Raw genomic sequence first — 144,179 nt, forward strand, 5'->3', positions numbered from 1 at the left:
TATTAAAAATGCAACTTCTAATTTAAATCAAAACAGTATTACTTCTAATGTAGTCTAACTTTTCTCACAGTGATCACTTTTTTGGATTAAGCAGCATTAGGGGAAAGTATAGATGAATGAATGTGACCTTAAGTAGTGACACAGTAAGTCATGCTGAAGTGCATTTAGAGTCCTGTAGGGTAGTAATATGCAAACTGGCAGTTTTCCCAAGTCATTGAAGAGAAATGTTTGTGCCTGGGGATGGAGATGTGTATGTAGTCTTATCTGAATAGTGTGGGACCAGCTAAATAGTGAATGCAACACTTTGTGTCATGATTGTAAATGTAAATCGAGTGCTGGCTAGCAGTGAAGTGATCGAAAATGGCTTTGCGAATGATGAATGATGTGCAACAACAGAGCTTTGAACAAAGACTAAATAAAATACTGAAACGGTGTTTGTAGCAACCTGAATTACAAATTACAGTCGAAGACAATCTGGTTTGCAGACTAGCCTATCAAAATATAAAAATACAGCACTGAAGGCAGACAGGATGGTTGCTTTTCTATAACTTTGTATAAGTCCGTGCTTCTTTCTTCTGTGAAACTAAAACTTGGGTTATTTAAGAGGCAACGTTATGAAGCAGACTTTCTGCTGTAATGGAAAGACATGACATCCAAGATCAGAATAATGCTGCCAGATGCAGGTCTAACTAGAATTCATGTTCTTCATGTCACTTAGTTTACAGTAGATACAAATCCATACTGGATATGTGCTGGTGTTAACACCTGGACAAGCGAGCAACAGCTGGAAAGCTCAGGTGAATCTTGTTTATGTTGCTTATTAGCAGGAATTCAGAGACAGAGCTTGTAGATAACAGTGAGTAATAAAGAGAGGTGTAAAGCATGAACACTCCTTCATGTGGTAAGTGCACTAAAAACAATCACTTGACAGGTGTCAACCACTTGTAATGGTGGTACATAGTAAAGTGATATATGAGGGCAGAGGGGAACGTAAGCTGCTACAAAGTGTTATGGACAGTATTGCATGGGTTGCCTGATAAATGCACTTGTGACTAGAATAAGCAGTGACAGTGCTAAGGAAGACTGCATAAACTACTGCTCTGATCTGTAGAACAAAACAAGTACTTAAGTGTAGTGCAGGGTATGAGCCAGACAAGAGAGGATGTTGTGGTGTGATAAGTAGTCTCTACAAATAGACTAGTACGTCAGACTCTGAAAAGGAGTTTGTAATGTGTTGGCAGAAGAGTACATCACTGACAAACAGATTAGACTTATTGAAACAGGACTTCACACTGCATTGGTAATTCACTGTTTTTACAATGAATACTATTCACATGGGTGAAGTGAGCTGGCTGCCTGCAAAACATTACTTTACACCCTAATTGCTCTCATACTGGATGTGCAGTGACAGGATGCCAGCTTGGAGTACCACCTCTTATATACATTTTTGCATACTGTCTTAGACAACCTACAACAGTTAATCTACTATATATGTATTAATCTTGTACTTGAAGGAAATGTAACTGAACTCAGAACTTTCAGTTCCTTAGTATTATCATACTAACAACAATATTTTATATGCTTTGCATTTGAAGTTGTCTTCACTACACTCTAGTATAAAGGAAATGATATGAAATCCCATCCATTTCCTTAGACTAGATGTTGAGAAAGGGGTTTAATGGTGCTGTCCCCTATGAAAATGTGCTGTACTTTCTTAAATGACCAAGGAACTGAGTGTGTATGGCAGGGGGTTCACACTTTCCAAAAGACAGCTATCATATCATAGCCTGGCAAGGAATGGATCTCAGAGCCACCTGTATTAGTGGTTAAGACCATTAATAAATAATCAGATAAATAACCCTGCTCCATTCCCATACCTTTAACTTCTAACACTGTATAACATTACTCACCACATATTCATTGTTGCTTTTGATTTTTGCTTTCCATCTGTTATGCAGCTGTTTATTGTGCCCTGGATGTATCATCTGCTATGATTTCTGTGCTGTATAACACACCTGACTCTTGTTTATTATATGAGGTTACCTGTGTGGCTGTACCATAGCCTTACATTTAATAAGACACATATATATCAATCACTTGTATATTATTTATGTATAAATGCATGGCACATTTTTAATTACTCTCCCTGTTTCATACCCTCTCTGCCTCATAGTATCTGGAAATCCAGGCTTTATTTGCTTATGATCTATCTGAGTATCGATATCTATAAATATAGCTACAGATATAGATATAGCTATAAATATATTTGTGTGTGTATATATTACATCTGTATCTAATCAATGTACAATTATATAAGCACGTATATCTCCATGCATTCACACACAGGATAGATAGATAGATAGATAGATAGATAGATAGATAGATAGATAGATAGACAGATAGATATGAAAGCTGTATCAGTAAATATTTATCTGAATAGCCATATTCACATAGATATATGTGTGTTGGGGGGGTATTTTTTTTAAGTAAACTTATACACCCCTGACTAAGTGAAATGATGAGCATAGAAATATGAGACTGTCAGCAGGGACAGCAGACTAAAGACCCAAAGAAAATGTTTAAAACAAGTGCAGCTGTCGTAGGGCAGTTAACTTATCATGGTATTAATAGCAGGTGTCTGTTTTTCCTTCTTTGTAGGTGGCAGATGATTTTCATCTTTTTATAATTTCCAGCCAGCTAGCAGAAAAACTCTTACAGTGTACTCACAGGCAAATATCAAGTAAATGTTGTCATTTAATGAGGAAAAAACTCACATACACCAGAACTTGATACTCTAAGTAGCCTTCAGGGAGGATCTCCTGGTACTATCATAGTCAGAAATATCCATGAGCAGTTTTTAAAATGATTGTAAAATATTGTGAACGTGGACCAGTTCTGCTCCTATTGCAGACACTTTATGTCCTATAATAGATGTAATATTTAATGACTTGTAATATATTCCCAGAGTGCAGATTGTTATCCCTCCAATACTTAGTTACCCAGTTAGGGTTACCACCCTTATCCCTCTTTATGCAGATTAGAGCCTATTTGGGCATTTGTTTCCTGCAAAGAAATATGAAAAATGGCATGTCCTGAGATTTTAGGGCAGACATATTTCCCAAATTTTCAGTAATAGTTACATAAAAAGACTAATCTGTATTTGAAATACACTATCATTATATGAAACAACAGAAACAACTCAGATTCTACAAAACTGGGATTAAGAATTTAGCAAAAAAAAATCCAGTCATTTGCATTGGTTATGCACATGATTTCTCCTACAAAATGTTGTGATTCCACAAAAATGCTTCAGTTTATGCATTTGAAATAGTACAAACCTATACCCACAGGAGTGGTTTCCTAGTCCTGCATTGCTAACATTTTCAAAATATTTATTTCTATGGATGCCGTATACCGTGTTTTTGTAATGTCCTTATTGTATCGAATTGTACTCTTCAGTCACATTTTAACTTAAAACCTGGAGCTGGAATAATAACCACCAGTATAACACAGTAGGTTAAGGTCACCAGCTGATAGTGAACCTTATCCTTTATTCCTGATCTGAGTTTCAGTCCCCCAGCCTCCACATACATACTATCGAATATGAGCAAGCTCTTAACCAGTCTTTCAGACTAGTGCTCCTATGTAATCCCGGAAAAGAAGATTACACACTTAGTGAGCTAAAAAGTTAACATACTACCTTAGAAACCTTCATGTCAAGAAATTGTCATAAGACACTAAGAAACACATTTGATTAGGCTGCTGGATATAGGACATGACAATGGATTTTAAATACTCAGCTTTTGCATTTTCATTTACAAGACCTAACAACTATTGTACAAGCCAGAATTTGAATCAGCACAGACAAGATATTTTTTTCTCAGATCACTTTATTTGCATTGATTATTTGGTTTCACAGTGCAATAAGAGTCGTTAACAACACAATTTATTCTGGATATTCAGAAGTATACATTAAGTTACCAGCACATTACAGTTTTATCAAAAGGTTGCAGTAACATAAATATTACGACCTGCATACCAACATATTCCACTGTGTAAAATGCACAAACAAAATGTACTATTTAAATACAGACTGTTTTCAGAACAATCAAAACTTGGTCTTTGGCTTGTTTTATTTAGTTCTTTGCCAGGGACTGGAACTCTGAAAAAAAAAGAGAGAGGGGATTAAATAACTTGTTTATTTTCAGCAGTATATTTACAGGCATGATTAGTTGTCTCAAAACAGTGCAGTTAATGATGACATCAGCTAACCTGTTTTGTTGGCAGTGGAGTTACAGGTATAATTATCTAGCTTGGTAATTCACAGAAGTGTAGTTACAGGTATAATTATTTAATTTAGTTATTCTCAGTAGCTCATTTATATATATGATTAGTTAACCTAGATTACCACAGCAATTTAGTTCATCAGTATGTTTAGTTAACCTGTTTTGTCTTGGTCATTAAATTACAGTGCTAATCAGCTAAGTAGTGTAGTTATGATCTGTAAGACTGGTTATTCTCAGTACTGCAATTATAGGTATGGTTAATTAATCAAGTGAATGCACTTGTTCATATTATTGTCACCTTATTTACTTTCACAGTATTTCCTGAAAAAGTCTTACTGACAGAAACACTGTGCAGTCCTTTTCTTTAGTAAATAATAGCATGATAGAATGCAGTTCATAACAGCTTTTCAAAGTACAAATTAGGAAGAGTGATTCCCCATGGATGATATCCAAAAACTTGCTAAAAAGATTGCTCTCAGTGAAAACATAAGCATGCTTTAAAGTACTACCAGTGGTTAAAAAAAGTATTTCTGCAAGTTGCAACAGCCTGCGAGATTTATTAAGCTAAAGGAAAGGTGCAAGAACATGCACTACGAGATACACCCCACTGCAAAAATGCCTTGTGTTAGGATCTCAAGTAATGCATTCAAGAGCTGTGTCTCAATAGTTCCTGTAATTATGACTTCTCTTGTCTAAATGTTTGTGCTTTCTTTTATGTAATATGAATCTTATAAACTGAATTTTTAACATGAATCTTATAAACTGAACTGTATTCACCAGGATTATACCTTAAAACAGAACAAAAATGCATATTATAAATAAACAGTCTTCTTACCTTCAACTCCAATTCTGCCATCACCATCACTGTCACCTGCCTGCATGAAGGCCTTTGTCTCTGCATCACTAAGAGCTCTTGCACCAGAGGAGAAGTTCTGCAGGAACAGTCTGAGGAGGAACAGTAATGAATTTAAGTTTTATGCATTCAGACCAAGCAGCAAAGTTCCATTTAATTTATTACAGGTTCTTGACACAGAGCTTTACATTTTAAGCAAAACAAGAATAATCATATCTCTCAACCTCATAGAACAAGAAATCTGGACAAAGCCATTAATAATAGGGAACAAAGACCCAAAAATAGGGACAATTTTTAAATAGTGTTCTTACAAACTTAAGAGTGTTGATAGAATAACATGTGTTGAATTACCATGGATTTTTCTGAAGGGCATGAAGTCTGAAACTCAGATATATGTCATTATTTTCTGACTTCAATCTTTAATGATTTGCCAGAAAAACACAATTTTATGAGACACATACCAAAAATATGAAGTAAAATTCTGGAGTTTCTGCGAAAATCTGTACAGTTGAGAGTTATGAGACTAATGAGTGTAAAATATCTGCTGAATTCAACACTGTGTAACTGTGCTGTGTATTTTACTTTCACATATGTTAACTGCTTAATATTCATAGCATTTTAAATCAATATATTATAGCTTATACTTTTGTGCAGTGTGTTAAGTAAAACAGTGGAAACTTACTTCAGCTCATCTTCCTCAATGAAGCCACTCTTGTCCTGGTCAAGGACTGCAAAGATTTGCTTCAGCTGGTCAGCACTTTTGCCAGAGATGCCAGCCTTGGCAAAGAAGTTTTTATAGTTGAAGGAGTCTACAGCTGTAAAAAGAAGTGATAATAAAAAGGAATTATTAACTCTCTGCCTCCATCTCAGCCAGCTGTGCTAATAGTACATGAATGGCAAGAAAACATACATTCCTCCAATTTATTTATATTTGCTGCTGCTGTTGGAATCATGTCATTTTAAACAGCTCAGCAGACAACAACCACAAAAAAATTATGTCATTTCCTTTCATTTGCAAATGAATATTATTAGTTTCATCTAATAAGAAAGCTTGGATTAGTTCACACTACACTAACTGCCTCTTATCTCTCATTCAGTTGTGATTTAAGGATTTACAAAAAAGTAAAATAAAAGTTGCAGATATGGCAAGAGCCAAAGTAAATGCTTACTAAAGTTATACAGAAGTCGCCACAGTCCCTGTGGTAAAGGTTTGGCCTCCTGTAGCCCCTTACTTATTTGATATAACCAGCTCTGAGGTCATACACCCTTAGTATCGACTTAAGATATATACTTTGAATCCTGCTCAGTGAACTAGGCTCAAACAGATAGATTTCACCTGATCTAAAAAATACATGCCAGTCAATGTATCTCGCATTCATTAGCAAAACAACCTTGTCCTGTCTTTCTCATCATCTCTCTCTCTCTAATACAAATTTATGAACCACACTTCACTCAAGTAAGGTTTCATATCATTAAGCAAGTTCTGGGTCCACAAGATGATTGTACCTGAGACGCTCTGCAGGGCAGCAGTGATATCAGCATCATTCAGAAGTCCTGAGAAGGCCATGGCGGAGATCTGCAAAAGGGAAAAAAGCAGTCAGCTTTAACCAAAAGGGTTGGAAAATGCACTCACAATCAGCATCACAGTGGGATCAACATTTGACATGTATAATTTGTTGACAAATTTGAGGTTCCTAATCACTACACCAAGTTGCTCCCAGATTTAGTTGAAGCTCACAAGTGAGAGTGCAATGCAAGAAACAAAAAAAAAGTGACAACAAATTTAAAAACAAATACTATTAGAATTTTACAACTTTTAAATCCAAAAATAACATTACATAGCTAAGATGAAAAGTCAGGGATTTTATCTGCCCTCCACCCTCAGTCTAGGGGTATGATAACCCTGCCAGCCATTACAAATCGAATAAAAGTGATGCAAAACATTTTAAGTACTGAAAACATGTCCATGCTATAGCTTTTAGAGGATTATGACTGGCATATTTATAAGTCTACAAACTGGTTTCTGTGGCTTCAAGAAGCATACTGTTTATCCCACCCATCCACACAGCAAGCCTTTCAAGAAGGAAGTAAGTGAAGGAAACTGGAACACTGTCAGATGTCACAAGACTGAATCATGAATGTCCCTCTCTTCCACAGGACTGGAAAGGCATAACATTTTGAAATCCTCTACACGTCCCAATGCCCGCCATAATAAATGGTGTGAACCAGCTCTGAAGACTTCTGTATGTTCCTTCCATCCCTTTAACAAATATCCTCAGTAAGAAAGGTGCCATATAATAAGTAGTACAATGCTAAGCATTTCCATTTACATCCACCGGAAGTCTTGCAGTCAGATTTCTAAACCAGGAGGAAGCAAACCCAAACTCACCTCACTGGTTTGTTGAAGCCAAAGAGAAAGTGAAGTTCGGTGTTAGGACTGCTGCTGCTGGTCTCCTGAAGTCCAGCGATGGTATATATATGCTAAAGCCCTCTACTCTGTTTACAGGAATTTGTATGACACAAGGAATTTGATGCTCATAGGAGATGTGCTGAGCTGGTTGCCAGCAAAAATATATGCTAACTCTGTCCTAATATAGGCATAGTACCTCCGTAGCTCTAGTGTCAGAAATTAACTTCAGGAGTAAAAGTGCTGGTTAGACATAACTGATATTAATTATGTGAGCACAGCAAGTAAAGATTGCTTAGACCATCCAGGCTAATTAAAATGAAATCATTTTTGATTTCATGAACTTAGCATTTTAAGAGGATTAGAAAAAAAATATGTTAACTATGTACCTCTGTTTACTGCAACTGGAAAAGTTCAATTTAGATTTTGCAGCATATGTGCTTAGGAAGACAAGATATTTCAGCAAATAGAAAAATCTTTAGGTGAATTTATCCTGTATGAGTAGTTTAAAAAAGAAAAAAAAAAAAAACAATCAAAGGTATATCTTTGTCGAAAATATTAATTAAAAGCTCTACCTAATAACAGATGTAATAACAGAAATGTCTGCATTTTATCTTTCAGTTTGTCAGTCATTTCATTCTTTCATTTAATGACGTTTTATAGACTAGCTTCAAAAGACCCCCCACAGCAGCAGCAGTTTGCATAAAATTTCAGTGAAGTGGAACATATGTCCAGAATACTTCACTTTAAAAATTACAGTAAACAAGAAATGAAATGAGACATTGTTAAATATCATATATGTCTGCAGACCTGTACACTGTATCAGGTGTTCTGATATGAGTGTGACTCTAACATGTATGTTTCCAGCCCTGTACGAGATGCATCAGGTGTAGAAAAGTGGGTGACCCTTCTCATGTATGTTTTCAGGCTTGTACACTGTGTCGTGTGTTCCACTGTAGGTGACTCATATCATGTATGTTCCCTGACCTGTAGCCATTTGTCAGGTATGACAATGTGAGTGACCCATATCATATATGTTTCCAGGTCTACATACCGTGCGTCAGGTGTGATACTGTGAGTGAACCATATCATGTACACTCCCAGACTCTACACCACATATCAGGTGTGATAAAGTGAGTGAGCCATGTCACGTATGTTCTTAAACCTGTATGAGTCAGGTGTGAAAACATGAGTGACCCATATCAATTATGCTTCCATCAGGATGCATGCATCAGGTGTGACACTATGAGTGACCACATGTGCCTTGTGTTCCTTTATGAGTGACCCTTATCACTCATGTCCCCACTGTCGTGTATGTTTCTTGAAATGTAGACAGTGCATGGGATGTAGCACAGAAAGTAATATCATACACCATGCATCAGGTGTAGCACTGTGAGTAGCCCCTCTCATGCATGTTTCCAGCATGTTTTTCATGTGTCAGGTGTGGTAAAGTGAGTGACTACTAGCATGCATGTTTCTAGAACTCTATGTCATAAATCAGGTGTGGCAAGGTGAGTAACCTGTCCAGATTCCATTCAATTGCCCCAGTCTATACCACTGTTAGGACCTTTTGTTCCAAACAGTACTCATGATCCCCTCCTAAATCTTAAGACCCTTTTCTACCGATTTGCAGTTTGTGTAGCTCTTCATTTTTCCACAATATACTACCTCCCAAGTTGCCTTTGAAAAGTCAGCTGATATCCTTGACTATTCATACACCTGTGTCACCTTGCAGACCTTTCTATTCCTCAGCATGATCAGAATGTGATTCTTTATTAATATTAGACATTGACCTAGCTGACCTTATAACTAGTTCCACAGGAGAGATCACTAGTCCCTCCTTATAGTACTCCACATTAGTAGTAAACACTTTTCCTCCACTAATGCCCTCTGATGCCTCATTCAACCAGCTCATTAAGCATTTTGGCACATTCAGTCTTACCCTTACAAGATCTAAGGTTCTGACAGACTTCTGTAGAGCAGAGAATCAATGAACTTGTTGAAGTTCAGCTACAGGACACAGAATATATTCTTATTATGTTTCATTTTCATCCAGTCAAACTCCTCAACAAGCTTCTCTAGCAGTGCCAGAACCTTTCCTAAATAGACATTGAGTGATGTGAGTCCTGGAATCCAGTATCTTCACAGAGATCATTAATGTCATTTTAATGGATGTATAATATATTAAACTACACATTCCAGTTCCATCTTCCAGGACATACTGTCGAGAGCAGGAATGAACATACTATGCTGAAGGACAAAATGACCAGATCAGAAAATGCTATAAATATACATGTACTGACCAGGGTGGTGGAGAGCATGATGTACACAGGGCCAAAATGAGCAGGACATCAATGAACATATGGATGTGCTCACCACAGCATTGATGAATATCCTGCATACAGGGTCACACTGACCAGGACATTGGTGAACATGCAATATACAGAAACATGCTGACCAGAGTATTCCTGAACATGTGGTACACAGGGATGTACTGACCAGGACATTTGTGAATATGCTGTGCACTGGCATGTGATGACCAGGACATTGGCAAGCACATTGTATACAAGCATATTTTTGCCAGGAAATTCATAAGCATGTTGTACACAGGGACGTACTGAACAAGAGATTTGTGAGTATGCACACAGAGATTTGTTAACCAGGGCATTGGTGAACATGTTATACATCAGGATATACAGACTACTGCATTAGTGAGCATGCAGTGTACAGGGATGTACTGTCTAGGGCATTAGTGAGCATGCAGTGTACAGGGATGTGCTGACTAGGGCATTAGTGAGCATGCAGTATACAGGGATGTACTGACTAGGGCATTAGTGAGCATGCAGTATACAGGGATGTACTGACTAGGGCATTAGTGAGCATGCAGTATACAGGGCTGTACTGACTAGGGCATTAGTGAGCATGCAGTATACAGGGATGTACTGACTAGGGCATTAATGAGCATGCAGTACACAGGGATGTACTGACTAGGGCATTAGTGAGCATGCAGTACACAGGGATGTGCTAACTAGGGCACTGTTAAGAATGCAGTACACAGAGATGTGGTGATTAGGGCATTAGTAAGAATGCAGTACACAGGAATGTACTGCTGCCCATATAGACATGTGGACCAAGGCAGAGGTGCTCATCTATATCTTAGATTGTGCTGAACTGGAAAATGGTGCCATCGCCTTATGCTGAGATGGATAAATTGGGGCAGCCAGTGCCTCTGATGGTATCTCTGATGAGTTTTGAGCTTGAGGAAAAATACCACGTCACCAGGGTCTTAAGAATTTTGTTCCCTCAATCTTCCTGTCTCTGTCACATGTAATTCTCACATCTGTCGGAGCTTCTCCCACCAAACCTTCCCTCCTCATGTGATCAGTTCTGTTTTCATTTTGTGAAATGCAGAAAGAGAGATATTCATAGATTCATACTATGCATTCAGTTGTCAGACTATTAACAGCTTATCCAGGACACTAACCATCAAGATTTGTCTTCTGCCTCAAGAGGGGTCACACAAGACAGGACATTTGGAGAATATGTGAGTGCCCATCCAATAGCCCAGATTAGTCTTGACTATACCTAGAGTGCCAGTTTACTTAATATATAGGGGGTGTTCATTTTCTTTGTGGGAAATACACTTAATAAGATCCAGTTGCACCAATGTGTCCAATTATTTTTTATACATTTGTTAACAGGCTAAAACCACATGACAAATTTCCATTTTCAGGGGTGACTCAGGATCAGTATTTAGTTAAGTAACTTACTCACAATCACACAGTAGGCAAATGGAGGTGGAAGGAATCAAACTCTGTACCCCCTGAGTATAGCAAGAAACTCACTAGCAGTTTGGGGCCTTAATCCAATGAACTAACTGCACACTCTGCACTAACTTCCAGACAGTTTGTTGAGAGAGATTAAGGACCCTTGTAAATATGCTTGGGAAACCATTGGTTCTATGAAGTCATAGTATATCTAGGAGGGTGGAGTGTTTTGTGATAGATCATCATGGAGGATTCTGAAAGAAACAGAATACAGAGAGAGGGTGGCCAGTTGGTCTGGAGATTTAAGAGACTTTTGACCATTTTTTTTTTTTAGGAATCTCTAAGGTTCTTGGGTGATATCCTTCAGTAAGTACATACCAAAAAGAGCATTTTAGTCAATAATGGGGTGAATAAGAGATGAGTATAGCAGATGCAGCATTTCTTTGGATAAAATGCTCTGGGGTGATAGATGAACCAGATAAAAGGATTTTCTAACTACAGTGCAGATGTGGTGATCAAAGGATGTGTAGTCATCCACGAGGGGTGGCAAGATCTCTAATTATAATGTCATTCTTAGAGGCATGTCATCTATTTAGAATGATGTGGAATTATTTATTTTAACAGAGTGGACTGTACTACATTTTTGGCATTTAGTTTGAGGTCATTGTCCTTGCATAATTTGTTTGCAAAGTCTAGCTCATCCAGGAGTATCTTCACACTACAGGGTGTTCAAATAACTTCCCCTAGCTAACAGTCATCATCAAATTTTTTTGAACCACAGACTTGGGATACTGGCTTGCAGATCACAGAAATAAAAGGCAAATAGCCAAGCACAGCACCAAGTTTTGATAAACACCACTTATGATAGTTTTATTTGCCAAGGTGGCACCTGCAACTCTAATGACTTGTGTTGTGTCTGACAACCAATTTGGTTTCCTCCTTACTATATATGGATTGATGTTAGGTTCACCAGTTTATCATTGTTGCCTACAAGGTCAGTAGTACTGAATGCATTGACAATGTCCAAGTAAGCTGTTTGCATTGCAAAACCACCACCGACTGCTTGAATTACCCTCTCAAAGAAGTTTACACGATTCGGAAAACTTTGACAAAGCCAAAGTGATGTGGGTTGACAGTTAAAATGTTATTAATGTCTAGATTAATAAAGTTAGAAATAATATGGTACCTCATTAGACAGTATGAAGGCGACAAGTTGTGTCCCTTAGGGTTCTGTGCTGAGGCTTCTCTTTTTTGGTAATTATTTCTCAGATCTCCAAGCCGAGAGCCAAGACCTCTGGTTAACAATGTTTGCAGATGACTGAAAAATGGGGTTGTTGTTAAGTCACCCTATGACATATAAACCATGCAAACTGAAATCTCCCTATTAAATTCTTGGTGCACTAAAAATGAGTTCAAACTAAATGCTAAAACATGTTGTGTAACCTGTTTTAGTAGATGACAAATCCTCCCCTCATCATACTGTGTTGACAATGTATCCTGACAAAAAAAAACTGTATCAGAGATCTAGGTTCTTGGGTTGATAGCTTCCTCTCTTTTGACAATCACATGACTGTAGTTATTAGGATTTTTTTTATTTATCTCAGCTAATTGCCCAAGGGATACCATCAATGTCTAAACAAGTAATCACTTCCTTCTGCTCAACATTGATTGTGCCAATTACCGAGTACAGTGGTCACTTTGGGATGTATTACATTAAACACATTAAGCAGTTAGAAGTCTCAAAGGTTACTAACCAAAAAGTCAACGGGCTTAGAGTCCCTGAGAGACCAAGAAGCTGGATGCTTTATTCCTTTATTCAGTGTCTTATCGACTTTTAAGCGGCAAGCTCTGTCTTGCTTATCCAAGCATTAGAAACCCAATGTTCCTGGACCACCTTTATCTCCACAAGTCCAGTATGCCTACCAATTCTAGAACTAAATCTTCACCAGCAGATAAATAAAACATGGTGAAGGGACATATTTATAGTCAGTCTCCGCTCATACCTCTTCCCCTGCACATTAAGCAGAGTGATTCACTATTTTCTTTGAAAGATAATCTAGATGACTGGATGGGTATCCACAAATTTACTCTGAGATTGAATGGCCTGATCCATGTGAAGAAAGGAGATTCAGTCTGATGTAAGGTACTGGTAAGGAGTTAATGGCCATAAGACTCAGTGGCCTTGAAATATCTATGAATCTATAAAAATGTTCCATGGTCTCAGGAGTTGTACTCCCTCATGTAAGGAAATCATGATGGCTATTCTCCAGGCCTTGTCGATGTAGCTCATTGCAAGACTTGCGTTAACTGGTATAACAGAAGTTATGATGAGCCAAACTTGGTTCTGTTTATTATATTGCCTTGAGCACTCTTTGTTCCTGCTGCTTGTTCTTGTTAGTCATTGGTCCCTTACTGATAAAAATCAAACGAACAAGAGTTCTGAAGAAGTCCCACTTGGGGACAAAAACACTTAACTGTAATAAATCTGTGGAGTTTTATCTGGACTGTTTCTTCACCAGCTGTTTCTTCCACATTTCTGGTGTAATCATCTGTCCCCTCCCAGTTGGTTTCATATTAATTATATTATCAGAGTCCATGAATGTGATGTTGTTTGTTTTAGAAGGGGTTGCTATCAAATGTTACCTAGTGATCTTGGGGGGGGCCAAGGCTGAAGAATCAGGGACAGTTATGATGGGGAGTGAGGTGAACTTCACACTATTTGTTTCAGAAAGTATATCAGCTATTTGCTTGGGATTAAAATGTGATATCATTGTGCATTGATCCTAAACAATGATAAGTTTTGTTTCTTAATTTTACATTGTCATTATTTCACCTTTACACCTCTTCACTTATTTTGCTTCCATTTTTACTGTTACTCCTCTTCCTTGATATTATTCCTTCTTATTAGCTAATTAAAAGTCTCTTTTTCTATGTTCTTAATACCTTGTGCATGTCCAGCTTCCTGGTTGCATAAGTGCTGTGACTTCAGCATAGTGCAATGAGTTTTGGTCTCAGATTTTGCCTTGATCCTCCAAAGTTTACTTCTCTGATTTTCCTCATAAAGATAGACCTGTTCAAGAGTATATTTATGTTAAATAACTGAAATAAACCTATACAAAAATGTCTTGTATGTACTTATGTGGGTTCTAGTATCTAAAGACCTTCTACTCAAAAAAAAAGGAAACAAATCCTCTTTTAGGCCCCTTGCTATGGGTTTTAAAGGACAATGCTGTGACATATAAAGTTCATAGGTTTAGAGGTTTGTTTGAATGCCTGGGTTGCACTGACTGAACTAGAATCATCTCTTCATTTTTGCAGAAACATCTTTTCCTGTTTTATTCCCTTCAGGGCCTTCACTTTTATAATTCTGGAGTGCCTCTGCCTTAGTCCTAAGTTCCATTTCTGCTGTTTTGGCATTCGTCTCGCTCTCTCTCTCTCTCTCTCTCTCTCTCTCTCTCTCTGTCTTTTTCTCTGTGAGTTTTTCTCTCACCCATTCAACCTTGTTTTGTGTTCTAGTATGTTTTCTTATAAACTTTACCAATAGTTTCCCTTGTCTCATTGTTTTGGCTTGTATCCCAGCCTGACTGCAACTTCTTCAAAAGCCACATTTTCTTGTATTTCTTTAGTTATTCATCTGATGTTGTCTGTCCTGGCAGAAGAACAATTTATCTCTAATGCCATGCTGAATGTGTGAGTGTGAACTAGTCACATGGAATATATACTGCACTCTGGCAATATATTATTCAGCTCATACATTCTTCTCATCTCCTTCTTGGACACTATGAGGTCGAAAGTGTTTCTTTTTCTATCAGGTGATTAATTGTTTTCAGAAAAACTCTGTCTTGTGAAATCTCTGATAAGATCTGCTGACATGCATTTCTGCTAAATAAAGTATACCTCTCTTCCTGCCTAGCATGAAGCTCCTAAGCAAAATATGGCTATCTTCAATGCCTGGTTTGATGATATAGCTTCGTAAACAGGTCCTTCACTGCCCGCACATTTAGAGTTCTAGAACAAAAGGCCAAAGACAGTAATGTGTTGCACTTTTCCCTTCTTTCATTGCAGACCTTATCCATTCCTGTACATAAACAGTACTTTTTTCTTTTTTCCTTATCCATTCCTGTACATGAATCACATTTCCTCTTCCCCCCTTACATAGTTTAACTATTGTAGTACATTAACTGCACTTTCTGTTTCTTCTCTTACACACTTTACCCATCTGTACATAGGCTTCACCTCTTTCCTTAATTTTTTACACAACTTATCCACTGCAGTACATAAGCTATATTTTCTCCTTCTTTTCTTACACATAATCAATTCTTGTCCATAACCTGCAATTTTCTCCTCGTCCCTTACATAAATTATCTACTCCTGCACTTAAATTGTACATTTCCGTTCTTCCCTTACACACATATTTCATCTATTCCCATATGCAAGCTGCATGGTTTGTGTGCATGCCAGTTGATCCTAATATTTCTAAGAGCTCTTTCTTCTGACACCTGCTGAGATCATTACAGATGCAGAATTCTCCACATTCCTGTGAACGTCATCGACCCTCACCCAACAGCTAACAAGGACTGAAACTCTCGTCGGGTTGCCAAAACTCCTCATTTTGTGAGACTGCACTTTAGTCCTCTCCTTTTCCATTTTCTAGACTTTATCTTTACCCAACCCTCCCACCTTATAACTGCAGTCATCTGTCGTCACAGTTTAACAGACTCTGGTAAGGTCACAGGATCTTTCTCACCACCACCACAACTCCTGCCTGTCATTTCATTTTTCTTAGTTCTAAAATAAAGCCATCATTTCTGCATACTGCTTTAGTATGTGCTTTAGTACTGGCTTTTCCTAAAGTTTTGTGTATAGACTATTACTGTTAATAGGATATTGTGGCACTGGGTTCAATCCTATCAGAGTAAACCTTTAAATACTTGGTAACCAGGAAAATGCTGATAACCCCATTATAGAAATCTGTAAGCTGCATATTTTATATCAGAATCAGAATCACATTTATTGGCCAAGTATGCATGCATACAAGGAATTTGACTCCAGTTTCAGTGACTCTCAAAGTATGAATTACATAAACGACATGCACACAACTATTAAGAACAAGACAAACAACATATATACAACTCTTAAGAACTAGACAAAAAAGTAAATATACATTAACATATACATACAAGGTGCAAAGTGCAACTCAGTACAAAAAATACTGAAATAAACTCTGAAAGAAACAAGTATTAATACTATGTAAACAATAATGCAGAATCCTTGGAGGCTTGGGAAAAAGAATACCCCAACCTAATAAGCTGATTTAATCATTTATAAACTTGATGGACTGTGGAACAAAATGTTCTTATATCTGCTTGTTTTGGTGCATATTACTCATAGGTTCATAGGTAGGTACTAGGCTATTTGCCCAAAAGGCATTTATAAGCCTAGCCGGAATGTGTTGGCTTTCACAGCCCCTTTAGATTAGTTCCCTGTGCCTCTGTCCAGCAGAGCCATTGAAGTGATCCCCGGGGTAAACTTTCTGTTTCCCATCCACTCGTCATGGTTTCTCTTGAAGAGTGTTAGCGAGGAGCTCTGCCTAATGTAGATTGGAATCTTGTTCCAGAGCATGGGAAGTCTCTGGGACAGGAATCTATCCCTCTGGCTTGTCCTATTTATTGTTGTGGTGAGGTTTAGATTCCTGGAGCATGTGGCTTGAGGGGATATGGTTTTCTTTAGATGGAGCATGTCCATCAATTCTGGGTTGGACATGGCTTGTATGTCAGGCAGAGATCACCTCTGAGTAGGCGGTATGCAACTGAGTACAGCTGGCGTTTCTTCAGTCGAGCTGCATAGAGCATCTGCTTGAGGCCAGTGATCCTCTTGGTGAGGTACTTCTGTGGTCTTTCCAGTTGTTGCAGGTGTCTTGTAAGGTACATCCCAAATGGGGCATTGTACTCTATGATAGGTCTGATGAGTGAAGCGTAGAGGGGCCCAATGACCTCTTTTGACCTGGATGCAAACCCTTTTGTGATTAGGTGGGCCACATAGAAGGATTTTCTAACCACTTTGGCAATGTGATTATCAAAGGAGAGGTTACTATCTACTTGGGTCCCCAGACCCCTTATTACATCTTTCATATTTAGGGGGCTACCACCTATGTGGTAGTTTGTGGGTACTTTGTTTTTTTCCTAAAGGGGATGACTATGCACTTTTTGGCATTTAGCTTGAGGCCATGGTTTTGACACCAGGTATCTGTCTCAGTGAGACCCTTTTGGAGGATGTCTGTGTCAGCCGGAGAGTCAATTATAACCCCTAGTTTGCAGTCGTCTGTGAACTTGGTCAGCCATAGTCCTCCTGTGCTTGCCTGTACCTCTGAGAAGTATATAATGAACAGGAGGGGTCCTAGGACTGAGCCCTGGGGAACGCCACTTGTAAACGATTTAGAGTCAGACCTACCTCCTGCAATTCTTATCATGTGGGTTCTGTCCATGAGCCAGTTGGCAACCCATCTTGTGACATAGGGGTTTATGTTCCGGCTGGTGAGGTTGTCTATAATACCTGAGTGGGGAATGCTGTTGAAGGCCTTTGTGAGGTCTAGGTAGGCTGTGTAGACCACCTTTCCCTCATCTATAGCCTTGATAACTGTCTCAAATAAGTCCACCAGGTTTAAGAGGCATGATCTGCCCTTAACAAAGCCAAACTGGGTAGGGTCCAGTGTTTGGAGGTTCCCAATGTCTCGGTTAATGAGATTCACGATGATGCATTCCATAGCTTTGCAGACCAAGCTAGTCAGGCTTATAGGGCAATAGTTCCTGGGGTCCGTTGTGGCTCCACCTTTGTGGAGAGGAATAACCGTTGCTGTGCACCACTCTGTGGGCACGTAGCCTGTGGAGAGGCTGAGTTTAAACAGTGTATTTAGGTGAGGGGTTAGTTCATCTTTGAGCTCGTGTAGGATGCAGCCTTGGACACCGTTGGATCTCATTGATGCTGCGTTTTTGGCTTTGGAGAGTGCTGTTTTAACCTGAGTGCCTGTGATTTCAGGGGCACTACATTCTTCTGGTATAGTTATGGGCCCTTTTGGGGGTGAGAGGGGGGTAAAGTTTGCACTGAACCTGTTTGCCAGGATGTTGGCTATATCGGTCTGTTCAGTGTATTTTGTGCCATTCTGCACTAACTCCAAGCAGATCTGAGAATTGCCACTTAGATTCCTGACATAGCTAAAGAATGCCTTGTGGTTATCTTTGGAGTCCATGGCAATTTTTCTTTCGAAGCTAGCCTTGGATGATTTTATGAGGGAATATAGTTTCTTGCTGATACTGATCAGGGATGTCTTCCCTTCTTGGTATTTTACACTTTTCTGTACCAGTTTCCTCCTTCCATTGTATAGCTTGTTTATGGCTGGGGTCCACCAGACTGGTTTCCTTTTCTTGGAGGAGTGAGTCTTGATTTTGTTTGGGATAGCATGGTCCATGCATTCTTGTAGGTGCCCGTTGAGTGCATTAGTAAAGGATTTTGCAGCTTAGACAGTGTTATCCTTTAGCATGGGGGCTTTGAAACATCCTACCTCGGTCTTAAGTAATGTGAAGTTTGCTTTTGAAAAGTTTTTCATGGTGTTTTCTTTGACCAGGGGTGGTGGTGGAATGTGGATATCCAGAGTGACTAGTTTATGGTCAGATTTAACCAGCGAGGGGTTGACCTCCGGTGTGGAACACCGATCGCCCATGTTGGTGATGACCAGATCCAATATGTTGTCACCTCTGGTGGGGGTGTTGACCAGTTGATCCAGGGTGTTTGAATTTATAAATTCTAGTAAATGTTGGGTAAGGGAGTTTGTACTTGAGTAGTTCTCCCAGTTAATGTTTGGGTAATTGAAATCACCCAATGGGTGTTTGATAGGACCTTTATATTTCCCAGTGTTTCCAGGAATGTGGAGTGGGGGTCCTGGGACATGGTGGGTGATTTGTAGCAAGCTATAATTTGAATAGCAGTTTTTCCAATTGTTAGTTGCACGTGGATGATCTCTGAAGCATAGTGCTGTGCCACTAACCTGGAGGCGTGGGTATCCTTGATGAATATGTATACTCCCCCGCCTTTTATATTTCGGTCCGGGTTTTGTGGCCAAAATGTATAGTATGAGTTGTAGCCTGGTAGTGCTGGGATGCTCTCTGGAGCCTTAAACCAGATTTCTGTTACTGCACATATATCGATTTTCTCCATACTGAGGAGTGCCTCGAGTGCGTGCGTGTGTATATAATGTCTGGTTGATGGTAATAGTTCAAAAAGTTGGTGGCCTGGATGTAAAGGGTTGGTGATGATTTTAGAATAAATGAGACTTAAACAAGTTTTACTGTTTGTGGCTGGGCTTAGCGCTGCCATGAAAGTGAAATTTAAAATAGATGCTGGCCTGTAATCAAGTTAAGCACAGTGAACAGTCTTAACAACTCCATTTATGCTTCTAAAAGTCCAAGTAACAACAAGCAGCTAAATAGATTCCATTCAGTTTTGCAGCTGGAATCTGAGAAACTTAGTATTTACCACAACAAACAATATTCACAGATGTGAGAAGGAAAGAAATGGAGCCGGAATATGAGAATGCATAAAGTTTGCATATGAAGAAGGGAAAAACATGTAACAAACGTAGCCTTAAATATAGTGGTGATTAACCTTGTACTTATTTGCTTCATGAGTGGGTGGGTAACATAAAGCATCATGAACTCTTTAAAAATGGTAGTTGTGTAAAACAGAAATAGATGCAGTGAAAAACAGGGAAATTCAGTTATTCTGGTTTGCTTAAAATGTCTTAGAGAATGGGCAAACTGTACATCAGCACCTTGATTGGAGAACGAGTGTTCTCCAGCAGAGTATTAATGTACAAGTAATGCATAATGAAAAACAAGTCCGCCGCTTCACAGCAGTATATCAAGCTGACATGGAGTTCGGACTGCTAAAAAAGTAATGGTCAACATTTTACTTTTACACTCTCTAAGCAGCACTTTTGCTGTTTAGTGAGTGTAAAAAAAAAAAAAACAGAAAAAAGTGAATGTATGTGTATGTATGTGTATATGTATATTTATTTTTCTGTCTGCGTGTGTGAGTTAATGTGTGTATGAAAGATGAAAGCAGAGGAGACTGTGTATGTATGAGAGATTGATAGAGAGAGAGAGAGAGAGAGAGAGAGAGTGGTCTTGTGTAAGTGTGTGTATGAAAGCAGGAGTGACTGTGTGTGTATGTGTGAGAGAGAGATTGAGAGAGACTGAGAGCGATCATGTGTGAATGAATGCATGTATGAAAGCAGAAGCGACTGTATGTGTGTGTGTGTGTGTGTGTGTGTGTGTGTGTGTGTGTGTGTGTGTGTGTGTGTGTGTGTGTGTGTGTGTGTGAAGAGAGATTGAGAGAGAAAGTGAAAGCGATCTTGTGTGAGTGAATGCGTGTATGAAAGTAGAAGCAAGTGTGTGTGTGTGTGTGTGTGTGTGTGTTTGTGTGTGTGTGTGTGTGTGTGTGTGTGTGTGTGTGTGTGTGTGAGAGAGAGTGAGAGCAATCTTGTGTGAGTGGATGCATGTATGAAAGCAGGTGTGTGTGTGTGTGTGTGTGTGTGTGTGTGTGTGTGTGTGTGTGTGTGTGTGTGTGTGTGTGTGTGTGTGTGTGAGATATTGAGAGTGAGAGTGATCTTGTGTGAGTGAATGTGTGTATAAAAGCAGAAGTGACTGTGTATGACAGAGAGAATTGGCTATCTGTAAAATTGTTGTGTTTTACTTACTTATTTCTTTTTTAAGTACTATGTTATTTTTTTATATATTTTTGATGTAAAATGCTTCCTCTAACTCCATTAACACATACTACAGAAAGTTTGAAACATTAGGCAGAGGAACTATTTTACATCAAAAATATAAAAAAAAAAAAAAAATAGTAAAATATATAGTATATATCCATGGTCGAGTGACGTTAAAGACATGCAGGTAGGTGCGTGCATGAATGGGTGTGCCTTCTTTGAAGGTTGGGCATCGGGTTGTCAACTCGGCACCATAAAAATCCACTGCCAATCATTAGTGGACCGGAGTTCCGTTGTGGCGACCTCTAACTGGGAAAACCCAAAAGAATTATTATATATAGTAATAGTAAAACAATAAGTAAGTAAAACACAACAATTTTACAGAGATCCCCATTCTGTAAGTGCAATAATGCCATCCAGGGTGTGTGTTAATATGCAATTAATGCCCTTCCAGGGGAGCATAGGCCATCCGCCTGAAGTATTTCACATATTCTTAAATACTCCTGTTCCACACACACACACACACACACACACACACACACACACACACACACACACACACACACACACACACACACACACATTCATACTCACACCCACAAGTGTGCTTATACATGTGTGATGATGTGAGGTATTGCCAGCTATACCAGGAGAAGTAGAGCAGTGGGATGTATAACATATGCCAGATTAGCTAGCTGGAATTTTATAAAGAATTATATGTCATTTCTATATCAAACTGATTTGTACAGATGCTAATGTTGAAAAGGTATTTGTAAAGTTGCTAGTGTTAAAAATGTATCAACAATGTGTCCTGCTGGACATAAAAGAAATATATATTTATATCAGACTGTACTGTTGTAAATAGGGTTCTGGAAGAGAAGAGGTTAATCTCAGTCCAGCTAACTTTAGAAAAATAGTAAAAAATAATTTTTTTAATTTAGGCCATAAAGATTGTATCTTACAGTTCTGACTGCAGCCAGAGATAAAATGTCTGTGCCAGAGAATGGTTTATTAGTTCCTGTAGGAAGAGTGGAAATGTTTATTGTTTTATGACTTCCAGAAGCTGCAACAGATCTGAGCAAAATTCTATGTTTCTGTATTATTGACACATATGTGCTAAATCCTGGCAGCGTCTAGCCAAGGGGCTCAGAAGTCATATGACCAGATGTGTGTGATGTCATTCTGTAAGCCAGCTCTGTTGTATCTTTCGGCTTTTCCCGGTTAGGGGTCGCCACAGCGGAACTCCGGTCTGCTAATGATTGCCAGTAGATTTTTAAGTACCGACTTGCCAGGCCTGACGCACAACCTTCAATGATACTTTAATACTAGATGAGACTGAAGTCTCATGGCAATCTGCTTTTGGAACCTGACAAAGGAGGACCCCCTCATCTACTTCATCTTGTTCTGCTCTACTAAGTGACTAGGGAATAGAAATTCTTTAGATCAGTCAGGAGAATATTGTGAGATTTGTTAAGTACTGTTTTTCTGTACCTGTGTCCTTTAGAGAATATGTTAAACTTTGAGAGCACGCATATCTATTTGGCGACTCTGTGGCTACTCCTGAAACCCTTCCTGCACTGGTCAAAGCACTACCGTTTGTACTAATACTAATTTCACTCATTGTAAGAGCCTTAGAGTAGCTGGCTTTGGAGTGTCTGGTGGCAGTAAATATCTTGTATTCTGGGCAGAAGGCAGCATACCTAGTAAATCTGTACCAGCCTTTCCCAGGTGTGTGTGGGTGTTTGTGCATGCATGTGAAAATCAAATCTCAAACAGTGTTTGTGTGGCAGTTGCTTGGAGCAGGGACATAAAGCACTGGTTTCACATAGAGGTGAGGGAGGACTTGGCTTGGACACTTGGCTGAGGACTCATCTCAATAGCTGTATCAGTGGAGAATCTTACTGGGGATCTGGAGGGAGACAGAGAGAGAAATATAGACCCCAGACTGAGTGTGTTCCTTGTGTGCTCCTAAGGGAAATTGTGCTTGATGCAGAGCTGAATCTGGAAATACTGTGCTTATCTATTTCTGCTCCAAGTGAATATTCCTCTCCAGTGTCAGTGGTGAGAATTCAGGCTTCTTGATAACTGACCCAGATTGGGGTATGTCACAACATGCACAAACACATCATACACACAAACACACACACACACACACACACACACACACACACACACATACACACACACACACACACACGTGCACACACGTGCACACGTGCACACGTGCGCACACACGCACACGCACACACACACACACGCGCGCGCGCGCGTGCACACATGCACACAAACACACACACACACACACACACACACACACACACACGCACACAAACTCAACTGATCCAGGAGAGATCTATGTAGCCCTGGTTGGAGTAACATATGCAGTACTTACTGCTGACCTTATAATATTAAATCTTCCTTTGACACTTGGGCACATTTGACCTTCTGACTAATTTGAGGTTGAACAAAAGTCAGTTACTTCACACTGACCTGTACTGCTATTTACTTCAGAAAAAATCTGAACAAGTAACTGACTGAATATGAAACACAAAAATTTCAGGTCTGCATCTTCTGTGCTAAAGAAGATAGGTTCCATAAAATGTAGTTTATTCTAATGTGACCTGCATCTGAACATTTTATAAATAGCTTTATTTGTCTAAAGAGATATATCTTGGCATTGTAGTTTATTGCCAAAAGTAGATAGGCCTTTCTTCTTCAGTCTTCTATGAGGGATTACCTCTATAATGAAACACACTGCCAAAAACAATCCAGGATTAAAGGCTAGAATCGGGAACATTTTTAAAATTTGGCAGTACTCACATAGAAGGTTGCCAGATTAAGAGGATTGTACTAATATGAATTTTCTAAAGAATGCAGTTTCTGTAGCTATACAATATCTAGCACTATTTAATTGCATTAACTCTGACTGTTATGCCACAAAATTATAAATTTTATGAGGTTAACAGCAAAACCTTGAGGCAAAATTCAGATCACTGAAATGACAGGCAACTGAGAGGTATAATTACCATCGTAAGTGAGGGTCTGTCTACATGCGTTTGTGATACAATTGAGAGGTGTGCCTACCATGCTAATGATAAATTGATGGTTAGTCTGCAAGAGTTTGCTGAAGTTTATGTAGGCCATAATGATCCAATGGTATTATTACATTACATATATAAAGCAGAAAAGTCAAATTAATTAGCCCTTCCTTTAAACATTACTGAGTAACGTCACATTTTTTACATGCTCAGATAAAACTCATAGGGCAGGATTCACGAAGCCTCCGTGTAAGAGTTACAAGGCTTACACGGAGGCTGCAGTTAAACGGTGTGACGTCAGCATGTCATGCATATGCATGAGGGCATGCTGAATCACACCTAAGGCTAACACGGTCCGTGAAAGTCAGTAGGGGGCGTGTCCGCAGGCCGAGCCCTGCAAACGGATACACCCCCAGAAGAGTAAAAGTCCTGAAAGCAAACCCCCATGACAGAGCCCGTGTAAATGTGAATAAACACAACACAACACATGCTCCCACAGACTACGAACATAAAATGTAGAAATGAACATCTTAAAATTTTTTTTTAAATTGTAAAGATGTTTGCCCGTGAGTGCGCTCGTTTGCGCGGGCGTGCCCGTAGATTAGCCACGTTAGCAGTCAGTGGAAAAGCATATAAGAACTAACTATGCAAAGTAAGCCAACAAGCAATAGCATAGCGGTAGAGACATTGGCTGAAGAGCAGGCAGTCATGGTTTGAGCCCCCACAACATCAATTTTTATTTTTAGTGAAATAAGCACGAAACAAGTCCCTGACATATATGTACACATATAAAATTATATTTTTTATGTAAAATGTAATGAAATGGGCCATGTATTTTGAAGAAATGTGAGATAATAAAAAAAAATGTCAGATGTGCCTGTAGCTGAGCTACAGTCTAACAAGTTGAGTACATCTGCCTGTAGGTGAGCAGTGTTTTAACAGGTATAAAATGAGTGCCCGTAGGTGAGCAGTGGTTTAACAGGTGTAAAATGAGTGCCCGGGGTTGAGCAGCATTTTAACACGCTGAAACTGTGTGCCCATAGCTGAGCTGAGCGTAATATGCATGCTGACAGCCAAACCACGCGTACACCAGCGTGATCCGTTTGCGCAGAGCTGCGCACCGTGCCAACAAGCTAACCGACGGGCAATGTTGAGCAAGCTGTATCAAAACTGCCTTTACACAGACACACCTCCTAGCCTGTGTAGACAGTCATAAAATATAAAAAGCAATGGCCAGGTTCGAACCCAGGATACCATGCACCATAGTCAAGGTACTGAACCACTAAGCCATGACATTTGCACTTAGAAATGCAGTAATAGCATATATATAGGAATGAATAGAAAGAGGAGCATGACAAAGCAGATTTTGTGAAGCTGATACAATTCCAAAATGGCCAATCACAGATAAGTGCGGGAAAAATGGCATATATAAGCCCCATAGGCGGGAATTCACAGCATAACTGATTGTAGAACCAACTTGCAGCCAGAATGTCAGGTGTAGGTGAGGGTAGTTGCTTCCAAGCACAGAGGTGGGGCATTGAGGAGTCCAAATATATGGTTTGGCTCCTTGTCCACAATCATGAGGCCCAACTCATGCAGGGCCAGGTCCTGTGGGGAGCATATAGGGCTGAGGCGTGGGACCGGTTGGCTCATGATCTCACCAGTGCCACACAGATACCAAGGACTGGTGAGTAGGTCCATCACCACCATGCAGACCTGAAGAGATGGAAGCAGGACCAACTGAACCGTTGGATCCAGGAGTCCCGGCAAATGCCCAACGCCCCACTACTGAGTAAGTTACATGTAATTATTTATGTAAGAAATTAACCTAGCTGATATTATGGAGATGTGTATTCCAATATTACTTTATTTATATTACAGCTGCAGGTGTCCGTTCTGCGAACCATAGAGCCTATGGCGATAGGCTGGCATGCTTGCGCCACCAGGTAGGTCAGTAATTCTCTCCCTGTAACTGTAAATAAATATATAAGTATGACAGTTAGCAAAAGAGTGCAGTGTAGTCACTAATTAATAAAATGTGCAAGTAACAGTGTAAGAGGGTTTGCAAGAATTGCTTGATTACAAAAGTGTGATGCAGCCTGTAATCCAAACATAAAAATTAAACAAGTCTAAAATAAAGATGTCCCACCTGTAATATAATAGTACGTAACCTGCAGCAGGCTGAAAAGTACAGCTGCAGAAGCTGAGTAAAGCACATGTGTGAAATATATCCCTGTTGAAATACAAAAACATGACAGAAGTGAGACTGTTGGAAAGGATTGTTATAACTACAGGTAAAACATGTCAATAAAGCCTAGAATTAAGTACCATCCTGAATTGTAAAAATAAAACAAGTGAGAGAGTGTGAGAAAGAGTTATGAATCCACCAATAAAGTAGTAATAACTCCTGAATAAAGTATACTGCAGTCAGTACAGAATAAAATGAATGTGACAGGCAGTACCAAACAGTAACATGTGTTGAAAACGGTACCGCAGCTGGAATGTGTGACCCAAAATCTGGATATGTTGCTCTCAGTCTGCAATATGCAGATAGTATGGTTGTCTGAAATACCAAACATCCACAGTTGTCTGTAGCTATATAAAGCAAATGTAGCAGGATGATGTAGCTGAACAGTGCCAGATATGAATGTGTATGAATAAAAATGAAAATGTATATTGATGTAGCAGTAACATTCCTATCACCAACCTGAAGCAGTTATCACATAGGAAACTGTAGGCAGAACTGTAGTGTGTATATATCTGCAGCTATTAGAAATGTACAGCATATGTATTGGTATTTGAAGTTGTTAATTAAATTTTCTTCACCCTACCCTATAACCACATATAATCCATTCCATGTGAAATTGGTATGTGCAATCACAATTAACATCCCTGGACATTTGTCCTGTTGGTTCATACATATTTGCATGTACGTTGATGCATCTGCCCTGTTCATACATCCAAACCTGATGGCCTGTTGCCATCAATCAACCCTGCATGTTGTTGGACTGTGTATTGCTGTTCAAATTATGCATGTGTTATGCTTGCTGTTCAATGGTTTGAATATCTGGGTGTTTGGTTAATGGGAATACTAATGCATGCTGTTACAACTACTTGTGAATGGTATTGTACTTTACTAACCCAAATTGTCATAACATAATGCAAAACATAGGACGACAGGGAAGGCAGGTTCCAGTGGACCCACTTCTCCCTCCTCAGCTGGTGAGTGCACCTGGCAGTAGTGCCCAGGCCGGATCCTCCTCCGGTGGCCCTGTGCCACCTGCAGGTGGAAGCGCTGCAGGGGATGGGGCTCGTCTCCCCTCTGCAAGTGTGGCCGGAGGAGAACATCCACTCACCCTCCGTAATGTCCGGACTGTGGTGCGTAGGGAGATCCGAGACGCTGTTCTTGGGCCCCTACGCCAGCTTGAGGCACGGGTGGCACAATTAACGGGTGTGCCTGCTGCCCAGCCTACACAGCCCCCAGCACAGCCCCATCCTGGGCAGTGAAGGCACAGTGGCAACTGCCCATGGGTGGGGATATCAGTTCCACTGTTGCCATCTGTGGGCTCATGGGCTCTAGATATCCAAACATCCATCCCCGTCAATTGTGTAACCCTCCCCCACATGTGTCATACACCACCCCTGTATATGTCTTGTTTGTCTTGTCTGTTAACCTACCCAACCTACCTCCCCAGCTATACCGACTTCCTGTCCCTGACATACCACTCTCACCTGAAAAAAAAAAAAGGGCACTCTTTACCCACAAAAAAATTACGCCCCATACATAGCTACCCATTTCGCACACATGTCTGCTGGACATGGAAACTGTCAATTACAATTGGCTGTACAACAAGTATTATTGTTGTTCTTACACCTCTCTCAGGGGTGGAAGGTTTCAAATGTCACACCAAATTACAAACATATGCACAGCTGTTGCTGATGAAGAAATGGGCAGCTATGGGCCTTACCTACATCCCTCCTGCAAAACCCGAGCTTGTTTCCCTACTGTCTTACCCTCTTTGTGACCCCTTTTTCACCACTTTCCTGTCTCCCCATTTTCATTTCTTTCAAAGAAATTAGCGCGGGTGTGCGCAAGAGTAAGCACTTTTAAGCAGTTGTAAGCGGGTGTGCGCGGAGCTGAATGCCAGTGCACATGCGTGAGCTCCGCTCAAACCAGTGCTAACCCGGTTACAACTGCTTAAAAGTGCCTTAGTCACTCTGAATGACAAGGCCTGTAGTCTGCTCAAAAGCAAAATAAAATCCCACTGTCAGTCCCGAACCCAGGAAACAGTAGTCTGCATGACTTACCACTAAGCCATGACTGTTATATAAGAACATTGTGCTACAATAAATATATCATGCAATAGTAGGAATGAATGTAAAGGGAATATAGGATGTGTAGTACACAAAGCATGTCATGTATATTTACTGTCAAATGTAGTGGATTTCTATAATGGTAGTGTGTCAACAGAAACAGCCATGCTACTTGGTAGCTATTAGGTAATAATGTCACTGTAGCACCTTGCAAGCCACACACATACTCACAGCAGGATAATCACTGCCCATACCCCACAACCTCTTACAGCAACACATCCGGACTAAGTAATAAAAAATGTGGAGCAAAGGCCCAAAAACAGGGACACATTCCAAATATTGCTCCAACAAACTTAGTTGAGAGAGTAACAGGTTTTGCATTATGTTGGATGTTTGGAAGGGTATGAAGTCTGAAACTGAAATGTTTGTCACTATAGTCTGACTTGAGCCCTGAGTGATTTGCCAGAAAAAGCTGTTTATGAGATATGGACCAAAATATGAGGCACAAATGTGGACATCCTGCAAATATCTGTACACTTGAGAGGTCTGACACTGCCATATTTGAATAGTTAAGAGCCTAGACATAGCAACAGTGACTGAGTTACAGGGATGCCCCACAGACTCCCTGTGAAATGTACAAACAGTAGGCAGAAAGGTGTTACAACACATGCAATGGTAACTATGAAGTACTGAAAGTATGCACCACTTGCACGTCGGAAATAGTGTAGTAATACATTTGCTCATGCTAACCCACAGTCACAACTGCAGAATACCAGACAATTTAATGGGTGTACCCCACTGATATGTACCATTCCATGAGGCAGATAAAAGATGCACCTGAGAGTCTCTGGGGCCTGCTCAGCAGCATACTCAAATACCCTAATAGATGTCAAGGCCCACACCATGGCCAGACCACACTGCATGCAGTAACACCCTAACAGATATAGCAAGCATTCCAAGGTGTGAATGTACATGGAAAATAGGAAAGCCACAGCAACACACTACAGTCAAGACACCTAGCAGGCATACAAGTAGTGAATGTAAAGGGCAAATATTGAAGCCATAGCAACAAAGTGCAAGAGCCACTGCTATATACCAGTTACACCACATGTCCCACAGGAAAGCACACACACCCACATTAACAGTAGTAGTAGTCTTAGGTGTCAGTGTACATACACAGGTAGTACAGGAAACTGGAGAAATGAATGGAGAAATGTTAATCTACAACACAGCCAGAAATATGAGAGAGATACTAACCTTTACACTCACAGAACAGTGTCCACAGCATACCAGCATGGTCCCTGCCCTTAAACTCTGAAAGGGCAATGCTTATCTCACATACCTTTTTATAGCACTGTCCTGGAATCACAGTGAGAACTGCAATCAGTACACAACTGGCTGCATGCAATTAGCAAATGCTGGCTAACAATTGGTGCAGAGGCCATCACATGGACATATGCAGATACCTACAAAAGCATGCTGTACTCCCTGTCCACACATGCAATACTTTCATTGCACCCTCTGGAGGTAGGGAGAGAGAGAGAGAGAGAGAGAGAGAGAGAGAGAGAAACATACACAAACAAAAACACTCAACAAAACCTACCAGAAAGCTGACATCTTTCAACTGGAGCAGCAGCAGGACACCAAACTAAAAGGCAACGCAAGCAGCTGTGACAAACACAGGTAATGTAAAGTAATACTTTAAAAGTCTACATACTGTGAACCCTCTATATGTGCCATTGGTCTGTATCCATATGTATTTGAAGATGTGCATAGGGCAGGGGACATACAGCAACTATCAGTGAAGGCTGTACATACATATGTATGTGAGGGCATCTATGTGCACATATCAATGTAGGTTGAATATAGGTTGTAGTGCAATGTACAAAGTAGGTTTCACAGTTATGTATGTTTAGCAGTATGTTAGTGTGTGTATACAGTTTTGTAAACAAACATGTTGATATACCTATCTATCATATGGATACGTATGTATGTCAATATATGTATGTATGTATATATATATATATATATATATATATATATATATATATATATATATATATGCATATATGTATACATAGATAGAGAGGGATGTAGGAATACATAGACAGATGTAGATAGATAGAATATGTAGAAACATATATATGTAATACACACATACAGATATAGATATATGTAGATACATATACATAGACAGACAGATCTGACTATCTACAGATATGACTGTATATGACGATCTCACACTCCCCTGTCCCACCCCTCTGTCACTCTCACCCCCTCTCTGTCACACTTCCCCCTCTCTCCATATCTATAGCAATATATGTACATCGATATATATATGTGTATATGTATACAGACATATATATATATATATATATATATATGGATATAGGTCATAAGATCGACAGCCACATTCACCAACAACAGAAACATCGACACCATATTATCGACAAACCATAAACACGACACCTCACATGCCCGACAAACAAGTAACCGACGGTCCACAAACACGAAACCCCATACACTGCACACACCACAATAACAACAATCAACTAACAAAACACATCCCCTTATCCAAAACCACACACAGAACACAAGCACACCAAACTCCTCACAAACCCACACTAAACCTCACACACAACTATGTACAACCCTAACCCAAACCCTTACCCTAAGGTCCGTCACTATTGCACACTCAGCTAACCCGCCCTAACCTAACCCTAACTAACTTAACCCACCCCTAACCCAAAAATACCACTACCAAGACACTTACATAACCCTAACTCACTTAACCCCCTAACCCAAAAATACCACTACCAAGACACTTACATAACCCTAACCCTAACTCACTTAACCCGCCCCTAACCCAAAACATACCACTACCACACACTTACCTAACCCGCGCCCTAACCCTAACTCACTTAACCCACCCCTATCCCCACAGACTGTCACTATCCACACTTACCTTACTCGCACCCTAACGTCCGTCACCACCGCATACTCACACAGCCTTCTTTCCAACTCACTATCCCTGGCGTCGGCATGTTCATCTGTAACGTCGGTCTTCCAAGTGTTGATCATCTGGCGCCCGCTAATCCATTGTCGGTGATGTCGGCTGTCGATCTTCTAACCTAGACCCATATATATATATATATATATATATATATATATATATATATATATATATATACTGTCAATAAACACCAAATGGCTGTGCACCTAAATAAACGCTGCTCGAACCAGGAGACTTTGAACTGTTTATTCACCACATACTGACAAAAGTAGCAAGAACATCCAAATAAATCCAAATAACTAGTCAGTTAAGCGCTTTCATCTGCTTGAAAGGCAGATTTCATCAGAACCAAGAGAAATTAAAAATGCTTTCTTATATAGCGATGTTGGCGCCAAAAAAAATCACTTAAAGTACATTAATTTGCATTAATTACATTAATTACATTACTTACATTGCTAATTCCACCACAAGGTTAGATATTAGCATGTACAATAAAACGTAAATTAAATATATTTTAAGATATATTTTGAAATATATTATAAGATGTTATAAGATGTATTAAATACATTAAAATACAGTAAAGCACCACATATTCATAAATACTTGTAAGGTGGTGCAAAATATACACACCATACACAAAATGTGTATGTACATACTACATATAAAATTAGTATAATGTCTCAAGTGAAACTAGTACACATGACAACAAACATGAACAACAAAAATAACAACTGAATAAAAGAATAAGAATATATTGTATAAAAATAATTATGTGTAATATAATATAATGCAAGAAACTTATTTTAATTATATAATAAATATATAAGTTATAAGGAATGAATATATAAGTCATGATGCATAATAGTAAATGTCTTGTAAGATGTTATACGTGAATGTAATAATATATAAACATGAATATATAAAAAAAAAAAAAAATTATATAAACTGATATCTAAAAAATGTTTATAAAATGTTTAAAAAATGTTTAAAAAATGTTATGACTAAAAATGACTAGAATATGATACCTAACAATGTGATAACTAGAGATGTGTATTGTAATTGAAGACTAAATCAAGAGTCCAAGATAAGGAAGGGTTTGATGCTAATGTAATCATTCAGTCCAGGTCGAGTAGTAGCATCACATAATAGTTGCCATTTACTTTCCAAAAGTGCCAAATAACATTTCCAATTGCCCCCTAATACGGTGTGATCAATATGATCTATAATACTAAACAGAAAGGAATGTTCAATACCTTTATCTAAAATATGTTTGCTTAAAGCATTGTTAGGATCCTGCTTCCTTATTCTATATGTGTGTTCATAGATTCTGGTCCTAAATTTCCTCTCTGTCTTACCGATATAGTATGCATCACACAATACACAAGTAGCAACATATACTATTCTGGATGTATTGCAATTTTTTTTATATATATTCATGTTTATATATTATTACATTCACGTATAACATCTTACCACTATTATGCATCATGACTTATATATTCATTCCTTATAACTTATATATTTATTATATAATTAAAATAAGTTTCTTGCATTATATTATATTACACATAATTATTTTTATACAATATATTCTTATTCTTTTATTCAATTGTTATTTTTGTTGTTCATGTTTGTTGTCATGTGTACTAGTTTCACTTGAGACATTATGTGTGACATGGTGTGTCAGCTATGGACATGTAGGTCAGTGTACCCCTCCACACCACACAATGGCTGCCACGGTATGTACCTCACATGACAGCTACAGATATGGAGAAGGACACAGTGACATGTACAACACTGTGACAATGCACTCAAACACATTACCACTGCACAGTGACTGACAACACTGCAGAGTACACACATACTACCCACATAGAGGTTACCACTCCTGGATTTACATACTTAAGTCACACTCATGACAGATGTCCAACAACCATAGTAACACCTCACACCATCCACAAGCTAAATGACCGCTGTGTGTTGTCCTTGACACCGCAGTAGAGAGCACATGGCGGAGGTACAGGTTCCTACCCACAGATAAGACATACCCTGCAATAAACCACACAGCGTTAAGAAGCAAGACTCCCCATGAGTACATGTCACACATACCCCTGCTGAATGTTAGTCAGATAGGTAATATGCCATATGAGTCACCCTGTGTAACTGTTTGACAGGAGCAGGTACCATCACATCACATGTGTCACAATGGTCAGGGTAGCAGAACAGTATGCTACTGTAGTCCCAGGGGCAATAGCATATTGTATTGTATTGTATTGTAATGTATTGTATTGTAATACATTGTATTGTGTTGTATTGTATTGGTATGTAGAGGTGCCTCCTTTGCGGAGTGGGACACTGCTGCTGTACGCCAGTGTACAGGTACATATCCTGTAGTCAGGCTAGTGTTACATAGCACTTCTATATGTGTGTTTAGCTCCTCTTGGAGTTCATGTAGCATGCAACCGGGGATACCATCAGGTCCCATTGATGCTGTGTTTTTAGCTTTTCTGAGGGCGGCTCTCACCTGGACATCTGTGATGACAGGGAGGTTACATTCAGCTTGGATAAGTATGTCTTAGTTTGGGGGAGAGGGAGGGGGGAAACTTGCACTGAACCTGTCTGCCACAATGTTGCCAATATCTGTGAGTTCAGTGAATTATTTGTTGTTGTGTACTAACTATGAGCATATTGGAGGGTTTCTGACCAGGTTTCTAACATAACTGAAGAAGGCCTTGTGGTTATCTGTAGTGTCCCCGGTGATTTCCCTCTCAAAGTTGCCCATGGATGTTTGTATGAAAGAACATAGCTCTTTACTAATGCTGATCAGACATGCCTTCCCTTTATGGAATTATGCTCTGTCTTGCAGTAGCTTCCATCTTTTGTTATACAATCTGTCTATGGCTGGGGTCCACCAGACAGGATGCTTTCCCTTTGTGGAGAGTGTCATGGTCTTATATGGGATTGCATGATCCATGCATTCTCGGAGATGTCTGTAGAAATCATTTGTGAAGGAGTCAGCATTGTGGGTTGTGGCTTCCATTGGCCCAGTGGGCTTAAAGGATACCATCTCAGTCTTACGAAGTGTAAAGTTTGCATTTGAAATGTTATTCACTGTAGTCGTTTGTGCTGGTGGTGGAGGTGGGATATGTATATCCAGGGCAATTAGTTTGTGGTCAGATCACAGTAGTTGATGATGTACCCCATACAGTACCTCGATACAAACCCCCAGAGTGAGGAGGTGCTTTGGACCTGAATCAGTGTTCTGACTGCTGGGGTTTGGTAGTATGTCGTATGGAGTGTGCCAGGTACTGTTGCACAGTTGTTGGCTGAGCACTGATACCTGGCCATTTACATGTGTATCCACCAATAGACAGACAGATGCTATATATGTGAGATATGTTGTATCACAACAGTCGAGTAGCATGTGTAGTATGTGTGCCAAATTCTGCTGACATATTTTGCTGATATCATTTTATTTCCTTTTTCAGGACCATGGCTCACCAGCACAATCCAGCATACTCTGCAGCTGAGGATGAGGAAATACACCAGAGCCTGGTGCGGGATTATGCAATACTCTTTTCCCGCACCAGCCAGAATCAGCAGGGCAGGGCTGCACTGTGGCAAGACCTGGTCCATCGGGTAAATGACATAGGCACGCATAATAGGACATATGAGCAGGTACGACATCACTGCAGTGATTTAATCAGAAATGTCCATCAGCATGCGTCGGATATCCACAGGCAACAGGTTGCCACAGGTGGTGGGGTGGCTACACATCCCCCACTCACCAGACTGGAGGGATTACTCATAAGTGTTGTGGCTCCTGCCCACCAACAACAACAACAACAGCAGCAGACCTGCATTATGATGGAGGCTGGAGCCATACAGCACCAAGACAACGAGCGTGCAGGTAATATGCCATATGTATAGTTGACTGTTGTGTACACTGGTAGTTAATGCATGTGTGAGGTGTGTCCTTGGTTTGTAGCTGTCATCATAGTATTTAAAGTGCAAGTGTGATATTCTCAATATCAGCAGCTGACCTGTGAAAGGCAACTGTTGTACTACTGACCTGTATCATACTCAGTAACAATGGCACAGTTGTGCCCACTGACATTAATTTCCTCACTTCTACAGGTCCCTCCAGTGTAACAGCAATGTAGCCTATCCATGCTGGTGAGTGTGTATTAACAATACCTTTAATAGTCTTGATAGCAATAGTAATATTAGGCTCACTTAGTAGTGCTCTGTGTATGCATGCAGATGTGTCTGTGTCTGTGTGTTGATATCTCACATACTGAGTAGTGTGCAAGTGTGCAGCTGTGTGCAAGTGTGCAACTGTGTGTCAGTGTGCAACTGTGTGCAACTGTGTGCATGTGTGCATGTGTGCATGTGTGCACCTGTGCATGTGTGCATGTGTGCATGTGTGCACCTGTGCATGTGTGCATGTGTGCACCTGTGCATGTGTGCACCTGTGCATGTGTGCATGTGTGCACCTGTGCACCTGTGCATGTGTGCATGTGTGCATCACTGGTAACATTGTGTAGACATTGTAAACTGTGTTTCCTATTTCCCTCCCACAGGTTCTGGTGCTGCTCTGGTGTCATGCAGCAGGGAACCTGAATCAGGTGCCACGGGTACTGATAATGATGACATCTGTGTAATGGCACAGGAAGGTGTGCCAGGATCTGTCATTAGTCAGCCAATTGACAGTACACAGCTGTCAACCCCATCAATGCGCACAGTCATCCTGCCAATACATCCTTTGTCACCAGTGTCCCTAGGTGATGGACAGGATACAGTGGGCATTGACCAGGGTAATGTGGTATCTGTGGCACATGCTTCCCCACACAGCAGCCATGGGCATGGCTCTGAGATGGTACCACACAGACAGATGTCCAGGGGTTCTCATGTGAGCATCCATGGGCGTACTGCCCCTGTCAGATGTGCCCACAGAGGTCTTACAACCTCAGCTATGATTCGGGCTGTCATGCAGGCACAGTCACGTATGGAATGGTACACCAGACAGGGTCTGAGGGAGCTGACAGCATGTCACACAGCCATGACTGACAGTATACGTGACATTGCGACTGCCATCCGTAACTTCACCAATGTCATAGACAGACATTGTGGGGACATATTAGATCAGTTCCACAACTACATGTCCATGAGCCAGGGCAATGGTGGACGGTTGAGGTGTCGATGTGGACGAATGCCAGCAACAGCAGCAGCTGGCAGTCGTCGCAGATGACAACAGGGCCGCGGCCGCCCCCATAGTGCCAGCAGCAGCCCCAGCAATGCTGGGTCTGTGCTGTCATCAGACCGCCCCAGGAGACCACGTGCACGTGGCTCTGGACAGGCCCAACAGGGATCTGTGTCCAGTCAACGAACACCTGCTTCTGATGACAGTACCCAGTCTGGATTGGTACCAGATATGGTCTGTAGCACCCCTGCAAGGCACAGGTACCATGTCCGTGGCCAGAGACACTGATCTGTATGACCTGGCAGGTACAGTCTGTGGCTGTCCACAAACACCGGTATATGGCAGCCATGAGGTGGAACTGTGTGCATCCATACACACATGCGAATTGACAACACCTAGGGCTACCGCATACATGCACACACTGCATCAACATTGCCCCACCTTGTACTGCTGTCCCTCACCAACACACATACACATACATGTCAATTGGTGGTATCAGTGGCAGACTCAGGCATACCAAGTTCACACCCTGTGCATATGATGAAACTGTGCCACCTCCTGCAATCTGTAACATCAGTGCAGGTACAGGTTAACATGTTGCTGATGCACATGGTGACTACATAGACGTGTAGTAATAGTATCATGTTGTTAACAGTACTGTGTGCTGATATAATTGTGGGTATATCCCAGCATGCCTGATGCAGTAAGGGTATGATTGTCTTGTACTGTTGTCTACACCCATGGTAAGTACCATAGTGTATCATCTGCACATGTTTGCATACTGGTGGTAAGGATGTCAACAGAAGGCCACATACATAGGTAGCACAGGGGATAAGGTAATGAAAGTATTGATACGCAATGATGGACATGTAAACTGAAAGTGGCATGTTGCCCACACTGGACTCTGCAATGCCGATGTTTGAGGATGTTGATATGTGTGCAGTACTACACGACTGGTACAGGACACACAGGAGAACCCTAGCACTGCAAGCTCACATCTCATACCATGCTAGTCAGCCCCAACACACAAAACTAACATTCACAGGAGGGAGAGTCCCCATAAATGTCAGGGATACTGTGGTGGCAGGACAGGTAGCATACATCCTACTAAGTATGGAACCATTGGGTGAAGGCTCAGTGTCTGTTATTTGACATGTGTATTACTGCAGGTGTGAGCACCTGGGTTTCCATCCAATTATTGTACATCCTGACGGTACATGGTCTGTACACTTGTGTGCGCTGAGACTGGACCCTGGCCATCTGACCTGTGTATTTCCATGTACATGTGTATAGTGCCTGCATATTTGTACTGTTACCTACTGGAAGTGGTACCGCTTGTTTGTTGTACAATGGACTACATGCAGCCCTGCTTACTGTAGCTTTGTTTGCATGCATGTTTGCTTGCAGTTACCCTGGAACACTGATTCCACCTGCAATGCAGATTTACAGAGCTTCTGTGGATTCCTAGTGACATCTGCATAGCTTACTATATGTATGTCCATGACTCACTTGGCAGAACGTCACTGTTTGTCCTGTTCGCATGTACGTTGCCTGTGACACATTGCATATGACTTACCTGGCATTTGACCACGTGAGCAGTCATATATGCCAGTGCTAACTAATCACAGGCACTACACCCTCACATACTCACCTTCTGTACCTTGTTCCCCATTGGCCCTATGTGCTGTTAATCACCATGGCAATCACAATACTATGGTAGCATGTGCAAAGGTCACTTGTCAGTCACCTCTATGGTACAGTTGTGGAATATGTGAGTCATGTGGCAATGTCACAGCTGCCACATGTACACAGTCACCCTTTCCCCTACACATGGACATACAACACATGTGTGAGATGCAACCAAATAGCCAAACTGGGGGCTAAGCACTCTGAACCCAGTACTGCCATAACCTGTCAGGTGGCATGAAATACTACAGTGACTACAATACCAGTCTGATGTAGACCTACACTGACAGCAATCCAAACACATGAACACACTGGGGCATTCATGGAGCCTCAGAATAGCATCCTGCCTGAGCAGCAGACACCTCTGCAGCTGGCACACAGGCATACGTTAAGCCAGAACACAGCACGTGCAACACATAGCACACAAATCCTGTGTGCCAAACAGTCACAGCCTGTACGGCTAGACAACACACCTGCTACAGTTGTGTTAGGTACCTTTATTGTCTGGTACAGTGAGGTCCTGCTCACCAGGCTGGACAAGGTGAAGGTCACAGTGATATGCCCATGGGGCACTATGGTCCACCACATAACACAAGCATACAGGTCAGTCAGAGGCATGGACACATATGACTCAGTCATTGTCCATGCCACTATGGCTGACCTGTGATGTACCTCCCTGGACTACATGATAGGGAACATAGAAGGGCTCTCTGAGCATGTGGCACAGGCTGGTATGACCCTGACCTTGATTGGCATCATACCCTCACCAAGAATGCTGAAGTATTACTGAATGCTGATGAATTACTGTAGCTACGACACCCTAGCTGAAAGGTTCCTAGCATGTAGTCACTGCATTGCTATGGAACAACTTGTTACCACTCCCACAAAAGGTGAAAACATGCAGAACCTGTTCATCAACATGTAGACTATATGCCCCAGACCAGATGTGTATCCCTCGCTGCTAGGATGATACCATATACAACTCACACTGTATATACATATACCACATGCAGCACCCGCACAGAAAACCACAGTCATAATGTTATCCAGTGCAAATACCATGTATTCACATGTGGCAGGCATCAGACATGAGAACTATTGAAGGTCACAGGTATATATGTGTATTTGGCACACACATACATCATCTGTGTGCATTGCCATTACTGGTTTAATCGATGTCATGCATTATTGCGAACAACAACCCACACACATGGGCATTCTGTGTGACAAAAACACACGTGGCATTTGTGGAATTCAAAGCCATAACTAACTGTACTATGACAGTACTGAGAGATGCAGTAGCAGAGCATGCTATTTGCATTACTGGGAGATTTGCCCTCTTCCGCTGTACTTGTAGGGTGCTGACATCATCTCTGCGTAGAGACTGGAATATGCAGCAGCTGGTGTGTTGTACTGGTTGTCAAAAGGGTCAGTTCTCTCACACATGTAATTACACACACCCTACTTCCACCCCGCCACACACACTTGCCGGATTCAAACCCCTACCTAACTTTGTTATGACACTAGTACGAGACACAGTAGCCAAGTGCGCTATTTGCATTACTGGGAGGTTTTTCTTCTCCGGCTGTACTTATAGGGTGCTGACATCATCAGTGTTTAGAAAGGGGAATGTGCATCCTGTAGTGTGTTCTCCTAGTTGCCAAAAGGGCCATTTTTCTCACACAGAATTGCACACACACTAACCTCCCTCACCCAAACTGAGCATTTGCAGGATTTAAACCCCTACCTAACTATGTTATGACACTCAAGATGGACGCATTAGCGGAGCACACTATTCGCATTACTGGGAGGTTTCCCTTCTCCTGCTGTACTTATAGGGTGCTGACATCATCAGTGTTTAGAAAGGGGAATGTGCATCCTGTAGTGTGTTTTCCTAGTTGCCAAAAGGGACATTTTTCTCACACAGACTTGCATACACACTGAGCATTTGCAGAATTCAAACCCCTACCGCACTATGTTATGACATTCAAGACGGACGCAGTAGCGGAGCACGCTATTCACAGTACTGGTAGGTTTCCCTTCTCCTGCTGTACTTATAGGGTGCTGACATCATCAGTGTTTAGAAAGGGGAATGTGCATCCTGTAGTGTGTTTTCCTAGTTGCCAAAAGGGGCATTTCTTTCACACAGAATTGCAAACACACTGAGCATTTGCAGCATTCAAACCCCTCTCTAACTATGTTATGACACTCAAGACGGACGCATTAGCAGAGTGCGCTATTTGCATTACTGGGAAGTTTCCTTTCTCCTGCTGTACTTATAGGGTGCTGACATCATTGGTGTTTAGAAAGGGGAATGTGCATCCTGTAGTGTGTTTTCCTAGTTGCCAAAAGGGACATTTCTCTCACACAGAATTGCACCCACACACACACTGAGCATTTGCAGGATTCAAACCCCTACCTACCTGTGTTATGACACTCCAGACAGACGCAGTAGCAGAGTGCACTATTCGCATTATTGGGAGGTTTTCCTTCTCCTGCTGTACTTATAGGGTGCTGACATTATCAGTGTTTAGAAAGGGGAATGTGCATCCTGTAGTGTGTTTTCCTAGTTGCCAAAAGGGACATTTGTTAACCACAGACTTGCACACACACTGAGTGTTTGCAGGATTCAAACCCCTACCGCACTATGTTATGACACTCAAGACGGACGCATTAGCGGAGCATGCTATTCACATTACTGGTAGGTTTCCCTTCTCCTGCTGTACTTATAGGGTGCTGACATCATCAGTGTTTAGAAAGGGGAATGTGCATCCTGTAGTGTGTTCTCCTAGTTGCCAAAAGGGACATTTCTTTCACACAGAATTGCACACACACCAACCCCGCTCACCCACACACACACACACTGAGCATTTGCAGGATTCAAACCCCTACCTAACAATATTATGACACTTGAGGGAGATGCATTAGCAGAGCCCACTATCTGATTTACTGGGCATCTGTTCTGCACCTGCAGTATTTATAGGGTGCTGACATCATTATTTATACAGAGGTATGTACATCTATTACTACCTGTCGGGTGGGGGATAGCATATATATGCATTTGCAGCCACCTACTTCAGGGTCAGATATACACATCAGCACTGGCAGGTTATGTTCTATACCATGCTTTGTGACCACAGGACCTGTAACACACAACACAACCAGTTCGGACCACCTCTCCCACATCGAGGACACACACTTTGCTTCCCTGGGAACAGTGCCAAGATATGAAGGTGTTCACATACACCATTCCAGTTGTTAATGTCAGGTACAGGTATATTGTGTGTGGGAACTACTCAGGCCTCTACAACATTACCCTACAGCCACTACAATTTGTGAGTCCATGTGCTATGGCAGGACCACTCACCACAGCCACAAGGGGGAATACATATTGCACCTGACCATCTGCAACATGGGTACTCACTGTTCCACACCAGAGGTAGACCACCATTGTTGATATCTGACCATACCCACCTTTCCCTGGACATCCATATCCCATCCCCACCCCCAGGCAAGGGTGTCACTGCAAACAAAGTGTATTTATCAAAAGCAGACTTTATACTTGTGAAGACTGGGGTGGAAGACTTCAAAGGACCCATGCTGGGGGAGTATACAGGCCACTCTGCATAATCCTTGACAATTGCATTCTATGAGCATGTGGAAGGTTTGCATTGATCATGCTATCCCAAATATACCCATGACTCCTCCACAACAGGACACCTGTCAGGTGTACACCAGCCATATATGAGCTGTCCAACAGACGGAGTGAGCTAATACATTGCAGAGCAGTAGCCCACAGAGGGAGGACATCTCTGAACAGTACTGGCACGACACTTCAATCCCTCATAATCATCACGACAAAGTGTTGACAGTGAAATTGTCCAGACACTGCAGATAAGGCTCCCCTCAGTCTGTTATTGATGCCCACTTACTGTTAGAGGTCCTCACCAACCCTCCTCCAGCACACACCAACAACATGGATGTGGCATAGCAAATTCAACCCCTGGATCTCCACTGTGTCCCTGCTTGATGGAGGCACAGCACACTAGCCTCAAACAGTGCCTTATGTGACCTACTTTACAGTGGCAGAGTAGCCTACTGTACTGGGGAGGCAGACGCCAAGCACACTCTGGCTAAGCTTTCATTCCCTAGGGCAAACAGCCTAGTATTGACCTCTACACCCATATGTTTAATTGTCAGATGCACAATATTTGTTGCTGATAGACTGTTTGCAGGTCTTTATTGCCATAGCATTCCCTGTTTCTATGAACAACTTGTGTATCTGTGGAAGATGTTTGAATATGAGAGGGATCCACTATATCACTTATGTCTCTGTAGTCATTTAACTGTGTGCACTGGGCAGATTGCTGTAATGTGGTTGGTTCCTGGAATAACACGTACAAATACCAGATATGTGTGGCCAACTGCTAAACTGAGATATGGCCTAAGTGTGTGAGCATGCCCAGTTCAGGCTTTCCATGGCATGTTGTCTGACATATGTCTCATTTATCAAAGTGTGCGAGCATGCCCAGTGTGAGCTTTCCATATGTTGAACTCTGCAGTCCACCACATTTGTGGATGAGTGTGAACTTCAACAATATCTCACGTTTATGGTTGTGTGTTGTGTGTCATGTTGTGTACTTACTGTCCAACTGCTTTGTGTCTGAACACAACAGGGATTATACTGTGCCTGCAGGGTTTGCATGGGATACTTTGCATACAGTTGTCAACATCCTTTCATACTGACCTAACAATGTAGTACCGTATAGTGTACTGGTTCAGTACTTTCACTGTGGTGGACAGTATCCTGGGCTTTAGTCCTATCACTGCTTTAAATTTTCATAGTGAGCACAACAGACTGGTTAGGGGCCTGTTGTGCACATATGACCATGTTGCATTATGTTCAGATAAGAACTACTTAAACCAGGCTTGTCCAACATTGGTAGTGTATTCCACAACGTAGGTGGACATTGGCAAACACTAGTGATGTGCCCTAGGCCATTTCTAATGCTAGTCAGAGAGTGTGTTTGTCCTTCAACACACATTGTAACTGGAGTTTGCCATGACATATGTCATGGTTAGTATACTGTGCCTCCATCTACCCGTGACATAACAGTGATACCCAGGATAAACCTACCATCTCCCATCCACTCATCAAGATTCCTCTTGAGGAGAGTCGATGAGTGACTCTCTGGCTAACCTATACTGGGAGTTTACTCAAGAGTGGGGGGTGGCTTCTGTGTTATGGATCATTCAATACAGCTTGTCCTATGTATGTCAGTGCTGGGGTTCAGGTCTCTCATGTGCATAGCTCACTGCCATTCAGATTGTACAAGGTGCAGCATGTTCATTGATTCCAGCTTGGACATGGCTTTATACATCAGGCACAGCTTGCCTCTGGGCGGACAGGATGGCAGTGTGTGGAGCTGCAGTTTGTTTAATCAGGCAACACATGGCATCTGTTCAAGCTCTTTGATACTCCTGGTGAGGTACTTTTGGGGTCTTTCCAGTTGATGGAGGTGTCTGCTGAGGTACATCCCACAGGGGCCATTGTAGTCAATTGTGACGCTGATGAAGGATGACTGCAGAGCCACAATGACCTCCCCTCATCTAGATCTGACAACCTTCATGATTAGGTGGGTATATGGTATGTTTCTGTAAGCACTACAGCCACATGCTTGTCCAGTGCAAGATATCTATCAACTTGTATCCCCAGGTCTCTTATTACATGTTAAGTAATTAATGGGTTAACACCTATGTGGTAATTGGTGGGCACTTACTGTATATCCACAGGGGTTGACTATACACTTTTTTGCAATTAGCTTGCTGACATGGCTATGGCACCAGTTGTCTGTTTCTATGTGGCCCTTTTGTGGGATGCTTGTGTCAGCTGGAGGGTCAGATATGGTGTCCAGTTTGTAGTCCTCTGCAAACTTGTTCAGACACAGTCCTTCCATGTTGGCCTGTACCTATGGGACATATATACCAAACAAGGGAGGTCCCAGGACCAAGCCTTGTGGGATGCCAGTTATATCTGGTTTGTAGTCTGACATGGCTGCAGCATTTCTAACCATGTCAGTTCTGTCCTTGGTCTGGTTTGCAACCCCTCTACTGACATAGGGGTTTATATTTAAGCTGGTGAGCTTATCTATAATGAACACGTGGGGTATTGTATGGAAGCCTTTTGCAAGGTCCAGCTAGGCTGTGTGGACCACATTCCCCTCATCAATGACCTTAATGACTGTTTCAAATGAGTCAAACATGTTTAAGGGGCAGGATCTGCACTTAAGAAAGCCACACTGGGTAGGGTCCAGTGTCAGTAGGTCCCCAATATCTTTACGTGTGCGGTACATGCTGATCCTTTCCATAGCTTTGCAGACCAAGCTTGTCAGGATTCTGGGGTGGTAGTTTGCAGTATCCATTCAGGCAACACCTTTGTGGAGAAGGACCACTGTTGTTATACACTGCTCTTTGGGTACATAAACTGTGGTAAGGCTGACATTGAGCAGTAGTGTTATTTGGCATTCCATTCTTCTTGGAGTCCATGTTGGACTCAGCCCAGGACACCATCTCATACCATTGATACTGTGTGTTTTGCTTTGTAGATGCTGGCTGTTACCTCAGCATCTGCAATGTCAGGGGGCCAGCATTCTGCTGGGATAGATATTTTGCATTTTGGGGGGGGGGGTTTGCACTGCACCTGTCAGGTTGGATGTTGGCAATATGTGTGTGTGTTTGGTATGTTGTTTGTAATATTTGAGTGATTCAGAGCATATCTGCGAATTCCCAACAAGGTTCCTACCATCAGTTAAGAAAGCCTTGTGATTATCCTTAGTGTTCTGTACAATTTGTGTTTTCATAGGTTCATAGGTTCATACTAGGCTATACGCCCTAGGGCATTTATAAGCCTAGCCAGAGTGTGTGTGGCTTTCGCCACCCCTTGCTATGTGAATATTATGGCCATTTATGATTTACTTTACTGTGCCTCTGTCTGGATGTGACACAGTGAAGACCCCCAGTGTACATCTACAATCATCCATCCACTTGGCAAGATTCCTGTTGAAGAGAGTCAGTGAGGGGCTCTGCCTAACATGGAGTGGGATTCCGTTCCAGGGTGTAGGGAGCCTCTGGGTTATGAATCTGTCCCTCCAGCACATCCTATTTCATTATGTGTTGAGGTTGACATCTCTCACTCTCACATCTCTGATGGATTTGGGTTTTCTGGGGTGGAGCATGTCCATTACTCCTGTGTTGGACATGGCCTTATACAACAGGCATACAACACCTATGTGTAGGCAGTATGTGACTGCATATAGCTGGGGTGTCTACAGCCAGGCAACATATGACATATATTTGAGACCCTTTATCCTCTTGGTGAGGTACCTTTGAGGTCTTTCTAACTGCTGCAGGTGTCGGGTAAGGTACATCCCAAATGAGGCATTGTACTAGATTATGGGTCTGATAAGAGAACAGTATAGGGGCACAATGACCTCTGTTGACGTAGATGTGAATCCTTTCATGATACGGTGTCCAGTATAGACAGTCTTCCTAGCCACATTGGCAATGTGAGTGTCACATAACAGGTTACTGTCCACTTGTGTCCCTAGGTCCCTGATTACTCCTTCCATACATAATGGATTACCACCTATGTGGTAATTTGTGAGTTCCTTGTTTGGTATTTGGTGAGACATTCATACTGTCCAGTGTCTTCAGGACAGCTGGGTGGGGTTCCTGTGTGTGAGAGTATGGTCTGTAGCATGCTACAGACTGTACAGCAGTTTTGCCTATGGTTAGTTGCACATGGGTGGTCTCTGATGCTTCGTGCATTGTCAGTTACCTGGATGTGTGGGTGTCTGTGCTGAATATGGATACTCCCCCTCCTTTTATGTTTTGGTCCAGGTTTGGGGCCATAACGCATGATATGAGGTATAACCTGGTAGTGCTGGTGTGCTGTCAGGAGCCTTGCTGTAGGTTTCTGTCACTGCACGGACATCGATGTTCTCCATACTGGGGAGGGCCTCAGGAGCATGCATGTTGAGGTTTACACGTCTGGCATTGGGCAGCATTACCCTTATGTTTCTTTCCACTTATGTTTTCTAGGGAGGTGGGTTAGTCTTTTCTGCCTTGCCTACGAAAGGCTCTATGGAGGTGGCAAGAGCCTTATCCAATATCCAGACGCCCAGGGGTAACAGGTGCAAGCCATCCCTGGCACAGCAGCGTGGCTTGTCAAGCATGACATCCCAAGCAGACAGACATTGGATCCCCTTGGAATGACACCAGTAATTGCGCCACTTGTTAAAGCTGATCATTCTGTGTTTGTACTGTGGCATCATTCTTGGTGAGGGTAGGATGCTGCACACGGTCAGTGTCATACCGGCCTGGACTACATAATTGGAGAGCTCATCTATGTCCCTTTTCATGTAGTCCGGGGAGTTACATCTCAGGTCATTCACGCCAGCATGGACAATGACTGCATCATATTTCTACTTGCTTTGGGGTGACCTGCATACTTGTGTTATGTGGCATATTGTAGCAGCCTACAGGCAGCTTACTGTGCCCTTTCCCTTGTTCAGTCTGGTGAGTGGAACAGCAATGTGTCTGACTATGGAGTCACCTATTACAACTGTGTCAGGCATGTTGTTTCTCCTTCTGGCCTGTGACTGTTTGGCACACCAGCTTTGTGTACTATGTGTTGCATGTGCTATGTTTGGAGGTAGTGGTTGCTTGGGTGTCTGCTTTGGAGGCCTCTGTTGATGTGGTGTGTTTGTAATTAGGGCCTCCGGGAATGTTTTTCTGTGTTTATGTCTTTGGTTTGCAGTTGTGATAGGTCTATGTGAGACTGGGTTTGTGGTGTGTGTGGTTACCTTCTCCTCCTGAATAGTTTTGACAGTACTGAGTTGAGAGAGCTCAGCCTCCAGTTTAGATAAATGGTTGCATCTCACATATATTTGTATTTCTTGGGGGGAGGTGAGGGTTGTCTGTGTACATGGGGCAGGTGTAACATTGCCTCAAGATTCACAGATTCAACTTGTTGTAGCTGGCCTTAGTGGATTGTATGAGTGGACATATTTTATTGCCATACTACTCATCAGTGATTACTTCCCTTTTTATGTTTGCTCTATCATGTAGTAGCTTCCTCATTCTCTTGCATGGTTTGGTAATGGCTGGAGTCCACCATGCCAGATGCCTGTGTGTATGGCATTGTGTCTTGGTTTTATTTGGGATTGCATAATCCATGCATTCCTGGCAGTGTTCATGGAATGCCTGTATAACAGGTTCTGAGGTGTGGCCCATATTTTGCACCTGCACAGGGCCTTTACTGGATTCCACATCAGTTTGGAGGAGTGCAACTTTTGCTTTACACATGTTTTTCACTGTGGTTTTCTGGCCAGGGACTGTGGTCAGGATGTGTATATCCGTGTGATTACTCTATGGTCTGGTCTTACCAGTGAGGGATACACTTCTCATCTTGCCATCCAGTACCCATGTTGCTGATTATCACATCCAGTATGCTTACCCCTCTTGTGGGAGTGGTACGTTGTTCCTGGGCATTTTGGTTTATGGATTCTAGGAACTTTTGTCCTACAGTGTTGGAGCTAGAATAATGCTCCCAGTCTATGTTTGGGTATTTTCAGTCACCCAATATAATGTGGTTTGGAGGGCTTGATAAATTCATGTATTCCAACATAGGCCAAGTGCAGTTCCTGGTGTTAGGATGGTAGTCTGTAGCAGGCTATAAACTGGGAGACAGTTTTAGCCACTGTTACTTGACCATGGCTAGTCCATGCTGCTTCTTGTTGTGGTACCAACATGGGGGTGTGGTTATCCTTGACAATTATTGCTAGTCACCCTCCTTTTGTAGCTTGTTCCATGTTTTGAGGCTGTACAGCACAGTATGAGGTGTAACCTGGTAGTGTTAGGGTGCTATTGTGAGCCTTGACCCAGTTTTCTGCTACAGGACAGATATCAACATTCTCCATACTGGGGGAGTTTAGACTGCATGCATCTTGCTGTTTAGACTTCTGGCATTGGGTAGCATTACATCTAGGTTCTTATCCCTTGTGATACCTATGGAGGTGGGTTTGTGTTTTGAGCCTTACCTATTCAAGGCATGCTGTGGGTAACAACAGCCTTTGCCAGTATCCATAAGGCCAGGACTGATAGGTGCATGCCACCCCTAGCAGGTGGAGCATCATGTCATGCTCAGCATGTCATCCCAGGCTGGCACACATTGGATCCCCTTTGACTAACAGCAATACTTCAGCCAATTATTGCAATTGATCATCTCATCGTCATATTGTGGCATCATGATTGGTGAGGGTAGGATGTTAGTCAGGGTCATCAAGTTTGCATATACTACATGGTGTTACATTGCTTAACACATGGCATTCATGCCTCAGGTGGTGCTGCAGGGCTGCCTTTGTCAGATGCACATACTACACTCCCTGTACATGTTTGAGAGCAGGTTATGTCAATTTAGGCATCCCTGTTATTATATGAGTGAGTCAGAGAGGGGTATCATTCCCAGGGTTCCTACTGAGCCAGTGTATGTGCTATGTGTTGCCTCTTTGCCAAGGCCAGGGCATACTGGGCATGCCTCCTTCTATCTACTGGGGCAGGCTCAGGTTGTTCCTCCTCCGAGTCACGCTCTGCCTGTGATGGCCTTGGCAATGGTGGGGGGCTGTTTGGCCCGGCCCTATGCTGGTCCTGCTGCAGCTGTTTTCACAAGATCATATTATGTAGCATAGCACATACCATGACAATTTGGGTACATGTAGTTGGTGAGTACTGCAAGGCTCCACCAGATGTGTCCAGACACCGGAACCGTGACTTGATCAGCCCAAACACATGCTCTATTACATTACGTGTTTGTGCGTGTGCCTCATTATGGCATTCCTGTTCAGGTGTGTGTGCATTTCTGATGGGTGTCATCAGCCACGGCTCCAGTGCATAACCTGCATCCCCCACTAGGTGTTCATGTGGGATGTCCCCATTGGCAAATGTCTGGTACAGCTGCATCAAATGCCAGATATGGGAATCATGGTAGCTCCCAGGGCAGCCAGCACACTCATTCATTATTATGCCCTGGGCATCACACACGACCTGGCAGTTGATGGAGGGGAAGCCCTTGCAGTTAATGTAGGCCCTACCCTGCTCACCGGCTGGTGCTTTGATGCGTATGTGTGTGCAGTGTATTGCACCCACTACCTAAGGGTATTCCGCTATTTGCTGGAAAAGACGCATAATACCTCACGGGCATTGGGGAAATATACATGATCACTGACATGTGCTGACATGGCATCCAGGAACTGGTGCAGTACCCTGAAGGCTGATGCCTGTGATATCCCCATCATATCACCAGTTGGTCTCTGGAAGGTACCTGTTGCTAGTATTCTTAGGCCAACACATACCTTGGTTTACACTGGGATGGGTTCCCCTCTGTTGGTTCTGTGTGTGAGGTGTGGCCTGCACAGCTCAACAATTTGCTGCAGGAGGTCTCTGTCCACTCTATAGCGCTCCACTATCTCCAGCTCATGTAACCTGTGGTAGGTGACCCTGGGCCTGTACACTCTTCTCCGTCTCCTCACTGTGGGTTGTCTGGCACCATTTGCATTGTCACCACCCTCAGCAAGTCGCCTATGTCTCCTTATGACAGCTATGGCAGCCCCTAGCATTTCTGCTCTGAGTTCAGCTTTTTCAGTTTTCACTTCTAATAGCTTACTCCTGTCTTGCAGTGTCTCTTGAGAGAAACATCCTGCACTGCTGTTTGCAGAGTTTTAAGTGCTTGGCTGGGCTATTATTCTACCTGTGTAATTGCCTGCTTCTAATTGTTTTCACCTGCTAACTCCAGCAGTATTCCCTGCTAGCTTCCTACTAATTCTGTTGCTTCCTTTTTCCTTTCTGTTTCCTCAGGGGGGAGCAACGCGCATACCAGCAGAAACACGCTCACAGTGGCTTACACGCACGCACACATGCTTACACGGTTTAGAATCTTCTTATTCGGGTTAAAACGCGTGCGCACCAGCCAAACAGTCTTACAAGTCTGCCAACAGGCACCCGCATGCTCAGTCTGCCTTACACGCACGCACACTGCCCTACTCGCGCCTCATGGCATGCACACGTGCGCATGCACACGTGCGCATGCACGCCCAGCAAGAAACTTTGGTGCAATCAACAGTGTACACCTTCCATTTCTTGACTTTCCCATGCTTATCTTGTGGCACTCCTCTTTCCATGATATGTGTCTGACATCTGTCATGTAACACTGACCTCCAATGAACTGCATTTCTTTCTGCCATTCCCCCTGTGATGTCACCTATCTCCTACTCTGTTCCTCCCCCTTATGTAACTCTTACACTACTCAGAATGTGCTCATTTGCTATGTGACAGTGGGATTCAGTATCCTAACACTCATTTACATCAGATTGCCTACTAATGCTTAGTTACATGTCTTAGACTCAGCTTCCCCCCTTAGCAACCACTAAACGGTGGCCATCTTGTTTTTGGTCTGCTGGTCCCTGCATTGTAAATCCACATATTGCATAAAACCCAAATTTTGGGTTTATAACCTTCATTTTTATGTTTTATATAGCGCAGCCCGTTTGCGCGGGGCTGCGCTGTGTTTAAACATCAGCGATCGCCGAAAAAAAAATTATTTATTTCTCATATTTGCATCAGGGTACCTTGCCAATGGCCACATATTTGGCCATTGGCATGCTGCCTGACACATATGCACCCTTTATTTGGAGCTGACATGGCTCCATTGTGTTTTTTGCAGAAACGTACTCAGTTGTCAACTGAGTACATTTCTGCAGGTAAAACGGCTCTTACACGGGCTGGTTTGGGCTTCGTGGATCGCTAATCTACCTCATTTGCATGCCTTTCGGCTGCAAGTGAGGTAATTAGCATATCCACGCCCAGTCCGTGTAAGAGATGTTTTAGCTGGTCTCTTACACGGAATATCGGGCTGTTCCTGGATTGCGAGGTCTGCATGGAGTCTTACACTACTCTTAGACTCTGTGCAAGCCTTCGTGAATCCTGCCCATAACCTTATTTCATACTAAACCACGGTTGCAAAAATACACAAATACTATTCCACATTAAGTAAGCATAAAAGAAAAAGAACCAAAACGTAGACAGTATAACCCAAAATCAGCACCTGTGCCAGAGAGCAATAGCAGAGTACATTTTGCATGAAACTCCATTGTGGATCAGTAGAAGGGAATAGCTTCACTGTGACATATAACCTTTTTTTTTACTGTACTGTTTGCAAAGTTACACTGTTTTATTGGCTGTGAGTAGAATAGAATATGATTGGTGTATTTAGAATATAAGTGGATGTCCAGCTCTCCCAAGTATCAGTACCCCCAGCAAATTGTCTGCTTGAATTTCACATTTTGCAAGAGTAGAGGTCATGATTGCTAGCACTGTGCTCATAAAAGGTTACTTAGGTAGATACCCTTTGTGTTTTGAACCTCTCTTGTTTAATTAACTTAATACTGTAGTTTGCTTCATTCCTCTTTCATAAAGAATTTCATATTTTTAGAAGTCACTGTATTGCCCCATTTGATATATATACAGGGATTCACTGATATATATATATATATATATATATATATATATAGGATTTCAAGCTTATAAAGTGCTCCCATATACAGGCATCTCCATACCTTTCCACCCCAATTTTCCATAATTCCAGCAATGTGCTCATCTAACCCATACTTGAAATGATACTATTACCATGGTTCTCTAAAGCCACCATATCCTTATAATTAAACTGCAATGTTTTATATTAAGCTCTCCCCAGATCTTCCAGTTTGTTTACAGGTTAAGAAAACATGCTGCCACATTTTTCCTCACTCTTCCAAGCCTTCTAGCAATATTTTCCTTTCTTTCTTGTACTTCCTTTTTTCTTTGGCAATATCCTGTGGGCAGGCCTTCATACAAAGTCCTCACACCACTAACTTTCTTCATTGCACTCATCTTATCTTCAGTTCTTTTGTTTCATTATCATAGCTCTCCAACCCTGGATAAATACCTATTCCAAGATCGCCATACCTCAGAGAAAAGGGAATATTCCAAGAAACGACATCTCTGACTCAATATATGTAAATATGTTTTTTGAACATACAGTCTCCCTGTTTTGGGACTTGCTGTAGCAGCTCTCAACATTTCAGATAGTATTTCATGGGTGCATTGTCATTACATTAAATGCTGCTGTTTGCTTTGGTCTCCGAATGTGTTTTCCAATTTTCCTAAAATATTCTGTTATATTCTCTCCTCTCCTTGCTATAGTTAATTGTCTCCCTCTCCCCATTTCACCCACCTCTGCCCTTCATCTTAATTCCCTTCTAAAAACTGCATTTAACATTGCATAGTTTAAAACTGTTGCTTATAGAACATTACATGTTCTCCATTCCTGTACAGCCTTCTTTTTATGCAGTTTATGAGGTGTGGGGATTGGAAGAAGATGGCACAAACAGGCACATTGAATTGAGTGGATAAAGGAATAATGCAGGGAATAGAATTAAGCAGTGAGAAGGAAAATCTGAAGAGGGAATGGGGGAATTATACTAAACTGTATGGGCACTGAAAGAAAGAAGGAAAAGCAAGACGTTGCAATTGGGGAAAGGGAAATTCCAATGGAAATTAGTTAAGGTGATAACAGCGTAGGCAATCTTAGTGCAATATAATGGAAAAATGGGAAATGGCAACTTAGCAAGGAATAGAATATAACTGGAGGTGTAAAAAAGGCTTACACAAGAAGAAGAAGGAATGGGAGATAGTTTGGGAGACGTATAAGTTACTATAGAAATGTAACCATTTATGGAATAAGCACCTAAAAACTGTCCATAGAAGATTCCTGATTCAGAAGTGGAAGAAGTAGATGGTAAATGTTAGAAGTTCTTGGGAGGGCAGAAAAGAAGCACATTTGAGGAATAAGGGTGGGTCTAAGTACAATGGAAGGCAGCAATGAGGAGGGTACTTGTTGTTCTTCTTTTTTCGGCTTTTCCCGGTTAGGGGTCGCCACAGCAGAACTCTGGTCCGCTAATGATTGGCAGTAGATTTTTACGGTGCCGAGGTGCCAGCTCAACGCCCAACCTTCAACGAAGGCATGCCCATTCATGCATGTCTTTTGAATGCCACTCGACCGTGGGGAGGACATGCAGACTCCACACAGAAAGCGCTCCAACAATGAGGAGTGGTGCTATGTGTCTTAATTTTAATCTCACTGCCAAAAAAAGTCTGTTCCAATAACTATTTCACCCATTAATCAAAGGCAGTCATATACAAATCCCATTTTCTCCTTATATTTCTCCACACTTTGTGTTTTTTCAAATGCTAATCCTAGTAAGTTATAACAGCCTCAGTGCCAAAAAAATGCCCTAATTTGATAGAAAAGGCCAGCATTTCAAATCACTCAAAAGGTTTAATAAGTAAGTCATCCAGTCTCGATGACAAGATATTATTACCCACGCGGAAAGTTAAATAGCCCAGATCTTCTGCAAAACTCAGTGTGGTGACAGGAAATGAGGTGACTTGTTCAGATTAGCTTGAATTGGATACTAACTGCAAATCCTGCACAGCAGAATCTTTCTAGAAAAATAGTGCACCTGTAAAGCTTTGTATGACTACTCAGGATACTTCAAGGCCAGCTTTAAACTAATGAATGCCACCTGCCACTTATGGAAGGTGACAGAATCCTCCATTATTTATAAGCAATTTCTCCAGCTAATGAAATTATATTGTACTGAGGTAAAATTACTTGTGACTAATTCTATCAGGCATTGACAAAACTCTAATTAACACCACAAAAGTTGCCTGGGAGGAAACTATTAGCAAGCATGACACAACAACATTAGCTGATATATATATATATATATATATATATATATATATATATATATATATATATATATATATATATATATATATATATATATAGATATATATATAAAACCTGCAGTTTGTTTTGTGATGTTTCAGTAACTCTCAAAACATCAAAAGTGAAAAAATAGAGGTTGATGAAGCTGATGTTTCATTATGTTGGAACTGGCTGTGTCCCATTTGCTGTGTTTTCACTTTTGCTTGTGCAAGTTTTAGAGAAGAGGAAAAGGCGACAGATATATTTCTTTTTCATCTTTTGTCTTTCTACTGAGTTTGTGTTGCCTTGCAATTGGTATATGTATATATGGATTCACTTTAGAAGTTTGAAATACTGAAATCTAGAATTTCAGTATCTCGAGCCCAAGAAGCCGAATCCACATAATAGCGAAAGTTTAGAAGTGCGAAATTCAAAACCTCGAATACTGGAGGTTTTGAATTTTGCGCTTCTAAAGTTCTGCTATGGTCATGTATTCAGGTAAGTGTGTGCGTGTGTGTGTGTTAAGGGTTTTGGGTAGGGGCTGTGGTGTTTGTCAGTGTGCTTTGTTGCTGTGATGTGTGTGTGCGAAGAGAAGGTAGCTTGTGTGGTGGTGTTTTGTGTGTGTTTGTATGTAGTGCGACCTCGGAGTGAGAATATTTTAGTAGGGGGGTGTGGGGTGTGCAGCCCCCCACATGGGGGTGCAGTCCCCCTGATTTCATGTAGTAGAGTGATTGTGTGTTTGTATGGTGGATGGTGTGTGTGTGTGTGTGTGTGTGTGTGTGTGTGTGTGTGTGTGTGTGTGTGTGTGTGTGTGTGTGTGTGTAGTAAAACCGTGAAATTCAAAATCTCTGGTATTCGAGGTTTCGAATTTCGAGGTTTTTAGTCTTCGTTGTTTTGTGGATTCAACTTCTTGGGCTCGAGATACTGAAATTCGAGATTTCAGTATTTCAAGCTTTTGAAGTGAATCCGTATATATATATATATATATATATATATATATATATATATATATATATATATATATATCGAGAGAGAGAGAGACAGTGCGAGCGAGAGAGATAAATACAGAGACAGAGAAAGGTAGAGAGATCTGGGGTGTATCCAGAAATTTTTATTTTGTTCTCAAACCTCATGTTGCTGCCTACACCATCTACATATCATTTAGAAAGTACTCAATCATCAAAATATTGTTCTTACACACTTCAGAAAATGTTGCCATTCAGAACCATAATAGGCTTATTTTTACAGGTGCATGCATATCAGGTAAGCATGTTTTGTATGGCTCTGTGCAACAGACACTAGCTTAGACTCTTCTAAACCATCTGTGCTGTTTGAATAATAAAGAGAGAGCTGCTCTGAGAAAATGTACTAATCTGAGTCCACTGAGTATACCTACCTATACCTATGATAAAGATACAGGATTGGGGGGGCTTATATCCACATCCCCCAGAAAAAAAGGTTTTGTGTGATGTTACTAGGATCAATATATTGACTTTTTGTGTATTTAGATATTTTGCAGGTGATTAATAACAAGGTGACAAAATAAGATGCAATTAATTGTAGCTGATTCCTTGTGCTGAATTCCATAAAAAAAAACAGAATGTTAAGCTTCACTAGGGATTTCCTTCAAATGAATGCAGGATGCATCAATTTTATTTTACCATAAGTTAAATTACATGTAGGTTGACTTCCACTGTTTTATATCCACTGCAGACATGAACTGTTAACAAGATACAGTTGATTCATCCATATTTATTAATTAAACCATTCATTCATGTAACTGTATTTAACTTCAAACACATATGAACTATCTGCATGTATATAAATCTATACCGGTGTTTCTTTTCTTATTTCAAGCTATGATGATGGCTTGTTATGCACCTTTGGTATTAGTGAGGATATAGGCAACCAACATTGTCCTATAATTATTATAACAGTGCTTTATTTGGTCTGTCAACATTTGCTGTTATGCCTTGTGTTTGGCTACAAAAGAACCAGTAAGACTGCCCATTCACCACCTCCCACTAGTGAACAAAGGAATATATAAATAGTCAGGGAGTAGAGCAGCACTTGGTATATAGATATAACATTGTTCATTACATCCACCAAGAAATGGCTGGAGTTGGCCACCTCTCCTTGATAAAATTTACCATTAGAAACTGGTCACGTGATACTGTTATCAGAAAAACTCCCCATTGTGTTAGTGGTTTAAGGAAATCCAGAGCAAACCCTGTGTGCTCTGAGATGATCAGTACATCTGAAGTTAAAGTCACTGATAAGAGAGAGCACTATCAGGTATAATTCATAAGCTGCATGAGGTAGCAGAAGAAGCTGAACAATGATTTATATCAATTTACCAATTTTTTTTAAATCAATGATTTACAAAGATTCCAGCTGAAGCATTTTAAAATATATAAGCATAGCTGGCTGCACTTAGGTGTAGACAATCTAGGCAGTCACCTAGAGTACCATTCAGCTAAGGGCACTTTGCCACATGTTATTGATTGATTGATTGATTGATTGATTGATTGATTGATTTTATTTGATTGCTTTATTTGCTTGTCTGGTTGCTCATTTATTTATTAATTAATTAATGTATTTATTTATTTTAAATAATGAAATACAGCCTGTAAAAGATGCTTTGTTAGCCATGTTCAAAAGACTGTGGCTGTGGCAGCCATCCACAAAATGTGGTACAGACTTGTCTACACATTTCATAGGTTTTCTGCTCAGTTATACCCATGATCTACACAACAAATCAAAGATCTACAAGGAGTGCAAAACTCACAAAATTGAATCAAGTGTGTAGATGAGATGACTATGTGGAAATAAAAAAGCTGCAGCAGTGGCAGGACTATGTAACAAGTGGTGTCAGAAACGTCTGTGGATGCAACATAGTTCCATGGTCAGTGTGCAGCTCAGTTAACGTGGCCTGCATTATAGCAGGTACATTTTTTTGTTCCTGTCAAACAACTAAATATTAATGAAAGTAGACCAGTAACAGTATATACCCAACAGAACAGAATTTCATTTTTAATAGAAATTGTTGGGAGAGATGTAACATCAGGTCAATGAAATTAATGTGGCCATTATTTCTGCTGTCTCCAATTGATTAGACATTGGAGATTATCACCAGAAGTGACTATCTGTCTGGATGGTAATCTAAGGGTGAAGGCAAAAGGTCAGTTATGTGATTATGTGATTGTTGCACCTGCATAAGGCTGGGAATAGTTTTGGTCATTAGTTCTTTAACTGTATTTGCAATCAAACCTCAAAGGTGTGCACAGAAGCCCACCATAGTTGTGGAGCTGGGTAAGTGTGGTCATTGCTTCTTTATCTTTCCTCACAATCAAACCTCAGAAGGGTGCATATAAGTTTGTTATAACTTGTGTAGGAGCATTAGGTTTTTAAAAGTCTTGATTGATTTGATTTTGTTATATGATCTGATGAAGCACCTGTATGGCACGAAAGCACTTATCATTTTAATAAACTGTTTTTTATCTTGTACCTTGGCCATGTTAGCCATTTTATATTTATCTCCTTCATTTTACATTGTTGCTAGCATTACCCGTTTGGATATATTTTTTTCTATTGAAGTCATTAATCCTTGGGCACAACTTAGTTCTTCCTTGAAATGAAAAAAAAAAGACTGTATTTCTTTCCTTAGCCATGATTTTTGTTCAGACCATCCAAAAAAAAACTCTGAAATGCACCTCATAGCACATAGAACCCTGTGGTTTCTGAAGACCTGGCACTCTATAGATCCCTAGCTTAATTAAATTATTTTCTTAGTCAGTTAGGGAATGCAGAAAGAATGGAGAAAAAAAGCTGAAGAGTAAGATGAAGAATATAAAAAGAAAGAAAGAGATAATCTATATAAATTGGATGGGGAGACCAGCAAGAAGGAAAATGGGGCAGCAACAGGAGTGGTGTTAGGTGAGGACTGGTGGGTAGCAGGGGGGTGTGCCATTGAGTCCTTTGCTAAAGGCTTCACTTCACCTAAGGCCAGTCATGTATATAAGCAAAAGAACACACACACACACACACACACACACACACACACACACACTTAACCCCTCACAAGCTGCTCAAGCACTGCAAGGCAGTGTAAACACTATAATTAAGGGGGAAATACCACCCCCCTTAATCACAAAAATCAAAGTAATGAAAATTCAACTTTGGCAGCAGGGGATTTGGGTCTGGCAGGCCTCTTGTCTCTTTGTTTAGTATTTTTGTGTATATGTTATGTTTATTAATAATATTATTATAGCTTAAGCATGTCTAGTAATAAATATAATGAAAGTACTACAAGGTCAAAAGTTATGCAAAAGATAAAAAAAAAGACAATGTATAGGATTCACGAAGGCTTACACGGAGTTTAAGAGTAGTGTAAGCCTCCGTGTAAGCCTCCCGATCCAGGAACAGCCCAAACCTCCGTGTAAGACACAGCTAAAACGTCTCTTACACGGACTGGGCGTGGAAATGCTCAATACCTCATTTCCAGCTGAAAGATATGCAAATGAGGTATTTGAGCGATCCAGGAAGCCCAAACCAGTCCGGGTAACGGACGTTTTAGCTGCAGAAATGTACTCAGCTGACAACTGAGTACATTTCTGCAAAATTGACAAAGGAGCTATGTCAGCTCCAAATAAAGGTTGCATATGTGTCATCTAGCATGCCAATGGCCAAATATGTGGCCATTGGCATTAAAAAGTGATGCAGAATTATTTAAAATAACTTTTTTTTTTTCGGGGGATTTTGATGTTTAACTGCAGTGCACACCCGCGCAAACGGGGTGCGCTGCCTAAAAGTGAAAACTGAAGCTTATAAGCTCACAATTGTGGGTTTTATGTATTACATGGAATGACAATGCAGGGACCAGCGGACCAAAAACAATATGGCCACCGTGTAGTGGTTGCCAAGGGGGGGAAGCTCAGTGTAAGAGATGTAACTAAGCATTACTAGGCAATCCTATGTAAATGAGGGTTACAATACTGAATCACACTGCCACATAGGTAATGAGCACTGTCTGAGTAGTGTAAGAGTTACAGAAGGGGGAGGAATGGAGTAAGAGGTAGGTGACATCACGGGGGGGATGATAGAACTAAATGTATCACATTGGAGAGCAATGTAACGTGACAGATGACAGACAGACATCAGGGAGGGAGGGGTGTCCCAACAGAACACTAGGAAAGTCAAGAAATAGAGGGTGTACACTATCCCTACACTCAAACTTTCTTGATATACGTGCATGCGCACGTGTGCGCACGTGTAAGGCAGGCTCACCATGTGGGAGCGTGTTGCAAACCGTTTAAAACGGTTTGCACGGGCGTGCACGTGTGTAAGGCAATGTAAACATCAGGAAGCCTGTTGCCTGATGTATAAGGCAGTGTGCGCGCATTTTACCATGAATCAGCCAAGTCCAAACTGTGTAAGTATGTGTGCGCGCGTTTAAGTCACTGTGAGCGTGCTTATGCTGGTGTGCACATTGCTCCCCCTGAGGAAACAGAGAGGAAAAAGGAAACAACCAGATTACAAGGAAGCTGTCAGAGAATACTGCTGGAGTTAATTGGTGATAACAATTAGAAGCAGGCAATTACACAGGCAGACTAGAAGCCCAACCCAGCACTTAAAACACTGCACACAGCAGTGCAGGGTGTTTCTCTCAAGAGATACTGCAAGAAAGGAGTAAGCTATCAGAATTGAAAACTGAAGAAAGCTGAACTCAGAGCAGAAATGCTAGGGGCTGCCATAGCTGTTATAATCAGGCATAGGCAAATTGCTGAGGGTGGTGACAATGCAGATGCTGACAGACAACCCAGAGTGAGGAGAAGGAGAAGAGTATACAGGCCCAGGGTCACCTACCATGGGTTACATGAGCTGGAGATAGTAGAGTGCTACAGAGTGGACAGAGACCTTCTGCAGCAAATTGTTGAGCTGTGCAGGCTACGTCTCACACAGAGAACCAACAGAGGGGAACCCATCCCAGTGGAAACCAAGGTATGTGTTGGCCTAAGAATACTAGCAACAGGTACCTTCCAGAGACCAACTGGTGATATGATGGGGATATCACAGGCATCAGCCTCCAGGGTACTGCACCAGTTCCTGAATGCCATGTCAGCACATGTCCGTGATCATGTATATTTCCCCAATGCCCATGAGGTATTGGCCAGCAATATGCGTCTCTTCCAGCAAATAGCGGGATACCCTGAGGTACTGGGTGCAATAGACTGCACGCACATATGCATCAAAGCACCAGCCGGTGAGCGGGGTAGAGCCTATATTAACTGCAAGGGATTCCCCTCCATCAACTGCCAGGTCGTGTGTGATGCCCAGGGCATAATAATGAATGTGTGTGCTGGCTGCCCTGGGAGCTACCACGATTCCCACATCTGGCATCTGACGCAGCTGTACCAATCATTTGCCAGTGGGGACTTCCCACATGGACTCCTAGTGGGGGATGCAGGTTATGCACTTGAGCCGTGGCTGATGACACCCATCAGAAATGCACACACACCTGAACAGGACCGCCATAATGAGGCACACGCACAAACACGTAATGTCATAGAGCGTGTGTTTGGGCTGCTCAAGTCATGGTTCCGGTGTCTGGACACATCTGGTGGAGCCTTGCAGTACACACCAACTACATGTACCCAAATGATCATGATATGTGCTATGCTACATAATATGATCCTGCGGAAACAGCTGCAGCAGGACCAGCATAGGGCTGGGCCAAACATACCCCACCATTGCCAAGGCCACCACAGGCAGAGGGTGACTCGGAGGAGGAACAACCTGACCTTGCCCCAGTAGGCAGAAGGAGGCGTGCCCAGTATGCCCTGGCCTTGGCAAAGAGGCAACGCATAGCACATACACTGGCTCAGTAGGAACACTGGGACTGATACCCCTCCGACTCACTCATATAGTAACAGGGATGCCTAACATGACACAACCTGCTTCCAAACATGTACAGGGAGTGTAGTATGTGCATCCGACAGAGGCAGCCCTGCAGCACCACCTGAGGCATGAATGCCATGTGTTAAGTAATGTAACACCATGTACCATATGCACACCTGAGGACCCTGACTAGCATCCACCCTCACCAATCATGAACCACAAAACACAAACCCACCTTCATAGGTACCACAAGGGATAGGAACCTAGATGTAATGCTACCCAATGCCAGAAGTATAAACAGCAAGATGCGTGCAGTGTAAACGCACACAGTATAGAGAATGTAGATATCAGTGCTGTAATAGAAAACTGGGTCAAAGCCCACATCAGCACCCTAACACTACCAGGTCACACCTCATACAGTGATGTACAGCTGCAAAACATGGAACAAGCTACAAAACGAGGGTGACTAGCAATAAATGTCATGGATAACCACACCCCCATGTTGGTACCACAACAAGAAGCAGCATGGATTAGCCATGGTCAAATACCAATGGCTAAAACTGCCTACCACTATATAGCTTGCTGCAGACCACTGTCCTAATAGCAGGAACTGCACCAGGCCTATGTTGGAATACATGAAGATATCAAGCCCCCCAAACCACATTATATTGCTTGACTGACAATACCTACACATACACCATAGTTTTATAGTTTCATAGTTTACTACTAGGCTATCTGCCCTAGTGCATTTATAAGCCTAGCCATAGTGATGTGGCTATTGCCACCCCTTATAGTGGTAATAAGTGTACAGAATAGATTCCGAATATTGTGCCTCTGACTTAGTAGTGACACATTATGACCCCTTTACTTAATCAAATTAATTGACTGTGCCTCTGTCTAGTAGTGACACAGGGAGGACCCCTGGGGTAAACCTACGATCTCACATCCACCTGTCCAGATTTCTCTTGAAGAGAGTCAGTGAGGGACTCTGTCTAACATGAACTGGGATTCTGTGCTAGAGTGTGAGAAGCCTCTGAGTTATGAATCTGTCCCTCCAGCATGTCCTATACATGTATGTGCTGAGGTTCAAATCTTTAGCTCTCATGGTTCTGGTGGATTTGGATTGCTTGCAGTGGAGCATGTCCATCAAATCCTGATTGGACATGGTCTTGTATGTCAGGCATAGGTCACCTGTAAGTAGGCGGTATGCTACTGAATAGAGCTGGATTTTCTTTAGTCTGGAAGCATATGACGTGTCGTAGACCCTTGATCCTCTTGGTAAGGTACTTTAGGGGTCTCTCCAGCTGTTGCAAGTGCTGGGTGAGGTACATACCAAATGGGGCTTTGTATTCAATCATGGGCCTGATAAGGGAGAAGTATAGGGGTACAATGACCTCCTTTGATCTGGATGGAAAACCCTTCATGATAAGGTGGGCAAGATAGAAAGTCTTTCTAACCACTTTGGCAACATGGGTGTCAAACGAGAGGTCACTATCTACATGGGTCCCCAGGTGTCTGATTTTTTTTTCTGTGCTCAGTGGGTTGCTGTCTATGTGTTAATTTGTGGGTACTTTGTTCCTCCCAAAGGGGATGACTACACATCAGTTGCATTCAGTTTCAGGCCATGATTCCAGCACTAGCTATCTGTTCTTGTGAGGGCATTCTGTAGGATGTGTGTGCCGGCTGATGTATTCACTATGGTGCCTAGGTTGCAGTCATCTGCAAACTTTGTCAGCCACAACCGTCCTATGTTTGCTTTCACATCTGAAAAGTAAATGCCAAATAAGAGGGGTCCCAGGACAGATCCTTGTGGGACACCACTTGTGACTGGCTTTGAATCTGACAAGGCACCTGCAATGTCGACTTTATGGGTTCTGTTTTTTAGCCATTTTGTAACCTATCCTGTGACATATGGATTTATATTTCAGCTGTTGAGCTTGTCTATGATGCCTGAGTGGGGTATTGTATCAAAGGCCTTAGCCAAGTGCAGGTAGGCTGTGTGAACCACTTAGCCCTCATCAATGGCCCTACTGACAGTTTCAAAATAGTCAACTAGGTTCAAAAGGCAGGATCTGCCCTTTACAAAGCTGAACTGGGTGGGATCAAGAGTCTGTAGATTACCAATGTCTCTGTTTAAGAGCTCCATAATGACTCTTTCCATAGCTTTGCAGACATGGCTTGTTAAGCTTGTTTGGTGGTAGTTCCCAGGGTCTGTGGAGGCATCTCCTTTGTGGAGTAGGACCACTGTTGCTGTACGCCAGTGTTCAGGTACATATCCTATAGCAAGGCTAAGGTTAAATAGCATTTTTATATACGGGTTTAGCTCCTCTTGAAGTTCACGTAGCATGCAACTGGAGATACCATCAGGTCCCATTGATGCTGTGTTTTTGTCTTTGCTGAGTGCGACTCTCACATGGACATCTGAGATGACAGTAAGGTTACATTCAGCTGTGATAACTATCTTCTTTTGGGGGTGAGGGAGGGAGAAAGTTGCACTGAACCTGTCTGCCAGAATGTTGCCAATATCTGTCGGGTCACTGAAATTTATGTTGTTGTGTACCAACTCTGAGCATATCTGAGGGTTCCCACCCAGGTTTCTGACATAACTGAAGAAGGCATTGTGGTTATCTTCATTGTCTTTGGTGATTTTTGTCTCAAAGTTGACCTTGGATGTCTTTATGAGAGAATGTAGCTTTCTTCTAGTGCTGATCACAGCTGCCTTCCCTTTAGGAGATTTAGCTCTGTCTTGCATTAGTATCCTTCTTTTGTTATACAGTTCGTTTATGGCTGGGGTCCACCAGACAGGCCACTTTCCCTTGGTGGAGAGGGTCTTGATTTTATTTGTGATTGCATGGTCCATGCTTTCTTGGAGATGTCCATAGAAAGCTTTTGTGAAGGAGTCACCATTGTGTGTTGTGGTTTCCACTGGCCCAGTGGGCTTAAAGGATACCATCTCAGTCTGAAGAAGTGTGAAGTCAGCTTTTGAGAAGTTTGTCACTATACTCTTTGTATTATACTAGCACCGACACATTTGTAGACAATTTCCCAGAATCCATCAAACAAAATGGACATGCAAAATGTAACACCTCCACAAGAGGGGTAAGCATACTGGATGTGATAATCAGAAATATGTGTACTGGATGTCAAGATGAGAAGTGTATCCCTCACTGGTAAGACCAGACCATAGAGTAATCACACTGTAGTTACACATCCCGACCCCAGTCCCTGCCCAGAATACCACAGTGAAACACATGTATAAAGCATAGCTTGCACCACTACAAACCAATGTGGAATCCATGAAAGGTCCTGTGCAAGTCCAGAATATGGGACACACTGCAAAACATGTTATACAGGCATTCCATGAACACAGCCAAGAGTGCTTGGAGTCTGCAATCACAAATAACAACAAGACACAATGCCATACACCCAGGCATCTGGCATGCTGGACTCCAGCAATTACTAAACCATTGAAGAGAATGAGGAAGCTACCACATGATAGATCAAACATAAAAAGTGAAGTAATCAGTGATCACTAGTATGGCAATAAAATGTGTCCACACATACAATCCACTAAGGCCAGGCAAAACAAGTAGAATCTGTGAATCCAGAGGCAATGTGACACCTGTCCCAAGTACACACACAACAACAACTCACCCCAATAAATACAAATATATGTGATAGACGCAATCAGGTAGCCAAACCGGAGCCTGAGCACCCCCCAAATCAGTACTGTCAAAACTAGTCAGGAGGACAAAGTAACCACATACACCACAAACCCAGTCCCACATAGACCTACAACGACTGTAAACCAAACACATAAACACAAAAACATTCCCAGAGGCCCTAATTACAAACACACAACACCAACACAAGCCTCCAAAGCAGACACCCAATAAAACAACCTCCAGACATAGCACATGTAACACATAGTACACAAAGCTGGTGTGCCAAACAGTCACAGGACAGAAGGAGAAACAACATGCCTGATACAGTTGTAATGGGTGACTCCATAGTGAGACATGCTGCTGTTCCAGGGATGGCTTGCACCTGTTACCCATGGGCGTCTGGATATTGCCTAAGGCTTTTGCAACCTACAGAGATCCTTTTGTAGGCAAGGCTGAAACGACTAACCCACCACCATAGAAAACAAAACTGGAAAGAAACAGAAGGGTAATGCTGATCAATGCCAGACGTGTAAACCTCAATATGCATGCTCCTGAGGCCCTCCCCAGTATGGAGAACATCGATGTCTGTCATAGGTTCATAGGTTTATACTAGGCTATCTGCCCTAAGGCATTTAGTTTGTTGTGCCTCTGTCCAGCAGTGATACAGAGATGATTCCCGGGGTAAACCTATGATCTCCCATCCACAGGTCAAGATTTCTCTTGAACAGACCCAGCGAGGTGCTCTGCCTCACATGGATCGGGATTTTATTCCACAGCATAGGGAGTCTCTGAGTGATAAATCTATCCCTCCAGCATGTCCTATTTATATCCGTGCTAAGGTTTAAGTCGCTTGCTCTAGTGGTTCTGGTGGATTTGGATTTTTTTAGGTGGAGTATGTCCATTAATTCCGGGTTGGACATGGCCTTGTATGTCAGGCACATGTCACCTCTGAGCAGACGGTATGCGACTGAATAGAGCTGGAGTTTCTTCAATCTGGCAGCATATGACAGATTTTGGAGTCCCTTTATCCTTTTGGTGAGGAACTTTTGGGGTCTCTCCAATTGCTGCAGATGTCGGGTGAGATACATCCCGAATGGGGCATTGTACTCGATCATTGGTCTGATAAGTGAAGAGTACAGGGGAACAATGACCTCACTAGCTCTGGATGTGAATCCCTTCATGATCAGGTGGGCAATGTAGAAGGTCTTTCTAACCACTTTAGCAACGTGAGTGTCAAAAGAAAGGCCACTGTCAACCTGGGTCCCCAGGTCCCTGATAACCTCTTCTGTGCTTAGTGGATTGCCACCTATATGGTAGCTTGGGGTTACCTTGTTTTTCCCAAGGGTATGACTATACATTTTTTGGCGTTTAACTTCAGGCCATGGCTCTGGCACCAGCTATCTGTTTCCGTGAGTCCCCTCTGAAGGATATCTGTGTCCGATGCACTTTCCACTATGGCGCCCAGTTTGCAGTCGTCTGCAAACTTTGTCAGCCAAAGTCCTCCCATGTTGGCCTGTACTTCTGAGAAGTAGATGCCGAACAATAGGGGGCCAAGGACCGAGCCCTGTGGGACACCACTTGTGACCGGTTTGGAGTCTGACATAGCGCCAGCAACTCTAACCCTGTGGGTTCTGTTCTTAAGCCAGTTTGCAACCCATCTTGTGACATATGGGTTTACATTTAAGCCGGTAAGTTTTTCTACAATACCCGAGTGGGGTATTGTGTCGAAAGCCTTTGCAAGGTCTAGGTAGGCTGTATGGACTGCCTTTCCCTCATCAATGGCCTGTTCGAAGAAGTCGACCAAGTTCAAAAGGCATGATCTGCCCTTGACGAAGCCAAACTGGGTCGGGTCCAATGTCTGCAAGTCCTCTATATCTTTGTTTATGAGCTCCATTATGACCAGGGTCCATAGAGGCACCGCCTTTGTGGAGTGGGACCACAGTTGCCATACGCCACTCCTTGGGCATGTATCCTGTGGTAAGGCTGAGATTAAACAGCTGCCTTATGTGCGGGTTTAGTTCCTCAATGAGCTCGTGTAGCACACAGCCAGGGACACCATCCGGTCCCATTGATGCTGTGTTTTTAGCTTTAGAGAGAGCAGCTTTCACCTGCGCATTTGAGATGTCTGGGAGGCTGCACTCCACTGGGATAGTTATCTCTCCTTTAGGGGGGAGATGGGAGTGAAGTTTGCACTGAACCTGTCTGCCAGTATGTTGGCAATGTCTGTGGGTTCAGTGATTTTTGTATCATTTCGGACTAATTCTGAGCATATCTGGGAGTTTCCACCCAGGTTCCTAACATAGCTGAAAAAGGCCTTATGATTGTCTTTTGAATCCATGGCAATTTCCCTCTCAAAATTGCCTTAGTTGATTTTATGAGTGCTCATATTTTTTTACTAATAATGATCAGGGGTGACTTCCCTTTTATGGATTTTGTTCTATCATGTAATAGCTTTCTCCTCTTATTGTAAAGTTTGTTAATGGCTGGGGTCCACCAGACTGGACGTTTGCCCTTGGTGGAAAGAGTCTTGGTTTTATTTGGGATTGCCTGATCCATGAAGTCCTGGAGGTGTTCATAGAAGGCATTTGTAAGGGCTTCCACAGCTTGGGTTGTGGTTTCCACTGGCTCAGGGGCCTTGAAGGATACCACACCAGTCTTGAGTAGTGTGAAGTTTGCTTTAGAGAAGTTCTTCACTGTGTTCTTTTTAGTTTGGGGTGGGGGCGGGATGTGGATTTCCAGTGAGATTAGTTTATGATCAGATCTCACCAATGAGGGATAGCATTTTGTCCCCATGTTTGTGATAATGAGATCTAGTATATTTTCTCCTCTCATGGGAACAGTGACTAGTTGTTCCATGGCATTTGAATTTATGAACTCCAGGAACCGTTGGGCTAGAAAGTTAGGGCTTGAGTAATGTTCCCAGTCAATATTCGGGTAGTTGAAGTCACCCAATATGATGGTGTTTGGAGATACATTTATACCCTCCAGTGTCTTCAGGAAGGCTGTGTGGGGTTCCTGAGTTTGAGAGGGTGGCCTGTAGCATGCTACATATTGTAGAGCAGTTTTGCCTATGGTTAGTTGCACCTGGATGGTTTCCGAAGCTTTGTGCATTGCCACCAACCTGGAGGTGTGGGTATCCTTTATGACTATGGATACACCCCCTCCTTTTGTGGTGTGGACCGGGTTTTGGGGCTGGAACGCATGATATGAGGTAAAACCTGATAGTGCCGGGGTGCTCTCAGGAGCCTTGAACCAGGTTTCAGTTACAGCACAGACATCGATGTTCTCCATACTGAGAAGGGCCTCGAGTGCGTGCATTTTGAGATTCAGACTTCTGGCATTGAGCAGCATTACCCTCAGTTTCTTCCCATTTGTGTTTTCTAGGGTGGTAGGTTTAGAATTTGAGCCTTGCCTAAAAAAGGCACTATGGGGGTGGCAAGAGCCTTAGCCAATATCCAGAATCCCAGGGGTGACAGGTGCAAGCCGTCCCTTGCGAAGCAACGTGGCTTGTCAAGCATGTCATCCCAGGCAGACAGACACTGGATCCCCTTTGAATGACACCAGAAATTAAGCCAATTGTTAAAGCTGATCATCTTGTCTCTATATTGTGGCATCATTCTTGGTGAAGGAAGGATACTGCTCAGGGTCAGGGTCATACCTGCCTGGGCTACATAATCAGAGAGCTCCTCTATGTTTCTTTTCATGTAGTCCAGGGAGGTACGTCTCAGGTCGTTCACACCAGCATGGACAATGACTGTGTCATATTTGTACTTGCCATGGAGTGACCAGAGTGCTTGTGTTATGTGGCGGATTCTAGCACCCGATAGGCAGCTTACTGTGACCTTCTCCTTGTTCAGCCTGGTGAGTGGGACGTCAGTGTGTCTGACTATGGAGTCACCTATGACAAGTATGTTTGGTGTTGTATTTGACCTTAAGGGCTGTGACTGCTTTGCACACTGATTTTGTGGTTTATGTGTTGCTTGTGGGGTGTCTTGAGGTAGCAGTTGCTTGGGTGTCTGCTTTGGAGGCCTCTGCTGTTTAGGTGAATTTTTACTCAGAGCCTCCGAGTATGTCTTTCTGTGTTTATGTGTTTGATTCAGTGGTGTGGTAGCATTATGTGAGGCTGGTTTTGTGTTGTGTGTATTTGTCTTCTCCTCCTGTCTGGTCTTGCCAGTCCTGTGTTGAGAGAGCTCAGCCTCCAGTTTGGCTAAATAGCTGCATCTCTCGCATGTATTTGTGTTATGTGGGAGGAGAAGAGGGTTGTCTTTGTACATGAGGCAATTGTAACATTGCCTCAATATTCCCAGATTCACCAACTGGGCAGGAGAGGACGCCAGCATCTGGCCCTTCGACATGCTAGAAAAAATAAGAAGTTAGGTATGAGACTGAATAAGAGAGGACTATACAAACCTGCTGCAAGCCTCGTGACAGCACACCAGCACTACCAGGTAATACCACATATCATGTGTTATGGCCACAAAACCTGGAACAAAACATAAAAGGAGGGTGAGTATCTATATTCAGCACAGACACCTATACGTCCAGTTAACTGACAATGCTTACATCATTGCAGTCTACCCGTGTGCAACCAGCCATAGGCAAGACTGCTGTACAGTCTGTAGCATGCTACAGACCACACTCACACACAGGAACACCACCCTGCTGTCCTGAAGACAGTGGACAGTATGAATGTACCACCAAATACAAAACAAGGTACACACAAATTACCACATAGGTGGTAAACCATTATGTATGGAAGGAGTAATCAGGGACCTAGTGACACAAGTGGACAGTAACCTGTTATGTGACAGTCACATTGCCAATTTGGCTAGGAAGACTGTCTATATTGGACACTGTATCATGAAAGGATTCACATCTACGTCAACAAAGGTCATTGTGCCCCTATACTGTTCCCTTATCAGACCCATAATGTAGTACAATGCCTCATTTGGGATGTACATTACCTGGCACCTGCAGCAGTTAGAAAGACCTCAAAGGTACCTCACCAAGAGTTAGAAAGGGTCTCAAATATATGTCATATGCTGCCTGGCTGTAGACACCACAGCTGAATGCAGTCACATACTGCCTACACAGAGGCATTGTATGTCTGTTGTACAAGTCCATGTCCAACACAGAAGTAATGGACATGCTCCACCCCAGAAAACTCAAAGCCATCGGAGCTGTGTGAGTCAGAGATGTCAACCTCAACACATAATCAAATAGGATGTGCTGGAGGGACAGATACCTAACCCTGAGGCTCTCCACACCCTGGAACAGAATACCACTACATGTTAGGCAGAGCCCCTCACTGACACTCTTCAACAGGAAGTTTGCAAAATGGATGGATAACTGTAGATGTACACTGGGGGTCTTTACTGTGTCATGTCCAGACAGAGGCACAGCTAAGTAAATCATAAATGGCCATAATATTCACATAGCAAGGGGAGGCAAAAGCCACACACACTGTGGCTAGGCTTACATATGCCCTAGGGTGGATAGCCTAGTATGAACCTATGAACTTATTATGATACAAATTGTACAGGACACTAAGGATAATCCCAAGGCTGCTGCAACTGATGGTAGGAAGCATGTTGTGAATTCCCAGATATGCTCTGGATCACACAAATATTACAAACAACATACCAAACACACACACGTATTGCCAACATACATCCTGACAGGTGCAGTGCAAACTCTCCCCCCATAATGTAAAATATCTTTCCCAGCAGACTGCTGCCTCCCTGACATTATGTCAGCCTTACCACAGGATATGTACCCAAAGAGCAGTGTACAACAACAGTGGTCATTCTCAAGAAAGGTGTCACCTGAATGGATACTAAAAACAACCACCACAGAATCCTGAGAAGCTTGGTCTGCACAGCTATGGAAAGGATCAGCATGTACCGCAGACATAAAGATATTGGGGATCTATTGACACCTGACCCTACCCAGTGTGGGTTTATTAAGTGCAGACCCTGCCCCTAAACATGTGTGACTCAGTTGAAACAGTAATCGAGGTCACTGATGAGGGCAATGTGGTCCACACAGCGTAGCTGGACCTTGCAAAGCCTTCCATACAATACCCTACATGTTCAATATAGATATGCTCACCAGCTTATATATACACCCCTATGTCACTAGAGGGGTTGCAAACCAGACCAACGACAGAACTGACATGGTCAGACATGCTGCAGCCATGTCAGACTACAAACCACATATAACAGGTATCCCACAAAGCTTGGTCCTGGGACCTTCCCCGTCTGGTATATATGCCCCATAGGTACAGGCCAACATGTAAGGACTGTGCCTGAACATGTTTGCAGAGGACTACAAACTGCCCAACATATCTGACACTCCAGCTGACACAAGCATCCCACAAAAGGGCCACATAGAAACAGACAACTGGTGCCATAGCCATGACAGCAAGTTAAATGGAGAAAACTGTATAGTCAACCTCTGTGGATATACAGTAAGTGACCACCAATTACCACATAGGTGTTAACCCATTACATACTTAACATGTAATGACAGACCTGGGTACACAAGGTGATAGATATCCTGCATTGGACAAACATGTGGCTGTAGTGTTAACAGAAACAATCCATATACCAACCTAATCATGAAGGTTATGACATCTAGATAAGGGGAGGTCATTGTGGTTCTGCAGTTATCCTTCATCAGCGTTACAATTGACTACAACAGCCCCTCTGGGGTGTACCCCAGCAGACACCTCCATCAACTATAAAGTCCACAACAGTACCTCACCAGGAGTATCAAAGAGCTTGAACAGATGTAATGTGTTGCCTGATTAAACAGAGTGCAACTCCACACACTGCCATGCTGGCCACCCAGACACAAGCTGTGCCTGATGTAGAAAGCCATGTCCAAGCTGGAATCAATGAACATGCTGCACCTTGTACAATCTGAATGGCAGTGAGCTATGCACATGAGGGACCTGAACCCCAGCACTGACATACATAGGACATGCTGTACTGCATTATCCATAACACAGAAGCCACCCCCATGCATGAGTAAACTACCAGTACAGGTTATCCATAGAGTCACTTGTTGATTCTCCTCAACAGGAATCTTAATGAGTGGATGGGAGATGGTAGGTTTACCCTGGGTATCACTGTTATGTCACGGGTAGACAGAGGCACAGTATACTAAACATGACATATGTCATGGCAAACTATACTTACAATGTCTTGAAGGACAAACACACTCTCTGACTAGCATTAGAAATGGCCTAGGGCACATCAGTAGTGTTTGCCAATGTACACCTATGTTGTGGAATACCTTACTGATGTTGGACGAAGCTGTTGTAAGTAGTTAATATCTGAACATAATGCAACATGGTCAGATGTGCACAACTGGACCCTAACCAGGCTGTTGTGCTCACTATGGAAATGTAAAGCAGTGATAGGACTAAAGCCCAGGATACTGTCCACTACAGTGAAAGTACTGAACCACTACACTATACAGTACTACAGTGTTAGGTCAGTATGAATGGATGTTGACAATTGTATGCAAAGTATCCCATGCAAACCCTGCAGGCACAGTATAATCTCTGTTGTGTTCACACAAAAAGCATTTGGACAGTAACTACACAGCATGACACAGAACACACAACCATAAACAGGAGATATTTGTTGAAGTTCACACTCATCCACAAATGTGATGTGCTGCAGAGTTCAACATATGGAAAGCTCACACTGGGCATGCTCACACACTTTGATAAATGAGACATCTTTCACACAACATGCCATGGGAAGGCTGAACTGGGCATGCTCACACACTTAGTCCAAATATCAGTTTAGCATTTTGCCACATATATCTGGTATATGTACGTGTTATTCCAGTAACCAACAACATTATAGCAATCTGATTAGTGCTCACACTTAAATGACTACAGAGACATACATGATATAGTGGATTTCCCCCATATGCAAACATCTTCCACAGATACACAAGTTGTTCATACAAACAGGAAATGTTATGGCAATAAAGACCTGCAATCACTGCTATCAGCACCAAATAATGTGCATCTGACAGTTAAACATATGGGTGTAGAGGTCAACACTAGGCTGTTTGTCCTAGGAAATGGCAGCTTATCCAGAGTGTGTGTGTGTGTGGGTGATTGTGGTTGGTCTGTGTGCAAGTCTGTGTGAGGGAAATGTTCCTTTTGGCAACTGTGAAAACACACCACAGGATGTTCATTCCCCTTTCTAAACACTGATGATGTCAGCACCCTATAAGTATCTGAATAGCGTGCTCCGCTAATGCGTCTGTCTCTAGTGTCATAACATAGTTAAGTAGGGGTTTGAATCTAGCAAGAGGCAAGTGTGTGTGAAGGGGGGTTAGTAAGTGTGAATGAAAGAAACATCCCTTTTGGCAACTGTGAAAACACACCACAGGATACCCATTCCCCTTTCTAAACACTGATGATGTCAGCACTCTATAAGTATATCAGGAGAAAGAAAAACTCCCAGTAATGCAAATAGCGCACTCTGCTAATACATCTGTCTTTAGTGTCATGACATAGTTAGGTAGAGATTTGAATCTAGCAAGTAGCAAGTGTGTGTGAAAGGGGGTTAGTGTGTGTGTGTGTATGAAAGGGGCATCCCTTTTGGCAACTGTGAAAACACACCACAGGATGCCCATTCCCCTTTCTAAACACTGATGATGTCAGCACCCTATAAGTATATCAGGAGAAAGAAAATCCTCCAGTAATGCGAATAGTGTGCTCTGCTAATGCGTCCGTCTCTAGTGTCATAACATAGTTAGGTAGGAGTTTGAATGTGGCAAGTGTGTGTGAAGGGGGGTTAGTTTGTGTGTAAGTTTGTATGAAAGGAACATCCCTTTTGGCAACTGTGAAAACACACCACAGGATGCCCATTCCCCTTTCTAAACACCGATGATGTCAACACCCTATAAGTATATCAGGAGAAAAATGATCTCCCAGTAATGCGAATAGCATGCTCTGCTAATGCGTCCTTTTCTAGTGTCATAACATAGTTAGATAGGAGTTTGAATCCAGCAAGTGTGTATGAAAAAACATCCCTTTTGGAAACTGTGAAAACACACCACAGGATGCCCATTCCCCTTTCTAAACACCGATGATGTCAGCACCCTATAAGTATATCAGGAGAAAAGCACTCTCCCAGTAATGTGAATCGCTTTCTCTGTTAATGCGTCTGTCTCTAGTGTCATAACATAGTTAGGTAGGGGTTTGAATCCAGCAAGTGGCAAGTGTGTGTGAAGAGGGGTTAGTGTGTGTGTAAGTTTATATGAAAGGAACATCCCTTTAGGCAACTGGGAAAACACACTACAGGATGCACATACCCCTTTCTAAACAATAGCACAATTATTTATGGCTTTTGATTCCAGACATGTCACGTGTGTTTTGCTCACACAGAATGCCCATGTGTGTGGGTTGTATCTCACAATAATGCATGACATCAATTAAACCAGTTATGGCAATTCACACATGATGTATGTGTGTGCCAAATACACATATGTACCTGTGACCTTCAATAGTTACCATGTGTGATGCCTGCCACATGTGAATACATGGTATTTGCACTGGGTAACATTATGACTGTGGTCTTCTGTGCAGGTGCTGCATGTGGGATGTGTATATACAGTGTGAGATGTAGATGCTATCAACCTAGTAGTGAGGGATACACACCTGGTCTGGGGCATATAGTCTACATGTTGTTGATGAACAGGTGCTATGTTTTCACCTGTTGTGGGAGTGGTAAGAAGTTGTTCCATAGCAATGCAGTGACTGCATGCTAAGAACCTTTCAGCTAGGGTGTTGTAGCTACAGTAATTCATTAGCATTCAGTAATATGTCAGCATTCCTGGTGAGGGTATGATGCCAACCAAGGTCAGGGTTCTACCAGCCTGTGCCACTTGCTCAGTGAGCCCTTCCATGTTCCCTATCATGTATTCCAGTGAGGGACATCACAAGTCAGCTGTAGTGGCATGGACAATGACTGAGTCATATGTGTCCATGCATCTGACTGACCTGTATGCTTGTGTTATGTGGTGGACCATAGTGCCCCATGAGCATATCACTGTGACCTTCACCTTGTCCAGCCTGGTGAGCATGACCTCACTGTACCGGACAATAAAAGTACCTAACACAACTGCAGCAGGAGTGTTGTATAGCTGTACAGACTGTGCTTGTTTGGCACACAGGATTTGTGTGCTATGTGTTATGCGTGCTGTGTTCAGGCCTAACATATGCCTGTGTGCCAGCTGCAGAGGTGTCTGCCACTCAGGCAGGATGCCATTCTTAGGCTCCATGAATGGCCAGGTGTGTTCCCGTGCTTGTATTGCTGTCAGTGTAGGTCTACATCAGACTGGTATTACAGTCACTGTAGTATTTCATGCCACCTGACAGGTTATGCCAGTACTGGGTTCAGAGTGCTTAGTCCACAGTTTGGCTATGTGTTTCCATCTCATACATGTGTTGTACATCCATGGGTAGGGGATAGGGTTGACTGTGTACATGTGGCAGCTGTGACATTACTACATGACTCACATATTCCACAACTGTACCATAGAAGTGACTGACAACTGACCTTTGCACATGCTACCATAGTATTGAGATTGCATTGGTGATTAACAGCACATAGGGCCAATGGTGAACAAGATACATAGGTTCATAGGTTCATACTAGGCTATCTGCCCTAGGGCATTTATAAACCTAGCCAGAATGTGTGTGGCTTTCACCATGCATTGTAAATCTATCTTGCTATGCCCTTTTCCAAGGTTAGTATACTGTGCCTCTGTCTAACAGTGACACATAAGTGATACCCAGGGTAAACCTACAATGTCCCATCCAGTCATTAATATTCCTCTTGCAGACAGTCACTGAGTGACTCTGCCTAACCTGTATTGGGATAATATTCCAGAGTGAAGGGAGCCTCTGAGTTATGAATGTGTCCCTCCAGCATGTCCTATGTATATCACTCCTGAGGTTCAAGTCTTTCCAGCGTGTAGCTTGATGGGATTTGGATATTCTGAGGTGCAGCATGACCATTAAGTCAGGGTTTGACATGGCTTTATATGTCAGGCACAGATTGCCTATGAAGAGGCAGTATGCCACTGAGTAGAGCTGCTGTTTCTTTCACCAGTCAGTATGAGGCATCTGTTTGAGCCCTTTGATCCTCTTGTTGAGGTGCTTTTGTGGTCTTTACAGTTGCTGCAGGTGTCTGGTAAGGTGCATGCCGACAGGGGCATTGTAGTCAATTATGGGCATGATGAGGGATGAGTAAAGAGGCACAATGTCCTCCCCTGATCTACATGTGAATCCCTTCATGATGAGGTGGCCTATATAAAATGTTTTTCTAACCACTTTGGCCATGTGGTTGTCAAATGAGAGAATGCTATCAACTTGTGTACCCCAAGGTCCATAATTCCTTCTTCTGTACTTAATGGATTAACACATATGTGGTACTTTGTGGTCACTTTGTTTTTGCCAAAGGGATGACTATACACTTTTTGGCATTCAGCTTGAGGCCATGGCTGTGGCACAAGTCGTCTGTTTCTAAGAGGCCCTTTTGGAGAATGCGTGTGTTGGCTGGAGAGTTGATTATGGCGTCCAGTTTGCAGTCATCTGCGACTTGCTCAGCCACAGTCCTTCCATGTTGGCCTGTACCTCTGATAAATATATACTGAACAAGACAGATCCCAGGGCTGAGCCTTGTGGGACACCATTTGTAACTGGTTTTGAGGCTGACATGGCTCCAGCAATTCTAACCATGTGTGTTCTGCCCTTGAGCCACTGTGCAATATATGTAGTGACATAGGGGTTAATATGTACACTGGTGAGCTTCCCTAGAATGCACAAGTGGGGTATTGTATCAAAGGCTTATGCAAGGTCCAGGTAGGCTGTGTAGACCACCTTCCCCTTGACAGTGGCCTTGGTGACTGTTTCAAAGAAATCAAACAGGTTTGAGAGGCAGGATCTGCCATTAACAAAGCCAAACTGTGTATGATGCAGTGTCTGTAGGTCCCCAATATCTATATTTATGAGGTTCATGATGATCCTTGCCATAGCTTTGCAGACCAAGCTATTCAGACTTATGGGGCTATAGTGTCCAGGATCCGTTAAGGCACCACCTAAATGTAGAGGGACCATTGTTGCTGTACGCCACTCTTTGGCCACATATTGTGTAGTAAGGCTGGGATTGAACAGTAGTGTTATGTCTGAGTGTAGCTCTTCTTGGAGTTCATGTAGGACACAGCCTGGGACACTGTCTGGTCCCATTGATGCAGTGTTTATTGCTTTGGAGAGGGCAGCTCTTACCTGAGCATCTGAGATGTCAGGGGGGGCAGCACTCTGCTGGGATAAATATTTGCCCTTTTGGTGTGGAGGGGGGGAGAAGTTAGCAGTGAACATGTCCACTAGGATGTTGGCAATGTCTGTGTGTTTGGTATTTCTTTTGACATCTTGGACTACCTCTGAGCATATCTGGGAATTACCACCCAGGTTCCTAACATAACTAAAGAAAGCCTTGTGATTATCCTCAGTGTCTTGTGGAATCTTGTCTCAAAGATGGCCTTAGACAATTGTATGAGTGCCTGTAGTTTTCTTCTAATACTCATCAGTGATGCCTTCACATTTTGGGAGTTTGTTGTATCATTTAGTAGCTTCATCCTTCTATTGTATAGTTTGTTTATGGCTGGTGTCCACCACACAGGATGTCTGCCTTTGGAGGATTGGGTCTTGCTTTTATTTGGGATTGCATGATCCATGCATTCCTGAAGGTGTCCATATAATGCCTTTATACAGGTATCTGCAGTCTGGTCCATATTTTCAACAGGCCTGGGGGCTTTGAAGGTTTCCACATCATTTATGAGGAGTGTGAACATGCTTTACATGAGTTGTTGACTGTATTCTTCTGTGCAGGGGGTGGCCTTGGGATGTGAATATCCAGTGAGATTAGTTTATGGTCTGATCTTACCAGTGAGGGATACACTTCTGGTCTGGAGCATAGAGTCCCCATATTGGTGATGATCAGGTTCAGTATGTTTTCCCTCTTGTGTGAGTGGTAACAAGTTGTTCCATAGCATTTTGGTATATAACTTCTAGTAATCTTTGGGCTAGGGTGTTGGAGCTACAGTCATGCTCCCAGTCTATGTTTGGGTAGTTTAACTCACCCAATATAATGGTGTATGGACAGACCTACATATTTCCAACTGTTTTCAGGAAGGCCAAGTGCGGTTCTTGTGTTTGTGAGGGTGGTCTGTAGCAGGCTATAACCTGGAAGGCAGTTTTACCCATTGTTACTTGCATATGGATAGTCTCTGATGTTTGGTGCTTTGCCACCAACCTGGAGGTGTGGGTATCTTGGATGAATATCAATACACCCCCCTCCTTTTGTGGTTTTGTGCAAGTTTTGGGCCTGAAAAGCATGGTATGAGGTATAACTTGGTAGTGCTGGGGTGCTGTTGGTAGCCCTGAATCCGGTATCTGTTACTGCACAGATAGCAATGTTCTCCATGCTGAGGAATGTTTCAAGTGTGTGCATCATCAGGTTTAGAGTCCTGCAGTGGCATATATGACTGCTCACATGGACAGATGCCAGGTAAGTCATATGCAAAGTGTCACAGGCAATGTACATGTGAACAGGAGAAACAGTGACATTCTGTCAGGTGAGACATGAACATACATATAGTAAGCTATGCAGATGTCACTAGGAGTCCACAGAAGCTGTGTAACTCTGCATGGCAGGTCGGATCAGTATTCCAGGGTAACTGCAAGGAAACATGCATGCAAACATAGCTACTGTAAGCAGGGCTGCATGTAGTCCATTGTACAACCAACAAGCTGTACCGCTTTCAGTAGGTAACACTGCAAATGCTCACCAACTGACATATGAATACCTATGTCACCAAAGGTGATACTTACCAGACCACGGACAGAAATGACATGGCCAGACACGCTGCATCCCACATGAACACATATCACAAGCAACACAGACCTCACAAAGTCAGTGTTCTTAACAGGCACAGCCCATAAGGCCAAACACAATGTGTGACACACCTATAATAGGTGATGCCATAGTCAGACACACTGACGTCCCACTCTCCAGACTGAGCAAGGTGAGGGTCACATTTAGCTACCTGTCGGGTGATAGAATGTGCCACATAACACAAGCACTCAGGTCACTCCACAGCAAGTACAAGTATGAGGCAGTCATTGTCCATGCTGGTGTGAACAACCTGAGACGTACCTCCCTGGACCACATGGAAAGAGACACAGAGGAGCTCTTACATCACCCTCTCAAACTCAGGAATCCCACACAGCCTTCATGACGACACGGGAGAGTATAGATTTCTCTGCAAACACCATCATACTGGGTGACTTCAACTACCCAAACATAGACTGTGAACATTACTCAAGCCACAATACCCAAGCTCTAGGGTTCCCATAGTTCAGAAACTCTTTAGCTATGGAACAAGTAGTCAACATTCCCACAAGAGGGGAAAATATACTAGACCTGATCATCACAAACATGAGTACAAAATGCTCACCACTTGAAGTATATCCCTCATTGTTGCAATTGAACCATATACTAATCACACTGGAGTACTGGATCCCCCACATATGCAAACCTCAAACACATCTATGTGTGTGCGGGAAATGCCCCTATTAGCAACTGTGAAAGTACATTACAGGATGCAGATTTCCCTTTTGAAACACTGATGATGTCAGCACTCTATAACTATATTACCTGAATTAAAGCTCCCCAGTAATTTGTATAGTGCGCTCTGCTAATGCAATTGTCTCTAGTGTCAAAACATAGTTAGGTAGGGGTTTTAATCCTGCAAAGGGAATGTATGTGAGTTTGTGTGTGTGCATAATTCTGTGAGGGAAAAGTCCCCTTTTGCCAACTGGGAGAACACACTACAGGGTGCACATCCCTCTTCCTAAACACAGATGATGTCAGCACCCTCTAAGTACAGCATTAGAAAAGATTTCTTCCACTAATGCAAATAGCACACTCTGCTAATGTGTCTGTCTCTAGTGTCATAACACAGTTAGGTAGGGGTTTGAATCTTGCAAGTGGAAAGTGTGGGGTTAGTGTGTGTGCACAATGCTGGGGGTGGGATGTGGCTTTTGCCAAATGGGGCTACGCACTGCAGGGTGCACATTTCCCTTAACAAACAGTGATGTTGACAGCACCCTATACAAACAACATGACAACAGACAACTGCCAGTACTCAGTATAGTGCTACATGCTACTGTAACAAGCACATGTACCAGAACATACCTAGATAGTGTTTTGAAACCTGAATGTGGCAAGTGTGTGGATGTGGGATGTTTCTGTGTGTGCATTTCCGTATGGAAAACATGTTGGATGTGGCAATCAGGGAACCACAGTACCTGATGCACATTACACTTTTAAACTAATGAGGTTGCCTGCACCCTGTGAGTACAGGTAGAGAAGAGGAAATTGGTAGTAATCCAAATAGTGCACTTTTCAAATGTGTACCTGTCATGTGTCAACAGCTACTCATGTAGGGTAATAAATAATGGAAATGGCAGGTGAGCGTGTGCATGTGTGGGGTAGCAGGGTGTGTGTAAATGCATGTGTGACAGAACAGATACATATAACTGAATCTACAATACAGCACATGATGCACATTCCCATAGTCAATGGTAGCATGTGATGGTGTGCAGCTGGTACACTTTGGTAAGTAGTATGGGTGCAGATAACAATTCAGGACATTCATACAGTTACTGCAGCAGGAATGCTGGGATATACACACAATCATAGTGGAACAGTGAACAGTTACCAACATGTTACTACTTATACACATCTATGTAGTCACCCTGTGCATCAGCAACATGTTTACCTTTTCCTGCACTGATGTTGTAGTATGCAGGAGGTGGCACAGTGTCATCATATGCACAGGGTGTGGGTTAGGCATGCCCAAGCCAGCCACTGGTACCACCAATTGACATGTGTGTGTATGTGTGTTTGTGAGGGGCAGCAGTACAGGGTGGACCAGTGTTGGTGCAGTGTGTGTGTGTATGTGTTTGCCCTAGGTGTTAAATTTCTGCATGTGTGTAAGCACGCACACAGTCCCACATAATGGCTGCCATGTACAGGGTTTTGTGGACAGCCACAGACTGCACCTGTCAGGTCATCCAGATCAGTGTCTGTGGGCACGGACACGGTACCTGTGCCTGGCAGGGGTGCTACAGACCGTATCCGGTACTAACCCAGACTGGGTACTGTCATCAGAAGCGGGTGTGTGTTGACTGGACACAGTTGGGACTGTCCAGAGCCAAGTGCACGTGGTCTCCTGGGGCGTCCTGATGACAGCACTAACCCAGCATTGCTGGGGCTGCTGCTGGCACTTGAGGTGCGTGAGTGGGCCTGTTGTGCGACTGCCAGCTGGTGCTGTTGCTGGCATACGGCCACGTCGATGCCGCAAACGCACACCATCGCCCTGGCCCATGGACATCTGGTCAATGAGTAGCATCTTACCCTCACCAAGAATGATGCCACAATATCAAGGCAAGATGATCACTTTCAACAATTGACTGAAGTACTGGTGTCATTCAACGGTGATCCAATGCCTGTCAGCTTGGGATGATATGCTGTACAAGTCACGATGCTTTGCTAGGGACAGCTTGCACCTGTCACCCCTGGGCTTTTGGATTTTGGCAAAGGCTCTTGCTACACCCATAGTGCCTTTATTAGGCAAGGCTCATAAGGCAAACCCACATCCATAGGTATCACAAAGGATGAGGAACTAAAAGTAATGCTACTCAACGCCAGAAGTCTAAACCTTATCTACTTAGCATTATGGACATCGATATCTGTGCAGTAACAGAAACCTGGCTCAGGTTTCCCAAGAGCACACCAGCACTACCAGGTTATACCTGTTACCATTCTTGACTGCCCCAACACTTGGACCAAACAACAAAAGGAGAGGGAGTATCAGTATTCATCAGAGATACCCACACCTCCACGTTGGTGGCAAAGTACCACATAGGTGTTAAGCCATTAAGTACAGAAGAAGTAATTGGGGACCTGGGGAACAAACTTGATAGCAATCTGTCATTTGACAACCACGTGGCCAAAGTGGATTGAAAAACATGTTATATAGCCCAGCTAATCATGAAGGGATTCACATGTACATCAGGGGAGGTCATCGTGCCTCTTTACTCATCCATCATCAGGCCTATAATTGAGTACAATGCCCCTTTTGGGATGTACCTAACCAGACACCTACAGCAACTGGAAAACCCCAACAGTACCTCATCAAGAGGATCAAAGGGCTCAAACAGATGCCATATGCTGCCCAGTTAAAGAAAATCCAGCTGGACTCAGTGGCATACTGCCTGTTCAGAGGCAATCTGTGCCTGACGTATACAGCCATGTCCAACCCAGAAGTAATGGACATGCTGCACCTCAGGAAATCAAAATCCCATACAGCCACACGTTCAAGAGACCTGAACCTTAGCACTGATATAAATAGGACATGCTGGAGGGACAGATTCATAACCCAGAGGCTCCCTTCACTCTGTAATGAACTCACAGTACAGGTTAGGCAGAGTCCCTCATTGACTCTCTTCCATAGGAATCTGGATGAGTGGATGGGAGATTATAGTCGTACCCCGGGTATCACTTCTATGTCACTGTTAGACAGAGGCACAGTATACTAACCTCGGAAAAGGGCATAGCAACATAAATTTTAATTGGGTGGCAAAAGACAAACACATTCTGGCTAGGCTTATCAATGCCCTAGGGCAAATAGCCTAGTATGAACCTATGAACCTATGTGTACTGCTATACTACTTCTGCCATATGTTGCATGTGTGTGTGTTGTGGGGAATGCGCAGGTAATGGCCAGATATTTCTGCACAGGCAACACTTCTGAAACACTCTGGGTGTTCATCCCAACATACTGTATGTGTGTTGCCATCCAACACTGTGATGTGGACACACATTACTCAGCCTGGATATACATATCCCGACAACACCACAAGCACAGTACACTACCTTGCTATGTATGTATGTATGTAATTACACAGTTATTCACTAGTTAGGACTGTGATGCTATCCATGCAGCCCACTGGGCCAGTGGAAGCCACAACACACACTGCTGGCCCCTTTGCAAAAGCTTACCACAGACATCCCACATAGTGCATGTAATGTGCACACACATATCTAACCCAGACCGTATGCACACCACTTATTTATCCTGTCCAGTGGACTACATATACAGGCACATTGTATAACAATAGCAGGAGGCTACTGCAGCACAGAGCAGATTCACATGAAGGCAAGGCATCTGTGGTCAGCAGTGGTAAGATGCTTCACATTCACCAAATGCACAGATATTGGCAACATTGTTGCAGACAGTTTAGGTGCAGGTATCCCCCCCCCCCATTCTCCTACACAAGTGGAATTAGTTATCACAGATGAATGTAACCTCCCTATCAACTCACATGTCCAGGTGAGGGCCACCCTCAACATTGCAGAACACACAGCATCACTGTTACAAAATGGTATCCCTGGATGTGTGATACATTCACCCCTAGAGGACATAGCACCACATTACAGACTGATATTAAACCCTGGCCATACTACAGGATATGAACCTGAACAGTGCCATACATACACAGTGGTCCCACACCAATGAGGAAGAACCTCTACTGACCCTGGGAACTACTGCATCATATGCATAACTGGCCTTGTGTTCTAAGCTATGGAAGTTTTAAGTATGGAAGACATGTACAGCAATATTACATATGTATATATATCAGGACTATGTACACACAACCTATCTCATGGACATACCTATAGATAGTGAACTATGATACATTTGGAGGTTTCACAGTAAACACAGTATTAACCTGCTACTTTGCATTACCTGTGTTTGTGTCAGCTGTTGCTGTGTCACTGGTGCTAATTGCTGTTTGCTGCTGCTGCTGCTGCTGGTTTTGTTGCTGTGATGATGCAGTTTTTTTTATCACTGCCTTTATTGCTTTATTTCTTTCTTTCTTTCTTTCTCTCTCTCTCTCTCTCTTTCTCCGTCGGTTTGGTACAATGAATGTATTGCATGTGTGGAGTGTTAGTACTGGATGCTTTTGTAGATATCTGCATAGGTCCATGTGATGGCCTCTGCACCAATTGAAAGGCAGCATTTGCTAATTGCATGCAGCCAGTTGTGTACTGATTGCATGTCTCACTGTGATTTCAGGACAGTGCTATAAAAGGGTATGTGAGATAGGCGTTGCCCTTTCAGATTGTAAGGGCGTGGACCATGCTGGTATGCTGTCGACAGTGATCTGTGAGTGTGAAGGTTAGTAAGTCTCTCATGATTCATGCTGTGTTGTAAATTCAGGTTGCTGCATTTCTCTCACCTGTTCCCTGTAGTGAGTGTGTATGCATATTGACACCTACAACTATATTTCCATATGTATTAATATATATATTTAATATATATATATATATATATATATATATATATATATATGTATGTATGTGTACATATACATACTTTCATATATGTACATTAGCTTACATTATTAAGTACAAGCTAACAATTAGCAGGGCTGTTTCTGTTAACACTAAACTAGTATGGGAATCCAGTAATTAGGACAGTAAAAGTCTACCTGACATGCTTTGGGTAGTACACATCCTATATTGCCTTTATCTTCATTCCTACTATTACATGTTATGCTTATTTTAGCACTATATTCCTGTATGAGAGTCATGGCTTAGTGGTAGGTCATACAGACTAGTGTTACATTGGTCTTGTGGTAGGGCCTAATAGTATGCTTTTATTTTGCTTTCAAATTGAGTACAGGGCCTGTCAGTCAAAGTGCTGAAGGCACCTTTAAGCAGTTTAAAGGGTTAGTAAGTCTCACAGGAGTCAGGCTGTGTTGTAGATTCTGGTTGCTGCATTTATCTTCACTGTTTCCTGTAGTGAGTGTGTATGAATACTGACACCTACCACTATATTTCATATATATATATATATATATATATATATATATATATATATATATAAATGTGTACATATGCATACTTTCATATATGTACATTACATTACATTATTATGTACAAGCTAACAATTAGCAGGGCTGTTTCTGTTAACACTAAACTAGTATGGGAATCCAGTAATTAGGACAGTAAAAGTCTACCTGACATGCTTTGGGTAGTACACATCCTATATTGCCTTTATCTTCATTCCTACTATTACATGTTATGCTTATTTTAGCACTATATTCCTGTATGAGAGTCATGGCTTAGTGGTAGGTCATACAGACTAGTGTTACATTGGTCTTGTGGTAGGGCCTAATAGTATGCTTTTATTTTGCTTTCAAATTGAGTACAGGGCCTGACAATCAAAGTGCTGAAGGCACCTTTAAGCAGTTTAAAGGGTTAGTAAGTCTCACAGGAGTCAGGCTGTGTTGTAGATTCTGGTTGCTGCATTTATCTTCAGTGTTTCCTGTAGTGAGTGTGTATGAATACTGACACCTACCACTATATTTCATATGTATTAATATATATATATATATATATATAAATGTGTACATATGCATACTTTCATATATGTACATTACCTTACATTATTATGTACAAGCTAACAATTAGCAGGGCTGTTTCTGTTAACACTAAACTAGTATGGGAATCCAGTAATTCGGGCATTAAAAATCTACCTGACATGCTTTGGGTAGTACACATCCTATATTGCCTTTATATTGAGTCCTACTATTACATGTTATATTTATTTTAGCACTATGCTCTTGTATGACAGTCATGGCTTAGTGGTAGGTCATACAGACTAGTGTTACTAAGGTCCTGGGTTCAAGACTGACAGTGAGAATTTATTTATCTTTCGAAATGAGTACAGCACCTGTCAATTAAAAGTGCCAAAGGCACTTTTAAGCACTTAAAACCAGGTCTGCGCTCGTTTGCGCGGAGCTCACGCATGCACACTGGCGGTGAGCTCCGCTAACACATACGCACACCCGCGCTATTTTCTTTGAAAGAAAAGAAAAAAGGGTGACAGGAAAGTGGTGAAAAAGGGGTCACAAAGAGGGTAAGACAGTAGGGAAACAAGCTTGGGATTTGCGGGAGAGATGTAGGTGAGGCCCATAGCTGCCCATGTCTTTCTCAGCAACAGCTCTGCATTTGTATGTAATTTGGTGTGACATTTGAAACCTTCCACCCCTGAGAGAGGTGTCAGGACAACATTAATACCTGTTGTACAGCCAATTGTAATTAACAGTTTCAATGTCCAGCGGACATGTGTGCAACATGGACAGCTATGTATGGGGCGTAATTTTTTTGTGGGTACAGAGTGCCCTTTTTTTTTTCAGGTGAGAGTGGTATGTCAGGTGAAGGTAGTCAGTATAGCTGGGGAGGTAGGTTGGGTAGGTTAACAGACAAGACAGACAAGACGCATACAGGGGCGGTGTATGACACATGTGGGGGGGTTACACAATTGACAGGGACGGAGGTTGGGATATCCAGGGCACATGAGCCCACAGATGGCAACAGTGGAATTGATATCCCCACCCATAGGCAGTTGCCACTGTTCCTTCACAGCCCAGGACGGGGCTGTGCTGGGGGCTGTGCAGGCGGGACAATGGGCATGCCCGTAAGCTGTGCCACCCAGGCCTCAAGCTGGCGTAGGGGCCCAAGAACAGAGTCTTGAATCTCCCTTCGCACCACAGACCGGACACCTTAGAGGGTGAGTGGACGGGCTCCTCTGGCCACGCTTGCAGAGGGGGGACAGGCCCCATCCCCTGCAGCGCTTCCACCCGAAGGTGGCACAGGGCCACCAGAGGAGGGTCCGGCCTGGGCACTAGTGCCAGGTGCAATCGCCAGATGAGGTGGGAGAGGTGGGTCCGCTGGGACCCGCCTTCCCAAGCGTTCTAGGTTTGTGAGTATGTTATGTTAGTTTGGGTTAGTAGCATATTATTCCATTCAAATTAGTTGTAACAGCATGCATTGGTATTCCCATTAAACAAACACCCAGATATTAACACCATTGAACAACAGGCATATCAATATCACATGCATTATTTGAACAGAAATACACAATCAAACAACATGCAGGGTTGATTAATGGCAACAGGCCATCAGGTTTGCAGGTATGAACAGGGCACATGCAACAACGGACATGCATATATTTTTGAAACAACAGGACAAATGTCCATGGGTAATGAAATGTTCACATACCAATATTTAGTGAGTTTTTTAATTTGCAATTATAGGGTGGGGTGGAGAAAGAAAATGTTGACACATTCATAAATTATACATTGATATACATTTGTAATAGAAACACAATTAACTTGTGGGTGATAGTTTTCAAATGATTTTTAATTGACTGTCAGGCTAGACCTGTTACAGATACATCACTATCCTAGTTATTTTGAATTTGATCAGATACATCATCCTGCTACATTTTGATGACAGGGCAGGGGACAACTATGGATGTTTAGTATGTCAGACAATCATTCATTCTATCTGAAAATTGTTGACTGTGATCACCATATACAGATTTTGGCTTAAACATTCAAGATTCAGACACACTGAAATCAGTTTGGGATGTTGTTCTGGTCTGATTAGAAAATTCTGTGGTTAATACAGTATTAGAGGTGACACAAGAGACCAAGGCTCAAACTTTAGCAATTTTATTTTAGCTTTTAACAATTAAAGTTATGGCAAAATAAACAATTGACTAGTCAACATGCAAAATCTAACCTATAACCTATCACATTAACAATTATAAAAAACTGTTAAATCATGTACTTACAAGCATATGCAAAAAGAAAATAATCTTTGCCACTGATAGGGGGACTCAGAACCTATTCAGTACTGCTATCTGTTCAGTCAAGACAGGGCCGACACTGGCAAGAAATGGCTGTATGCTCAGTTCAGGCTCTTGCTTCAATCAGATCCGGATGATGATGAGTTCCAATCTATTGCCAGCCTCTGAGCCTTTTATAGGTTTGGATATGCCATAGGGTCAATAAGTTCAGCTGATGACACCTAGGTCAACAGTTTCATCATAAACTGTTGGCTGATGACATTCAGATCACCAGTTTGATCATGAGCTGATAAAATATTTTAGAACATTACAAATAACAAGTCCCATAATGTCTAGTTGTATACATTACTTCCTCCTTTCAGAAGGCAGTTAGCCCACAAACCTGTGATATAGATCCTCTTTGAAATCTCCCACTTTCTGGTAAACATCTTTTAAGCTGACAAACAACTTCAAGGGTTAACTAAAGTTCAGTTATACCAGCATCAGTGTGCAAGGCTTGCCTTTGAAGCATAATTCTTTCAGGTTTCATGTATTTATTCAATTAGCAGCATATGACATTAAGCAGCATATCATGTATTTATTCAATTAGCAGCATATCAATCTAACATCAAGCACACATATATACACACAGCAGTTCAATAGCTTGAGGCATTAAAAATCAGGTAAACTGTGTGGATCCGTCACAGGCCACCCCTTGCATCAAGCAATGATTGCTGTGTGTTCCTGATGATGAGCAAAACTGACAACATTTTTCTGTACTTTTTCATGACCTTACAATAAATGCAGCAAGAAATCAAGCAAAACAACACTGAAATTATTGTGGTCAGCAACAAAGGGTGTAAAAGCAGATTGAACCAAGCAGAAGCCTTTGGTGACCACATAAAAACATCATACCAATGTGAAACAGTCATATCTTGAATTTCATTTGCAATTTTTAGAATGGTACCTTTGTCTTTAATCATTTTAATTACAGTTTGATGCGCATCATGTAAAGACTTATTTAACAGGAGCAGCACAGCGTGCCCTTCCTGCTTAATCTGTGTAAAGTCCGGGTGGACTAGAGATGGCCATCTAAAAGTGTGTAATGGTTCTATGCTAGCATTTAATGTGATGTCCATCCATCTGGCCAATCTAGTCAGTTCCCCAGTGCAAAAATCAATGATTGCATGTACATTACTTTTACAATGTGCTCCACTGTTTGTGATTGCTCCATCACTCCAAGCTAGCTTACAGGAGGATACTACACAAGCTGTGGTGTCACTGAGTTGATAAATGTCTGTCCCATTCACTATATATCTATGCCAAATACATTCTCCAGTCCCATTATGTAAACATGGATGAGGCTTCCTTTTAATTAGCATGCACACCCACCCCTGGGGCCAGGTCTCACATCCTGCTAAATCAATGGGCACATCATTATAATCAATAAGATTAGATTCTATCTGAGGCACCCACCAATTATTTCCAAATTGCAAAGGCAATGCTACAAATGGACAAACTTGCTTTGTTCCCTTTTTACTAGCAAGATAATCAAAGGTCAACATGCAAGAATCATTTTCACATGTAAAATCTAATGGTTTTAACCAATTATACAACTGTAGCTCATTTTGCCAATGGCTTGGCCGCTTTGCCCCCCAAACCTGGATGAATTGCAAGTAATGCTGATTGGCAGCCAATTGGGACAAAATACAAAAGCTCTGATTTAATTCTTTAGTAAGGTTATTTAAAACCTGCTCTGTATACATATTAGCATGATCAATCCATTTCCACATGACAGTTTGAGTTATAACACTATCTACGGTTCTTTGACCGAGCTCTGGGTCATGATCAGCTAATAGCTTAAAAGCCATGTTTAAGTCTTCACCTAAACGGCTTAATTTACTTCTCAAGGTGTCAACGTCTATACTATTCAGAAATCCTGCACCTGCCCCAACTGCTCCCAAAGCAGTTCCCATTATTCCTGTAACATCACGTTTGTTTCTCCTATATCGGTAATGTCTATATTTCAAGTGTAGGGAATTAATCGGCCATAAGTTGGTGGATTTGCATTGTGAATGTCTAGTAGTGATGTCTACTGCTGTCATATTAATTATTATTTTAATATGCTGGATAATTCTAGCACTACTTACAGTTTTACATCCTCTTGTGTATCTTATTATATGTCCTAAACCATCAAATACTGTTGAACTGTTATCCATAGCATATATCTCCAAACTTGGAGATCTGGTTTCTGCAGTGTTATTTTCCCTTTGAAATTCGGCTATGCAGGAAGAATCTAATGGAGACTCAGCCAGAGAAAATCCTGATTCATTCATTCTCTGATATAAGCCCCCAGCAGGATTGGGAGTGCATTTCTCTGGATGCCTGCAACAGTTTAGTCTACAAACAGTTGTGATGTATTCTGTGCTGGTCAAATTCTATGTCAAGGCAGGTTTGGTAGTCACTGCAAACAAATCTCTTCCCAGCTTCCAATAAAAGTCACAGTCCCCTGTCAGATTAGCCATGTCTCCCACACTAAACAGAGGAATAGGGTCATGACACTCATATGGTCCATCTAGGTGTCTTCGCTGGTAAGAGTCGGTGTCTTCCCAAACAGTGGCAACAATCTATGGAGAGGAAAATATAATGGTTGTTAAGCAGAATCAAGCAACACTAAAACAGTATCACCAGATCCATCACAAATCACAGTTCCACGCTCATTTGGTTGCTGGGGTGTGGTTACTACAACCCTCATCCCCAACCATTTACTTGGGTTAGTATCACAGTCCTGTAGTAGAATGACAACATCTTGATGTATACAAATCTCTACTAAAGGTAACCCCTTTTTCCCAGTCTGTGTTCTGTTATCTAAATTGATGACCTTTACTGTCACCTCTTGTTCTGGCTCCCATAGCATGAAAACTTCCCAATTTTCTCCCAACAATCCTTTTTGTCCCCAGTGCCATTTTTCTAGGAGAAACAGCTTCCAACCTGTCTTAACTAACACAGTATCTTGTGCTGGTACTCTTTGCTCAGTCAATGCACATAGCCAGAGTCGAGTTTGATCAATGTTTGTTAACATAGGATATATGGCATCTGGATTCAATCTTTCCAGTTTTAAAGTACAGCAGTCTGATTGAATGTCATTCATATGCATTTGCAGGGGAGTACCTTGATGTTTCCAAGGTCTGTTGTTTAACTGACTTACAGCTTGTTCCAATACCTTTGCCCATCCTCGCAAAGTTCCGTCACTTGTATTCTTACGAATCTGTTCGTTAAGAAGTCCATTGTACCTTTCAATCAGACCAGCAGCCTGGGGATGATATGGCATGTGTAGCACCCATCGAACTCCATTTTCCTTTGCCCATTCTTGGACTTCTGCTCCTGTAAAGTGACTGCCTTGGTCACTTTGGATTTTGACAGGAGTCCCATATGTTATGCATAGTTTATGCAGTCCCCTTAGTACTGCTTGTTGGTTTGCTTTTTTAGACGGGGATATCATTAATAACCCCGAATAAGTGTCCACCATGGTTAGGCAGTATTGTTGATTTTGATCCAATGGCAAAGGACCAATAAAATCTATCTGCCAGATTTGGGCTGAACGACTGCCTCTATGAATATGTCCACATGCTTCTGATTGCAGTTGCTTTCGTTTACTTCTTTGGCAAATTTCACATTGTTTTATGACATCTATAAGTACATCTTTACTGAGTTGCATACCATGTCTTCGTGCCCATTCCATCGTCGCATCTCTCCCCAGATGTCCACTTCGATCATGGGCCCACCTGGCCATGCTGATATTCTCAGGCTTCTCCTCAACAGTACGTACTGCAGCCATTTTATCTACTTGTTGATTATGCCTTCTTTCATCTGTCACAAGTGATGCATGAGCATCCACATGTCCAACACTAATCTGGCACCGTTGTGCCTTCTCCCAGATCTGTTGCCAATCTTCTGACCCTCCCCACAAAGGTCTACCATGGATTTTCCAATCTTGTTGCTGCCAAGCAGGTAACCAAGCTGTTAGTCCTTTATAAACTGCCCAGCTATCAGTATAGATGTATGCTTCATCTCCAGGTGATAAATTATTAATAACTAAAGCAACAGCTCATAATTCTGCTTGATTACTTGAACCAGCGGTTCCTTCATCAAACAATACAGTCTCTGTTTGTGGGCAGTAGGCTATGGAAGTCCAAGTTCTGCCATTTGATCCAATTTTTGCAGAACCATAAGTAAACCATGCACATTTCCTTTTCTCCATGTCCAACTTATCAAATGGTGACGCCTCAAGTATTGGTGATTTTGGAAGTTCATACTGTTGTTGTTCTGTTGTATCGGCATCATTCAATATTACCAGACCAGCCAGCTGCTGCTGCACCTGGGAGACTCCAGGCACAATATTGGCTCTTTCTTGTAAGTACCATTTCCATTTTTGTATAGTCGAAGACTGTGCTATTAATGTTTTCATCAGAGTATTGTCTCGTAACCACCCCTGGATTGGGCAATCTACTTTCACTGTCACGGTCTGTTGTTTGGTCAGCCCCTCTACATGAATCAAGGCAGTATATACGGCCAGTACATGCTGTTCGAGAGGGCTATATCTAGTCTGTGCTCCGGTCAGGGATTTAGACCAAAATCCCAATGGTCTTTTCTTTCCCACATCATTCTTTTGCCACAATCCCCAGGACATGACATTGTTAGCAACAGTCACTTCTAAAATAAAAGTTTGCTGTGGGTTGATTGGGCCCAGTCCCACACTCTGTTGTAAGGCTTTTTTCGCTTCCTTGAAAGCCATCTGCTGTTTAGGACCCCACTGAAAGTCACATTTCTTCCTAGTCACATAGTGAATAGGTCGTAAAACTTAATTAACCTATTCCTCATATTACTAGTGAAGATCTGTCCATCTGGCCCTTTTGGAATATGCAACTCCCCATTTATCAATTCTAATGAGTAAACAGTTGCTAACATAGCCATTTCCCTTAGTTGTTGGATTGCTTCAGCTATTGTTTTCCAGGGTTTATGCTCATCTGCTACTGCCGTAGCATCCGGCTAAGTAGCCCGAAAGGCTGAGGCTAACCATACCACCAATGTACTGATATGGGGATCATTATGGTCACAATTGTGCACTATCTGCTTCAGCCGGGGGTGAAATACTAAACAGGCACACTGATGCATTTCTTCAGCACTCAGTGACACCGCCTCTCCCCCTGTATCCCAAACCCAGAGAAACCAAGCCAAGATGGTCTCCCCAGGCTTTTGCTTATAAGTCTGAATTATTTTCAATAATTCTGTCTGAGAATAACTTCACACCTCCACCCACTGCTGCAGTTGTCCCCCAGCATGTATTGAGTTTTTCTCTACAATTGGTCGGGCTTCCACTGATGGGGAATTTATCATTTCAAAATCATCATTCACTTCATCAGAAGAAGGGAGATCTCCTTCCCATTCTTCAGGGTCAAACTCTGCCTTACATATCAGAGCACCCACTCTAGGCCTAGAGGGTGGTTGCCGTGAACCTCTCCCCTTCCATTGCCTGCGCTGCTGTATTACTCGAGTGGCCAGAGTCACTGAATTAGTCTTCCAATGCTCTGCATCCTGTCCTGCCTTAGCCAGTTCCACATCTGCCTTCTCTAAGGCATCCCTATCCAATCGGTGGGTGTGCGCATGTTCTTTACACTGGTCTTCTAATTCTAGAACTTTTACTTTCAAATCTTCTACATCCTTGTCTAACTCCTGTATTGCTTCAAAGAACAGCCATCCAGCTGCTCCCACTCCCTCTTTTACCTTTTTCCCCTTATCCTCCAACTTTAAACCTGATAAGGCCTTTGCTGGTTCCTCAGGGTCTACTGGTTTTGCTGGTGAGTATTTTGGGGAAGGCGGAGGTGAAACTTGACTCAATACCTTAGCAAGGGGGTCCCATTTTCCAAATAATGCTGGCAACTCAACATTTGCCCCTCCCTTACTTTTGGTATCTGTAAGATGTTTCTTATTTAACCCTACACCTATATGCTTTAATGGAAAAAACATTGGCTGTTGTGACATGTCTACTGCAAACCACAGACCCTGCTCGCTGCGCCAACTGTTCTGGTCTGATTAGAAAATTCTGCAGTTAATACAGTATTAGAGATGACACAAGAGACCAAGGCTCAAACTTTAGCAATTTTATTTTAGCTTTTAACAATTAAAGTTATGACAAAATAAACAATTGACTAGTCAACATGCAAAATCTAACCTATAACCTATCACATTAACAATTATAAAAAACTGTTAAATCATGTACTTACAAGCATATGCAAAAAGAAAATCATATTTGCCACTGATAGGGGGACTCAGAACCTATTCAGTACTGCTATCTGTTCAGTCAAGACAGGGCCGACACTGGCAAGAAATGGCTGTATGCTCAGTTCAGGCTCTTGCTTCAATCAGATCCAGATGATGATGAGTTCCAATCTATTGCCAGCCTCTGAGCCTTTTATAGGTTTGGATATGCCATAGGGTCAATAAGTTCAGCTGATGACACCTAGGCCAACAGTTTAATCATAAACTGTTGGCTGATGACATTCAGATCACCAGTTTGATCATGAGCTGATAAAATATTTTAGAACATTACAAATAACAAGTCCCGTAATGTCTAGTTTTATACATTACTTCCTCCTTTCAGAAGGCAGTTAGCCCACAAACTTGTGATATAGTTCCTCTTTGAAATCCCCCACTTTCTGGTAAACATCTTTTAAGCTGGCAAACAACTTCAAGGGTTAACTAAAGTTCAGTTATACCAGCATCAGTGTGCAAGGCTTGCCTTTGAAGCATAATTCTTTCAGGTTTCATGTACTTATTAAATTAGCAGCATATGACATTAAGCAGCATATCATGTATTTATTCAATTAGCAGCATATCAATCTAACATCAAGCACACATATATACACACAGCAGTTCAATAGCTTGAGGCATTAAAAATCAGGTAAACTGTGTGGATCCATCACAGATGTTAATTTTTAATTCCCACATGCATTTAGTTATGTAGAACCACACTGAGGCTTATATATTCAGGAGTTATTACTACTTTATTTATTGATACATAACCCTTTCTGTCACTCTCACACATCCTGCTATTTCACAGTTCAGGTTGGTACTTCTAGGCTTTGTTCACATATTAGGCCTGTGGTGATTCAAACACTTGCAGCAGCCTCACTTCTGTCATGATTCAGCATTTAAACAGGGGATATATCTCACATGTGATTAACTCAGCTTCTGAAGCTGTATTCTTGAGACTACTGCAGGTTATACTACATTTAATTAATGGTGGGACATCTGTATTACAGAACTATTTATTTCTATCAATTATATTTCCAGTTTCACTTGCATACTGATGAACTTGTTGCAGCCATACCTGCACACTTTCACTTGTTGCTTGCACATTCTATTACTTTTAATGAATACACTGCAGTGTTCTGCTAATTGCTACACTATAATATTTATTTACAAGTACTAGGTGGGGTTACTAACCTGCATGGTGGTGCAGCAGCACCAGCCTGCTGTCATGTGCCCTGCGATTCGCAGAGCGGACACCTGCAGCTGTAATACAAAACAAGTAATATTGGAATCCACATCTCCATGGTATCAGCTAGTTGAATTCCTTACATACATAAGTAAAATGTAACTTACTCAGTAGTGGGGCGTTGGGCATATCCCAGGCCTCCTGGATCCATTGGGTCAACTGGTCTTGTTTGCGTCGCTTCAGGTCCGCATGGTGGTGACGGACCGCTCACCGGTATGTGGAATCCCAGTAGCACTAGTGAGATCATGAGCCAACTGGTCCCATGCCTCCGCCCTGTATGCTCCCCATGAGACCTGGCCCTGCATGAGTTGGGCCTCATGATGATGAACTAGGAGCCAGACCATGTATCTGGACTCCTCAACGCCCCACTGCTGTGCTCGAAAGCAACGTCCCTCCCCTACTCCACTCATTCTGCCTGCAGGTCTATTCTACAATCGTTTATGCTGTGTATTCCCGCCTATGGGGCTTATATATGCCGATTTTCCCACACATTTCTATGATTGGCCATTTTGGAATTGTATCAACTTCACAGAAACTGCTTTATCATGCTCCATTTTGGATTACGTCCTATATATATGCTATTTCTACACTTCTAAGTACTGGTGTCATGGCTTAGTGGTTTAGTACCTTGACTCTAGTGCACGGTATCCTGGGTTCGAATCTGACCACTGATTTTTAATTTTTATGACTGTCTAGACAGGCTGAGGGGTGTGTCTGTGTAAAGGCACTTTTGATACAGCTTGCTTAACGTTGCCCAGCAGTTAGCTTGTGGGCGCGGCGCGCACCTCTGCGCAAACGGTGTGAGCTGGGTTAAACCTTAATTGGCTATTAACACGCATGTTAAGCTAAGCACAGCTAGTTGCACACAGTTTGAGCCTGTTAAACCAGTGCTTAGCTACGGGCAAGCAATTTGCAGCCTTTGAAACACTACTCAGCTACGGGCACTCTGTCTCACCTTGTTTGACAGCAGCTTAGCTATCAGTACATTTCTAAATATTTTTATTATTGTATTACTTGAAAATATATGATCCATTTCATTCCATTTTACAAAAGGAAATACTTTTACATTTGTACAATACTGTCAGGGGCCTTTTTAGTGCTTATTTACAAAAAAAAAAAAAAAAAGGGATGTTGTGTGGGCTCGAACCTTGCCTGACTGCTCTTAAGCCAAAAACTCTGCCGCTATGCTATTACTTCTTGGCTTACTTTGCATATTTAGTTCTTATATCCTTTTCCACTGATTGCTAACCGCAGTTGCGCTAGTAGCACACCCGCGCACATGAGCGCACACATTAGCAAACATTTACGGGGTTTTAAAAAAAAATAAAAAGGTTTTCATTTCACATTTTATAACATCTGTTCACTTTTTACATTTTACATTGCTGGTCTGTGGGGGCATGTGTTGTGTAGTGTGTTTATTCACATTTCCATGGCCTCTCTCGTGGGTGTTTACTTTCTGCCATTCTAGACTTCCGGGGGCGTGTCCGCTTGCAGGGCTTAGCCTACGGACACGCCCCCTACTGTTTTACATGGACCGTGTAAGAATTACAGTGTGATTCAGCATGCCTCATGCACCTCATGCATATGCATGACATGCTGACATCACACCGTTTAACTGCAGCCTCCGTGTAAGAGTGATAACTCTTACACGGAGGCTTCCTGAATTTGGCCCAATGAAACCTCCACTATAAAAATCAAACTATAAAAATTAGAATTTGATACCAGATGATAAACTGGGGTCAAATGCTTCCCTTCTTGCATGCAATATCTGTCTATTTATTTTTTGCTTGTAATACCAGATGTTGTTTTCCAAGAGTAACACACTCTGACATTTAAAACAAATGTATTGCCACTATAATAATTTATATTCTTAGCAATATTATAGCATCATGTGTGTGTTTGTATGTAATCAAATAATAGTCATCCAGAATTCCAGTCACCTCTGACCATGCCCATAACGGTGTCAGGCATCATTACTATAGCCAGACTTGTGTAAACCTGGCTGGGGGATTTTATATTCACATATAACTGGGTATAACGGGACAGATGCCTTATCTGTGCAGGAAAGTTTATTTGTATTAGTATATTATAATGTAATATAATTCCAGATTCAGGCTGTCTCATTAGGTCCAGAATAACTAAATATATGTAATGCATAGTCAGGGATAAATTAACAAGTTGGGTTAATGAAGCTTCATCTCCAGGCCCACACCTCTGAGATAGACCCTGCTGCATCTACTCTCAGTACAGTCTAAAATCACATGCTATTGTGACACCAGTGAAAATGCACCTTATAATTTTCAGCTCCAGGTGCATAATCCAGCACTGTGGACTCTGAGCAGAACATTATAAGAGATAAGTGACTTACTCCAGTATGTCTACCCTGATTCCAAAAGACGTGTTCTCTGTGTAAATGGCATACTTCAGTGTAAATCCTATCTATAAATAGTGTTATAGTGGTGGACAGATTCCAAAGACCTGTTCTTGGACTAAGTCAATTAAAATAATTTTGAATCTGAGCCTATATCTTTTATAAAACAAACAAAGGGTAAATTATAAATATTTAATGCTGATACTGTTATCTGTTATATAGGAACTAGTTATCTGAACAATCCTATCCTGCTGAGTCACATCTGATTCCTACAATGACCCCATGAACTGCTACTACCTCCTCAGAACTTGTTATAACTGAATGTAATAAACTCCAGTCAGTATGTTATAGTAGTGACTAGCACCATTTGAAGGATATCTAGTGTTGACTAGTGTCCTAGATGACTTGTATCATATTACATGTGGACATGAGTAAGATATTATAATATTAATAAAAAGTGGAGCAATTACATTTGCAAAACATTAGCTTCTAATGTGACAGAGCATTTGTTTTACTATAACTTGGACAAGAGCAAATTATGATAATATTAATAAAAATAAAATACATGCATAAAGTAAATAAAGTTATTAGAATGTAATGTAAACAAGACAGCTGCCTCCTCCTTAAACCCCACTAGTATTTTTTGTTTTAGTTTGCTTTTCATAGTAGAATTTAAGGATGGACCAGCAGTCCTCCTTAATTACACTGTGTATTTTCTCTTGCATTATTTTTCAAAATCAGAGTATATTTATTTTACATGTGCTCAGACAATTGCAAGCCTATTATTTATTATAATAATATTTATGTATTATGTATTAATTATTAATTTATTGATTATTAATTTATTAATTCATAAGTTATACTATAATTATTACATAATATATACTCTAATCAGACAAGAGTCCCCGTGGACTATGATGTTTGCAGATGACATTGTGATCTGTAGTGAGAGTAGGAAACAGGTGGAGGAGAAACTGGAGATATGGAGAGATGCTCTAGAGAGAAGAAGAATGAAGGTCAGCAGGACTGACAAAATATATGTGTCTGAATGAGAGGGAGGATAGAGGAATGGTGAGGATGCAAGGAGTAGAGGTGGTGAAGGTGGATGAGTTTAAATACTTGGGATCAAGAGTAATGGTGAGTGTGGAAGAGAGGTGAAGAAGACAGTACAGGCAGGATGGAGTGGGTGGAGATGAGTGTCAGGAATGATTTGTGACAGACGAGTACCAGTAAGAGTGAAAGGGAAGGTCGACAAGAGGGTAGTGAGACCAGCTATGTTATATGGGTTGGAGACAGTGGCATTGACAAAAAGGCAGGAGTTACAGCTGGATGTGGCAGAATTAAAGATGTTAAGATTTGCACTGGGTGTGATGAGGGTGGACAGGATTAGGAATAAGTATATTAGTGGGTCAGCCCAGCTTGGAAGGTTTGGAGACAAAGCCAGAGAGGCAAGATTACGTTGGTTTGGACATGTGCTGAGGAGGGATGCTGAGTTTATTGGGAAGAGGATGCTAAGAATGAAGCTACCAGGTAACCGGAAAAGAGGAAGGCCTAAGATAAGGTTTATGGATGTGGTGAGAGAGGACATGGAGGTGGTTGATGTGACAGAAGCAGAGGACAGGAAGAAATGGAAACAGATGATCCGCTGTGGCGACTCCTAAAGGAACAGCCAATATATGATGATGATATACTATAACTATATATAATATCTAATGATTATAATGATATGCAATTATATGTCTGTGTGTGTGTGTGTGTGTGTGTGTGTGTGTGTGTGTGTATATGTATGTGCATATATATATATATATATATATATATATATATATATATATATATATATATATATATAATGTATAAAATTATTTATGAATTTATTTATAAATAGAACAATATTTATTATAATATTAATAAAGAATAAAATATTTGAATCCAGTAAATAAAAATGACAGACACTGTAAGCAAACATACTCTTTATCAACATAAGACTCCATACATTTTTATACAAACTCTTCAAATGTCTAACAATTGAAACTCGACAACAAATGTATTCCACCCAGAAAACTAAGATTCCAAATCCAAAACCTTGTAGAAGAAATTGAATAAAAAACATGGTAAATTTCTACACTCAGTACAGGTAGCCAAACTATGGCCCTGTATGCCATCTGACCCGAAAAGACAATCTTCCCATAATACATTTCTTCACAAAGTAAAACTTCAATGCTCCTGATATTGTCCTGTCTTAACTATTTTAAACAACAGTTCTTTGCTAATATTATTTTCTCTCTCCTTCTTATTACCTTACAAGTAATGAATCCAATGTGGTCTAACTTCCTTACACACACGACATCACTTCTGTTGCCTTCTCTAACCAACACTGTTACATCTATTTCTTACCCCCTTACTGCCCTACTTTCCCTTTAAATACACTGATATTCTGTTTGTAAATGTGTATTATTTTAAGTAACGTGCTATATAAAGAGTATTGTATGATTTCATCTTTCGTGTACAAATATTTGTGTTTATTCCCTTTATTGTCTGTGTATTTTTTCATTCTCTTTTTGAGTTGTTCATGTATTTTGTTTCTAAGTCTTCTATTGTATATCACACTTTGAAGATTTTTCACCCCTGGCTGCCACTGAAAATTGATTTTTGCACTAATGGGATTTTGTATTAAAAATGATACTTCTGTTACCTAAAACTATTTGGTCATTGTATGTGATCAAAGGGGGTTTACTTGGTTAGAACAACTCTCAGTCAAATCCAGTGGACATGTGCTTGTAAAGCACATGTGATTGTAGGCATATTAAGTTTTGTGGGTGATGTGTTTTACTGCACATCTTAAGGGTTATGCATTCATATATAACAAAAATCTCCTGTCCAGCTCAGCCCAGCCATTATATATGGAATTACAATATTTTTTTCTGTATTAGGACTGGAAGCAGGATCCCAGTGGCCAGACAGGGTTAGATTAAGCCCCAGTGATATTTTACTGCTGTAGCTTCTGTCCATCAGATTTTAATAAGTATCTTCCCAACAGAGTAAATGTGAAAGCTCATCTCTCCAGAAAGCATTTATTAACTATGGTTCTAGATCAGATTGTGCTAAAAGTGCTGATTCATTTACTACTCTGAGCTGCCTGCAGGTATACCATTTGCTTTTGCCATTGTTCTTGATGTCTGGATTATGGCTATAAAGGGATTGCAAGTATCACCCCCACCTTATCCTTTGACAATGATTCAAATAAAAATGGAACATTAATGGCAACAAATGTGCAACAGGAACAGCAAAGATAGTATTTATATATACTGAGAAATATCATGATATACTTATAATGCCCTTTATACAAATACACGTTTCTAAAGTCATTACTCTCTTTGTCCAAAAGGCATTCGATACATCAGGAAAGTTAGTGAAGGCTGTACATTAAAACATTCTAAAAGACTTCTGAATGAAGTTTTGTGACAGCCCAATTAATAAATTAAATGAAATTATGTGAAATAAACCTATGGGTACTCAGCTTTGGAATTTTCCCGGCAGTCACAAGTCAGAAACAGGTCTGTTTGTAAAATTTCTGCAGCCTTTGGATTTCTGAAATTAGTAGCTGTTAATGACACAAGATGCTGACTTTAAAAAGAAAGGGAAACTATATTCATTAAATGCATATCCTTAATGGGTATTCCAGTTCTCAGGTCAATTAACTGGTCTGTAAAAAGTAAAATCTTCTGACATGTCCTAATGTTTTAGGGATACTTCTTAACTTTTATGGTCTGCTACAAGAGTCTAAGTGTGGGGAACACACACTTTTCAGTTTACTCCATGAGACAATCGGTATGAGAAAGAGTGCCTTTAAAGCAAGACTGGTCTTTACCCAGATTTATGGACCATCTGTAGTTCTAAAGCTGATGAGTTTTCCAGTTATTTTTGCATCATAATTTTATCCTGTAGGAGAATTTAAGTGCAGATGGGGCAGTCCATAAAAGTAATCCCACTGACATGTTGGTCTCAACAGCGTTACATCCATACCATATATCCTGTCAGCTGCTCTTCTCCCCAGACTGTACTGCGGAGATCTGTGGGAAAAGGAATCAATGATAGTCTAGGGGAAAAAATAATTTGGGTGTGTATTAAGCATTGGGGGTGACCCGGCTAAAACATATCATGTAAATCAAGTTGGATATCGCTCATGAAAAAAGCAGATAATTTCTTCATGAAATATGTCAAAGGAATGAGCATGACTGCATAGGTCAGCCTGGAAAACTGCTTACAGTAAGGCAGTTAGCACAAGTCTGGCAGTTTATTCAGGGGACTAAGCCTATGAGCTGCTAATAAGATGTTTTCTGTATTCTCATATTGATTCTATCACTTTCTAGTTGCCTGCTGTGTAACTCTGAGCCTATCACATAACCAGTGCTGTGGGGAAAATTTTACTAGTCTCCTGGACTCCTTATGAACCTATAATATATTCCAGTGTTAGTAGTTCTCCCATGTGGCAATTTTTCTTATAAATATGCATTTTACTCTGTGAGGCAGTTAATCTACACTCTGGACCTCTAATATATAACTTGCATAAATACAGCATTTTAGGCAATCACTTCTAGAGTACCACATCTTCTTCCGGCTTTTCCAGGTTAGGGGGTCGCCACAGCAGAACTCTGGTCTGCTAATGATTGGCAGTAGATTTTTACAGTGCCAAGGTGCCAGCTTGATGCCCAACCTTCAACGAAGGCACACCCATACACACATGTCTTTCAAATGCCACTCAACCATGGGGAGGACATGCAGACTCCCCAGAGAAGGTGCTCCAGCTGAGAATCGAACAGGAGAACCTCTTGCTGTGAGGCGATAACACTACTGCTGCACCACCACTGTCTACTTCTAGAGCACTACATAGTGTTCAAAATTCCTTTACTATAACAATCACCCACTATAAAACCTATTGTTTTATACATTTTTCATGTCACAGTTCTAACATAGTCCCTAAATTATTTAAATGTGCAAAGTTCCTTACTATTTTTTGTCATTTGTTTCTCTCAAACCTTCCTAGTATAGTCACATTATATATCCCAATGTCGCCAACATTTTTTGTTTCATTTTTATTCATTCACGTGCTAACACATGCTATCAAACCTCCGATCTGACCAATCATGTTGACCACGAATATACATTTTATGCAACCAGTTGCATCTTTTTTGTTCTATTTTTTAAAATGAAGCCTAATTGTATATAAGCAAACCACACAAATGGTACACCACAGGATAAATGTGCTGTTACCAGTCAATGATGTAAACAGTAGTCCACAATATAAAATGACAATGAAACAACCAGGCACTTTGTGTTTCTTTTTCTGCATAAAACTTTTATTCACAAGCAAACAATGGTAAGCACTTTCACTAAATAGCTAGGACTACATGTGATTGGTTGATAGATATTTGAATTTCCTTAAATAATGGACTTAATTTATATCTTTGTATTGGGCTGAGGAAGCTATTTAGTGAAAGCGCTTACCATTGTTTGCTTGTAAATAAATGTTTTATGCAGAAGAAGAAACATGAAGTGCCTGGTTGTTTTGTTGTCATTTTATATTGAGGACTAATTGTATATCACCTAAATGCATTATAGTGCTTTTTATTTAATTATGTTTAGAGGTTATAATACTGATCCACACCAGTGACCTTTTTCAGACTCAGTTGGGGAAGCACTGTCAGGTGAAGTGACTTGCTCAGAATCACACTGAAGACAAATGGAAGCTGGAGGAATCAAACCTAGCTCATTAATAGCTCATATTGTTAATTATCTGTGCTAGATAGTTCAAATTGCTGTAGAAATCGCTGGATTGTAGATTATGTAATGTATGAACTAATTACTCTACCGTTTTTTTTTTTTTTTTTTTTTTGTAGTGATCTGCTCAGCAACCCAGTTAATAAATGAATTGAAAGAAACAGGCAAACAACAAAAAAATAAGGTCAGAACATTGCAAATCCTGCTATTAACGCTCTTTCCTGAAGGAGTATAAATCGCACCCTGTAATTTCATGCCTATTGCTTAGATGTGTTATGGTACTGTTCTTTTCATGCCTATTGCTTAGATGTGTTACGGTACTGTTCTTTTCATGCCTATTGCTTAGATGTGTTATGGTACTGTTCTTTTCATGCCTATTGCTTAGATGTGTTACGGTACTGTTCTTTTCATGCCTATTGCTTAGATGTGTTATGGTACTGTTCTTTTCATGCCTATTGCTTAGATGTGTTACGGTACTGTTCTTTTCATGCCTATTGCTTAGATGTGTTACGGTACTGTTCTTTTCATGCCTATTGCTTAGATGTGTTACGGTACTGTTCTTTTCATGCCTATTGCTTAGATGTGTTACGGTACTGTTCTTTTCATGCCTATTGCTTAGATGTGTTACGGTACTGTTCTTTTCATGCCTATTGCTTAGATGTGTTACGGTACTGTTCTTTTCATGCCTATTGCTTAGATGTGTTACGGTACTGTTCTTTTCATGCATATTGCTTAGATGTGTTACGGTACTGTTCTTTTCATGCCTATTGCTTAGATGTGTTATGGTACTGTTCTTTTCATGCCTATTGCTTAGATGTGTTACAATACTGTTCTTTTCATGCCTATTGCTTAGATGTGTTATGGTACTGTTTTTTTCATGCCTATTGCTTAGATGTGTTATGGTACTGTTCTTTTCATGCCAATTGCTTAGATGTGTGATGGTACTGTTCTTTTCATGCCTATTGCTTAGATGTGTTATGGTACTGTTCTTTTCATGCCTATTGCTTAGATGTGTTATGGTACTGTTCTTTTCATGCCTATTGCTTAGATGTGTTATGGTACTGTTCTTTTCATGCCTATTGCTTAGATGTGTTATGGTACTGTTCTTTTCATGCCTATTGCTTAGATGTGTTATGGTACTGTTCTTTTCATGCCTATTGCTTAGATGTGTTATGGTACTGTTCTTTTCATGCCAATTGCTTAGATGTGTTATGGTACTGTTCTTTTCATGCCTATTGCTTAGATGTGTTATGGTACTGTTCATTTCATGCCTATTGTTTAGATGTGTTATGGTACTGTTCTTTTCATGTCTATTGCTTAGATGTGTTATGGTACTGTTCTTTTCATGCCTATTGCTTAGATGTGTTATGGTACTGTTCTTTTCATGCCTATTGCTTAGATGTGTTATGGTACTGTTCTTTTCATGCCTATTGCTTAGATGTGTTATGGTACTGTTCTTTTCATGCCTATTGCTTAGATGTGTTATGGTACTGTTCTTTTCATGCCTATTGCTTAGATGTGTTATGGTACTGTTCTTTTCATGCCTATTGCTTAGATGTGTTATGGTACTGTTCTTTTCATGCCTATTGCTTAGATGTGTTATGGCACTGTTCTTTTCATGCCTATTGCTTAGATGTGTTATGGTACTGTTCTTTTCATGCCTATTGCTTAGATGTGTTACGGTACTGTTCTTTTCATGCCTATTGCTTAGATGTGTTACGGTACTGTTCTTTTCATGCCTATTGCTTAGATGTGTTACGGCACTGTTCTTTTCATGCCTATTGCTTAGATGTGTTACGGTACTGTTCTTTTCATGCCTATTGCTTAGATGTGTTACGGTACTGTTCTTTTCATGCCTATTGCTTAGATGTGTTATGGTACTGTTCTTTTCATGCCTATTGCTTAGATGTGTTATGGTACTGTTCTTTTCATGCCTATTGCTTAGATGTGTTATGGTACTGTTCTTTTCATGCCTATTGCTTAGATGTGTTATGGTACTGTTCTTTTCATGCCTATTGCTTAGATGTGTTATGGTACTGTTCTTTTCATGCCTATTGCTTAGATGTGTTATGGTACTGTTCTTTTCATGCCTATTGCTTAGATGTGTTATGGTACTGTTCTTTTCATGCCTATTGCTTAGATGTGTTATGGTACTGTTCTTTTCATGCCTATTGCTTAGATGTGTTATGGTACTGTTCTTTTCATGCCTATTGCTTAGATGTGTTATGGTACTGTTCTTTTCATGCCTATTGCTTAGATGTGTTATGGTACTGTTCTTTTCATGCCTATTGCTTAGATGTGTTATGGTACTGTTCTTTTCATGCCTATTGCTTAGATGTGTTATGGTACTGTTCTTTTCATGCCTTTTGCTTAGATGTGTTATGGTACTGTTCTTTTCATGCCTATTGATTAGATGTGTTATGGTACTGTTCTTTTCATGCCTATTGCTTAGATGTGTTATGGCACTGTTCTTTTCATGCCTATTGCTTAGATTTGTTATGGCACTGTTCTTTTCATGCCTATTGCTTAGATGTGTTATGGCACTGTTCTTTTCATGCCTATTGCTTAGATGTGTTATGGTACTGTTCTTTTCATGCCTATTGCTTAGATGTGTTATGGTACTGTTCTTTTCATGCCTATTGCTTAGATGTGTTATGGTACTGTTCTTTTCATGCCTATTGCTTAGATGTGTTATGGTACTGTTTTTTTCATGCCTATTGCTTAGATGTGTTATGGTACTGTTCTTTTCATGCCTATTGCTTAGATGTGTTACGGTACTGTTCTTTTCATGCCTATTGCTTAGATGTGTTATGGTACTGTTTTTTTCATGCCTATTGCTTAGATGTGTTATGGTACTGTTCTTTTCATGCCTATTGCTTAGATGTGTTATGGTACTGTTCTTTTCATGCCTATTGCTTAGATGTGTTGCGGTACTGTTCTTTTCATGCCTATTGCTTAGATGTATTACGGTACTGTTCTTTTCATGCCTATTGCTTAGATGTGTTATGGTACTGTTCTTTTCATGCCTATTGCTTAGATGTGTTATGGTACTGTTCTTTTCATGCCTATTGCTTAGATGTGTTATGGTACTGTTCTTTTCATGCCTATTGCTTGCTTAGATGTGTTACGGTACTGTTCTTTTCATGCCTATTGCTTAGATGTGTTACGGTACTGTTCTTTTCATGCCTATTGTTTAGGTGTGTTACGGTACTGTTTTTTTCATGCCTATTGCTTAGATGTGTTATGGTACTGTTCTTTTCATGCCTATTGCTTAGATGTGTTATGGTAGTGTTCTTTTCATGCCTATTGCTTAGATGTGTTATGGTACTGTTCTTTTCATGCCTATTGCTTAGATGTGTTACGGTACTGTTCTTTTCATGCCTATTGCTTAGATGTATTACGGTACTGTTCTTTTCATGCCTATTGCTTAGATGTGTTATGGTACTGTTCTTTTCATGCCTATTGCTTAGATGTGTTATGGTACTGTTCTTTTCATGACTATTGCTTAGATGTGTTATGGTACTGTTCTTTTCATGCCTATTGCTTAGATGTGTTATGGTACTGTTCTTTTCATCCCTATTGCTTAGATGTGTTACGGTACTGTTCTTTTCATGCCTATTGCTTAGATGTGTTACGGTACTGTTCTTTTCATGCCTATTGCTTAGATGTGTTACGGTACTGTTCTTTTCATGCCTATTGCTTAGATGTAGTATGGTACTGTTCTTTTCATGCCTATTGCTTAGATGTGTTATGGTACTGTTCTTTTCATGCCTAGTGCTTAAATGTATTACGGTACTGTTCTTTTCATGCCTATTGCTAAGATGTGTTATGGTACTGTTCTTTTCATGCCTATTGCTTAGATGTGTTATGGTACTGTTCTTTTCATGCCTATTGCTTAGATGTGTTATGGTACTGTTCTTTTCATGCCTATTGCTTAGATGTGTTACGGTACTGTTCTTTTCATGCCTATTGCTTAGATGTGTTACGGTACTGTTCTTTTCATGCCTATTGCTTAGATGTGTTACGGTACTGTTCTTTTCATGCCTATTGCTTAGATGTGTTACGGTACTGTTCTTTTCATGCCTATTGCTTAGATGTGTTATGGTACTGTTCTTTTCACGCCTATTGCTTAGATGTGTTACGGTACTGTTCTTTTCATGCCTATTGCTTAGATGTGTTACGGTACTGTTCTTTTCATGCCTATTGCTTAGATGTGTTACGGTACTGTTCTTTTCATGCCTATTGCTTAGATGTGTTATGGTACTGTTCTTTTCATGCCTATTGCTTAGATGTGTTACGGTACTGTTCTTTTCATGCCTATTGCTTAGATGTGTTACGGTACTGTTCTTTTCATGCCTATTGCTTAGGTGTGTTATGGTACTGTTCTTTTCATGCCTATTGCTTAGATGTGTTATGGTACTGTTCTTTTCATGACTATTGCTTAGATGTGTTATGGTACTGTTCTTTTCATGCCTATTGCTTAGATGTGTTATGGTACTGTTCTTTTCATGCCTATTGCTTAGATGTGTTATGGTACTGTTCTTTTCATCCCTATTGCTTAGATGTGTTACGGTACTGTTCTTTTCATGCCTATTGCTTAGATGTGTTACAGTACTGTTCTTTTCATGCCTATTGCTTAGATGTGTTACGGTACAGTTCTTTTCATGTCTATTGCTTAGATGTAGTATGGTACTGTTCTTTTCATGCCTATTGCTTAGATGTGTTATGGTACTGTTCTTTTCATGCCTAGTGCTTAAATGTATTACGGTACTGTTCTTTTCATGCCTATTGCTAAGATGTGTTATGGTACTGTTCTTTTCATGCCTATTGCTTAGATGTGTTATGGTACTGTTCTTTTCATGCCTATTGCTTAGATGTGTTATGGTACTGTTCTTTTCATGCCTATTGCTTAGATGTGTTATGGTACTGTTCTTTTCATGCCTATTGCGTAGATGTGTTATGGTACTGTTCTTTTCATGCCTATTGCTTAGATTTGTTATGGTACTGTTCTTTTCATGCCTTTTGCTTAGATGTGTTATGGTACTGTTCTTTTCATGCCTATTGCTGAGATGTGTTATGGTACTGTTCTTTTCATGCCTATTGCTTAGATGTGTTATGGTACTGTTCTTTTCATGCCTATTGCTTAGATGTGTTATGGTACTGTTCTTTTCATGCCTATTGCTTAGATGTGTTACGGTACTGTTCTTTTCATGCCTATTGCTTAGATGTGTTACGGTACTGTTCTTTTCATGCCTATTGCTTAGATGTGTTACGGTACTGTTCTTTTCATGCCTATTGCTTAGATGTGTTACGGTACTGTTCTTTTCATGCCTATTGCTTAGATGTGTTATGGTACTGTTCTTTTCATGCCTATTGCTTAGATGTGTTATGGTACTGTTCTTTTCATGCCTATTGCTTAGATGTGTTACGGTACTGTTCTTTTCATGCCTATTGCTTAGATGTGTTATGGTACTGTTCTTTTCATGCCTTTTGCTTAGATGTGTTATGGTACTGTTCTTTTCATGCCTATTGCTTAGATGTGTTATGGTACTGTTCTTTTCATGCCTATTGCTTAGATGTGTTACGGTACCGTTCTTTTCATGCCTGTTGCTTAGATGTGTTACGGTACTGTTCTTTTCATGCCTATTGCTTAGATGTGTTACGGTACTGTTCTTTTCATGCCTATTGCTTAGATGTGTTATGGTACTGTTCTTTTCATGCCTATTGCTTAGATGTGTTATGGTACTGTTCTTTTCATGCCTATTGCTTAGATGTGTTATGGTACTGTTCTTTTCATGCCTATTGCTTAGATGTGTTATGGTACTGTTCTTTTCATGCCTATTGCCTAGATGTGTTACGGTACTGTTCTTTTCATGCCTATTGCTTAGATGTGTTACGGTACTGTTCTTTTCATGCCTATTGCTTAGATGTGTTACGGTACTGTTCTTTTCATGCCTATTGCTTAGATGTGTTATGGTACTGTTCTTTTCATGCCTATTGCTTAGATGTGTTATGGTGCTGTTCTTTTCATGCCTATTGCTTAGATGTGTTATGGTACTGTTCTTTTCATGCCTATTGCTTAGATGTGTTACGGTACTGTTCTTTTCATGCCTATTGCTTAGATGTGTTACGGTACTGTTCTTTTCATGCCTATTGCTTAGATGTGTTATGGTACTGTTCTTTTCTAAGCATGACCTTTTGTATAATAGTAACTGAAACAGGCAGTGAAGCTTATACCAAACTTCTGAAACTGTCTCTTCTTCTCTATATCCCTTGGTCCAAATGTGCCCATGTCTCTCAACAGTCCAGATTTTCACAGAATATCTAGATTTTTGCCCCATATGTTTGGTCTGTTACTGATAAAATTTGTGGTTTTCTGACAAATTATGGAGTACTGAATTCACTAAATAATGACAAATATTTGAGTTTGAGAATTCATATCTTTTGAAAAATGCATGCTAATTCAAAACTTGTTATTCTACCAACTCTCTGAGTTTATTAGAGCAAGTTTTAAAATATGTCCTCCTCTTTTTTGTCCTTTGTCCTTTGTCTACGTCATTATTTTTAGTTTTGCCCAGATTTTGTGTCCTAAAAGTTTGAGAGGTATGAATGTGCCCCTGTGCCAAAGGTGAAGGTGTACAATGGATCTATCCAAGGGGATTACAGAGCAGGTGACATGCTTCCATGGAAAGTCTGTTGTTAATATTAAAATAACCATGTTCTCCTGTAACTTTGGAACTGGCCAGCTACTAAAGGAATGCTATAAGGTTTTGTGTGTTTAAATGTTTATTAATTAAGTTTGTCATTGTATTGATTGATGACGTTTATTCATTTTCAGTGTACTTTCCCAGTACTTCTGTCACTGAGTCTGTTAAAGTCTGTGACATTTTAGTGAAAGGTGATGCTTATTTTAAATATTTTAGAGCTTTATTTTAAAGAATGACTGTCTTGAAATTGTGCAGTATTATGTCTAAATGATGTCAAAGCCAAATCATCCGACTTCCCTATTTAGCCAGACTTGTGGCACAGCAAATAAACGGATACTTAGCCATACCTCTTAACTGTAGAGAATGTTGCAGAATGTCCAGATTTGTGCTTCATATTTTTATTCTGTTCCTTATAAAATGTGTAGTCCTCTGACAAATCATTACGCATGGCAGTTACTAAATAATGACGTACTTTAATATCCTTCAAAAAATGCTTGTTTCTGCAAAACCTGTTATGATAATAACTTCCTAATTTTATAAGAGCAACTATTTAAAATCTGTCCCTATTTTTGGCTTTGTCCCCAATTTTGTGGCTAATAGGTTGAGACTTATGATTGCAGTAGTTATTACAGATGTGGAACACTACGTCTTATAATGTGCAACAAGTGAACAGACAGTGCGACACAAACCAAGAGCTTACTGACAACTTCAGCTTGGAAGCTCACATGTAAATTTATACTTATAAAATGTTATTTGATGAACTAATATGATTCAGTATTATTTACCATAGATATTGGTTAAAATATTCTTAACATTCAATGTGTGACAGACCCCTTCAATATGGAACAGCTAGGAGTGTGGACTTTTTAAGACTCCAAATGAGAAATGTTCCTCATAATAAGGTTCACTTGCGAGAGATGGGGCTATGATGGAAATATCATCCAGATGAAATTAAATGTTAAAGATTCTGGCTCTAAACCTACAGCCAACAACTATCAAAATGATTTTCAAGTTAGAATGCAGGCTGTCACCAGGGCTGAGAAGGCCATATTCGTGTATTAATGCATGTAGGTGTTACATTTGTTGACTGGGGAAGCCTTGCTGTGCCTGTTTTCAATGGAGGCCTGGGGAGAATCTGCAGTATTTTCAGTATAGTCAAAATCTTCACTTATCCAATATCATCATTGGGCAGAATGCAGTTAAACCTAAATTTAAAATGCGTTATTTGCAATTTATTACTTACTGCATTGCTCTAATGCAGGGATGTGTTTGAGAGTCTTGAAGAAAAAGGCAAATGGTGGGCAGGCTTCATGAGGTGTCCTGCTTAGCATTGTGGGAGTAATAAGAGTTGGCTAGCTGAAGCTGTGGGGCAGGATTCTCACACATGACAAAAGGTGGGAGGGGCCACTTAGAGGTGTGTCACAGAATCTGCCTGCCTCCTTTCTGAAAGCATTTCTGTGTCTATGTATGTATATTTTGATATTGCGTTCACTGCTGCAATATTCATCATGTATGGGACTCCCTGACGTGGAAGCCCAGCGACTGACCAGTCTACCAAAGCCTACAATTCTTTAAGGTACATCACCCAAACGCACTTCATGTAGTGTAGGGCATAAAACTGATGTTCAGCCATACCATCTTCAGTAAAGCTGGCTGTAATTGGTTATTACATTTGTCTGTTTGCAGGTAGTGAGCTATAGTTCGCACTGTCTGACAGCAAAAAGCTTTACATTTGTCATGCTGTTTCCATTGGGGTTGCTGTAGTAGTGGCCTTGAACATCCTGAGTTGTCATTTAAATCATAGATGAGCACTTCTCCTATGTGATTGTAGGAAGCTGCTGCTTATTGCTGCAGATAATTGTTACATTAATTAATACTTTCTATGGGGTGGTTTGAAATAATTAAGGTCTTTGCCTCGACACAAGGTATAGGGTTTGATTCTGACTTGGTTATTGTCTAGGCTTAGTGGCCCTTTAGGTAGTTAGCCTATTATTCACCTATGATCGCCTATGTTCATATCAATCACTGCTGCAATAGCCTAAGCTATATGGGTTATTTCCTGCCAAGGATATAACAGCCGGCCAGCTTCCAAAGCTTCAGAGCACTTTCCACATGCCTTAAGAACCAATAGGCTTGAGCTAACTAAAAAGGCAGGCTTGGGCACCAAGCCCTTCAGAGCTTTCCTGTCATTGAAGAGAGAGCCCCTCTGCAGGCTTTTGAAAATTGATGGATGGCTTGTGCCATTCCCTTGCTGGGCAGATTTTTGAGGAAAAGCCTTCCACATTAAAGTCAAATGTTTGTTTTATTGTACTTTCCTGTTTAGAAAAGTTATTTTTAAGCTAAGAGTTTGTGTTTTAACTGACTGTCATGAGACTTAACTGTGCTTTTAAATGGGAGCACATTTTTTTCCTTGTCAGTTAAAAGTTGTTTGATGAATAATTGAAAAAAGTGACTTTTAAAGACTTTAAATTTGTACTGACCTACTGCTTGTTTTCCCCCAGAAAAGAGGCACCATTTCAGTTTGACCATGGAGCAAACTATTGTCCCCAGAGGGGGTCCTTCTTCCAGCCCCAAAAATAAAAAAGTTAAGCAAACAGCCTTTGCCACCACAGCAGGCTAGAAATGTGCCTCAGCTGCAGGTAGATGACTCTGCTTAGCCACAGCTTGTTCCTCAGACCACTCATCATTTACCCTGGATCCTGCTGGTGTAGCACCTACAGCCACTGTGGACTGGGGATTAGCCATGTCCTCTGCAGCTGTTAGGTCTCTTCGGTGGCATAGGAGAGTCACTCTTGTCAATCCAGGGAGAGGGGAAAGGGAAAGACTTCTGTCTTTGGTCAGAGTGTTGTGCCCATCCCTGGGGGACCTGCTGCTGCCATGAATAACATGTCAGGTCCATTTTCCTGTCAAAAAGAAATAGAAAACTAAACAAGTATCTAATCCTTCTTAAATTTCCTTAGGCAAGAATAGTTTACTTGCTTTGACTCAGGGTTTAATTCAATCTACTGATCCTTATTAGAAGGAAGTTTCTGGTAAAAGAAAGAGGGGTATTTCTTGTCCTGAAGAGATTAAAGGCTCTGAATCTGGGCAGGAAGGTGAACGGATGGATAAATTGTTTTCTCCTCAGTTATCGGATTCAGATTCAGGGGAGAGCTCAGTTTCTGATCTTTCCTGTGAGTGTTTCTCTTTCTCTGAGGCTGTTTAAAGAATGCACAAATGTTTTCAATTGGAGAACAATGAGGTTTAACAATCCCTCAGAAAATACAACTCTGTTCTGTCATCTCTGGAGCATGTGTGTGTGTGCGTGTGTGCGTGTGTGTGTGTTTGTGTGTGTGTGTGTGTGTGTGTGTGTGTGTGTGTGTGTGTGTGTGTGTGTGTGTGTGTGCGTGTGTGCGTGTGTGCGTGTGTGCGTGTGTGTGTGTGTGTGTGTTACTGACAATTTTTCTGATAGTCAGCCTGCTGCCACTGAAAGGCAGATATAATGTATAAAATTCCTCAGTCTTTTAAGTTTTTATACGCTCTTCTCAAACCTGACCCAGTTGCTATAGCTTTAGATAATTTTTGGGTTGGTAAACAGCTAGTTAATTCCAGTCCTACTCTTTCTGACAAGAATGGGATGATTATTGATAAGTATGGGGAAAAGAATATGCATCTACAATTTTGATTTTCAGAATTTTGAACTGTTGGGTTCATATGTTAAAGTTTATTCTAATTGCAGAAGTATGAGGAATGTTTTCTCTGAAGTTTCTTTTTGTAAGGAAAATCCATTTTGCCAGTCATCTGTCATTCTTTACAGGGTGTGTATGACTCATTTCATACATCTTCCAGGGCTAAGGCCACTGATACTATTCTGAGGAAGTTTCCCTGTCTGCATTCTCAGGACTGTCTACATGATGTGAAAAAAATTATCTTGCATTCTCCTTCAGCTAGAGATTTAGTTTTTGGTTTCTGTGCTGCAGAGGTTATCACAAAGTGAGAAGAAAGGGGTAAATTTATACAGATTTTCAACACACCTACTTTTAAATTTTCAAAGGGATTCTCTAATTCCTCATCCAGTTTTGGCAAAAAAAAAACAGTCTCAACAAAATGCGAGTAAACAGGTGTTTAAGAAGAAATGGTGGGTGGGGGGTCCAAAAAGAATACAGGAACCCCACAAAAACACAAGAGCAGACCAACAAGTCAGAATGACTATTTAAGGGACCCCCCCCCCACCTTGGCAGTCCCTTTTCCTTCCAGAAAGTTTGAATCACCACTTTTCTCTTTGGCAACAGACAGTTTCAAACAAATGGGTTCTGAAAATTATTCATCGAGGTTACAGCTGATAGTGGTAGGAAATGCTTTCTTTCCGTGAGCTAATTCCTCACCCACCAGACCATATTCCTTTGTTTCCACCTGTCCTTCAACACATACTATCCCAGGGAGTAATAGAACCAGTTCCTCTTTCCCATATTGGGAAAGGGTTTTGTTCAAAGATGTTTTTAGTACCAGGGAAAGAAAATGCTTGGAGACCAGTCCTGGATCTTTCTTCCATCAATTGGTTTGTGATCGTACTCAAGTTCAAAATGATGTCACTTCCCAACCTGTTACCTCCTCTTCCTCATTTAGGTTTTCTGGTAACACCTGATTTAAAAGATGCATATAATCACATCCCTATTCATTTAGACGTCAGGTGTTTCTTAAGGTTTTTTTGTCTCTGGATCACATTATCAGTTCTCTACCTTGCCCTTTGAAATGTCCATGCACCAAAAGAGTTCACAAAATGTCTAGCTCCAGTTATAGCTCACTGCAGGCTACAGGGTATCCACATCTTTCCACGTTTAGATGACTTGCTTATCTTTGCAGAGTCTTTTTCAAAGTGTTAGGAATCTCACACTTGGTTCAGACATCTCTTACGTAAGCTGGGATTCCAAAAGAACATCCAAAAGTCATTATTTTACTCCTTCACACAGGATTGTGTTTCTGAAGTTTCAACTAGACATTTCAGTTCAAAGGGCTTTTCTCCCACAGGAAAGAATATATCTAGATCTAGATCTGTTTCTAAGGTTTTACACTCAGACTTCAGTCACTGCGAGGGAATATTTCAGGATTTTGGGTCTCATGGTTTCTATGAATCTCATGATAACCCTGGCAAAACTCTGCATGAGAAGGATATAATGGTATCTAAGTTTCTTTGGTCCCAGCACAAACACCTTTTGTCTTTTCAAATCCCATTGCTGGTATTTGTCTAAATAGAAAGCATTTGGTGGAGAAGGCAAATTTCCCTAAATCCAGGTCTCCCCTTCTACCTCCTTGCTCCATATAAGTCAGTCACCACACATCCTTTGGACTCTGCTTGGAGAACAAGTTCATAAGGGATATAAGTGCAAGATGTGTGGGTCACCAAGAAGATGCAAGCACATAAATATAAAAGAGATGCTTGCCCAGATCAAGACACACAACTCTCTGAATCATCTTTGGTCCCCTGGACTTCTTCAAGTTGTTGCAGACAATACCACAGGCATGTAGTATAGCAACAAGCAAGGGAGAACCAGGTCATACCCTCTTTGCAGATTAGTCATGTCAGCTTGGGATATATCTTCATAGCGTAGTCTCACTCTACAGGCATCCTACATTCTGTCAGAGAAAACTGTCTGGCAGACAAGCTGGGAAGGACAAGGGCAGAGCATCACAAATGAAAATTAGATAGGGGTCTTCCAACATTTGATCCATCTGTGAGGAGTTCATTAAGTAGAACTCTTTGCCTTCTCTCTGAACAATCAGCTGGCACGATTCTGCTCCAGGACTCCATGCAAGAAGGCCTGGAAGACAATTTGTTTTCTTTTCCTTGGACAGAAATGTTCCTGTATCCTTTCACACCCTTTCCACTCACTGATATCCAGGGTACTTCTGAAGATTCAGAAGGAAGCCCCCCAGATCATTGTGGTGACTCCCTTATGGCCCAGACAACAGTGGTTTACCCTTCTTTTGGAAAATGTTGAGGAAAATCATCACAAGCTTTCTCACAAAATGGATCTACATACTCAAGACTGGCGTGTTTGATACACTCTGACCCCAAAAAACTTCAACTGACTGTCTGGCTGATAGGGTCTTAATTCTCTTTAGGTACCTGTTTACTGAGGACATGCAGTACATACTAATGGAGGCAAGAAAGCCTGCTACTAAAAAAATCATATATTAGCAAATGGAAAAGGTTTTCTAGTTGGTGTCAACAACATAACCAGAACCCATTCAGGATAAGTATTTCTCTAGCTTTACAATATTTGTGTGAGTTACTATCCTGTGTTTTTTCTTACTGTTCCATCAAAGTTCATTTACCAGCCATTTCACCATGTTTGCTCGTAGATCCTTCTCTTTCAATGCATTCTCATATCAAAATGTTTTTGAAAGGGGTTTTACATAAGATGCCTCCAAGAAAACCAGTGGATCTTCCTTGGGTTCTTAATTTTGTGTTAGAAAAGCTAACACTCTAACATTTGTTCCATTTGAACCAGCTAGTCTAGCTGACTTGAGGGTCTTAACATGGAAAACTGTTTTACTGATTGCTCTGACCTTTGCTAGAAGAGTATCTGAATCTCAGGCTCTTATGGTGAGTCAATCCTATCTAATTTTCCACAGGACTTTGTGTGAGGAAGATTGTGATAATTGCCCTCAGCAATTTAAACTAATCCTTTTTGTATGCCTAAAGTGGAGATCTGACTTTAAGCTAAACTATCCATCTCCTCATTTTTTCCTGAGCTTAAAAGTGAAGGAGAAAGGATACCGCATACTTTGAATGTCCACAGACAATTCAGGTACTATCTTGGCAGAAATACATTTTTCAGGTCTTCAGATCAGTTGTTCATTTCTTGTAAAGGTAAGAAGAAGGGACAATCTGTGTCAAATCAGACTATTTCCAAATGGTTGTCTCAGGTTATTCGTTATACTCACCTCACCAAGATTATTCCATGCAGAGTTAAGGCCCACTCTACCAGGGCCTTGGTTTCATCTCTGTTTTTTGGAAAGGGTTGGATTCTAAAAGTATTCTAGAAGTAGCAACTTGCTCCTCTATATATATGTTTATAAAGCATTGGAAGCCTGATTCCTTGTCTAAGTCAAAATCAGGCTTTGCTAGAACCATTCTCTGGGATCTTCCAGACCCTTCTTCTTCCACCTCCCAATTATAATTAGTTATGGTAATCTACTTGTATAGCTAAGGGTACTGCAGCAGTGGTCAATATGATGAACATAGTACAGCTGTGTAAGTAAATTTATCATAACAGTAGATGTTTGAGTGATCACTGCTGCAGTGCACTTTCCCTTCCTCCATCCCCCTTGCTTCTTAGTGTGTTGTTTTTGCCAGGTGTGGACACTTATTATCTGTTGTTCCTAGCATTGTCCTTTCAGAGCTCTGTCTCCCTTTGTCTGTTGGCATGAAAGATCTGAAGGATGTGGTGTTCAACCCTGTCTTTTTAGTCTGCTCAGCATGAGCTGTCTAATGGTTTAAGTGCATGGAAGGTGCCCTGAAGCTTTAGAAGATGGCCAGCTCTTATATCCTTGGCAAGGTATAACCCATATAGATAAGGCTATTGCAGCAGTGATCATTCAAACATCTGTTGCTAGGGTAAGTTTACTTACACAACTGTACTTTACCACAATGTCACGTGAGATACTAGTTATTACAGATCTATAGATTTGATTTTAGCACCATGGAACTTTTCTCAATTGTGTTTATTATTGTACGTACCCATCTCATAGGGACCATCTCAAAATGTTTGTCAGTTGTGCAGTAAATGCAGTTATGAATAGTAACAGGAAACTGAAGCACTGAGCATTTTATCTCTGTTATAGCAAAAGCTAGTTTATTGAGAGCAATTTGATGTGGGCAGAGTTTAATCATTTTCCAATATTTCTAACGAAATGGAGTGAGTATAAAAGAATTACTTTATTTAACTAATTAAAATATTACCTTAGGATATATAGTGGACTGATAAATCTTTTACTGCCAGAAATTTAGTTAAATGCAGGAGACCCAGATGCAAATAATATATTGGTCTGACTGACACGTGCTTATTGTAAATTCACATGCCTGCAAAGAAAGTAATGGTTAGTTAAATCAGGCTATGCACTTTATCTACAATGTTCTAAATAATAAATAGATACATGAATAGATATAAATGACAAAATTAGCAACTTGTTCACAAAATAGCAATTTATTAGCAAATATACAAAACCAATGCATACTAAACACAAGTATCATAACAGAGAGTTCAATACTTGTAAGTGAACACACCCTGATCATGGTGCAGAATTGGTTTTATATTACTTCTCAGGGAAGCTTAGCAACAGCTAATTATAAAGTCCAATCAAGACACTATAGAACAAGCTTTGATGTCTATGATCCAATACAGATTCATTTAGCACAGTTCATAAACTTAGAGACAATGTCATTTGAAAGAATAGGTGACAGCGAAGTTTACCTCAGACTGCTCGGTACTGTGGCAAATGATTTTACATTCTGAAATTAATATGAAAATGTTCCTGATATGTTACCTGTTTTAAATGATGATTTAATTGCACACACAGTTCACAATTCATTGTAGCCACAATGTACGTCTCTAACTACTAAATTGTCTGGTTATGTCATAACATGACATCATGTAGGTAAAGCTCATTGTATTTTAATTCTTTAGTGATATCATGACATCATATAGGAACTTTTCACTGCATCATTTGAATTGTTTGGTTATGACATACAATCACTTAGTGTTTATGGCAGTTCTCGACAAGTTACTATGATATGAATTGCTTAAAGTACAGCATCTTAACACTCGTCTTTGTTGACTACAATACTTTTCCAACTTTACAGATAAAACATGTATGGGGAGTATTGCAAAAGATGGGAGATTTACTACTTTAATAGATATATTGCTAAGAAGAACACACTGACTTGAATTTAAACATGCTTATCAGAATCCACAAGTATAGTGAGCATATGCAAGAAACTCATAACCAACCTCTTGGATGTTTATATGCACTTTTAACATGAGTCATCTCCCTACCTTTCAGCTGTCCAGAATTCTGCAGAACTTCCAGATTTTTGGCTCATACTTTTTTTTTTGTTTCTCACTAAATTTGCATTTTTTTGCCAAATCATTAAGGATTGTAGTCACTAAATAATGATACATATTTTAGCTTCAGACTTCATATCCCCAGAAAACTACATGCTAATGCAAAACCTATTATTCTAACATCTTTCTAAGTTTATAAGAGCAATTTTTAAAACTTGTCCCTATTTTTGGGCTTTTGATCCCCCCATTTTTTTGAGGGAGTTGTCCCTGATTTCTATTTTGATGGGTTGAAAAGTATGTTCATCTATGCTAACTAACATGAGTTTTTGTTGTTCTATGAAATCTACGTTATCTCTTGAGACACCATCACCACTTAATCAAGCGTTAAAATTATAGAAATATAATCACCTGAAATACTAACAGGCAACTCAGGTTAGAAAGCAATTTAATATTATTATCAGCAAAAAGGAGAAACCAACACACAATGAATTACACAAAAAAGATAAAATACGAACAGCTTTAATTCCAGATTCACAGCAGCAGCTTATTCAGTAAGCGCTTTCGTCATCACAACTTCCTCAGACTGAATAAAACCAATTAGGAATAACCCTTTTATATAAAACTCATTCATCAATGAGCACAATTATCTTAAAGAACAGCACACTTATAAAAATGTTCATGACCATACAAAACACATTTTACAAGCCATGTTTGCCATTATTATACTAACATTTCAGTTTATTTTTTAAATATACCTTAAAACTTTCTTTCTCATTTATTCCAGGAGGGTGACTTGCATTCAATTTGACTATCCAGCAGTATTCTTTCCATTTAACTCATCTTCTGCTGATAGTTTCATGTCAGAATTAAACACTCTATCTATAACCATAAACTTAGGGGTCCTCCTACATTTACCATCCATAAAATGTTTACCCCAAGCATTATTAATATCGTTTTTTTTAATAGCATATAAATGCTCCTTTATCCGTTTGCATAACTCTGTTGTGGTCATACCTACATAATATGAGGTACATTCTGAGCATTTAGACAAATATACCACATACTTCATCATACAAATATTTTCATTCTAAGCATATATTAACATTTTATTCATACTAATTGAAATAATTCCTTTGTATATATACTTACAAAAACTACAATTTAAACATTTTATCAACTTCTCTCTTTTTTCTTGTATATATTTAACCTTATCTTGAAACACATTTTTCAGATTTTTATATTTTTTATTTACAAAAATAAACTGTTCACCAATTACATCTTTCATTTCTGGAAAGCTCATCAGAATTTTCCAGTTTTCCTTCAACAGACTTTTAATTTGTCCACCATCAACCGAATAAGGTATTACCATACCCAAACTATAGTCTTTGCCTGTATTGATTTTAATTCTTTTACTTTCATTCTGAAATTGCCCTATATGTGTATGTATGACTCTAGACTTGTTTATATTCCTAATGCTATCCATTTCTTCTTTTTTGCTTTTTATAAATACTTCCGGGTAGCCCCTAACTACAAACTTTACTACATATCTCTTTCTTCACCATATTTCATATCACAGTCAGTTAGATCACTAACTCTTTTTAACTGTCCTGCTACAATATTATACTTAACATAACTCGGATGCATACTATTAAAATCCAAATATGTATTACTTTGGACACTCTTTTTATATATTTTGGTATAAAACCTATCTAATTTCTTATATACCTCCACATCAAAGAAATAAATACTTAAATAACTATAATTTAATAATATTGCTATCACTTAGCTAATAAGCATTGAGTTTATTTTAACAATGCATTGTTTCATCCAGATTACATCTCCTCTTCTTTTCTGAATTACTGTGTCGGGTCAGGATACATAGTACACACCTTTACGGAATATAAAAGAAAACAGTGACCAGTTAGTCTGTAACATCAGTGATCGTCAGGTAAGAACAATACACTGCATATTTCATTAAATGTCATGACCACAAAACTAATCCAGACAAGGTGATTTACGTTAAAATGTATACCATCTGAATCATTTTGTGTTAGTTTGACTAGAACCCTTTCTCCAGCAGGTGGCACTATAGCCATAACCAACATGCTGCATGTCATTTGACATCTCAATTTGAAGCTGCAAAGTTACCCTTTTTCTTGTGACTTGTTAAGTTAGGACTTGATGTTCACATCTATTTTCAGTTGCCTATCATTTTAAGATGGAAATCCTTCTTAGACTTTACTGTTTATTATTTTATATATACTTTTCTTTTCTTTGAGACAATAAACTACACAAAGCAACAATCTAGGCCGACAGTTCTTGAGATATAGAAGGCTAAGAAAATACATCCCTTTTAAGTAAACAACCCATAGCTTTACTGACTGCCAGTAAAAGTGCCTGCAGTACATTTATTTACTTACTTATTTAGTTATTTGCAGTTGTTAACCAGGCTAGAGCACTGATATATAGTGAGAAAGTATGGTCTCAGCTCAGGAACAAACAGAACAAACAGAAAACTACAAAACAAAAATGAAATGTATATAAAATGCTTTTCTTCAAAGAAAACAATGTAAGTAACACATTGAAATAATACATTTGGAGAGTCTATCACAACAAAACAGAGGAAATCATATATAATGATAAAATAATAAAAAGTAACTCAAACTAAAATCAGGAGTGAAAACCCTGGTGAAAAATACATTTATATTTGCATTTACATCCTCACCAACCCCCTTTTTCATTTTCTTCATGGGGTCGGGGTATCATGTTAACTGTCGCCATCTCTCTCAATTTAATGCCATACCCCTGCCTTCTTCGACAGTCATGCCTGACTGTCGCAGATCTTCTGTCACACAATCCATCCACCTCTTTGCCGGATGTCCTTGTTTCCTCTTATCTTCTTCCTGTCTGCTCCAAATCTTCTTCACCAAAATGCCTTCTGCACTTCTACACGTGTCCGAACCACCATAATCTGTTCTCTTTTATCTTTTCTGCAATTGGAGCTACTTTGGCTTCTGCTGTAATATCCTTATGTCTTTGTCTGTCCCACAGTATGCATCCTACCACCCTTCTCAGGCACTTCATTTCCATCATCACTAGCTTCCTCATCTGTTCTGCCTTTACTGGCCAGGTTTCTGTACCATACAGTACTCATACCACTGTCTTGCACATCTTACTTTTCAGCTGCTTTGGCATTCTTTTTGTCATTCACTATACCTGAAACTCTTATGTCAGTTGGTTGCAGCCCCTGTGATTCTAGCTTTGACCTCTTCATTCAGACTTCCCTTCTTCTTCCAGATACTTGAAGCTATTAACCTGTTCCACTATCTTCCCTTCAGTCTCAATTCTCAGCTTCTTCTGATTTCCCCAATTTGCTGCCATTACCACTGTCTTGTGCTCAGTTTCATCCCATGTGCCTTCAGTTTTGTATTCCATTTCTCTATCCTTTGCTGAACTTCTTGCTCAGAGTCTGCCTGTAATACCACATTGTCTGCATACAGTAACTTTGTTGATCTGTCCCCACTGACTTGTTTGCTAATTTCGTCCATCACCAGTATGAAAAGCAGTGGGCTCAGAGCTGAACCCTGGTGCACACCCACTCCCACTGGGAACCCCTCTGTGAGACCGAACATTGTTTATACTTGAGTAATTGGGTCCTTGTACAAAGTCTGCACTAATTCTACCAATGTTTCTGGGACTTTGAACCACCAACAGTACTGCCCAAATCAGCTTTCTTGGGACCTTGTCATATGCTTCCAGCAAGTCTAGGAATGCCCAGTATGACTCTTTCCTCATCTCTAGCTTCTTCTCAACTATCTCTCTCAATGCAAACATCGGGTCAGTTGTGTTGCATCCTGATTTGAATCTGAACTACTCATCTCCCATCTTACATTCTACTACCCTGCATATTTGTTTATCAATCACCCTCTCCAGGACATTCATACAATGAACCAAGAGTTTGATGCCTCTGTATTGCCCACAGTTGTGGATGTGCCCTTTGTTCTTGTACACTGGCACAAGTATGGCTATTCTCCATTCATCTGTGATACATCTTTCTCTCCACACTGCTATAGTACCCTCATGAGCCATTTCTTCCCTATCTCACCCAGCAACTTTATCATATCTGCTGTGACTTCATCTGAGCCTGCTTCTTTCCCTGACTCCATCTTCTTTAGTGATGTTCTTACTTCTTCTAAGGTGGGCTCCTCTTCTTCAGTCATTGTAGGCTGTTTCTGGGGCAGTACAGCTTCTGTGGGATTTTCTTCATTCAGAAGCTGCTGGAAATACTCCTTCCATCTGCATTTGATGTCTTGTGGACTGGTGAACAGGTTGTTGCTGACATGCCTTAGGAAGGATGTCTGTCTTCTTTATCTTTCTGTCTTTGTCTTGCAACCTGACATAGTTTCTTTGTGCCACCTACTGAGTCACTTTCCAGAAGCTGGTAGATTGCCTCCGATGCCCTGTTCTTTGCTATTGTAACTCTTTCCTTAGCCTTTTTATTAGCCAGCCAGTATTCCTTCTTAGCCTGATTGGTCTTTTCTATCTCTCACATTTTCCTGCACTCCTTCTTTCTTTTGATGACTTCCTGGACTTCTACATTCCACCACCTGCTTCTCTTATGTACCTTATTCCATACCTGGTTTGGACACATATCTGTTCTATAGTCCTCACACATGCTGTTTTGAGGTGCTACAATTCTTCTTCAACTCCACATATTTCCTCTTCTTCTTGGGGGTGCCACAACCCTGAGTAATTCCTTGAAATATTCTACTATCTCTCCAGTCAATGTCCAGGTCTTCAGCCTGGTCTCTGTTGAACTTAGAACTTTCTCTGACCATTTCTTGCAGATGATTGTGGCAACCAGTGGCTTATGTTGTGGGATGACTGTTTCACTGGGGATGACTTTGCAATCATTGATTCTACCCCAGTGCCCTTTCCTTACTAGGAAGTCTACCCAAGTTACATGCTAGCCACTCTTGTATGTGATCTTGTGACTGTCTCGCTTCCTGAACCATCTGTTGGCTGCTATCAAGCCATTTGCTAGACAGAAGTCTAGAATGGTCTCTCCTTCTTTATTCATGTTGTCCTACCCATGTGGACCCAGGCATTCCTCATATCCTGTTCTGTCTGTCCCAATATGTGCATTCAAGTCAGCCATTATCAACACCAATTCATGTTGCCCTGCTTTATCTAGTAAGTCCTGCAACTGCTGTCTGAATACACTCTTCCTCACTGTCACAACCCTGCTGTGGGGCATAGGCTGAGATTATGAATACTGCCCTATCATGACACTGGAGTCTGATTGCCATGAGTCTGTCTTTAATGTCATGATTTTCCAGATCATCCACTTTTTCCAATAGCCAAATATATTTTTTCAATGCCTCTGTCTGGGAATTATTTTCTTTGAGACAGTGATCTATGTCAATTAAGCCACACTCAAGATCCAAGACTTTTGTTTGTAGTTGCTGATGTAAGTCCATGAGAATATTTGTTTTTTAAGGCTATTTTCTTTACCTTCTAAGAGGTTTTCTTGAAATCCATCTAGATTGACTGATAAGTCTTGTAGACATTATTTGATGTAGTTCCTTCTTGAGACAACAGCCTGAGTGATTATTTTTAGAGCTGGTCATTCTTACTTGTAGAGTTAATTCCCAAGAATAATTTGATAAGAAATATTTAAGAGAATTATCTCAAAGTTGAGTATAAGCAAGATGTAATGTTTAGAGATCAAGTAAAGTATTAATAATATTCGTTTTATAAGAAATTCCTGTCATAAATGTATAATTACTGCAGAGCTCTTGAAAGACCTGTTATCTCAATGGCATCTAGGCTCCTCTCCAGGAGCGTCTCTTAATTTATTTCAGCTTCTCTGGCCATTACTTCATCCCATTTCATATCATGTACATTTGAACATCGTAATGTTTCCTTTACTTAGTCTATCCATTCAGCATCTTTGTTATGTTTCACAGGATCTTCATAGCTATTATCTTCAAAATGTGTCTATTTTTATTTTTTTCTTTGGTGGTACTTCTGTTCCTTTTTCCTTATTTACATTTTCTCTATAAAACTTTTTGGGTCATCAATGAATTGCTTATGCTGTACTTTTCCTTTATAATTATCTGCATATCTTCTATTTTTTTTCTACCTGAGCTGATGGCTTTAGTTTTTTATTTGCGATATTGTACAAAAGATCCTAGTCAGTTCTGATACTGTACATTGCTTATATCATATCTATCTTTTTAATAATTCTTTTTGATCTGTTCCGTCTTCTGCACTCTTCTAGCAGTGACACTTCTTATCTTAATTGTTTTATATTTTTCTCTGTTTGATACCTCCATGATGACATTTGATTTCTCCCCTTCTTTTCCCTTACTGCCCTGTGTTTTTGTGGTAAGACTTTATCTGTTATTAATTTAGCTGCACAGTGATACATCCTATTTACATACCTCTCAACCTGTCAGCACAATAAATCTGGACAAAGTCAGAAATAATGTGGGGACAAAGACCCAAAAAATAAGGACAGATTTTAAAAATTATTCCTATAAACTTAGAAAATTGTTAAAATAACAGGTTTTAAATTACTATTTATTATTTTTTGAAGTATATGAAGTCCGAAACGCAAATGTCTATCACTGTTTAGCATTATTTAATTACTTCAAACCTCAATAATTTGCCAGAAAACCACACATTTTATGAGTAACAGACAAAAAATATGAGGCACAAATCTGGACATTCTGCAAAAATCTGGACATTTGAAAGGTATGCCTATTTACGTCTGTTATATCACATGCAATTTTATGAATGGTTTTGATTATTACTGTGTTGGTTTCCTTTATCAGACTTCTAATATTTTGGCTATTATTGACTTTCTGGAATCTATTTCCTTCATTGATCTTAATATGTCTATCTATCTCTGTTAAACTAAGATCAACTTCTTCTGAACTAAGGGGGCATTCTTTGTTCTCTATTTCCTGTGGGCATTCTACAGAAAGTTCCAGAACATCTTTATTTGGCATATTCTCTTTATCCTCATCACTCACTGGCCTGTCACTCCACAACATTGACTGTGTCAGAGTTGCAACCATTTCCTGTTCCTTTTCTTGCTGTGCAACTCCAACTGAACTTTTGTACTAGTCTCCTACTGAAGGCTCCAAAGTATCTTCATGTGGCAGTTGATCAGATGCTTCCTGTCCCACTGGTTTCTCCTTAATTTGGGGACTCATTGTTCTATCATGCTGTGATGTTACTAGAGTTAGATTTTCTACATTAAATCCTTTACTTCACAGGTAATCCATAAATTCAGTTTCTGTTTCTTTAACTTATCCTCTTTTCTACTTCCCCTCTTTTTCCTATTTTTGTATTGTAAAATTCTCCATATCTGTATATCTTTGCCTGTATTTCTCTTCAAATATCTTTGTTGCTACTTTTTGTATTGATTAGTTTTGCATTCTGCTTTACATAAACACATATTAAATCTCTTTTTCTTTCTCATGCCCATATTTCTTCTTCAGATGTGTCCTGCTTCTCCTATTTCTCCTTATTTTGGAGACTCGTTTTTCCATCATTTTGTGACATCATCTGTGTTAGACTCTCTACACTAAATCCTTCCCTCCACAAGTATTCCATAACTTCAGTTTCTATTTTTTTTAACTTCAGCTTTACTAACCTTCTGTTCTACATTCCCCCTTTGTATTCTTATTTTTTTCTTTTGTAAAATTTTCCATATCTGGTTGCCTTTGCCTGTATTTCTCTTTAGATATCTTTGGAGCTACTTTTTTGTACTGATTAGCTTGGATTTCTCCTTTGCATAAATATTGAACCATACATAGCGCATCTATCTTTCTTTCTTATGTACGTTTCCTTTTTATACCATTCAAAAATCTCTAGATTTTGTGTTTTATATTTTTACACTTCCTCAATCACTTATTTTTCCAAATGACCCAATGTTTCTTGATCTATATGTTTTTCATGAATCTGTTGTATTAATGAACACAAATTTGCATTTGAAGGTTTTGACAGTTTTTTTGTGCAAGTATATTTCTTTCCTCTAATTTCTCTTTTAATCTTTTTGTATATCTTCTATCCAGGCATTCTGAGCCTCTTGTTTAATAGGTACAATGCATAATTTCTTTCTTATCGTCATTCTATCATCTTCATGGCTCTTTTTAGGCCTGTCAGTTTTTGTGATTTTATGGACTACTACTTCCTTCTACAACAAGGGGGCATGCTCCCCCTGAGCCTGTGTGACATGGGCCATGCTATCATAGTTAGGGTTTACTATCATATGTATGACCATGCTATGTGCGAAAATAGTAATGCCAAAAGCAGGAACTGCAAATCACATTAGTGAAGCATGTTTATGCGAACACTGTAATGTCGACTACAGGGATGTAGTCGCACATACGAAATCCGCGAATGTGATATGCGACCAAACAGCATGTCACACAAAATAGTACACATAATTTGTTAAGGGCATGCTCAGTCTCCAAGGCAAAGTTAGTTGTCTGAGTCGAACACATAGAAGCAGTGGTTAGACATGTATAACAGGAAGACAACTATGGAAAGAGGCATTAGTGAAGCATGTTTATGCGAACACCGTAATGTCGACTACAGGGATGTAGTTGCACATACGAAATCCGCGAATGTGATATGCGACCAAACAGCATGTCACACAAAATAGTACACATAATTTGTTAAGGGCATGCTCAGTCTCCAAGGCAAAGTTAGTTGTCTGAGTTGAACACATAGAAGCAGTGGTTAGACGTGTATAACAGGAAGACAACTATGGAAAGAGGCGCAATGGTATGTACAGCATTGCCATTAAATTTCAACAATGATCGACCGTATTGCGATGCACATTCTGATGTCAACGGTTTTCCTCCTTAGCTAAGTGAAACAGCACCAGATATGTTCCAACCAGGGACTTTAAATGAGGTGTAGACACAGAAAGGACGTAAGATGCTTGTGGTGGATAGCTACCAATATTACCTGGAGAAGTCTTCGTTAAATAGGAATTACTGGTGTTGTGTACTGAAGAACAGGGAAAGGTGTAAGGGTAGGTGTGTGACAGAGGGTAGTGTAAAAGGGGAGGTTTTGTTGAAATCTAGTGCGCATTACCATGCCCCAGACCCTAGGAAATCAGATGTATGTAGAGTTAGAGCTGCCATTAAAGGTAGAGCTGTGCACTCAGTCGAAGATCCCTGCAGAGGTGTGTCAGAGGTATTGGCAAGTACCTCCAGTGATCTAACAACTGAATTGCCCAATACCCATGCCCTGAAGCAGTCTGTAATACTGTCTAGGAATAAAGTGAAGATGGATACCTTTAAGGGATTCCAGTAAAGAATGGCAGCTTCTTAATTCACCACGACAGTGATGGTGGTATATGTAATAATACTGTGATCATAACAACTGTTAAGGATTTTACAACTGTTATGTCAAGCAGGTTATATCATGGAGGATGGTACGTTCCCTGTACACACAATTGACTGCAAACAAATCTATAGCATACATTGTCTGCTTCCTGGTGTGAAATATAGGAAGATAATACCAGTAGTATATGGGTTACTATCCAGTAAGGCTGAGGTTAAGTATGATATCTTTTGGACAAATGTAAAATCCCTATGTGAACACCATTCACTGATACTTTCTCCGAATGTCATCATAAGTGATTTCAAGAAAGGTGCTGTAAATTCCATACAGCGACATTTCCCGAATTCTAACCCTAAGGGCTGCTGGTTTCACTTAAGCCAGATAATATGGAGACAGATACAGAGAGTACATTTGGCTGGCGAGTTTAGTAGATGTAGAACCTTTTCAGCTTTGTGTAAAGAAATTCCGGCGCTCGCTTTTCTAGAACCCAGTGATGTTATGCCTACATTTGAGAGTAGAGAGAGTGATATTATTAACTCCTGATACAGAGGTCACAGGAGTCATGTATATAAAGTAGAAACATGTCTAAAGACGAAAAAAATTCCAAAATAAACAATAGTTATTTATAAATTATCAAGAAAAATTTTTTATATATAAGATGTTTTTTTATATATATGTGTATAATAATGTAATGTTTACAAGAAATGTAGTGTTTTCAAAAAATATATTATTGTGTTTTCGTGTTTTTATTTTTATTATTTTGTGACCTCTGTATCAGGAGTTAATAATATTTTATATACATACAGATTTCCTGCTGTGTTTATGTCATCATAAATACTTCTTTTCTATTTTGTAATATTTAATAACAATTTACTCAAATGTTTTTAACGAAATCATATGGATTTTAAATTAATAAGTGGATACGGTTTATGTCCTCTCTGCTCCTAACATGAATTTAGGTTTTACTTATTTGTCACCAGTTATGGCTCTTGTTGCTTTAAAATTGAGTTAAAGGAGTCAATTGTAGAACGTAGGTTGATTGTTCAGCCTTTTTAAATGGTTACGTCATCAGTGGTTTTGTTTCTGAAGAAGTCAGCTTATATGTGCTGACGAAAAGCGCTTAAAAATAAGATCTGACATATGTTAGGTGGAAGGGTGTTATGTGTAAAGGGAGGAGCTTGAAACTTCTAGGATCGGATGATCTAGTAGATGTGGACGAGTCAGATCCAAGTCTCGGATGTGTACCCATCAGTTGAGGAATGAAGGAAAATGACAACATTAGATATGTAGTTTTCCCATGCCCAGTGAGGCCATCCCTACAACTGCAGAGGATGTGCCAGTCTCTTGATCCTTAGTGGCTTTCTGAGAAGGTATACTACAGAGACCAACAAAGTGGACAAAGTTTTATGCACAGCAGACTCACACACCAGCAGCTAAGACAATGATGAAGCCAGCAGGACTCCCAAGGACTCCCTAAAACTTTCTTCTTCTTGTGGATAGTGGAAGCAAGAACCATGTAGACTGACTATTGCTTATTGCTTTATGTTAGCTCCAGGAAGGAGATCTCACAAGCAGGAAGCAAAGCCTGAGTGAGTCAATAAATCTTCTGACAGGAAAATGAAGGCTCTAAGGTACATTTTCAGTGACAATCCCCAAAAGTATTACATTCTGCCCCCTCTATACACACCCACACTCACACAAACACACTCACTCTACACAAACAGATTATGTCAATAAGAATAGATTTTTACAGAGTTTTGTCACTCAAGCATTACATAAATAAAAATTCCATCAGCATCATGACAGTTCCACAAAAAAGCATTTTATAGCATAAAATAATGAAATTCAAAGGTAAAATTGTTTTCACATTAGAATTATGTAGTGGAAGGTTTTCTGCAAAGGGGAATCAATTTATCTGCCCATCCCTCAAAGGATGGCTAGCTGACAGTCAGATGGAAAAAATTTAACCTCAAAACTTTTATTTTCTTGTCAGAAGGTTTATTGACTGACTCAGGTTTCATTATCCACTTATGAGATTTCCTTCCCAGATTAAGATGAAGTTAATTTGTACAGGAAAGTGAAGCAGAAAGAAAAGCTGATCACACTGCAAACTTGGCATGCTATATTTAAGAGAAAACCCTAGGATGTAGCATATATTGATACAAAGCACAATGCACATAAATCACAAAACCCTCATTTTATCAATGCCGCTGGTTAATGAAACAAATCAATGAAAAACACAATATTGGCATTTATAGTACATTTAATTTATGATTTTATTGAATCAAAAATTCTGATTAAATAAAAATTATAAAAAACAGTTTAGTAACAGCAGCAAAGTTTATAGAAACATTTCTTAACAGCAACACGAAAGCTTTTCAAATGAAAACATAAGTGCTTCAATACAGATGACTTATCCATATGATCAGCTGTGTTACTGTCAGTGTCTATATCTACTTTCTTCTGTCTGTGGTGGACCAAAACTTCAGTTTCTGTGATGGAGAATTTAATCTGACTGCCCACGTCTGCCGTGTCTTGACTGCAAAGAATGAGATCTTCATTATCTTCAGAGTTTGAGACAGTGTTGCTTCTCTCCCTGCCTACATCTGTCTTGTTCTGATTGCAGGAAGTGAGATCTTCATTATTGTCAGAGTCTGGGATAGCATTGCTTTTCTCACTGCCCAAACCTACTTTGTCTTGACTGCAGGAGATGAGATATTTAGTATTTTCAGAGCCTGGGACACTGGTATTTCTCTCACTGTCCATATCAGCATTGTCCTGAATATAGGGGATGATATCTTCAGCATCTGGAGCAATAGTCCTTCTCTCACTATCAATATCAGCCTTGTCCTGACTGCATGGGATACGATCTTCAGTGTTTTCAGAGTCTGGAACAGTGGTGCTTCTCTCACTGCTCACATCTATCTTGTCCTGACTGCAAGGGATCAGGTGTTCATCATCTAGGACAGGGATGCTTCTCTCACTGCTCACATCTATCTTGTCCTGACTGCAAGGGATCAGGTGTTCATCATCTAGGACAGGGATGCTTCTCTCACTGCTCACATCTATCTTGTCCTGACTGCAGCAGATGAGATGTTTAGTACTTGCATAGTCTGGAACAGAGGTGCTTCTCTCACTGCCCATATCAGCATTGTCCTGACTACAGGAGATGATATCTTCAGCACCTGGAGCAACGGTGCTTCTTTCACTGTCCATATCAACCTCATCCTGACTGCAGGGGATACGATCTTCAGTGTTTTCAGAGTCTGGAACAGTGGTGCTTCTCTCACTGCCCACATCTATCTTGTCCTGACTGCAAGGGATCAGGTGTTCATCATCTAGGACAGGGATGCTTCTCTCACTGCCCACATCAACCTTGTCCTTAATGCAGGGTATGACATCCTCAGAGCCTGGGACAGTGATACTTCTCTCTCTGCACATGAGTGCTATGTACTGAGTGCAGTGGATGATGTCTTCACCATCTAAGACAGTGGTGTTTCTCTCACTGCTTGCAACAGCCTTGGCCTGATTACAATATATAATATCTTCAGCATTTGGCACAGTGGTACTTCCCTCACTTCCTATATCTGTCTTGTCATGACTGCAAGGGATGAGATCTTTAGTGTTTTCAGAGTCTGGGGCAGTGTTGCATCTCTCAGTGCCCAAGTCTGCTTTGTCCTGACTGCAGGAGATGAGATCTTCAGTGTTGTCAGATTCTGGAACAGTAATACTTCTCTCACTGTCCATATCAGCCTTGTCCTGATTGCAGGGGTTGAAATCTTCAGTGTTTTCAGAATTTGGGACAGTGATGCCCTTGACCTGATTGCAGGGGATAAAATATGTTATTAATTTTAATCTCACTAGGAACAAGGTTTGTTATAATTAAACCAGCTGATAAAGGAAGAAATATAGTGGTAATGAAGGATGATTTTTATAAAGGAATATGTTTTTTTTTAATAATACATCAGAATATCAAGTGTTAGATGATAACCCACTGCAACAAATTCAAAATGGTATTGTGATGCTACTGGAGGACTTGGTTAATAGGGGTGTATTATTGTTAGTAATAGTGTCTTGTGAGGTACATACCAAATGGGGCATAGTATTCTATAATGGATCTAATGAGGGATGAGTACAGTGGGACAATGACCTCCTTTTTTCTAGATGAATAGCCCTTAGTGATGAGGTGTGCCACATAAAAGGATTTCCTGACTGTTGTGACGATGTGGTTATTGAAGGTGAGACCACTGTCCACCTGTGTCCCTAAGTCTCTCATCAAACTTTTGGTGTTTAGTGTACTGCCACTTATGTGGTAATTCATGGGTACATGGTTTTTCCAAAAGGGGATAACTATACATTTCTTATCATTAAGCTTGAGCCCATGGCTCTGGCACCAAGCAACTGTTTCTGTAAGGCCCTTTTGTAGAATATCCACATCATTTGGAGATTCAATAATGACTCCCAGTTTGCAGTCATTTGCGAACTTTGTTAGCCAGAGTCCCTTAGTGTTGGCCTGTACTTCAGAGAAGTAGATGCCAAACAAGAGTGGTCCCAGGACTGAACCCTGAGGTACTCCATTTGTAACTTGTCTGGAGCTGATGGGACGGTAGTTCCCGGGATCCAAGGTGGATCCCCCTTTGAGGAGTGGGATAACTGTAGCTGTGCACCACTCAGTGGGCACAAAGCCTGAGGTGAGGCTGTGATTAAACATGACAATTAGGTGAGGTGCCAGTTCATTTTGTAGTTCATGTAGTACACAGCCCTGGATGTCATCTGGTCCCATGGATACTGCATTCTTAGCTTTGGAGAGTGCGGTTTCTACCTGTGTGGCTGTAATTACTGGAATTTGGCAATCTTTTGGTATTGAGATGGGCCCTTTAGGGGGGTGAGAGGGGGGGGGGTGAAGTTGGCACTAAATCGATCTGCCAGGATATTGGCAATATCCTTGGGATCAGTATATTTAATGTCATTCTGTTGTAGCTCAGAGCAGATCTGAGCATTGCCATTTAGATTCCTGACATAACTATAGAATGCCTTGTGGTTGTCTTTGGAATCTTTGGCAATTTTATTTTTGTAACTAGCTTTGAAGGATTTTATGAGGGATCTCAGCTTCTTACTGAGGCTAGTAAGGGAGTTTTTTGCATCCTGGGATTTTCCTCTTTTCTGCAACAGTTTCTTCCTTCTGTTGTATAGTTTGTTTATGGCAGAGGACCACCAGATTGGCTTCTTTTTTTGGAGGAGAGTGTCTTGGTTCTATTTGGGATGGCACGATTCATGCACAAGTGCCTTAGTGTAGGACTCAGCAGTCAAACTTTCAGCTCCCATCTGCATGGGTGCCATGAAGTTTGTCACTTCTGACTTAAGTAGCATGAAGTTGGCTTTGGAGAAGTTTTTTACGGAGGTTTCCTTACTGGGGAGTGGGGTGAGATGTGGATGTCAAGCGTGATTAGCTTATGGTCAGACCTGACCAATGAGGGAGTGACCACTGGTGTGGAGCATCTATCTCCCATGTTGATAATGACCAGGTCTCGGATATTGGAGCCCCTGGTGGGACAATGGATTAGTTGATCCAGGGCATTGGAATTTATGAATTCCAAGAACCGTTGGGAAAAGGTGTTGATACCCGAGTAGTTTTCCTAGTTAATAGCAGGGTAGTTGAAATCACCCAGTATTAGGGTGTTTGGTTGTATCTTAATATTTTTAAGTATGTTTAGAAAGGTGTAGTGAGAATCTTGGGGCATGATGGGGGATATGTAACAAGCTACAATTTGGATTGCAGTCTTACCTAGTGTTAGTTGCACCTGGAGAATTTCAGATGCATTGTGTTGGGCAACTAGCCTGGAGGTGTGAATATCCTTGGTGAATATGGACACTCCTCCACCTTTAGTGTTTTGGTCTTGGTTTGGTGGCCGAAAAGTGTGGTAAGAGTTGTAGCCTGGTATTGCAGGAGTGCTCTCTGGAATCTTGAACCAGGTCTCAGTTATGGCACAGATATCGATGTTCTCCATTTTTAGGAGTGCCTCGAGAGAGTGCATTTTGGGGTTTAGACTTCTAGCATTGAATATCATTACCTTCAGATTCTGCATGCTTGCATCTGTTACGGTGGTGGTTTTGTCCTTTAAACCTTGCCTAAAAAAGGCAATATAGGGGTGGCAAGCGTTTTAGCCAGTAACCTGAATCTCATAGTAAAGGGTTCCCAGTACTATTTATTGTTTAGATGTGAAGTTGTATATCCTAAATGGTGAGATACATTCCACCTTATATAGGAAAAAAACTTCTGTAAATACCCTCCTATATGGTTCTAGTGCACATCCTAGCCATTTGATGAGGTCTTTGCCCCATGGTGAATTTTATAGGCCTACAACATTATGTTCACAGGAGGTTACATTCCAAGAAGTGGCTATTGTCATGGATAATAGACTATTATCTAGGGGTTATAAACATGACTTTCTTATTATTACATGGTGGAAGGTTGAAGATGGGCACAATAAAGTTGGTTGGAAAGGTAAATATGCTAGAAAGGTTGATAGAAATAAGGAGAAAAGGAAGACTTATATTTTGTGACTTGTTATGCTCTGTTTATTGAAGGAGTGTCATGTATTTTGAAGAAATACTGGTATATAATAACATCAGATGAGATATATAAAAATATGAAATTGAATATTTTGTATAGAAATTCACCCAGTATTGGGAGTAGGGTTGTACATACAGGGATAAGTAGTGAGACTGAGGACTTCAAATGTAAGGGTTGTACAACTTGTTGGTATATGGGAAAAGAGGATACCTACATAATTAATTGCTGCCAAGCAGATTGCTGACCTGCCATCACGTGACACGCTCTTCATTAACACAGTACATCATGCAGCTTTTATTGAAAGGTCTGTGCTCATTGGTGTAACAACTTTCAATGTTGCAGAATGTATATTAAAGCAAAGGCTGGTCTTCTTACCCCCTACCCCTTACTAAAAGCATCAACTCTGACAAAAAAAATTAACCAGACACTCTCTAAGGAAATAATGTGGACAACTGCCTTATAAAGTGGAGTTGTGATGGTATGTTCAGTACATATACAATGACATCATCATCTTTAAGGCTTTCACTTTTAACAGGGTACTGAGCCCATTCGCAGATCTATGACCCTCTGTGAGACATGATTTGGAGAGTTAACCTCAAGCTAAGTTCTGTACTACAACCTGCTCTCAGTCTGGATTTCCAAAATCAGGATGTACATTTTCAAAGATATACAGCAAAAATTGTAAGTGACTAAAGTAGAAAGAAACTATCCTGCAGTCAAACATGGACTCTCCTAAAGTAGGTAGTGCAGGAAGCTACAAACCTTGTGGAACAAAGGTAAACTCGCGTCTAGGAAGAGGCTTCTCCACTTTGAAAATACAAATATGTTGTTAATGTATTAGATGATTTACATGTGGAGTCTCCTGTGTAAATCTACAACGGGCTTGATCCTTCCTTCCAATTATTTTCTCAAGAGCTCCCATGCTGGTGATATGCATGTTCCCTATAACAACACGTCCTATAATATCCCATACTGCACCAGGAGAGGGCAACTAACTCCTTAGTCCTTCAGTTTGACAATGACTTCTGAGCAAGCACAATTTACCCAAATCAAACACAATGAAAATTTGGCACCTATATTATTAGCAAGTAGAATACAAGTACATGTACTTGCCTGAATTACAGGGAGCTCCAAGAGCTGCAGCTGTAAGGAGGGCAAAGGGGCTGTACATGCCCAGCTGGATGCTAGGAGGTATTTGGGACCCACAAAGGCAGCCTCCTTGGAGGAAATCATCTGTTATGGTAAGACAATAGCTGATATATCAACCATTAAGAACTCAACTTGGCAATTCTGGTATTGATTGACTCTCAAGCAGTAAGTCCAGCACTCTAGCTAGGTTTGAAAGTTATGGAAGAAACCAAGGACAGCCAAAAGACACAGTACCATGATACTGAAAGTAGTAAAACTCCTGCACTCAGCGGAGAAAATGCATGGTGAAGGGGTAAAAAGGAACAAGTAGCTCTGGGACAAATACATAAAGATACTGTGGCAGTTCCATCTTTTGCAAGGTTTCTGACAATTGAGGCAGTCCTGTAAACTAGGAAAAGAAAGAATGTCTTTCAGTTACCAGTCTTCCACAGTCTTTGCAAAATGTATTAGTACACACTCCTTGAATGCTTCCAAGGAATTTGTCAACGTTGACATCAGAAGCAAGTCAATCAATCAGTGGAATATAGAGCTCTTTGTCTTGCAAGGTTTCTGCACCAGTAAAGAACATCCTGCTTAAAATCCTAGGTGCAGATGGCAATCCTAATTGCAGCATTTTATATTAAAAAGGTACCAATCTAGAGAGAATCAAAGGAGCTTTCTGGGTGGATCCCACCTAACTTTTATGCCAGAAGACATTTATCATATCCTCTAAGGCTCCTTCGAGGATCAATATGTGGGCCTGTCCTGAGACCTCAAAGGACAGGATCTGATCCCTTGAGTTGGCATATTTCTGGAAGGACTCCAAAGCACTGCTCCTTGGTGATGCTTCTCCAAGCTGGCACAGATTTGTAAAACCACAACCTCCAAGGACAACCTGCACTGTAATCAAGACTACAACTGCAGAGACTGAAAGCAGTCCAATACCATGAGATTGATTAGGTAAGGAAGTACTAAGAGGATGATGAAGGAGGCTCACAAAAGTCCTTAACTGTGACCATAGCCAGTTCCTCCTAAAATATTCCCCTGAGTCATTCTGAGTACCTACTTAAGAGGATAGCCTCGCCAAGATCATTTTGCAAATGTCTGTGTGTAGTGCCTTTGATGTGTATCACCACATAGCCTGTCAGTAGGACTGAGGGTTTATAAAGGAAGGTGACCTACTGGCATGTATGACTGGTTGCTTGAACAGTCTCCCAGATCTACTGACCTTGATCAACTAAAAGTGATATGGAACCCAAAACTGATGGATTTATTGCCCATCAGCAAGCCAAATGGCATCAGAAATACTCAATGTAGAGATATAAATTTCTTCAGCAACATCAACAAAACAGTTTGGAGGGTCAGGTATATCTTGCAGAGGATACCCATCCACATAAAGGAAAGTTAATCCCAGTCGATATTAAAGCACAGCTTAGATCTATGAATGGGAAGCAGAAAATTTAACCTAGTACTGCCCCCTGTACTACTAAAAGACATAGGCAGCTCCTAAATGTTTTATCCCATTCATGTGTCCCTTCAAATTATTTATGGTGTGATCCCAGTTGTTCTCATTAGGGGTAATATATAATTATTGGCTATGGGATTGGTATGGCCATTCTCTAACCAAATGGGATAGATTAATTTGAGCTCAAAAAGGGAAATTGGCCAGACTTAAAATGGCCCTAAAGGGCACCTAGCCTAGCCTAGTACTTAGCTATGAACCCAAAACCAGTGTGAAGGGCATTAGACTGCACTAAGAAATAATATATTGTGTCACCTATCAAAGTCAAAATAAAGCAACTGACAACAAGAGCTGTTCATTGCTTCCTTCACTTATATTTCAGGACAAACCAAAGGCAATATGCCATTCAATGCATTTGCAAGCTAGTCCCAAGTCTTTAGTATCTTTCATTACTTTTTTCCCATGTTCAGCAGACTCACAGATTCAGAGATGATGTGGGTCTTTAAATAAGGGCATAACTTGGATGGAATTTCAAAGACAGATGACTGTCAATCACATCTGTTTAACATTATTGTCATGTTCGTAACTGAATTTTTTTATAACACTTTAAAATGGGAAAATTTATGCTACAACTGTTCAGCTACACATAAATATGTAAATTTTGCTTGGTAATGACATAACTGCATTCAGCATTTTCATATAATTTTTTTTTTTGGTTATGTAAAAAATAATTAGGTCTTACATATGCTATAAAAATATAAGGTAAAAAACAACATCATGATGAACTTATAAAAATAGTGAAAAAGAGCCCACCTTTGTTTCTGCACTTTTGGCAGACATATTTTTATCTGCCGTAGCAGGTGCTGTTTCTTCACACCAGAAATGTTTGAGTACTTCCATTGCAGCATTTTCCTTTGCTCTTTTCCTGTTTAGATCTTTACCAGTAAATATATGCCCATCAACTTCAACCTATAAAAAAAGAATCAAAGTAAACAATTGTCTGGTAAAGTTCAAAAAACATACAGTGTTTAGGTTGACAAGGTTAATCTCCATAAGACATTGCTATTTTCAGAGGAAAACCAAGGTGGAATTCATACTGCTGAAGGGTAAACTGGCCAGAACACCAGGAACATATATTTTTCCAAGGAAGACTGCTCAGTTTTCTCCATTTGCACTGGCTATTGCAAACTCATCAGTCTTTCCAGAAGTTGCCTGTTTATTATAATCTCATAAACAATTTAGACCAACCAGTAAAACTTGGTCTGACCTGTCTCATTCTATTTTGATTTTCCAGAAAAAGAATAAAAATGTAAAAAAGAGAAACTTGAGTATAATTTTAATTTTGCTATTTAACTACCTACCAGTTTTCCTATCAAAATAGGCCTTATTGCTCTATGTCTGACTGATGTACTCTTGCCATAACACCATATGCGATAGGTATGCCAGACTAAATGATTTAGCCTTGTGATCAAACGTCTTGTAATTGATGTACAAATCTTTTCTTTCTAGTTCTTTGCTGAAAGTGGACCATATTCACTCTGAACTTCCCAGTAAACCAAATAAACATTATTCAGCATACTGCTACAGAAACCAGCTAAACTCTGTTACTTTGGCACTAGCTAAAGATGCTTTCACTGCATGCTGGAAGTGATTAACTGAAAAAGGCATAAGGTTTTCTTTTACTCTCTGTGACTCGCATGTCCTTTCTAATGCAGTCACTGCTATGAGCAAAGTATGACCCTTCTGCTAGGCAAGGTTATTAGATAAATAGTCAAGAATGTTATGCAGAAAACGCTCAACCCTGCCAAATGTTCCTGTGCTCCCTCGCTGTTGGCACAGAGAACATGTAGAATCCTGTACCGGCAGCCTTACTGCAAGGTAGAAGACCCTTTGTTGGTGATGACAGAACTTTCTCTAGAACCTTTGAAATGACACCAGAGGCAAGTTAAGAAATGTGTTACATGCAAGATAGGTCTTGCCTTATTTGCAATGACATATCGGTTACTAACTTTAGCTCCTCATTAAAGGTGTCTATCCGGTCCTCATTGAAGTGAGAGCAATGCTAACAACTAGTGAAAACTGTATTGCAACTGATCAGATCTTCACAAATACTAAGGTTATTTGCTAGTCAATAAGTGACTAATGTATTTTAAATATATATAATCATAAACAGACAAACTTACCCTGAATATTAACCCAAAACAATTATAAAAAGTACTAGTCAGAGACAAAGTAATAAATATGCACATTACCTGCATGACATAGCACCTATTGTAGCTGTAACCATTCCTAATCAACTGTTTGTATTCCAGCCCTTCTCGCAAGCTGTTCAATTCTTCTATAGGATTTTCCTCCCATTTTTCTATAACCTGTTTTATAACCTTAACAGGAGAGAAAAAAAATAAATATTACAACTTTATTTTATACTGTATTTTCAATATTTTTTTTTAAAGATGCTGTAAGTACTGAGCACCTAACGTCATTCAATATTATGAAGGCCATTACTAGGTCATGTTTGTATTTGCCGGGATGTATGGATCTAACAGCCCTTGTTGCAGTCTGGTCACTGGCTCCAGAAAGACAGCTAACCTTCACCCTATTCTTATGCAGCCTGGCAAAGATGGTGCCCAAATGCATGACAACAATCACCTACTTATGAAATATTATCTTGGGTGGGTGCAGTTTTACTGGGTTTTAAAGGTTTGTAGTCTGCAGATCTTAAAGATATATGTACTGAACATGAGCATGCGGGTAAAGGTAGGTATGCTCCTTTGTGAACTAATGGATGAAGTTTCTAAGTCCTCAGTCTTGGAGGCTTAGACAATGTTCTCTTAGCCATAGTGCAGCTTGATATAGAAGAGGTGCTCTTTGTTGTAGGTGTGTGTGTGTGTGTGTGTGTGTGTGTGTGTGTGTGTGTGTGTGTGTGTGTGTGTTATGCTTATCATATGCAGTTTCAGCAGATACGTTAGCCTCCAAGTTCAATAAATATTTACATCTTTCACATACTGAATCACGGTGAAGTATCAATAAAAGTTTTTTTGTATATATGTGATAGTTGTTACACTGCCTCACAATACTTACTGCTATCAGGATGACAACAGAGGAGCAAAGACCTGACTGAGATACCGAATCATTGTGGGGTGGCAACAAAGGGTTCCTGATAACTGTGAAATACTTGTTGCACTGCCTCAGAATACCTAGTGCTATCAGGCTGGCTACAAATGTTACATTGTTTCAGAATACCTAGTGCTATCAGGCTGGCTACAAAAAGGGCAATGAAGGGTGTAGACCCGAAAGCTTTATTTAATAAAGATCCTGGTGTATATTTCGTTGTTTTATTCAAGCAGTTGCAGTAACACCTATTGCTGAATTTACAAAAAGGGCAAGACATAAGATTCTGTAATGGTCAGTGCAGCCAATGGGGTATGAGAAAACATGACAACCTAATAATCCCTACTTTTGGTAGAAGACAAAAGGGTATAATGGATTGGACAGTAAAATTGTGATAACACGGGATACCTCTAAAGGATGCAAGAATTAGGGTTGCCGCCATTCATTGTGGCTAAAACCGGAGTAAAGCCACACCCCTCGCATCACCAGTAAAAACCACCCACCCCACCCTTCTCTCGCCCATACCCAGCCCATTTTGTGACATCATGATTACATTACATGGCAGGGAATGCCCTCTTTTTCCGCTACTGCTACCTGTTTTTGGCTGATTTACTATGCTTTTCTGTAAAAAGCATAGTAAATCAGCCAATTTACAAACTCTGATAGTGTGTTTCCTTTTTTGAAACAAAATACTGGAGTTTGTACAGTGTTTTCCAGACTACTGGAGAATCACTTTGATTTCCAGATAGTCCAGAAAAAAAACTGACGGGTAGCAACCCTAGCAAGAATACAAGATATAACCACTGCAGATTCTGGATACAATAAATAGCAATAATACAAGTGCCACACAAATGCAAATATGACAGTAATACATAAGAACAGTAAATTAATCAGTAATGAGTGGTAAATTTAAAGTAGGATAATCTTGCCCAATAATGTCAAGTTCAGTAACTAGGAGGAATAGCTTCAATGTCCATAACAGTGGTACAAACAGTACAAGTAACAATGTGGCAACAGCAATGACCAAGAGTGAGATAAAATGAAATCAACAGCCAAAATAATAGGTTAAATCTGTCTCTACCTAACAGCAGCAACGAGAAACAGATCGTCTAACCCAATTAAAAAGAAAAACTACACATTGTATAAACAAACAATTCCAAGTAGAGTAACAATAAAACAAATGGATACAATACTAACTGCAGAGCAACAGCACAAGTATCAAAGTAATATGAAACAGCATCTTCCAATACTCTCCAGAGAAGTATTGCAGAGCAGGAGCTTTAAATACAGAGTATAGCAATCAGTAACACTAAGCAGTGATTAAAAACAGACACTCAGTAACTGAGACACTATGTGAATTTTGTTTCCATCTAATTAGTATCAGTAAATGGAAAAATGCAAAATTAGCTGAAGTTTTACTAGTAAAAGTGTAGTATTACCTCCGATAATGCCAGTAATGAGCAATAATGTAAAAGCAGCAAGACATAATAGTGCAAATTAATAATACTACAGTCAACAGAATAAAAATGCACAGATTAGACAAATATCAAAGGCAAACCTCACGTTTCTGCTTATAGTAGTCATAAAAATACAATGTGGAATTATACAATCAAAATAAATATAAGGTAAACGAGTCTTGTGATCATTATATACAAAATTCATCTTCTTGCCTTCACCACTTCCCATACCTTGGGAGTCTTCCTCCAACAAAAATCTGAATAGACACTTGGTCACTAACCTTCAGAAAGAGGGAAGCACTTTTCTGCTTCTTTTTTATATTAAAAAAGAGAATAGGAGACTGAGGGCCAGTTCTGGATCTTTGCATTCTTATGCTGTCATTGTTAAAAAGAATTCTGCAAAGGTACAATTAGCCCACTTTGCTTCATCTTTGCAGAAAATGGGATATGCTCCTTGGACCATCAGTAGTCCTAACTTTACATCAGAAGTGGGAGGTATCAGAGAAGACTCATCATGACAATATCCTGTCTGGGCAATCAGTACATTTTAACCTATAAATATAACCTGTTGCTCATGGCAAGGAATTTTGCCTTCAACAGACTTTACACTGTAATAAACTAGGTAAAGTTGCAGCAAAGACAGATTAAACATATCCTTTTTTCAAGTGCATAATCTGTACATAAGCTTTGTGAAGATGTTTCTTGCATTATTAAGATTCATGGCTCTGTGGGGTGTGGCTTCCTCATTTCTGAACCAGGTCAAGGCATTAGCTTGCCTATGCACAGAGACTTGTATTATTGTAAATGAATACCCATACATGGTCCATCAAAGCTATGAATTCAGGATATGCTGGACGTGAGGTCTGCATCAAGCTTTCCAAGGCATGATAGTGTTATGTGCTGGTAAATGCTGCCAGACTATCTGAGAACTGACAATCCAGCTATTCTCCTGGCTGGTACCAGTAGCCTACATCACTGCTCATGCCATGTGTCTGGGCTAGGGGGCCACTATGAATCACAGACATCGAGATCTCTACTTAGATAGCCATGAGTTTCTGCATATGACTGCACTGGAGATAATGCCAGCTCTGCTGACCCTGCAACATTTCATATCCTTCCTTATCCAGGGTGTGTTGTCCATCAAGAAAGACAACAGGACATGTCCCTAGTACAGCAACAAGGAGGAAGGTACAGGCTAGTGAGAAATGGAAGGGAGAAGGTTACAGAACAGGACTGTGGGCCTCTTGTTCATGTTCCTAACATTACATGTGATGGAGTAGAATTCTGCCGGGAGACAACATAGGGCTCCTCACTACAAGTGCCAGGAATGCTTTGCAGTGAAAACCTTCTAAGGCTGCATGATGCCTCTGCCCTTCAGAGGTCTGCAGCCACTGACTCAAAGTACAAACGTTTTGTGTGACAATCCCCATAACTCTGCATATTTAAAATGGAACCTTTGGCTAGGACACAGACGTTATTTACTTTGTTATGAATCATGGTGTTTTCTTCTGATAGCACTATACCAGTCTGCCTGTGCTCATATTTCTTCAGAAAAAAAAAAATCTGCCTATAGAGGGTCTGAGGATATCCCATTTCATGGAGTTTAAAGTCTGAGAGCAAAGTTGCCAACTATCCAAGAACCTGAGAAGCACAAATGTCAGCAATCCTCCAAGTCAAAGATTGTTTGCAGTAGATGTGTTATTAAAGTGAATGTCTCACTTTCACATATGCCTACTTATCTTTTCAGTATAGTTGTGAAACTAGGCAACTTCACACTACTATTCATTCTGTTTGGCATGACATACCAAATGAAATCCTAGTTCCACATGAGACACAAACATTTTTAATGAGCAGCCTCTTCATTTGTAGGCTGTGAGTTCCCTGATCTTTAGCTTCCTGGGGATAGTTCCTATATGTTACAACTCAGGTGTGCAGATGTGTGTCATGAAGTTAGGACAGTTGTGGAAAGCTCAGTGCAATGGCATTATCTGTGAGAGAGGTCATTAAGTGAGCAATGCATAACAAATATGAAAAAAAGAGTTGGTATACAAAGA

General features: G+C 40.8%; 1 protein-coding gene across 2 annotated transcripts; it reads right to left on the bottom strand.

Annotated features, from left to right (window-relative positions):
* Positions 1-4,101: 4,101 nt before the first annotated feature.
* Positions 4,102-87,718, bottom strand: LOC122816717 (parvalbumin alpha-like). 2 transcript variants are annotated; one of them, XM_044089707.1, is made up of 5 exons: positions 87,570-87,718; positions 6,646-6,715; positions 5,822-5,954; positions 5,122-5,231; positions 4,102-4,162 (listed from the first exon to the last, which is right to left on the bottom strand). In XM_044089707.1, exons 1-5 carry the CDS (start codon positions 87,573-87,575, stop codon positions 4,137-4,139), a joined length of 345 nt encoding a protein of 114 aa, XP_043945642.1. In that variant the 5' UTR covers positions 87,576-87,718; the 3' UTR covers positions 4,102-4,136. The 2 variants fall into 2 exon arrangements, with proteins under 2 accessions (XP_043945642.1, XP_043945643.1); XM_044089708.1 differs by lacking the exon at positions 87,570-87,718 and adding an exon at positions 7,529-7,669.
* Positions 87,719-144,179: the final 56,461 nt, after the last annotated feature.

Source organism: Protopterus annectens, chromosome 12.part0 (genome assembly GCF_019279795.1).
Source record: "Protopterus annectens isolate FY-2018-M chromosome 12.part0, PAN1.0, whole genome shotgun sequence".
NCBI classification, from domain to species: Eukaryota; Metazoa; Chordata; order Ceratodontiformes; family Protopteridae; genus Protopterus; species Protopterus annectens.

Bases quoted from the DNA above. Each gene is read 5' to 3' on its own strand.
- LOC122816717 (XM_044089707.1), bottom strand. The intron at 5,955-6,645 runs GTACAATCATCT...TTCTTTTTACAG, and splicing joins TGCCCTGCAGAGCGTCTCAG to CTGTAGACTCCTTCAACTAT. The intron at 5,232-5,821 runs GTAAGTTTCCAC...GTTCCTCCTCAG, and splicing joins ATTGAGGAAGATGAGCTGAA to ACTGTTCCTGCAGAACTTCT.